This window comes from Balearica regulorum, chromosome 2 (assembly GCF_011004875.1).
Source record: "Balearica regulorum gibbericeps isolate bBalReg1 chromosome 2, bBalReg1.pri, whole genome shotgun sequence".
Lineage (NCBI taxonomy): Eukaryota > Metazoa > Chordata > Aves > Gruiformes > Gruidae > Balearica > Balearica regulorum.
The window spans coordinates 65,122,421-65,266,599 of NC_046185.1; the positions used below are offsets into that span (position 1 = coordinate 65,122,421).

The 144,179-nt window shown below is 42.7% G+C and overlaps 1 protein-coding gene across 2 annotated transcripts; it reads right to left on the bottom strand.

Annotated features, from left to right (window-relative positions):
* Positions 1-7,014: 7,014 nt before the first annotated feature.
* On the bottom strand, positions 7,015-110,191 carry ZNF516 (zinc finger protein 516). Of its 2 annotated transcripts, XM_075744558.1 has the most exons (7): positions 110,014-110,191; positions 92,374-92,487; positions 64,953-66,983; positions 20,229-21,698; positions 15,174-15,278; positions 14,205-14,272; positions 7,015-7,650 (listed from the first exon to the last, which is right to left on the bottom strand). In XM_075744558.1, exons 3-7 carry the CDS (start codon positions 66,856-66,858, stop codon positions 7,591-7,593), a joined length of 3,609 nt encoding a protein of 1,202 aa, XP_075600673.1. In that variant the 5' UTR covers positions 66,859-66,983; positions 92,374-92,487; positions 110,014-110,191; the 3' UTR covers positions 7,015-7,590. The 2 variants fall into 2 exon arrangements, with proteins under 2 accessions (XP_075600673.1, XP_075600674.1); XM_075744559.1 differs by lacking the exon at positions 92,374-92,487.
* Between the last annotated feature and the right edge of the window lie 33,988 nt (positions 110,192-144,179).

A 144,179-nucleotide genomic window follows, 5' to 3' on the forward strand; every position in this document is an offset into this window, starting at 1 on the left:
GCCATGTGATTTCTCACATCTTGTGCTGTTGGAGGAGACAAAATAAAAATGACTTAAGTAACTTTGCAGGGAATTCCTTAGATGTTTCTAACCCTGAAAGCACTCAAACTTCCAGGGGCAGTGCAGGAAATTGAGTAGCCCATAAACAGAGCCCCATGAAGTAAATCATCAGCCTCTCCAGCAGCAAGTGAAAAGCCTGTGTCATTTTTGACACTTGCTCACTACCTGTCCTTCCGCCTACCCTCAACACTGTAACAGGCAAATTGCTTTGTCAAACATCACACACAACACTGAGCAAAGAACCAGATCTATAAAATCACCCATCAGATTATCTTCAGCAATAACAAACAGTGAATTCACTGGAATTTCCCTCGGGTCTGCTTGGATTTAACCCTAGCGCTGCAGTCAACCTGGCTCAGGAAGTTCCTACAGGCTTTTCACAGGTCACTTCTGTCCATAAATGACCTCCAGCCAGGGAGCCCTTACTTGCAAAGGGTGAACACAGAGTTGCAATGAGCCTTTCCAGAAATCCCTGCCCAGAGCCCAGAGCCTCAGTCACTCATCACGCATGAGGTTCTCCAGGGAGGCTTGGCACATCTCCCCAGCTAAAGGAGCTCTGGGCTGCTGGCTCCTGGGCTGCTCCCACTGCATGGTTGGTGCAAAACAAACAAAAAACCCCCAAAAACAGCTGTGCCCAAGCAGAGATGCCCTCCTCGATATCAGGGCCCAGACCAGTCCCGATGCCCTCCTCGATAACAGGGCCCAGCCAAGTCCTAATTCCCTTCATGGCTCCATCCTGGTGGATGCGGCTCATGGGAGGTGAGCGAGCAGAGCCTCCCCCTGCTTGCCGGCTGTGAGCTGGGGAAGCGAGCGGGTTGGGGAAGGGAGCCCAAGGAAGAGCCATGCACGTGTGTCACTGCCGGGGAAGCTGCAAGTGCGTGTCCCCCCTCACCACCCCAGGGCCAGTGGCAGCAGGCAGCCTTTCCCTCTGTTGAGCAACCAGAGATGGAGCACCTGAGGAAACTGCCACATAATTCCACCTTCTAATTAGCAAATTTCCACAGATCCACCACTGCAAGGAGCCCCTAGAGCCTGCCAGTAGACCTACCATTCCTACAGATACAAAATGTGCTTAAATACTGCATCTGCACCAGGTTTCCTCCAGACTGGCTCTCTAATAATGCAGTCCTGGGAGGCTCTCTAGTCTGTCAATATTTCAAAAGAAAAAAATTGGAAAAAGCAATCATTCCCATATCCAGGGCTTTTGCGTGTTATTGGGAGCATGGCCACACAACTGATTTGCCATTTGACAGGAGAGGGGTGTGTGGGGGAAACCTCTCGCAGAGGGGGCAGGACCTTCGGTAACCCCCCAGCGTGGATTTCTTGCCAACAGAAGCTTTACCCAGCTGCCTGTTCCCACCACGGCTCTGGAGCTGTCACCTCCTCCATGGCACAAGCAGCCACCTGCATCTGTGCTCTCTGAGGGAGAAGGAGAGGAACACATGAAGAAGAAAAGTTTGGGAAGGCAAAAAGTAAGGTTACCATTTAAATCCACGGTCCTCTGTGGGTGAGCTGACAGCAGTGACCTCCCACCGCTGGCTCCCATCTGGAAGAACAGACCCAGTGTCCCTGCAGCATCAGCACAACTCTTGTGAAAACTTGTAAATACAAGAAACAGTTCAGTTTGCGACCTACCTTCGCCAAGGGAGATCCCTAGCAGCAGCGTGTTTCTTGGAGCACCACTCCAGCGCTCTGTGGCCAGCCCTAGGTCTCAGAAGCCACTAGTGGCTCATTAATTGTCCTGGCAAGGCACAACGCTGCCCTGTCCTGGAAAAGTAAGTTGAATTCTGGGAGTAAGATGAACTGGAGGATCAGCGTCCCTTTTATGTCATAGCAGAACAAAGAATATTTAGAAGATTTAAAAAAATCATTTTTCTCTGCTTAGAAAAATCTTCTAAGATTCCTGTGGTGGTTGGGTTGATGATGATGAAATATGACATGCAGAGGTTTTCACTTACAGAAAGGGAACATGCGTACCTCATATTTTCTAAACTCTTGACAAGGAACTCACCTTTGTAGATAACACCGATGACACAGGAAGAAAACAAATCAAGCCATCTGTACCCATCTAACATGAACCACAACTTCAATTTGAGATACAAAGGATTTCACAAAGGAGATATCCAAGTATCTGAAGCCATTTTAATACCGGGTATTTTTTCTTAACAGCTTTGAGCATCCCCAGATCTTTTATCCAACATAATATGAGGCATCTTAAAATATTCAGTTAGAGAATGCTATCTGAATGTACCCTCTAGCATCCTCAAAGGATTGCTCCAGTTCAGCATCTGCTTAAAACACTATGCCTTATTGCTTGCCTTGGGTTTTTTATTCCTCTCCTGCTTGGGGCAAATCAGAGTCTGCTTGTTTCTTGAAAAGAGCAATATGCTTTTCAAAACCCCTTGGGTATTGGACAGACCCTTCAGTCCAGCCTCAACTACTCATAATTATAGTCCCAACTCTGGTTCACCCATCAGTCACGAGAATAAAGATCCAAAAAGGCATTCCCTTATGTTCTGTCAGAGCATCATTCAGACTTACGCCACAAAAGAACATTTTTGCAGAGTAAGATGATTCACCAAGTCTAAATCATGTGATTATTTTCTCAAGTTTCCAATCCATCTCCCCAGAAGTTGCCTTCACATCCCTCCTCCCTTTCATCCGAATGGAAGCCCTTTGCAATGGTGACTGCAATGGGCACAGACCTCTTCTGGTTGGGTTTCAGAGCTCCTGCTCCATCTCCACACCTTTTGATCTCTGTTGACTTTGCCCTTTTTATCAACTTTTCCACTCTTTATTCACGCCACAAACAATCCCCTGTTCTATGCCTGCTTCCTACTCCCAATACATCCTTTTCTCTCTCTCCATAGCAAGTGTCCCTCATTTTCACTACTAACAGGTGATCCATTTGGAAAGAACACTTGTTTATATCCAGCATGTAAGAATTTGTTTCCATCTGTGGTTTGTCCTTTTTCCAACAGCTTTGAATGATAGGAAATTTTTTTCTGGGGTTTAGGGTTGGGTTGTGTTTGTTGGTTCTTTTCTCCCAAAAGCAGCACTAATGAACTGAAGAAAAAAATACAGGTATCACTATAAATACATTTGTAACAGCTACTGTCTACCTTGACACAACTGAGGATGCCAACGCGTGGTTATAGTGCTTCTCAGGAATGCCGGCATACGCACAGCCCCACAGAACACAGTCAATAGGGGAGTACATTTATGCTGCCGCTGATCTTCAACCATTTTTACACCCCTGAGCTGCTCCAGAAACAATTGTTTTGTATAATTAAGGAAAAACTACAGTGCAAGGAATTTTTATACATATTAATGTACTCTGTTTCATTTTAGATCCTCTCCAAATGTTGGGATCAACCAGGCACTCCTTGTGCTATAAGCTCCCAGTGAATCCACACGAGCTTTGCCTCCAACCATTGGATTGCCCTCAAGTAGGGGCTGTCAAACACAGCAAAAGAGCAGTGAGAGAGCACCAGGGAGGAGGACTCTGAGCAATTCACTCCTTTAAACGTTACTGCTGGCTTAAAATATACTGGCTTGCAGGAGGAACAGGAAATGCAATTTAACATAAAATGCAATCTTTCCTACCTTAAACCCAACACATTTTATGGAGCAGGAACCTAATAAAGAAGTTACCTCTCGGTGTGTTGCAGGTCTTCTCACCCCAGATTGGTTTTTCAAGGAGAAATCTCTAAATGCGTCAATGAATCCTAGCAATCCTGTTGGAGCTGCTGAGATCTGCTTTAAGTAGCTCAGCACAGAAATACAGCAAGGAAGGAGACCAAAACCAAACACAGGCCTGGTGATGGACCGTTTGAGCATGAAAATGAGCAAATGGGCGGACGTGCTGCCACCAGAAGGATGTCATTTCATAAACTGACTCAAAACATCGTGCATGGTCTGACATGTCAAGCGTGACAAATGTACGCGTGTGCTCCAAGACGCGCGGCACCACCCCATACTAGAAGGTGGTGACACGTTTACAGGGATTTACAGGGATTGCGTGATATCAATGCCTGAAAATCCATGCAGTGACAGATTTTTAACTGACAGTCAATAGCAGAACACTTTTTTTGCACCAACAGAAAATGCTATTTTCTAAAGAATAACTTTCTTACCTAGTTTTTTTCATGTAAGCAGAGTCTTCGATAGGACGGGGGCAGCAATTTACGCTAAGGCTCTTCACTACAGACTTTTAAGTGGTTTTGAAATACAAAACTAAAAACTGTTTTGGCTAATTTGCTTTCCGTTTTGCAGTATGTACCGATTTATTCATAGCATTTTTGACAGAAGGAATTTCAAGAATGCAAACAGCATGATGGCAATGTAGTAGCTGATTAGCTCCGTGGAAAAAGTTTCTCCAAAGTTCGATTTTCGGTCAGTGCGCAACATTCAGGATACAAAAATACTCTGGCAAGGGAGGTCTTTCACTTTAGCTATAATAAAAAAAAGATCTTCTACACTTTAGCTATAACAAACCCCACAAAAAAACAGAGAGAGGGAGAGAGAAAGAGAGAGAGAGATGGCAGATACACTGAGAACCTGCAGCATAGATAATCAAACCCTTTATTGTCTAAGTTACATTAGACTTGCAACACCATAAAAACCTGTTAAGAAGAAGAAACAGTAGATTGGTAGAGGTAGTAGAAAGTCCCTGTAACAGTCATAAAAGGGCTTTACAGGAGCGTGTCATGCCAAAAAAAGTTATCACGTTGCTTAAAAGAGCTGATCAAAGCCCATTGACTAAATAAATAAAGAACACGACTCATTTTAAATACTATGGCCTAACTAAAATAACAAATCAATACAATACAAAGATAAAGAAGAAAATAGAAATCGTGGGATTCGCTTCTGAAAACAGATGGGTTTAAGGTTGGTTTTCCCCCACCCACTCTTATTTCTTGTTTAATTAAGTGAAAATCTCATTTCTGTGCTATACACAGCATATAATTATTTAAACTGATTTCGCCTACTGTTGTTCTTCATGGAGCTAAATTATGATTGTAAACTTTGCTGATTAGTACCCTGGTAATGGCAGTGACAGCACTAGCTTCTCTGTCAGAGATTCTGGAAGAAAATCTCCAGAAAGAAGCTTTTGGCTCTAAATATTAACTCAGATTTTCTAGATCAGCTCGCCAAAAAATACAATTGGAAAAAAAAAAAAAAGAAAAAAAAAAGAGAAATTACAAATGTACACTACACTTTCATGCCATTGTGGGTACAGAAGAGTTTTTAATAACTAAAACACAAACAAATAGGCTAAGCAACTAGCTTTTGTGCATTCCTGTCACCGTTACTTTCACTCATGGAAAATATGACTCAGAAAAGCAACCAAAAAAAAAGCAAAACAAAACAAAAAACAAAACCAAACCAAACCAAGAAAGCTAGTGCAAACCCAAAATGATAATCATTAAGCAACACAGCAAAATATTTCATTTTTTCTTTTTTTCTCCTTTTTTTCTTTTTTTTTTTTTTTGGTGTACAATGGAATGTGTCTATGCGACCTCCCTCAAAATAACTTCACAGAACAGTTAATTACAGTCACGTATAAGTATTTGCACAGACATTCCTAACTACACCGAGACTTACAGAGAATTCTGGTATACATCTGGTGTAATAGCATAAGGAAAAACTAGTTTAAAAAAAATACATAAGAAAGTTAATTTGCATTGTTGCAACTGTTGCAAAGTAACAAAAACTGTCAAGTAATTTAAAACAAGTAACAAGTAGTATCCAGAACCAATTACTGACTAGATTTTTTAAAAAAAGCAAAACCCCCCGCCCACCACAACTGTTAGAACAGAAAGATCACGCTTTAAGGTTTTTTCTGCTTTTTCTTTTTTTTAAACAAATCTTTGTGTCAGAAGCCCATTTCTACAAAAACAGCACTATTCCATTATTGTATTAAGTAAACTGTTGCTCTCACCTGTATTAAAGGTTAGCATCATTTCTGTACATGTAAAATTATTGCTTTTTTGAAAAATATATTTAGCATGCTAGGGATTTTTTTTTTTAATCCATTTCCTGCCTTTACAAAATGTTACACTTTAAAAAAAAAACTAGTAAAGCTTTTGCAAAAATTTTCACAGAACGTTTTCTTTCAAGGCAGCAGTAACTTTTGATAATGCATAAAATTATATGTGCAAAATCTGAAACTCTCAGAAATATTACCATCACACATAGTGTCACAGCAATAAGAAAAGAAAATATTTATATCTGTGGAATACATTTTTAATTGCTTACACTGCATGGTTTAACAACCTGTTATGTGCCACAACCCCACCTTGAAAACTTGCAGTTAAAGAGTTACTGTAGAAGAGGTATATAAAGCTTTTTTTTTTTCTTTTTTTTTCCTAACACCACCAGTGATCACCAAGTACAAACATGACACATTTATATGAACATGAACCTGCCACCACAAAAGAAGTTCCTCGTCTTTCCAAAACGTCACCGGGCCCAAGGAAGAGCGGTAGCTGGCCCGCTGAACCCAGCGCAGGAGCAGAGAGTACCTCACTGGCCCAGGGCTGCCTGAACTTGTTCACTGACACCTTTTCTCTTCTAAACATACAGATCAGCGGCATCAGACAGCTGAGCATTTTATTTTATTATTTTCTTTTTTTTTTTTTTTAAACGTGAAGACTTCCTTTGTGATCAGGTCGAAGAAAGTAGCCCTGTTACAAAAAAAGGTCCTGAGAGTAAAACACAGAAGCCCGTTTTTTTTTTTTTTCTTAGTGTTCGACTACCTTTTCTTTTCCAAAGCAGAATAGAAGCTTTTCTCTGGAAGTGTTTCAATTTCCATATTCACATACTATTAATGGTGCGCAGTCAAGAGCTAGAGCACTAGAAATGCAAGTGGTCCCCAAACTGTAATGAAACAAACCATTGCAGAATGACGGTCTTTCTCCTTAGTCCCTTTAATCCTTCATCAAGCATTGCTTTCTCAGCACCGAATGCCACCTTTTCCCCGCACCCCTCCTTCTTCCTCACTCTTTTTTTTTTTTTTTTTTAATTTGCTTTTCAGCATGACAAGCAGTGGCAGTTTCATTAATTAATACTTCTCCAGCCCTCGAATCCACTGCTGTTTTTCAAATGTATCAAATAGTCATTGTGAGCATCAGGGAGGTTTTTGTTACAGTGCTTAACTTCTTCATGCTGTCCAAATCACATAAAGTTTAATTTTTCCAGTGTCTCAAACTTCTCTTGATTAATATAGATGCCTTGTGCTGCCACAGTGCTTGCCAACTCCACTGTTTATTATAAAGGAAATAAGGAACCATGGGACTGATTAGTACGTCAATTTATATATATCTTGTGTAGCATCTTCATTTATTTTAAAATGATTAACAGCGCAGAGGCACCCCCCCTCCTCACAGAGTGCTGGTTTCAGTCTCGCGCAGCGGCTCCGGGCGAGGCGGTGGCTGGCAGGGAGGCTGCTCTGCAGCGGAGTGGGGGCTGCCGACGCTGCCCCTCGGGGTGGGGGCCGCTGGCATGGGGGGCTCCTCCGCCGGGGCTCTAGGTTCCCTTCCGGAGAGGCAGCATGTGGGCCACCTCCGCACCGCCGTGGTCTCTCCCCTGCAAGAAGGACGACACAGGGAAAAGCTCATTCTCGCCTCTGCTCCCACGCGCAACCCTCCAGCAAGCCCTGCTGGCGTTCGTTACTCTTCATTAGCATCATGTACATTCGTTTTGGCCCACCACAAGTTTTTTGGGTTGGTTGTTTGGGTGGGTTTTTTTAATCATCTCCAGCAAGACAAAGTGTGTCAGGCCCATCTAAAGTCCCTGACGGACTAGAAAAGCAAGTAACAGCAGCTGATGGAGCAGTTCAGAGAAGGCTGAGGACAAGGAGGGGAAGAAGAGGGCTCCAAAAAGCAGAATTTTGAGCTAGCCAAAAGGGGTTCATAACTAGATCAGCATTTTAAAAAGGCTGAAGTTTCAGGTCACAGAGGCAGCTAAAAGAAGAAAAACTGAATTCTTGGCAGGTCTGTCAAATGCTAAGGCAGCTTTTTTTTTTCCCCTTGTCATCTTCCTTTTATTTTTTTAGCCAATTTTCATGAATAATTACCATGTTGAAAAAAATAGCAGGGATATTCTAAAATCAAGTGAAATTAAAGATAACATCATGAATAAGTGGGAGCCTGCAGCTCCCAAGAAAAGCTTTAAAATGACATTTAGAACATCACTGTCGGAACAATGCAGTTTACAATCCTGATCCTAAAACAACATGGCAAGATTAATCTTACATAAATGCATTATCCTTAAGCTAAAGTCTTGATGAAGTGAAACAGACCATTTTAAATTAATGCAACATAAAATACGGCACCCATGTAAATTCCAAGCAAGTTTCAAGCTGTGCCTATGGCAGCCCTCGAAATAGCTAAAGAAAGCCCAGCTCTGGTTGACATAATGTATTAAGTGCATCTCTTTTGTTAATAGATTTAGAAAATTCCTAATTAAACCTGGCCCGAGATTCATGACATTTACCAGTCAAAGTTTGGTTTAAGTCGGAAAGATTTGCAACAAAATTAAAGAAAAAAAAAGCTGCTGTACAGACGGCAGTATATTTGAAATGTAGGAAACAGTAACTGAATGAGAGATGTGATAAAACTTCCTTAGTTGGATGCTGAATTTCCTGCAGTAAACCAAGAAAGATGCTTTACATTTTTGCGCGGCTGCATCATGCCTGAGAGACAGAGCCACAATTCCAGGAGGAGGCATTCATCATTAAAACATCTTGTATCGAACTGGCTCTACGTACACGGGGGAGCGCAGCGGGGTTTCGCCAAGCCAGGGGAGGAGGGAGGGAGAGAGGGGAGGGGATGGCAGGCACCTTGCCCCAGTTTCCCTGGGTAAGAACCAAAAAAAGGGGTGTAATTAGGGGAGCTTTTTGGGGATGGATAACCCATGGATCACGTGGCACCGGGGACCCGTGAAAAGGCAGATCCATCCTCCTCCTGCCTGGCAGGGAGGCGCAGAGGGGCCAGGGTGGTGGGTGGCTGGACCCCTCTGATAACACGGCTCTGCTCCCACTTTCACCGGGACACCGCACCTGAGTTTCAGGTGTGCCAAAACCCACCCAGTGGCTCACCCTCTTGTACTTGCACCAGCTCGAGGGGGCAGGCAGATTTTGAACTGGCTGATACATAGCTGGATTGAATTCTTCTTGAAGGGAAACGTTTACCATTTTAAAAAGTAGGCTTTCTTCACTTTCAGCATTTTAAAGGGGGAAACCAGCAGATTTAAGTGAAACCTATAGCTTCCATGCCAAAAGCTGCTTTCATACCAACTTCCAGGGCTTTTCACCAGTTAACAGGAAAAAAACAGTTTGCGTGCATGTTAATACATTGGAGATAAATTATCGTGTGACATTGAAATAAACTGCAATGATCAGTTTGGAGCACAGACACCACTCCAGTTTGCTGGCAAGGAGAAAGCGTTGGGGCAAGAACTGCAGCTGCTAATCCTGTCTATAACACTCAAAATTAACGGACATACAGTACATGCATATTACTCAGATGCCGGTACAGCAGCCTCCATGATTCCTTGATTGTTTGCATTATAATCTCCATATGTATGAACGAGACAAATTAGGTTGCCATTTATTTGTTCATTATCTATTATTTTGATTAATGGAATTCTTGTTCTCAGAATAACTATTTAAAAATAACATTTGCAATAATGAGGACTGAACTATTAATCATGATCTTTAGAAGGAACTCTGTAAGGAACTGGGGCAAGACATTTCATATGAACAAATGTCATAAACAGGACTTCTAACAGACAGTGCTAAAATTTCAAATGCAAAAAACCCCAAACCAACCAAACTCAGAAACCAATGGTTTAAATAACTTTTTAATCTGTCTGTTGGTTTTTTTCTCCTCCCCTTCTCTCCAAAGTTGCTTTAGGACAAGCAGGGCTCTAGTGTTGCTGGACTGTAAAAACATTAGAGGGAACAGATGCTCCCAGCCTTTCCCCAAGCTCCTTTACAATATACATATGTACACTATATATATATATATATTCGCATTTATATATATATATATATATGGAGTGTTTTCTTGATGGTTCTTTCCAATCTATCCTCCAAATTCTGACTATGCACATTTATGCTATCTCAAGTATTGAACACTGCAAGAAGTATTTTTAAATATTCACAGTGGAGAAAATTAAGGCTTATGGACTACTTAATGAAGGTGGTTTACCCCATCACACAGGACCTACTATGCACCCCTCTTTTCAGGGAAGGAGGCCCCAGAACTGTGGTGGCCACAGCTCTTTCAAAGGAAAGGATTGTCACTGCCTTCTGGCATGGGGAGAGCTTCAGCCAGGGATATGCATGATACCAACAGTTCATTTTTTTTCCTGAGCTGTAGCTTTTAATTGATTTTCTGTGAGTAAAAGGGTGTTTTTCTGGAGAGGGCAAAGGTTGGAGTTTTGGAGGTTTTGTTTGTTTCACTCACACAAAAGGCAGAGAACTTGCTGCCTCTGGCTCCAACACTGCAAATACGCTTCACATATATGTACTCTCAATTAGACAGAACTCTTCCTCGTTGCTAACCAGTAAATCACGCTTTTTGAACACCCAATTACTTGTCCTTCAAAATTTTTAGAGCATACTGTTTGACACAGCACTGATAGAGGATAAACTGTATTCCTAAAGCGGGCAAAGTTTTTATATGTTTTTTAAAATGCAGCAGCAGAAGTTAAATGCAAGGCATATGTGTATTAGAAATTGCTACCACTGCTGTCATTTTGCAAAAGCAGGCTAGAGACTGACTCCTGTGCCACTGAACGCACTTGGGATTTGGGCTTCTGGCTAGGATGTTGCAGCATCAGGCAGTGTCTCTGAAATGACCCCCTGCTTTAGGAGAGCTCTGCTTTGAGAGCTGCAGCGGCTTCAAGATTCACGTGGTCACAGGGACTCTTCCGAAGAGGAGCCAGCTTTTGTCTTGCCATGTATAAGCAATTGGAGTGTGTTCCCCGAATTCTTGCCTACTAAATCAGGTCTTTGGATGCTGCTTAGTGTATTCCAAATTAAGATACATATTCATTGTGGATAAGCAAACTTAATTATGGATATATTGGGATACTTAGCATTTATAAAAATATTCAGAATATTCAGTATGTTTAATATGGCAGCATTTCAAGAGAATCTACACAACTTTGCACAGATTGTATTGACTTGGGGTACATAATGAGCATTTTTTGTCCTTTAGACAAAGAACAGTAGCAAATATTCCAGAGTTGATGGAAATTCACTTGATGTAAAAACGTCTTTTTTTTTTTTAAGCATTCAGGTAGAAGTACAAAACCACAGAAAAAAGCATTATGAAGGAGATTAATATCTTATTTCCTACATTTTGTTTTATATTTCATTGGTGCTCATGACAAAGCATGAAACATAGCCCTAATATTATCAAAACTGGGTGTGTATGGTCTTCTTTACACACCTCTATAGGTGGCCTATTGTTCGGTGATGCTGAACACCTGCATGTCTGGTTGGTGGTTCATTACCCTGAAGTAGGTTTCTTATTTAGACACCTAAATATAGATTTAGCTGGCTCATTTTTGAAAAAGCCTGGCTGTAGACCCTATTTTTAACATGCAGAATTAAAATTATTCTGTGAGAAAACTGCTCTATAATATAGCACTGTTGTATGCTACTACACTGGGGGACTTTAAAAGCCCTACCTAACATGCTTTCATAAAGGAAACCTTTAGAGATGATCTTCTGGTTGACTACTAAAGAGAATGTGGGAACTGTGAAATACTAATGTTAATATTTTTACTCTTTAGCAGACTACTCAGGGGAAGATATTTTACCTATAAGGAGGAAACATTACGTAAAGTGAATAATTTCCACTTAACATAAAAAAAAAAAACAAACCCTTTCATTCTCAAGCTACCGTATGTGCTAACTATTGTTTCTTGCTCAGAGCATGTGCATGGCACTTCTGTAACTTGAACTGACTTTACACAGTAAACTCTCATGAATAGATCTGTCCCCAATTAAGAAATGAAATGAAGACACAGAGTGACAATGTTTAAAGTGGGAAATCATAATGTTACCAGAACGCTGCAGGCATCGTTCTCGGTGCAAGCTCATTTCTGTGCTTCTAAAAGCCTCTACAGCTGCAGGTAGAAATGAGCGTATTCCCTCCCTAACGCCCAGGGACTGTGCAGGTGGAGTCTTCTGGGGGAGCGCAAAGCCTGCTCGCCATGCGAACAAGCAAAACGGCAGACAACTGAATAATCCTAACCGACGCAGACGCTGACAAACTGAGACAAAGGCTGATACTGAGGAGGAAACAAGACAAAAGAAAGGGAACTATCTCCCGGAGAAGTGATCATACTGCAGCTTCTGTGGAAAAAACACTGACTGGCAAGAGAAAAAGTGATTCATGAAGCTAACCCCTACCCAGTATTCTGCTGTATGGAGAGATGCTGTAATTTGATCAAACACTTTGAAGACAGATTGACACGGACCGAGACTGCAGGAGCAAACTACATTTGCCGTGGGAGAAGTTAGTCAATAAATTCTGGCATGGCAGTAGTTTACAAAGACAAGATTATGAGTAAATTTATTGTGCAGTAATATAACCCGAATTACAGAAAGAGACCAGATGTGGACTGAGCTGCCACATCTCTTTTTGGATAGATTTCAGAATTTTTTTGAAATGTATTTCCAACTTTGATCTTACATTGTCTTTTTAGAGGAAAAAAGCCCAGATGCCTTCAGAATCCCATCTCAACTACACATGAGAGAAAATCATGAGCATGGAATGATTAAAGAGCATTTTAAAGATGCTTAGGTTTATTAAATCTAGATTAGTAAACCAGTGAGAACTAAAGACTAGTTGAGTTAGTTTGCAGAGCTGCAGTGTTTCACTCTGTCACATACTTCTACTGGAGAGATGTCCTTGCACAATTGTATTAGGTAAGCATCATAAGGAGAGCACATTCATCCAGTTCTCCAACTATAGCATAACTTTGCTGCTACTGTCCCACAAAAGCAAAGCAAACGCTGCCCACAGCACTAACGACTGAAGTGCTATGTCATCTCGAAAACTGAGGAGAGCTGTTGGCCACTCCTACGGCCTGATGGCAACTCAAGATACACCCGTGGCAGCGGCTGGGTTCCCCACGTAGCCTTTGGGCCAGAAAGACGCAAGTGCAACAGAGAAGGTGCTAAGAGTCTCCATGAAGGGTGCAGCTTATGAACTATGTGATGTGGTGGTGCCCAGTGAGGACGTTTACTGAGCAAGTAGAAACAAACTCCTGAACTTCACGAAGGCAGGACTAGCATGGAGATGCATTCTCAAAGCAAGGATGAAAACATCTGTGATCATTTAGTAAGAGACAGGAGGACAAGAAAAGTGCTGTAGACAAAATTAAACTAAAAACATGGATGAAAAGTGAGCGATGCTGGAGGCAGTTCCACAATGAAAGAAAACTGCCCATGAGGAGGTGTGCCCTGAAACCCACCTGTCAAGCTGAAAGATGGAGTGGAAAGATCCAGTTTATGACACTGGTCACCAAAGATGTAAGATACACGAAACAAATCCAGTTTAATGGTTTTCTATGTAACAGCTTTGTCATGTATAATTCAGAGCACTGAGAAGTGTTTGTTAAGACAGGAAACACTGTATACTAGAAATGGGAAAGCACACCACCACACAGAGTCCACAGAAAGTGGAAGACGAGAGCCTTTCAAAGGCCAGGCACTGGGTATCAGGGTACGAATAGTCTTCAGAAAAATACAGACTACGCGTTAATTGCATTGTTGCAGCAGAAAATGTGTTAGTTGTAAAAGCAAATTATTTCCAGGAATTCTTTATGTACTATCTCACTATTACGTATCACTGCACATTACAGAGTTACCTATCCCACCCACTCCCCAGTAAGCCAGTAACATGTTTATTTAAACACTAACTACCTGCTCTACAATTAACTGACTCTATACAACAGACTTTGATAAAACACTTAAAAAATTTAAGAGCTAAAAATCAAGCAACACTATTATTATTTATACATGTTATAAAATAGCGCTTTAGTGATGAGTATCACTGTGCAACTTCTTCCCAGCTACCACATTAAAAACCAAACATCCAATTAATTGTAAAACATACTTGTTTTGGGGCATCTGCGGAGGTGGTGTGAACTTCAGTACCTCGGAGTCCATTAGACTCAAATACCACTGTGGGAACAAGGGGGCTTGTTAACAGATGAACATTCAAGCTTCGTTAGTGTGTGTACATTATTTGAGACCATTACAGATTAACCACGTTCAAAAAAAGACACCAGCTACTAGCCTGTGGCCGGAAAATACCAATTTACCGTAACACTTACTGTAAGAGAGTGTGCTAATGGCAGCCTAGGGCCACTGCCCTTTTTAATTCAGACTTCAGCGCTGAAGAAAGCAATCACTGACAACATTAATTATCAGTATATGTGTAAAGGGACCCTCTTCTTGCATTACTTACCATTTGGCCTCTGTCATTTTGCATCAGACTGGCTTATGTACGCATCATTCACACTTTTCAGGAGGAACCCGCTAGTCTCACTGTCTCATGCAATGCTCAGGAGGTTTCTCGACACCGGTGGCTTTAGTCTCCTACAGCCTCAACCACAGACCGTGCCATGTTAATAATGGCTGGCAGGGATTCCCCATTTTAGGGCTGACCGGTCTGCGCTAAAATCTTGTCTCCCGCAAAAACGTTCCTGTCAACAGCAACGATGAGGCAAAACAAAGCCTTATGTTCTGCTGAAAGGGGTACTTTGATTTCAATTTGTGCTGGTGGCAACAGAATTCATTAGCATATTCATTTCTGAGTACCCTACTCTCTAATTAAAATAAAACATTTGCAAACAGACTTATCTTAAATGCATTGCAATTTTATGGAGTTCGGGCGGGGATCAGGTAAGCAATATCCGGAGAACAAGAGCAATAGTCGTAAAAATAAAAAACCTGTCTATTAGATTTAGGTACTGGAATTACTTAGGTTAACACGGTATGTGAAACGTAATTCTCGGCGTTTTGTTAGCTGGATGCGAAAGCAGGCAAGCGGGAAAGGGAGAAAGCAAGTGTGAAAAGGTACCTGCGTGGGACCTCTGATGAGTCCTGAGGTGACTGGGCTGGGTAAAGCATTTTCCACATTCTCTGCAGACACAGTCTCCTTGGCGTGTTTGCGTCCTGAGCATCCCTGTAGTCAGGAGGGAGGGAGGGAGGAGGGGGTGGGGGGGGGAGAGGAGAGAGGAAAGTTGAGAAGAAAACATTATGCCAGAAGAAAACATCATTAGTATGTCTAATGTGTCATTATGTGAGGCTACCTTCAGGCCCTGGATGACAACTGTCAGCCTTCATCTAGGCACTGGCTGACAGGCCAGGCACACACAGGACTGCAAGAATGCATAAATTACATTGAATTAAAAAATGCTCCCCATGATGTGCCCGCACCAGGACTGGCATGTCAGGTGTGCGCTTTTCAGAGCAGCTGGATCCACTTCTCAGCCATCACCCAGCTTTGTCAAGCAGTACATCAGGCAAATCAAAGTGACTCCAGCGTGGCAGAGACAAGTCACATGGATAATAGGAAGTGAGTAGGACCAGAGCCCGACTGTCCCCCCCGGGCGGCAATACCTCAGAGACAAATGCAGAGCGAGCGGAGCCATCACAGACTGATCAAACCTTTCGCCCCTGCCTACCTGCCTGCCGGTGCTGCTTTGACCCTGGACCTCTGAGGCACAGACGAAAGACATCTGTGAATGAAAGTGTCATTCCGGACATTTTGAGCTGGTAGCAGCGCAGCAGCCTTCCCCCAGCCCTGGGTAAACATGTTTTCTAGGCCATTAGCATTTGTGGAAAACCGCTCAAACCTCTCCTTTTTCTCCAAAGGTCAGTTTACAGCATCTGACTTAAAGGGCTGGTCTTTGTCTTTTTGCTGCTGATCAAAAAAGACACATTTGACTTTTATTGGGCTTTTTATTATTAAATAAAAAATATGTTTGAACATCATCTTTTCTATTTTGGTAAAACACCCTCCTCGGCAAGAAAGAGTTGATGTTTCCATTTGCCACTGGAATACTTTGGCTTTTACAGAAATTCTCAGGGGATTGTCAGTGGAAGTGAAGTTTCAGCTTTTCTTTCATCTCCCCCCCGCCCTGCCCTGTTACAGCATTTAAAAAGAATAAAATTGTGAACAAAAAAGTGGTAACAAAAAAAACCCCCACAACTGAAAAATCAACTGCAGGATTCCAGAGGGCTCATCCGAAATACAGATGCAATACCTGAAAACGAATGGAAAAGAAGATGGGCTGCCATTTACTCTACTAGTACGGCACCAAGTGTACTGTGATGGTTTTTACCGCAGCATATACTGAAAAGAAATGTCTGGCTGCAAAAAAACCCCACCTCAACCCACTCACAAATTGTTTTCTCTTTTCATAATAGCACCTCCTGCAGATGGCAGCACAGTCTGTATAATGTAGCTGAACACGCTCACTCCCAACAGTTCAGTTCCTGGCAGTCAAATATAAGATCATGATTTAGGGGCGAATCCAGATCACGTATACCCACGCACACACAAATGAAAAGAAGGAAAAAAATAAAGAAAAAAATCACATAAATTTCAATGAGAGCTTCACTGTCCCATAATGAAACGGATTTGCCTTCTAAGGCAGTCAAGATTAAAGTAGATTTTCTGGTCTGTTACTGGCATTTTCCCCTCACTGGCCAGAACTACAGCTGCAAGCTCAAAAGCAAAGCTGAGGGAAGCGTGTTCAGGGACCAGACGTGGCCTTTGCCAGACTGCTGTGCTGCCCGCCGGACAGGCAGGGACAGGCAGAACAGGGCTCTGCTACTGACAGAGCAGCTCCCATGGAGCCCGGAAGACCTGGGTTCTTCAGGTGGTTTTCCGCCACCTCTAGAAAGACACTTAATCTCTCTATACTGCAGGTCTCCCTCTGTGAAAGGTGAATACGTTTGTCTCAGCAGCCATTACGGGCCAGGTGCGACAGCCTTCATGGACGCACTGCTCCCACTTGACCCGTGGATGAGGGAAGGTTGAGGATGCTGTTGTAAGCCAAGGTAGACTGTACAAACACTGAAGGTAGGCAGGTTAGGACTTTCATCTAACCCCTCCCTGGCACTCACTTTATGGTAATTATTTAAAAAGCAGGTGGAAAAAAATGGTTTGCCTCCAGGTATATTTGCCATTGTTGCATTTCCACAGGAGCACCACAAAAGGCTTTGGATAGTTCAGAGCTTTGAGCGATGGGCATCATTGCCACAAGGCAATGTCCCTATGAGTCATCACCAAGGTTATCCTGTACGTGAACAAAAGAGGGTGGATGACTACAAGTGTGAGCAAATTCAGGTAAATGAACGTGACTATCTGAATGGGAGGTCCCATTCAAAGCTGTTCTCAAAGGGGCCCCAGGGAAAGAGTGCATCTGCTGCCATAACCTATCCTTTCCTAATATGATGATTCATGTATATACTATGAAGAAAATAAATAAAAACTACTAAATATAACAACCAGATTCTCTCTATAAGTGTTTGGGAAGACTGAGCAGTGTGAAACAAACCTAGCCTAGCCGCAGCAAGCTTTGTGTTTGCAGCTGTCTCACAACAGTATGTACAACTCTCTTTTCCAAGGACACACTGGAATAAACACAAATGTAAAAGGATCCTAGAAATAAATCCAGCCACTCTAAAGGAAGTTGAACACTGCACTACTGTACACTAAAATATTCTAGCGTGATCCAAGATGAGGTCGTCTACCAAATACCCAAGTAAAGTCTATTGGGAACATTCAATTGGGAGAAAAAAAAAAAAGACAAATAGTATATCTAAGTGGGATTTTGGGTTGTCCTTTATGTCATGATTGCCACGTTCACACTGCCATATTAAGACTAAATTATATGATGCATACTGACTCAGAGGGCTCGGTCTACAGCCATGCGTTATTTCAGACAAGGTTCATTTACCCTCCTCTACTCGCAGTTGGTAGAATCTCATTCCTTTCGCTTGCAGCAGCTTTTTATTTTAGTGCTATGAAAAACAGCCATCATGCCAATAGGTTTGGAGAACCATCAGCAACGTGGAAGTTGTATATAAAATGAAGACAAGCTACATAAAATAAGAGGTTTCAAATCCTGAAAACCTGATTGCTGTAAAACACTCGGAATGAAAGAAGAGATTTCAAAGCAGAGATGGGCACTAAATAACTTCCAGTTAAAGTGTCTCTGGAAATCACTGCCCAGCAAAAAACACTTTTGGCAATAAAATCCCTCTTTTAAAAAGCAAGTAAACAGAGACCTCCTTGGAAACCCTGCCCCTACTTTACTTTGCCCCAACAGTCCCCATGGTTTTTCTGGTGCCTGCATTCACTAAGCCAGCTTCTAGTTCCTGGCTTTTACTGTTTCTCTCGATCCCTCTTAACACGACTGGGAGCTCACTGGATCAGTAAGACTTCTCTGAGTAGGCTGCTACAATGTAATAGTAAGTAATACCAAGGAGGGCCCCAAGTGAAGGTACCCAAGTTGATGGTGGAACAATTAACTGGTACCTAGAGCAGGAAGCAGGCAGAGAGAAACTTTATACAACATTCCTAGGCACTGGGATGGCAAAAGCAAAGTCAGGTGGACAAAGGTACACTGACCCAGTAGTTTTAGAAACTGAGCACATCCTCCTCTGCTTCCTTAACAAAAACTAGGAGCCTGGTGTTAGTTACATTAATCATGCAACCTCTAAGCACCTGCAAAACCATCTATTCAACAGTAATAAATAACAGGCGGCTCCTGTGCAGCATTACTTCTTAAATGATTGAGCAAAACTGACAACGGAGTGGCTTAAAGGTACACCTCATGGAGTATTTCAGATATAGATTTTGCCTTCCTGTCTTCTCCAAAAGGCCTTCCACCAAGACCTGACCAAACACTACGGCTCCTTCCTTGCCCCACAGCTGCCAGAGCAGTCAACTCGCACACACCTTCTGGGCACTAGACCATAGCTGCCCTTAGACTACTAGCTTCCAAATGTCCTGGGTTTCATCCCACTTGCAAAATAGGGTCACAAGCTCCATTTCACACATGCTTTTGACAAAACAGCATTATGTCTGGTGAGGACACTAGAACACCAGTCTGGAATACGTGCTTTTTCCATGTGGAGTTCAGTTCTTGCACAACTTCTACAAAGAGAAGAAGCATATAAAAAAATGTGATGGTTTACAAATGGTGAGAGCTGTGACTATGGCTTCCCCCCTCCACCACTCCCCAGACACACACCTCCATCTCAAGAGTAATAAATCAGTTTGATTTTCAGTATCCACTGAAACAAGCTAATTCTGGCACATGATCAGCAGAGTATGGTTTCAAATGCAAATACACAGGCTCCTTTTTTCTTTTTTTTATTTCCTTCTTTTTACGTGGCAGTTGACTGGCAAGAGACAGAAGGAGAGCTCCGATATTTTTTTTGGTCCCTGAACTTTTAAACTGGCTATTTGCACAACTGCCTTTCCTGCTTATGTGAATTAGCAGACACATATTCAGCCCTACCTCTTTTTAATTATAAACATACACACAGATCAAAAGAATCATTTGAAATATACCATAGCAGTCTTTGATATGGACAGGGAAGATCTTAAGACTTTTGGCAAGAAAGACAAAGGACACTGACAAGTGATTATCTCTCTCTGTTGTTGGAAGACTTGTTTGCAGACAAAATGGAACAAAACCTCCAAAATAACATCACAGATAAGCCCCAGTGGATGTTTATTTTGCCCGAAGCAAAAAGATGATGATGCGTGCCAGCAGCAGCATATCAGGGGGTTCTTCGTGTGACAGCACATCTGCGTAACTTTAGCCTGCTTGAAGCGAGGGGACAAAGGAACTGTAATACTCCAGGTGGAACCAGATACATTTAACCTGCAACAGAAATGTCACACAGTGCACGAGGGGGGATGCTGCATTGTTAGAGATCAGTAAACAAACCTATTCAAGCCTATCCAGAAATGATAAAAACAATGAGCTTGTAATCCCAACCATTAAAGGGAGAGAAGGAAGAAACTGTGAAACAGCGTGTCGTGGCTCCAAACGAAGCAGGAACAAGCAAGCCACGTCCTCAGCTATGGAAGGGCTTGTGAAAATCTTACCTGTGTGATCCAGGACAGGGCTGTTGGCACTGCAGGTTTGGTACAACGAAGCAAGGTCCTTTGGAATGTATGTTTTAAAGATATTTAAAACGTCCAAACGTTTCTCATGACCATCTGATCCCAGATCCTGTTTGCTGGAGTGTAAAGCCGGAGAAACTCCCGTGCCACCAGGCTGGGGCTGCAGCAAAGGACTCGCTCGTGCTACTGCTGTGCAGTTTGCCAATGTCCTCATCTCATTCCCAGCCTTCATGTGAGACTCCCTCTGAGGCACCAATGGCTCTTCATGTTTAGTGTACTGCTCGCTTTTACACAGCGGATGATACTGTGGTGGTGGGCTGAATTTGGCCTTCATGGAGTCGGATGCACAGTGCTTACCTGGAGGGGCAAAACTAGTACTTCCTTGGGGAACCATGTACTTTTCCACTTGCTTACTGTTGGTGGCCTGTGTGCTAGGCCTGGATATGACTGTCTGAGTAGGCGTTACGCTTCTGCCATAGGCTCCCATTTGCAAAAGTTTGGAATTTGCTTCATATTTACTTTTTTGTTGTGCCGCTATGCTGTATTGCTCCTGGGAATGGTTTAACTTGGGCTCCCTGTACCCATCCAGACCTGATAAGCGTGGACCACAGTGGCCAAAGGCATGACCGTCTTTTGACTGATGCGTACTCCCAGACTTCGCAGTCATCCCGACAGAAAGAGAGCTGCTTTTGGAGCCTGGCAATGCACTTGGCACTTGAGTGCGCATAAATCTGGCAACAGGCAAAGGCTGACATTCCTTACCACCAAGAACAGGAGGGGGGCCAGTACGTCCAGTCCTTGCCAGGTTGTTTTTAATACTCTTGAATCCGTTCTGTTGAACCCAAGGGGGGACCATGGAGTTACAGCTGATTTTGTGCAAAATTCTTTTGTGCATCCACAGAACTTCAGGATAGTAGGTCTTGTGACTGCAGAAGGGACACGGGTAGACAATTAAAGCAGCCTGCAAGGATGTATTCAGATTTTTATTGCATGAATTATCCCTTGTTGATTTTTCACTCAAATCAAGTGGAACTACCACTTGAGCTTCAGCACCTTTTTCTAGCAGAGGATGCTCCCTGTTTAAGTCTAGCAAATTTTCTCTAGTGTGACTAGCCTGCACTTCAAGTGACGTTTTCAAGTCCATGACCATGTTTGTAGACGTCTGGCCCACACCTGAAGCAAAGCTAGCAATGCGACTGGAGCAAGGAAGCCCTTGGCTGTGGTGAAATGCTGGCATCTTTATATCTACAGAAACTTTTAGATCTTGGTATTTCGAAAAGGGCTCCTTGATGACACTTTCCATTGCTGACACCAGGGCAGGGATTTCTGGTTTTGATTCCCTGGCCTCATTTTCTCTGGCGTTGCGGCTTCCCAGCTTTGGGAGTTCATCCAACTGAGACGCTACCATCGGGGTCTTCTCTTCAGAAAAGTTGCAGCGGTATGGCTTTTCATCTGAATGGGACAAACAAAAAAACCATCACAGTCATTTTATGCAGAAAGGAGCCTAATAGAGCAAAATTCAAGATTAGAATAAGATAGCAGGAGAAAAAGCAAACTTTGGTATTAGTATCATAATGACATGCTACAGAGTAAATTTACTGTATAAGCAAGAAAATCTTGAAATAAGACACAACAGCTCAATTTACTTTTAAAGATGACTGTGAAGTCTGATAAACTCTCTAATGCTGCATCTTCATGACATTTTGAAGAAAGACCAATTCAATAATATACCCATGTTAAAATTTTGGGACTGCAAGAAAAATAAACAAATATGCAACCATTTAATGCTTTAACAAAAGCAAAGATAATGGAGCCAGATAAGACTAACCTAGTTAAAGATCTGTCAGCACTTCCATTACAAGTCCCTACTTCCAAAGGGTTTATAACTCAGCAATAAAAATTGGCTCCATGTGGAGATCAAGTATATAAGCAGGTACGGCATACAGAATAAATTGCTCACTTAAGAGGGACTTTTGCAGTGGCCAAGTATAAAAGATGAGTTACAGAGGATGTAAATTTTGAATTTTCCATCCGTTAGTTTAAAGCAGATACTTTTTTTTTAACATACTTTTACATTTGAGTCAAACTTTAGGAAAATTTTATGACCGCTCGATCCACTGAGAGATAAGGAATTCAACATTTTCAGCCATTTAGATTACAGAATTCAAACCAGACTTTCGATTCTTCCCATTTTCTTCTTTGCTTCTCAGCTCTCCAGAGTAAATTTATCTACCTAACACATGTCCTGGAAAGGGAACATACTGGGCAGTAATTAAAGCCGTTTAGAGGGAAAGAGAAGAGTAGGATTTGTTTTCCTGGGAGCACAGCTACCTTTGCCCGCTCTCCCGATGCCGATCTCTCAGAGCTGCTGATGAAGCCGTTGAATCTCTCCAAATCAGCTCAGAAATCAATTCCACAGAGATTTTCATCACAGCAGTAATGCTTACTGCACTGAATCCACTTAACATGTAACTCAATTGAATCATCTGACAAACTTTCAGTTTCAATTAACATGCAGTTAATTAGCCACTGCCAGGCAAGTGCAAGGAGACCATGCTCCATCTAAAATGTCACCAGTCCAAAGTGATCACTGTATCCATAGGAGGGGTGAGAATGGGAAAGGAGCGAACTGCTCGGGAGCTGCATATCCTCTCGCATCAACTCATAAAAGCCAATGCTTCAGAAAATCAAGCGCTGTTTGTTAACGTAGTGCAATGCCACGGGCATTATTCTGCACAGTGCAATGGAAGAAGCATGTCTTCCACTGGAGTTTCACTGCAAATAAAGTCTACTTAGCCTTGCCTTCAACTCAAGCAAAAAATTCTTAAGCTTTTGTTTAATTCAAGGTAATTAGGTTAAAAATAACCCATAGATTTGCAGCCTTACAGGGCTGAGTGCTCACTCTGCTAAGATCATTTTCCTTTCAAACTCTCTAAGCGGGTAAATTCAGGGGGAAAAAAACCCCCACAATCCAGAAACTTATTTTTCCTGTGTTGCAGGGGGCAAGGCTTTGGGAAAGCACATGCCCAGCACTACTAGCCAAATTTACAGTTTGAAACAAAGACACTGCATGCAGCGGTGAAATCTGACACTGCACATCTGTGTTATTTTCAAAGCACATCTGTCAAAGCCCAAAATATTTGTGCTCTTAAATAAGATTTTAAGGCTTGTCTTTACGATCACAAGGAGTGGCTCCTTTGATCATCGTAGTAAATAATAAAGCAAAGCAAAAACAAATCATTTGGTCACAGCAGTACTCAGCAGAGACTGAACCAACCTACTGGCTAGGCTGAGCAGAGCGGGCAGAGGAGGGAGGTGTGGGACCCCCACCAGCCCCGCTCTCACTCTGGGGGCCTGCAGAGCTAGGAGGCTCCAGCCACTCCTTGGTCCACCTGCACATCAGCAGACACCCACGAGTCCCAGGTTGCTTTGTGTACCTCAGATGCTCCTTTGATGCTTTCTGATTTGGTCAAAATCTACATACCGTGCTGTTTCAGCGAAGAGGACAAAGTCAAATAGACTGTGAGGTGGCACGGATTAGGTCTGGGCTTGGTTTTAAGTCTGGACTGTTCAGTTTAGGTCTGTACTTGGGGAGGGAGGGAGGAGGAGGAAGCAGAGAGACAGACCACAGTCCTGTGCACCCCAATAACCATGGGTATAAAGCCTGGGACTGTAAAGCTCCATTGCTTTAGTGCAGCCATCAAAGAGAAAGGGATTTTCCAGGTGGAAAATGTAGCACAGAGCGGGAAAACGATGAAGGCGCTTCTGACGTCTATCTAGGCCTGCAGTTGTCACAATGCTGCAGGCATATGCTGTCAGTACAATATATGAAAATTTGTAAGGTTATTACAAAACGTAGCTTCTAACATCTCTTCATAGCATCTTGCTAGATTCAATTCCTCTCGTGTTTCACACGAACAGTATTGAACATACTAGGAATAATTTTAAAAGCTTAGATCAGGAGCCTCAATAGCAATATTTGTGTTAATTGCTCAAGCTGCACTTCTAGCAAAAAAAAAAGAACCCAAACCAAAACCACACCCCCACTTCACCAGCACAAAGCACAGCCTAAGCTTCTACCTAGCCCCATCCTGCTCTCCTCCATGGACCCGACACTCCAGATACCAACACCCAGGCTGAACCGCTGCCAGATGCCATCATCCCCATCGTGGGTGGTGGTCCCAGCTGGGCTGCGAGCAGGGAGAAAAAGCTGGGAGCAGGGAAGAGGGGATGCAGGCCTGAGCAAGAAGAGACGATATGCAACCCAATAATACAAGCAGAGCCTTTTTAGGAAAATAGATTAAATTTATTTCTGCCTGCTCCCAGCCGTTTGCCCCAGCTGAAAAGGGGTACTAACAATCCTTTTAAATCACTGGTATAAAATATTGCTCTAACCAGCGCAGTGCAGGCATTACTGTCACCAGAAACTTTCAAGATTTTATTATGGCCAGGTCAAAGCAAAAAGCCATGAATGGGATGCCTTTTGCATGATCTCCAGGGACTATAACTCACATTCACCATTGTAAGAGTTCTTGACTAAGCATGCTCTCACTTTTTCTCCTACAGATCCTGTCATCTCCTCACGTTTGTCTCAATTCTTTTGTTTCTTACCAAAAATGGCCATTTACCTGTTGCACTTAAGAGTGAGAAAGATCCTTTTACCACATCCCTAAAGTGTTACAGTTTTTCTGTGTGATGGATACCCATCCAACAGTTGAAGCAGACAAATTTTACAAGGTGCACAGCCAGGAGATGGCTGCTGATGCCATCTTGTGCCTTCAGTTTAGCCGTAGCTTCAAGTACCGATGGCATGGCAGACTGCAGAAGAACAAAGCAGGACAGCACGGAACACTTAACTATAGGGGAAGCCACAGTCTACAAACACAGGAACATTCAGGGATTCAACCAGTTCTTCAGAAATATATCTAATTGCCATCACTTAGTTATGTATCTGACATGGGCAGATAAAAGTGACTCCCCTTCTCCCCACACACATCCCTCTTCTCTTTCTCCCCCTCACATGCATAAACCCCACTTGCTTCCTCCCCAGCTCTCTTTCTCCAGAAAACTGAACTTCAGAACGGGCCGCCCAGCTGTTTTAATTCATGAGGCTTCCTATAAAGTAAACCAGGCTACAAGCCCGAGGACAATGAAACCATGATTTCTATTCAGAAGAGCAGAACAGGCTAGAAATTGGCCCCTTTTCTGGCTAGCATTACAGCACTAGGAGTTGAAGGAAAAAGAGCAGATGTGATGTGTTTGATTTTTAGTAAACATTTGATAGTGATTTGCACTTTGAGATGAATGCTGTGGCTCAATTTGAAAACTGGCTGCAAATAAATCATGATAAAAGCAAAGGATAACAGTGGAAGAAGGTGCAATATTGCAAAGATCTGTATTAGGTCCTATTTCACTTGGTATTTTCTTTAATGATCCAGAAGAGACTCTAGACAGCATGCTAACTTAAATCTCCAGGAAATATCGTATTCAAAGGAGCTGCAAAAATAACGTGGACAAGGAAATAATGCACAGGGACTTAGAGAGAATAAAAATGCAGCCTGAAAATAATCAAATGAGATTCATTCTGGAAAAAAGCAGGCTAAGACAAGTGAAGGGAAACAATCCAAAAAAACCCATGCAGTGGGAGAGTGAAATCTGGAAAGCAGCAATGTTGAAAATAACAGATGTTACAATAGATGGCAAGTTAAATATGAGTGTACCAGGTGAGGTTCTTCAGCTTAGCTTTCACAAATAAGTGTACACATTATAAAAATACAAATAAAACTACCCCTCTGAAGAAGACACATGATGGCCATGCTGGTGACATTATTTTTTGTATATATATACACACATATATATAAAACAAAATATATATATCATAGTAATGGGTAATATGTAAAAGTCCATAGTAAGCACAATACAATGGGACATGGCAAGGGAAAAAAGGCAAAAATCAGGTTTGCAGCAGAAAATCAAGGTCTTTTATCCTGTGAAAGGGAGGTCCAACACAAATACTCAGTGCCCCCAGAATACGTATGCAGATCTGCAAATACAGACAAGTCAGAAGGAGTTCACAGAACTGCAACAGGGAAGTAACCAGCCAAAAAATAAATGAAGAGTTAAGTGTCCCTCACATGGCTGAGGTAAGATGGGAGGGTGACAGGCCAACACCTGCAGCCTCCCTAGGAGCGCCAAGCTCCAAGAGAGAATTATGTCATCCTGAGCACTGGAGTCTATCACAACCATCAGATATAAATGCATGCAGGAAAATGCATGATTAACAGAAAAAAAATCCCAATTATGTGTATTTGAGGCTTGCAGAATAAATGTCAAGGCAAAAGGTGGAACACCGCTTGGACTGTAAAACCTATATGGGCAAAACACAGATTATCAACGAATGGCTTTCTATGATGGGGTTACAGCATTGGTAGATAAGGGAAGAGCATCCGACATCATCTACTTGGACTTGTGCAAAGCATTTGACGCTGTCCCGCACAACATCCTTGTCTCTAAATTGGAGAGGCATAGATTTGACAGATGGATGACTTGTTGGATAAGGAATTGCCTTGATGGTCACACTCAAAGAATTGCAGTCAACGGCTCAATGTCTAAGTGGAGACCAGTGACGAGTGGCGTTCCTCAGGGGTCGGTACTGGGACCAGCACTGTTCAACATCTTTGTCAGTGACATGGACAGTGGGATCAAGTGCACCCTCAGCAAGTTTGCTGACAACACCAAGCTGTGTGGTGTGGTTGACACGCTGGAGGGAAGGGATGCCATCCGGAGGGACCTTGACAGGCTGGAGAGGTGGGCCCATGCAAACCTCATGAAGTTCAACAAGGCCAAGCGCAAGGTCCTGCATATGGGTCAGGGCAGTCCCAAGCACAACTACAGGCTGGGCAGAGAATGGATTAAGAGCAGCCCTGAGGAGAAGGTTCGGGGGTGTTGGTGGATGAGAAGCTCAACATGAGCCGGCAGTGTGTGCTTGCAGCCCAGAAAGCCAACCGTGTCCTGGGCTGCATCAAAAACAGTGTGACCAGCAGGTGGAGGGAGGTGATCCTGCCCCTCTACTCTGCTCTTGTGAGACCCCACCTGGAGTACTGCATCCAGCTCTGGGGTCCCCAGTACAAGAAAGACATGGAGCTGTTGGAGCGAGTCCAGAGGAGTCACCAGGAAGGTGATCAGAGGGCTGGAGCACCCCTCCTATGAAGACAGGCTGAGACAGTTGGGCTTGTAGTGACAGGACAAGGGGTAATGGCCTTAAACTGAAAGAGGGTCGATTTAGATTAGATGTTAGAAAGAAATTCTTTACTGTGAGGGTGGTGAGGCACTGGAACAGGTTGCCCAGAGAAGCTGTGGCTGCCCCCTCCCTGGAAGTGTTCAAGGCCAGGTTGGATGGGGCTTTGGGCAACGTGATCTAGTGAAGGGTGTCCCTGCCCATGGCAGCAGGGGGGTTGGAACTAGATGATCTTTGAGGTCCTTTCCAACCCAAACCATTCTATGGTTCTATGATAAAAATCCATCCCTTTTCATAGGAAGGCAGAAAGCATGACTTTCCCTTTGGTCTACCAGCACAGCAAACCAAACCCCCTCATAAGCGAATACCCTCACGCTACAACTGCATTGCAGACATACGCCAAAACCAACCTTCCTTTCATACTAATTCCCAATGTGGTTATCTAAGGAAAGGACTCCTGGAGCATTCAACAGTGAGCCCATGACCCTCCTTAGCAGCAGGTTTATCATCTGAGCGCAGGTTGGGCTGTTCAAAGAGACACAGTCTCTGTTTTGCAGAGGATGATTTGTCTTACACCAGCCATGCCCTCTGTCCTAGCTGCTTGCGTGTCTAGTTTTTGTACTCCACACGTTATCCACCACCCCCTCTGCTTTCTGCTCTGGGTGCATCACTCAGCAGATCGCCAACAGGGTGGCAAAGCAGATGCGAGGTGAGACACAACTACTACAAACCCTCTTAGGTTTTCTTACAGCCCAAAGCCACATGCTGCAATGAGATACTGGTAAGAAAAAGCTATGCTATTCTGATACGAGATCCAGCTCTGCAAAGCCTCTCTTGCTTTACATGTTGTTAGATGATTTTAGATGCAGCTACAATAGCTCCCCAGTAATTCAGAAAGAGATGGCCAAGGATTAGACTGGAGTATTCAGCACTGCAGGACAGGGCAGGCTAGCAGGGAAAAGGGTGATGCTGAAGGGTAGAAAGCACATGATCAACTAATATGCCTGCTTCCTCTCAGACTAATTTTAGAATTGACAGTGAGTGTTTTTGGCTGAGGTTTGAGGTTTTTAACAGGGCAGAAACCCAACGCAGCTCTTGAGATTGAGATGCTGGCTGATACAGAGGGTTTATCAGTCAGCCAGCTCACCCCACCCCACAGAGGCTTCACTGCGGCTATGTGAGGAGGAAAGGGGAGTAACACTGTCCTGCGCCAGAGCCTGGGAGCACACAGAAAACAAGTCCCAGGCGCCCCAAGAAGTCCTGCCTTTGTCTGATCATGAGCGAGGTGTTTCTCGTTTATATAGCACTGTTTTTTCTTATTATTTTACAATAATATTTTTCTCCCCTATCTTTTTTGTGGCTACGTGTTGGGGAGTTACCTTTTCACTTCCATGCCATGAGCTGTACATTTCTATAGCTGTACACTATACTTCCATTCTGAGCAAATAAACTCAGATCATGGGTTTACCCATCTGAACTAGCAGCCTTTTGGCATTCATGGTCTCTGTTCTCCTTTTCTACATCTAAATCTTACAAATTCTAAAATGACTTCTCATTGACTTTTTAATCTCATGGCCAACAATTTCAGGACACAGCTGCATGATGGCCACTGCCAACTTGCAATGAAGTGTTTCTTGGGAAAAGATGTCAACTACAGAAAAGCATCATCTCACAAGTAGAGAGAGAAGAACTGCAGTCTTGTATCCCTGGTTTTTGGGAGTGGGCCCAGGGAGAGGAAATTATTTTCCGACCAAAGCAATTTTAAGGTTTTTAGGAACCTTAGAGTAACAAAATTTAGCTTTTTACCTTCCACTCTTTTCTTCCCAAACAGTACTACCACTGTTGCCATGATGATTAAATGACTAATGCTTGGAACCCAAAATTCAACTTTTATTATGACCATGCTATTTTTCAGCTGTTGTTCTTGCACATTTGTTTTCAGGCTTCCCTCTATTCCTGGAACTACAACATACTGATTTATTCTGAACTCTAGTTTTCACTAACTTCACCCTCCCCAGTTTCTAACTTTACCCGCAAGTTACTTTTTACCCTTGCCATCAAACGCTTAAAACATCATACCGCCATGCCCTGAGCGTGCAAATATCTGAAGGGCCCCCGTTACAGTGTTTGTCTCCTTCGCCCTGCAGAAGTGGGGGACACTGCAGGGGATGAAAACGGGACAGCCTGGTCGAGCCCACCGCTCCTAACACTGCCCGGTCCCCATTTGACTAATCTCTCTGGCATTGTCTGGGAGGACACCTGCTGCTTGTGAAAACAAAACCCACTGAGCTCTTACAATCCAGACAGCAAAAAACATGAATAGGCAACCATCAAACCAATTCAATAAAGTTTGTTCAGTTCTGGACTGCACATGTTGAGGTTTTTGAATTTAGATCGTTATTACTATTATCATCAGAGATACTGATTGCGTTAGTTTTGCATTTTGGAAAGAATCTGAAAGGTCACCGAAGTGACCAGAAAAATACCACAAAAATTTTAGTTAATTAAATTTGAAATTTAACCTTTTAAGATGAGTGAAATCTGAGTCTGAGAACAGTTATATGGCGGCACACAAAAGACCCCTTTCTACAAGGTATTCCCTAGCTCAGTAAAATTACAAATTCCTTTGCACAGCAGAAATGCTTTAGAGTTATGTCACACTTCAAGGATCACTTTTTTTTTTTTTAAAAAAAAAGGGAGGCCTGAAACCATCCCCCCTCCGCATAGCCACAGATGCAAACGCCAGCAGGATTATAGGAACTGCAAGCACAATCAGCAAATAGGCACCAACAAAGTAACTGAAGAACTAGGTGGGAAACGGTATTAGGTCCAAAATCTGCCAGGCTGAAGTGCATGCTGTTAGGTACCAGAGACATGATGAAAAACAAGCCTGAGAGTTCCCAGTAAACTTTTTCTTTCCAGCTAGCTGGATATAACTTTTCCTTAAAGAGTATTTGGCTTTGTTGTTATCCAGGGTACTGATGCTATGAGCTTCCCAAAGGCCAAGTGGCTGCAAGAGCAGTTCCATGTGCAAATTACTCCACTCTCCCCTCACGTAGTATCTTTTCATCACCCTCCACTTTGCGCAGGTGCACATCAAGCGCAAAAAGCTTTGTGCTGAAACCCAAACGCAAACTCTCTTCTAGCGCTGGGTGCTTTGGGATCTGTCTCTCATGTATCAGCCCTTCCAGAGTCAACACAGACTTTATTTGAAGACAAGGGAAGGAAAGCATCCACAGCAGAGCATGTAATGAAGTGAAAGTGCACGTGTGGATAAAATGGCTGCTGCTGGCAGTGTGCCACAGACACATTTCCAGTGTTCATCAGGTCTCTCTGTACTACCTCAGTGGGGTTTTTTTGTAAGTCATTGTATACATGGTGCTCAGGAATTCTGAGCAGCGGCAGAGCTAACGATGACTCCTTTTTACCTCCATATTTCTCACGGAGGTCTGTGAGGGTTATCTCTGCCCAGCAACAGGGGAAAAGCCCCACGAAATAACACGTAACTATCTGCAGACGAAGCTGTAGCTCCTGTTATCAGAGTATTTCCAAGTGCCTTTTTCATCATTCATCCACATTAGCTTGACCCAAGGGCAGTTAAGACTTCAGTGGGGCTTTTGCCAGTTGAGAAGAAAGCTCGTCCTTTAAATAAAGAGCTGAGGGGAGGTGACACCAGTCTGTCCAGCCTCACACAGCAAGGCTGCAACTAATGCATCCAATCCCCATGCTGTCACTGCATCCTGCTCGCGTCCCCAGCACGGCCCTTTCTGGCACTGGGGACCAGACTTCCCGGTCGTGCCCTGCAGCCCCTCTTTGCCCTGTGAGCTTCAAGAGGATCCTGATGTCTTCCCATCTCACACAGGGCTGCTCCAGCTACAGCCAGGCAAAGCACGGCGCTGGGAAACCCAAGTGAGTTGTCCACGTTACACGTGGCTTTTGCAACTCTGTCCCCAGCTCACAAAACTTCAAACCTGCTTTTTTTTCCTTTGGGAAACGTAATGTCAAAGCGCGTAAGTGGACAGAGAAGAAAGGGTTCATCACTCCCACTCACGGACCGAACTGGAGTGGAGGCACTATATTGGCTTAAAACGTACAGGCACCTTCACAGTTCCACATCATTGTTGGGATCCTGGGAAGTGTTGAGGGAACACTAAGTACTTATCTATAAATTACGTGTAAAATAGAGGGGGAGATTAATATGTACACAGGACCAATGCAAACACACTTGCAGGGACTGCTTGCCAAAATGAAAACTGTACAATTTGGCATTGCCTTAAATGTTGCTGCTCATAATATACTTAAAGAAAATTATGGGATATAAAACCCCTGGAACGCTCTGCCAAATTAGGAAGTGATTAGGCCAGATGATACCAATTTGACTCTAACACAGTTTTGTCGTAATTCCAGAGTTAATAGCAATACAGTATGAACTGGTCCAAAACCTAAGCAGCGTACTTCCAGTACGTGCTTTAGCTGCTAGGCATTTCTGAATGTGTGGCCCTGCCTGTGAAGTTTGGTGCAGGTAGAAGGAGGAAAAAGAAAGGGCGTAAGACCATTAACCACAGCAGGATACATAATTAAATGAGAGGGTTGGATTTGGGTAGGGGCTGTTGTGTTTTTTGGGGCTTGGTTGTTTGGGGTTTTTAAGTTTAAGGCACAGAAAGAGAAGTGCAATTGGTTTTGATGTGTCAAAACTACTTGCAGAGGAGATGGAAAATTATGACTCAGATTTCTGAATTTTTTTTAAGCAAGTGGCAGCCTGCCTATACAGCCACTCCAAACACAGACCCAAACAGTTGTAAATCTTCCTGGAGATTTTCCCTTTCATTCCAACAGTCAGACTTGCCGCAATGTCTGCTCCAGAGCATCTTGTTGGCCACCACCTGTTCCTCTTCCTTCAAGTGCATAAAGGAGAAAGGCTTTCCAGGCCAGGACTGTGGACTGGCAGCCACCCCATACAGCTTAACATTCCTCATCCAATATTTCATTTCTCCTATCATTTGTTAAGTGCGGGTAGTGCATTGCCATACATCATAAAGCCCTTTACTAGAGCTGCTCAGTCTAAAAACAGAGGGTACAGCTGTGCTGGAGGCTTAGGATTCTGCAGAAATACCTAAGCTACAGCCAGCAAGCCCAGCGTGGTAACAGAGGTAGCACAGTTATGGAATAAGGAGCTCTGCATGACCTAATTTACCTTGCTTCTCCTGCCGAAGGCCACGCTACCATGGCTGGTCGCTCTGTTCACAGACTTAAGGCAGTCAAGGATGTCTACTGTGCATGTCAGTCACATCAAATACAGTGGCACATCACAGAAAGGTGAACTTAGATTGTAAGTATTACAAGTATTTAAAGATTCGCTAGTTATACAGTACTTAGAAAATCTGCTTCCCTGTGTTAATTTTTTCAGGCTTTCAGAAATGGAAGAAAAGAGAGAATGGAAGAAAAAAAAAAAGAATGGAAGAAAACAGAGCTGGAATAGGAAAAGGATCAGGTCAGATCAAATCCAAGACACAGGCTGGACAGACTGAACTGTCATCACTGGAAACCAGACACCCTTGGTGAGAGGTGGCATTGCTGGATCATAATTATCACCATGACATGGTGCCGCCAGGATGTGGCGGGACAGATGAGGGACTGGGCCCAGCAGTATTTGGGATGTGCAAAGATTTCTCAAGGTACAGGAAGGTTCCAAGCTACCGATAGGCCAAAAGTTGATTTGACAGCTCTGCTCTGGATGGACCAAAGGGAACCAGAGCCCCCGGGGAAGACGTGGCTGCTGGCACCAGCGCAGTCTCTGGCCACTTGGTCAAGGCCACCGAGTCAGTACCAACTGCAGCCAAACTGCACCAAACACTCTGTACACATGCCACACAACCTGCAGCCCTGAGACAAAGGCCTCAAGAGAAGAGGCTCGAGGTCCTGCCTGCCAGACCCAGCTCCCCTCAACCCAGCCTCCGGCTCACCATCGGCGGCGTTTGCTCCTATTGACCACGCAGGGCAGCGACATTCGCAGGTTGGCTAAATGCTAGGTAAAGAGCCTTTCCTTTCGCCTTCCCTTTCTTTCCAGTGTCCTCCCTCGCCTCTTTGAGCAGGAACAGAGGAAACGGTAACAATAACTACGGGAGGCACTTCCAGCAAAGTAAATGGCCTTTCAGACCTGCCTTGACACAACTCTGTGACAGCCTTACACAGATCACTAAAGACATCAGCCATTTACCGGCAACTTCCATAATCCCCTTGAAAAGCTAATAGACAAAGCAGGCTGGAACCTACCACCACCAGCATGGCAGCAGAAAGGGCAGCTGCCTGCAGGCAAAATGCACTCTAAAAGGGATTTGGAGTTTGATCATTTTTCTAACACTTCTCCTTTTTTACCAAAAGTTAAATTTGAGAGCTCATGAGTGCACCAAAGTTCTGAGCTCCCTTAAATTCCTATCTTTTAAAAATCTTATTCATCTGGAAAAGGAGTAAAGGAAAAAAAGTAACATTTAAGATGTAATTTAAAAGATAAAATAAATAAATGCCAGCATCTATTCATCTCTGGTGTACAGGCTTCCCATTTCAAAAAAAGAGGAAGCCTTCTGTTTGGGAAGGAAGTCAGATGAGAATCATCCCACGGTGCACAATGTAGCTCAGAAAGGTCAGGAGACAAGGGAATGTCTCAAATATGTATTGAAAAAAGAAGAACCAGTTGTAAATGTGGTTTAATGAATCTTTCAAATAATGGAAACATTGTTATGCTGAAGGAGGATGGGAGGGAGAAGTCAAATCCATTTGAAAAATGGCAATAGCAACATATGACTTTTAAAATAAGTTTTATAGACAATGAAATAGTAATTCTGCACCTGTGAGTCATGATTATTTATATCACATGCTCATTTTAATAAGAGCTGTGTTAAAATGTTAAAATGTTATTAAATGCTGAAACTATTGCATACAGCGCATGGGAATCTTCGCAACTTTTCCAATTAGCACCAAGGCTTAAGCTTTAAATGCATCAGAAGCAAAAGAAATGCTGAAAAACACTGCCACAGGCTGGCTTAATTTGGAATTTCTCCTTTTCAAAAGGATTTAAAAAAAGAAAAAAACAAAACAAAACAAAAACCACACATCCAGAAGGGCTGGAAAGTACTTCAGATTTTTTTTCTTTCCTCAGCCCTTATTCTGTTACGTACCTTACAAGCAAGTAGAAAAGTATGTTTAAGGGCAACTTACAAACTTGGTTTGATAGAAAAGAGCTTCTACATGTATACCTGCAGCAGCCTGCAAACACCATTTTGGGCGAGAGGCTCAGTTAACCTCACTGACGTCTCTTGCCTCCATATTGAGAGCAAGCCCCTAGAAAGCAGCATGAAAAATCCCTGCACCTGCCGTGGGATTAACAAAGACACCTTTAAAATGTCGATGACCAGCTATCTATATGAGGTGTCCTTAAACAGAAAGATGCCTGCCACTTAAGCGCAAAGCTTTTCTCCTCAGACATGCAAACCTGGCGGGATGCAGCATCAGTTCTTGGGCGAGGGCTGCGGCCTGGTATATTTTTGCAAGAAGCAGTACTGACACCTCTTCTCCTGAGGAGCTTAAGTGTTAATTATTCCCCAGCATTCAGGTCTTACAGGGACCTGATTTTTTGGAAACTCAGGAAGGCCATCTGCTTTCCCAGCAGCGCACGACGGATCTGGTCAGAGCAACTCCAGGAGGGTTAAACAACACACTGGGGAGGGACGAGGGGAACTGAGGTAACCAAACCACCTCCCCACCCCACCATCCAAGGCACATATCAGTTGCAGGGTACGTTGTTACTCACATAAAACTCCACAGAAAAAAAATAAAAAAATCAAGGATTAAGTTAGCAGTAAAGACAAGAGCTCCTCAGATCACCTACATCTCTTATTTGCCTTGCCATTTATGCACACCCTCCTGTTACAAAAGGCAGGACATCCCCCATCCCCACCACAGCTGACTCCTTAAGACTGCTCCAAGACGGAAATTAAACTTGCCTAAAGAAGAATGGGCTTAAGAAATTAATCTGGATAATTCAGATCCTTAAATAGAAGAAAACCGTACAGAAAAACAGATGTTTGCTCAGATATTTCCAAAAAGAGAGAGGTAAATGAGTGCATGGCGTGTGTATATGTGTGTGTGTCCAGTAGTTTTACACAAAAAAGTACTTTGCAAAGACACAGATTAGGCCAACGTCAGGAAAACAAAGCATTTTGAAAATCCTCCTCAAAGTCAAATTCATTTTAAATCTATTCACTAAAACGCATTTAATCCGTGACTTAATCCACCCGTACATCTGACCACACAAGGTCCAGGTGATAACTGGTCTTTACGGCACAAACGTTGCATCGAGCCAATTTCAGTTCTAGTTCTTTAATCAAAAGAAATACGTAGCTTCTGAAGTGACCCAAAGCAGTTATGAGAGAGGTTATGTAGTTAAAGGAGTTACTTATCCCCATGAATTAGGTAATATTCCCTCAGGACTACTAAAGTGTACTTCACCTGGGCACCTTCACCTGCATACAGGTAATGCTCTCAGTTAAAATCCCACCCTATGGATTTATTGTCACGTGCTGCACATTTGACCTTTCCCTCCCACGAACACACCATCGTAGCTCCTGTGTCCCAAAGAGCACAGTTAAATCAGGTTTTTACAGCACGCAGCCTACAAGAAAACGCTGGTATTTTCACTGTCGTTAAAGGTGCCGTTATTTGCCCTGCATGCCGATGTCAGTCCCTGCCTCAGCAGCAAGCCGGCACCGGGCAGCTGCGGATTACAGAGCTGGCGAGCAGACAGGCGGAGGAGGAGGAGGAGGAGGAGGAGGAGGAGGAGGAGGAGGAGGAGGAGGAGGACTCGGGACTCGGCGCCGGCCGTTCCGCCCACCGCCGCCAGGTGGCGCCGCCGCCCAGCGGATGAGCCCCCCGCCGCCGCGCGGAGCAGCGGCTGGTGCTGGTGCAGGGGCCGGGCCGCCGCGGCCTGGAGCCGGTTTGCAAAGCCATCCCCCCGCTCGCAAAAGCGCTTCGTCGTCTTTGCGTTGGGGGCTAGTCCGGGTGGTGCCTGGGCCTCCTGCTCCAAAACCCACCCAAACAAAACCCAAACCAAAACAGTCAAAAAAAAAAAAAAAACCAAAAAAAAAAAAGAACAAAAAACCCCCGCAGGTGACAGTGTTCCCACAGCTGCTGCTCAGCACCACCGGCCCTAAGCATGGCTAACCCAGCACAGGCAGAAAGTGCCCATGCAACTCCTCCAGTCGCCATCAGCACCCGTGGCCTCAGTTGGGTCCTCTGCACCTGGGAACACTGACAAGTGTGTGTGTGGGTAAAATAAAATAAAATAAAATTAAAAATAAAATTTTAAAAACAAAACAAAAAGCCACCGAACAAGCCAACCAAAAAAAAGGGCTAACCTCACAGAAGCGACCCCAGGCAACAGCAGTGCCCCACGGGACACGGCTCCCCAGACAGGGACTCCTCAGGGGGATTCCTCCCTGCTTCACCACCTGCTCAGGCAGCCCCATTCCTGCACTGAATTTGAGCTGATTACATGGATCATGCCGGTCGAGTCACTGGCATCCACGTGAGCATCTACCACCAAACTCCTGACGAACAGACGCAGAAGCACCTTCCCACACCGAAGGAGAGCTAGCTGCAGGACAGGGAAGGGGCAGACAGCATCCCACACACCTTCCCGTTACACCTTGCACCAGCTGCGAATTTGGGAAACCTGGTCCCCACTCCGGGGAACTCTCTGAGCTGAGCTGCCCTGCCATCCATAACCAAAACCATACATGCCGTTATGCCTCTGTGTGATGGGGACACAAGTCATTAGGTGACCAAGTGCGAAGGTGCTTGCCCCTGCTGTGGGGTGTAGGGGGGCTCCATCCTCTCAATTGATAAATGCTTCCCACAGGAGGGAGATGTGCCAACATGTTTAACGATGACGAGCAACTCACCCTAGGTCAAAGTGATTGTGATCACCAAGAAAATAAAGAGTGTAAAAATCTTTTCACAGCTGAAGCTGTGTCTGGTCCAGTGATTTGGGGTGTAACTACAGAAACACCAGGACCAGGGACAGAAAGTACAGTATTTTCATGAAGTTTTCTACATAATGGGATGTATTATACCCTTTTCTTTTTCTTTTTTTTCCCCCCAAATCAAAACTCCCTTGAAATATATAGCCCCCAATAGGCTAATATAGGTTACTTTACAGGAAGCACCATGTTCACAGATGGTAGAAAAGCATCCATTTCAGGAGAAACTAAACCTCCAACACTGAGGTTTTGACTTTTGTTCACTGCTCCTGCTATGTAGAAAGATCTCCATCAAAACAGGCCAGAGTTTGGGTGGTCAGCAGTAGGATGAGGTAATGCCAATCTCTATCTTTCTTTTCAGAGAGTCTTCCTTGATGCACAACCATCAGTTAGCCCACATGCATCTCTGCAGGAAAGGATCGCTTGAACGTTTTCACTGGGGAAAAAATACAGAAACATGGGAGAAGGAAATACAAAGACCTCACAAATTGCAAAAACCTTTTGCCTGCCGAGTGCTAATTGAGAGAACATTCTTGCAGATTGAAAAAGTGCTGTAGGAGTGGGAGAAGCTTCACTTATGTACAACAGGAAAGTAAACCAATGAGCAGCAGCATGCACAAAGAAGCAGGTATCTATGGAGATGGCATCCAACATTTGCAACCACGTCAATTTTAAACTGCTCTGGACTGCTGGTTTATGGTCAGAGGAGGGCAAGCTAAATTGCTGCAGCCACACATTATTAAATTTAAAAATATTTGGAGAGGGCATGCGAATAAAAAATTTTTGCCAAACGTAGCGAGGAAAAGAAGAAAGTACATTTTAATGTTCTGAATTCAACTTCAAGCCTAACACCTGGAATAAGACAAACGGAGACAACTGTATTCTCAGCAAAAAAAATCAAGAATTTAGGGGGAGGAGTCTCTGATACAAAGGCCTAGGTTTGTTAAAGCAATAAAGGATCTCGGGTACTCCTATTTTTTTAGCATTAAAGCATACTTCATATGCTTTCTTTCATAGGGCATAGCTTTCAGAAGACAAATCTATTTCATCATGTTCTGAAAAACGTGGGAACGCTACCTGTCACTAGGGTCTCAAGTGCACTTGGTACTTTGATTGGCATCTATTTTCCATTTCAGCCTACGGAGGAATGAGAGCAAACCACTGACTCTTCCCTGATGCTGCACTTTTGCCATTTGATTATTCCAGAAAAGGAGAGCAACAGTGTAGCAAAATCAGAACATGCGGTTTAAGGATGTTTTGTGAAAGTTTGATGAAAAGTGGCGCTTTCAAAGTAAATTCTCAAAAAAATTGCCTGGTTTAAAGATTTAGGTTTAATTCACATAATACTTCTTCACTATTTCAGAATGAAAGTTCCCTGCAAAAAATCAAGAGCATAAATGAGCACAGAGTTTACCAGGGACTTTCCAAGGCTCTGTCTTTATTTTGTATATTTGTTGATGAAATACTGGCTTTCCCAAGCTCACCGTTAACAATTCCCCCCCCCTCCTTTTTTTTTTAAAGTAAAGAGCCTTTAAAGTTTTCTTTTGTCTATAATTAAGAAATGTTATGCTATGAGGTACTTCTTTTCATCTTGTTTGGGGTTTGCAAGCAGGCTTCCCTTGAGAAGGGAATCCTTAGCATGGTTTCTAGATTGCAGTGGTCTGTGTTTAAGGTCACAGGCATGAAAGCCACCCTCCACGGCATCCTGCAGAATTCAGGAACAAGCACTTTCCACCAACTACAAAGCTGAGTCAACCTTTCAACCTCTGTTGAGTTCCAAAAAGGACTTTACCCTAACACTTTTCCTCCTTCGCCCTTCCTGTTTGAATCTTCCCCATCTATCTTTTTATATTATGCAGCCTGTGGAAAAGCTCATTACACCTAGTTTTGCCTTAAGTCAAAACCATAAAGATGCCTTCTTTCCCACACACCCTTCCAGTATCTTGAGAACACATCCTTCTTGCTACTCACCAGTACTCTTTCTTTGTCCCTTTGTCTTGCTTCGTTCTCTGCTTTCACAAGACACACATGTATCTCAGATAGTGGATGGTTTTGTAGTTAAAGGCATCCAAAGACATTCCAAGTTACAGTTTTCGGTTTTACCACATACTTTAGTCCCATAAACAACCATGAGAGTTATTCAATCCCTCCGATATTAAAGTTGTCTACTCTCTCGAAGAGCACTGTTAGTCAGAAGTGAGAGCATCTCTTAGCTCCAACTGACTGAGATTTGTCCTCTACCCAACTTAACTCTCCACGTAAAAGTCTCTGGCTTAAGTTCAGCTGCGGTTCCTTGACCACCTGCCCTGACCAGGACAGGGAACTTAATAGTCTGGTGCACCACCAGTTTTTGAAGATGTAATGCACTGAGAACAGCCACATTGTCCTTAACTCCTCATCATATCCAGTCTTCATCATTTACTACAACTGTATTTAGATCAGAGTTTGTACCCTGCTTATTCCTTCTTTCCACTCAAGTTAACTAGTTGCAGTGAAGCTCTAAGTAATTAAGTAGGGCAAAAAAAGCAGCAGTCATTATGAAGAAGAAAATGTAATTTAAAATAAACAGCACTTTACATTCTCTTTGCCTTTCTCCTTCCCCCAACATCTCTGAACGCCACTCTTCAGTTTTTCTCAACTCTTTTTTTACTTCCAGTACATTTCTGCTTATGGAAAGTTGAAAAACGTCCTTTAGGCAGTAACTCTTGCCCAAGAAATTCACGCTCCCTCAACCTAAACATAAAATTCAGACTTCAATTAAACTACCAGGAATTTCATACAGCTGAATATTACTGGCACTTGTACTGTGCTACATGTTTTCTTGCTGTTTAGTGTTGGACTTCAAAGTGAAGTAGAGTTTTACCCTGGAAATCTTCTCAACAGAAACATTTAATACTACGGAGTACTTTTAATATTGTGGTAAAATGCAATCCTTGTTTTCAAACAAATCAAAAGTGCAAATACCATAGCGGCTCTTCTAAAAACTCTTCATTCTGTTTACCCAAACAATGCATTGTTACTGCAGTGTTGTACTCTTGTATTTACAATCAGAAGTGTCTTTAAAATGAAGCTGAAATTTTTATGCATATCATATTTTGGTTCAAAATTGATCTACTACTACTGTAGCAAACTTAAGCTGTAATGTTAAGAATATAAAAATAAATTTTTAATAGAAATTGTTTCTATGTAACCTAATTATCCAGGTTACTATCTGAGTCATCTTGTTACTAGGCTGGAAAAGAAACCACAAAAAACAAAGCAATACTTTGTCTAACAACACTAGACAATCACAAGAAATGAATTATTTTCTACGGAAAGCAGTGATTTAAACATTCTAAAATCACCCTGCTACAAACAGTACTTTCAAAATAATGCATATTTGGAATTTAGACTCGTTTTAAATAGCTTTCACGAAATTTTTCTAGCCTTCATTTTAAAACCAATTATGAGAAATTTAATGTATCAGCATAAGCTCAGTTAAAGTCGCTCCCAAATTCCAGGCTGACAGGTGTTATAATCCAACTTGAAAGGCACCAGGAGGGGTTGTGAAGAGCGTCTCCATCCCTCTGCCCATCATCTCAACCCCAAATCCTTGCTGATTTAGTTTTCTCCAACATGCAGACTTTCTCTGCAAGAGATGGCTGCACCCTCAAAATGGAGATCCACCACTAAACAAGTCTCACCTCTCTTTGAAACAGCCTCTGAGGAGGCTTTCCATTCCCCCAAACACAGAAACACGCTATCAACAGCCCCTTTTACTGTGACTGTCTTGTTGAGAGTGCATGCCAACCCACCTCTTCTACCAAGCTCCTTCCTACATCTAAGAGGATCTAAGAAATCCCTTATTTGGTGTGGCCCATCCTCTAAGACATGAAGACTCAGGGCAATAATGGGTCAATACAATCTAAAGATAGATCAGCCTGCCCTAACAGCTTAATAGCTTGTTACAGGGAGCTCTAGCGCTTAATAAGGCAAAGAAAAACTCAGCTCCTGCGAGGTGCTCCTCCCAACTGCTGGGAGTGGCACTTCCCAGCTTGGCCAAAAAATAAATTTTAAAAAAAATTACAAAGAAAGAGACACACAACTTGTGTTTATCACCATTTTACTACTCATCACTAAGTCAGTCTCAGAGCTGATGACAATATCTGCATATCCCCGACCCAAAGCCCATGTTTACCAGGTGATGCTGGATGGAATGGATAAATCATCTCTGCCTACTCACTCACTGAACTTGTACCAGCAAATTGCTGGAAATGGATGCCATCTCCACCACATCTCCCGATCATCAGTTTACAGGGAAAACAGGAAAGTTGGACTGGCAGCTCTTCCCTTTTCCCCTGCTGAACTCCAGTACTGGATCACCAGCTTGGCAGACGGTTACAGGTCTTCACCCAGGCTTAACCTATGTGCCTATCAAGCACTGCCAAGGAAGAGTCCTGACACCACACTGCAGCCTCAGGATACACGGTTTGGAAGAATGCAGAAGCTCAACCTTCTTAATTAGTTAATTCCCCAGAAAGACTTCATTCCACGAATATCTGCTCTTCCAGGGAACATCAAGTTTTGTTGGAAGAAGTAAAACCAGTACCAAATCCACAGTATCCATAGGACCAACATTTTTAAAGAAAACTTGCGTCACAGTTACAGTAGGGGCCTTTTTCTTTAAGCGACCTTGTCACAGCCCATCAGCTTAAGACCCCAGAGGAGGCCTACCTCTCCTATCCAAGGTTGCTAAATTGACACTCTTGATGCATGCCAATTTCAGATTTGAAAAATCTGTGGGTTTATATTTTGCAGGAAAAAGTGATAAACGACAGGCTATTGCAGGTATATCTAAAAAAAAATTTTTTTTCTGAAAAGAAAAATGCTAGTACTGCTAGATCACTGCAGAGGTTGGGTTCCAGGTTCTTTCCATATTAAAAAATACAGTGATATTTTGGACCTGCTAGGAAATCACCAAAATTGCTACAGTGCTTCCCCTGTGAGCAAAACAAGTCAGGAATAGAAATGTATGAGCCACTGCCCCAAGTGCTCCAATGGTACTTTGAGGCACATCAGACTGTGCTGAGCAGCGAAGCATCCCTGAAGCACTATAACTTCAGTTAGAACTTGTAATTCAGAAATGTCCCAGTGACCCCATTACCAGCGTAGCATAGAGAAAACAGAGCTGGTCTCGGTATATGAAGGCAATGACTATTCAGGGAGCTTTAATCAGAAGGAATTTAACTGAACAAACAGCCGTGGCTCCCAGAGAAGGGCTGAGTGCTTTTAAAAATTGAAAGTAGCTGACCGTATGCTTTAGAACAATAAGATAAAATTATTACACTAAACCCCTTTAATTAATGCATGCGACAGAAGCTGTGATTTTTAAACCCTAATCTCCCTGTCATTTCAGTTTTTAAGAAATAGTAAGAAGCACCCATCTGCTCAAGCTGCCACACGAGGCCCAAAGTTCTGTTCTCACACCAGTTTTGCGCCGGATGTCTCAATAAATTTACTGCTTATTTACATCAGCCAAAATGGAGAAGAAAGCTGCTGATCTCCTAAGTTTGCCTTCCTGCAAAAACGGCCAAAATACATTTTGCTGTTACACGTGTCATTTTACCCCTAAAAGCAGGGGCCTGTTCCCCCCCCCCCCCCCAAAAGAAAACCCATAGGGCATTTTGAAAACCCTGACAGATGTTTAATTACAGAGGCACTAGCAGGCATTATTTTGAGAAGGTCAAATGCAGAACGACTGTAGCTGACGACCAAATGGCTAAAGTGTCTGCTGTACCACTAGAGAAGCAAAAATTTTGCTAATCCACATTTTGCTAATTCAAACACCTAATAATTCACATGCAAGCAAAAAGCTGCTGGTAGCGCAACACGTCTGAATAACCATTTAATAGCAGGAATCTGTGGTGCGATCTCATGTTACTAGGGGTGTATTATGAAATACAGCAAGCAGCAGTCAGTGCTATGTTATGAAATATCAAACCAAACTCTAACTCTCAACATCTAAGAACAAAGTACCTTTTGTAATGCAGGTTTCTTCCCTCCCTGCACTTATTAATTCATGAAGTTCATTCATTTAAATAGGTCCTTTAGTCACTGATGTAAATGAACAGGGATCTACAGTACATCTGTGGGTTGTGTGGCAGGAAGAGAATAGAGATGGCACTGCCTTCTCCGCTGTTATTTCCAGCTGTTTCTTACAAATTTCTCACTGATTCCCTGGAAGTTCTCACACTAGGATCCAATTAAAAAAATTTCTTTTATTCAGAAAGTTAGAAAATCCTATTTTGACCTATTTAAAAAAAAAAAACCAAAAAACAAACCAAACAAACAAAAAACCCAAGCAAAACCTAAAAATACAGACACCTGGACCTGAGATTACAATTTCTTGGATGTGCCTCTGAATGGAGCGGGACATGCCCCTGCTTTGCTGAGTCCAATGGAGCAGCGATTAGTCTTCGCCCCTTGTCCACCCTTGCAGCTGAGCGCAAGGCGTACGTGCCTTGCCGTGTTGTCAGATCGCGTACTGAGCATGCACCAATAGGAAATATTGTCCTAACAGATTTAAGCATGCCTCAAAGCACATTGTTCTGACAGCGCCTGGGTCTCCGTCATCAGTCTCATAACTATCAATGATTCTGGTTAATTTTACAATCACAAGAGGTACGAGCCTCCATCTGGTTAGTCTACATATTATTGCAGAGTTGGAACCACACTGATCAACAAAATATGTTGGCCAGTAATGCTCTGTTAAGGTGGACTGGTGAGTGGAGAACAGCCCTACTTTCAGCTACGCTAAAGACCCACCGCGAATACAAGGGAGCAGAGCACAAGGACCTGCGTTCCCCGGGGAAAGGTGCCTGGCGCTCCAGGGCTGCCAGGGGAGGCACAGCAGCCTGATGAGGATTCAGGTGTGGCAGCAGGACTGCTTGGTAACCTAACACATCGGTTCAGCCTCCTGAATGCCTCATGTACGGCAAAAGCCTGCCAGAGCTCTTTACCTCGAAAGGAGCTGAAGAGAAGCGATTTCCTGGTTTAATGCCTGTGACCTTATGAGCACAGGTGGCAGGGTTTCCAAACGCTTTTTGTTCCCTGCTTGCACAAACGCCAAACACAACAGCACCCTCACCCACAAAGGAGTAGTGGCGTAGCTGTTACTACAACGCAAGCCACCGCCATGCCATCCCCGTCATCCCACACCAAGAAGCCCTGCCTCGCAGGTCTGATAAGGAGAGCAGCCGTGGTGTCACTGCGAGGTTCCTCACGCCAAGAGTCCCAAGGCTACATCCATGCCAGAAGCCAAAACAGGACCCACAGGATTGTCAGCTTGGATGCAGGTATCCCAGCAAGGCTGCTATTTGTGTTGTTACAGCCAAAATCCCCTTCCCCTACAGAAAACCCAGTTAAAAGTGCCACATCATTGCATCTGCACTAGGGGTCCCTTCCACCAGACCTATACTGGTCAGGGGGTCACACCCCTATAAATCCTAACACAGACATTTCTGCTGGCAGAGCCTGCAATACAGAGTGCATCTACGTCTCCTATGGAAGACACGTTTCTTGCTCGTCTTCCAATTGTGGGTTACTTTTGGCTATTGTCATGGACTAGGACTCCCCACCACCCCCTTCTATCTTCTAGTAAAGGGGCCAGTGTTGATTTCTCTCAAGTCTAGCTGAATTTTATTTTTATCTTCTTAACATGTGAACTCTTGGTAAGTAGCATGTTCAAATGCAGAAGTCTCTGTAGATCTGTACCTACAGCACATTCTCAAACAAATTAGCAAAAACCCAAATTACTGTACTTGTAAGCAATGTACTCTGTAAGCAGAACAAATGCAAAATTAGAGTCTTCTAATTTTGGACTTTAGAAAACACTTCTCCAGTAGGACACTGAGTAAACAGATTCAAAAGCTCTTAAACTTCAGCTTATTCGGTAATGCTAAATTTTCAGCTGAGGCTCTCCACAGCACAGTATATGTAACGTATGACCATACAATGGAACTCCCTTGCATACAGGTCGGAAGCTATACACCTCAATCCTCATACTGTTTCAATCTGTTTCTCTATATTAACCTTCCACACAAACAGAAGCAGGCAATGAGCAAACGACAAGCATCCCTTCTTTTCTCTGCTTTTGTTGAAGAACTCCCCACAGCTTTACTCACCTCTACTCACCATCAGCCACTGTACAGAAACCCCTAAATACATTTTATTTCATTCACCTAGTATTATTCTAAATATGTCCAAGAAGCCTGTTATAATCCCACTGAAGTCATTGAAGATACAACTATTAACTTTAAAGGTAGAAGAACTGGTCCAAAGTATATAAATAGATAATAAGCAGTAAATTCAGAGCTTCTCCCAGCTCTGGACAGCTGGAGTTTTTAAAAAACCCAGTGATTCCATGGCATAAGCAATGAAAAACAGGTTACAGAACTCAGCAACAGGAATTAATAAAAATGACCAAAGGTCATCTGTAGTCTATCAATCACTGTATCGTTTACAGTTCGTATTACAGTAGAAAGGTATGAATGTTGTCAGGGTTGAACACTGGCTACTCTGAGATCTATCCTGAATAATTGATAGAGGTTATCCATTTGAGTCCCAGCCTATTATTCAAAACTCTAAACTTGCCGTTCACTAACAGCAAAGAGCGCTGCAGATGAAGGATGGAGGGGCACTATAGGGAACTATTTTCAATGATGCAAGCAGTGATGACAGAATGCAGATTATCTCAAAACAAAAGCTGAATTTTTTTGAGACCCAAGGCACTATCCTTTGTGAAAAATAGTATTTCATGTCTACCTATTTTGCACAATTTACTGTCAAGAGTAAAATTCACCAGCTAAATCTGAACTTGAGGTTTCAAGTCTTAAATTTCTTAAAAGCTTGGTTTTTTAAGTTGAAGGCTGAGAAGTGCATTCCCTTACATACTTTGCACTGAGCATCTAGTATGCATCCTCCTGATAAAGTGACTTTGACTTACAATCAAAGAATAAAAAGCCTTACCGTTTTGGACCAAGATTTTGATGTTACTTTTAAAATAAATAAATAAATAAATAAATAAGCCAAGAAGAGCTATATATATAAACTACACTGGACACCTGAGGAACTAAGACTTGCAACACAACCTATACTACATTAATCCTGACACAGCCGTTACCCGAGTAACTTACTCCACCGATGGCATTAATTTCAACAGTAGCAAATGGCAGTGCACCTTTGAAACGCGTAGCAAGGTTAATACACCAAATAAGAATCTGTTAACAGTCCTACTAACTACTGCCTTTTAAGATAGGGCAATTTATCTACAGTTCACCGTGACTGAACTGAAGAATCACCATCTTGGACTCTCTAAGTCCATACTGCAGGGTGCAAAACAGATCATAATTTCATCTTAGATTTAAGAAGGTCAAGCTCACTGAGCCTTCTTTGTGTGGTTTATAGTGTCAGAATAATCCTTTACTACAATGACAGCCTGAGACATTGAACGGGATTGTCTAAGAACAGCAGCCCCACTGTTTATTCCTTACAGCAGCAGCTCATCAGCAGCATTCGAAGCAGCCACGATATAGTACGACCTTTGACGAGCAATCCCTGAAACACCTTCCTTATCTCCACATATCCCAGGACACAACAGAGATGTAACATTTATTTTTTTTTCATTAAATGCCAGAGACAGGTAGTTGAAAGAAAGATTTCTCTGCAAATTTAGGGACATCAGAGCCTGGTTTTAATTCCCTTTGCTGAAACACAAGGCCCTGTCTAGACACTAGCCTTAAGGCGCTCTGTTTGCATATAAGGCAGGCCAGGGTATACTGAAATTTTAAGGATTGTAAAAAAACCTGTTTGGTCTTTGGCAAATTAGTATTATATATTCTGTAAAGAGCGCAATTCTTCAGCTTATGTCTGACAGAAGCAAAAAACACTGTGGTCTTTTTGACAAACTCAAACTTGCCTTGCCAAAAGCTGTCCTCTCTCCAGCTCAGCCTGTTAGGAAACCAGCCTGAAGAATTGTTCAAATCTCCACTTTTTCCCCAACAGGAGATAAATTTTGTTTATTTTGACTGAGTTTTGGAGCCTGCATACTTTGGTCTTGTGGACTCCAAGATCAGTAATACTGGTTTTGTACTTGACTTCTTACAACCTCCCAGTCATCATTCCACCAACTCTGTGGTGTCACTTTTTGACCAGAAACGAATTAACATCCTGCCTGAACAAAACGGCAGCACGTTTCATGTAAATAGCAAAACCCAATGCCGCTCCCATCTTCACTTTCAAACATTTTTCTCACACCAAGCTCTTTTACAAGGGCTTGCGTGTAGCATTGTGGCTGTAGACACCTTTACACATGTACAGCTGGTGGTTGCTTTCGATGGGCTGGATTCTCAGCTATTCCACTCCTGAGGCTTGCGGATAGGGACTTCCAGGCAAGTGGACAAACCTGGATCAAAACATCATTTTGGCAACATTATAGTAAACAAAACTGCACAGTTTTCACTAAGAAATTTACAGCTGAATTGGCTGAACCCTTGGCATGGTGGCAGTGTGGGGAGAAGGAAAGACGGAGAGGGAAAAAGATTCGCTCGCACACAAAGAATTTATCACTAACTTAATTCTGTTGCTTCCACATAATTCCCCAGCTAGTTACAAAGTCAAAAGGCTCAAACAATATTTGACACGGACAGGAAAATAGAGACAGCTACATTTAGTGAATCAATTATGAAGATTAGCTTTGCCTTACATGATCTGAGCAAAATACAAAATCTAAAGCTCAAATTAGCTTCATAATGTAGGAAAAAGCTAACTGCACTTTAAAGAAAGCCTAGTAAAATTACTGCACAATCAGAAGGCAGTCATTTATTAATATGTGATGATCATATATTTCTGTTCTTTTTAGTTAGGCTTAGATCTGAAATACGAGCCTCATATGGAAAGCAGCTTTGATGACAGTCATTTATTTGGGAAAGCTTTTCCAGCCTTTTTGTTTCACATAAGTGATTTGAATGTTTAAAGCATTTAAAGAATTTCATATCTAGGTACTAATAAAGGGATGTTGTCTTTTCCATCTTTTATATTTTTATTAAGCTTTTAGTGAAAATGCAGCTGCTGACCTATAAGCAATTCAAAAATAATATATATACAAGCAGGCAGCCATTTTCACAGTCTGGCAACTGTCTTCTTTCCATAAATAACAAAGAATACAGGGTCATGATATCAGCTGTTCAGAAATTTTAAAAAGTCACAATGCCTCTAATTTTGCAGTAACCATTTGCTGGATTGTTTGTATTTATGGCTTGAAACTGAATTTAGAAATGCTTTCACTGAACTTTAAACACTATGCTCCCAGATGACTGGCTGTCTCTGCTGTTTTCTCACTTGACTTCCACGTTTCTGTGTCCACACTGGCCCACAAGCTGGGCTTGCAAAGGTTTGTGAACATCTGAATCTGCTCCTCATGCATTTGGCATGCACGCACTGCACACACACTGGATTATTTATTCACATCCACAGTCAGCTGCCCTGTTACCTGGCTCTTCAGATGCATAACATTAATGGCATTGTACAGCAGCCTTAGATAATTAGACACAGCTGTATGTTTGAAAATAGTACCACGCAGTGGGAAATCCTGCTGGAAGACTGTGGTCATAAACAGTTTCATAGTTCTCAGATACACCATTATCTACTCCCTAACTCTCTGTCTTGATCCCTGTTCTAAGTTTTCTTTTATTTTTCCCTTAGGGGCTTTGCCAAGCATTCCACTTGAAAAACGATTCTGTGACACTGTCACTCAGCTTCTTTCTAATAGAAAAAATCATATATACAATTCTGTGAAAATGCAAGCTGTTTCCTTAAAAGAATCAAGGAAAAAGGAAAAAAAAATAGTACTTTTAACCAACAGAGCTGATGGACATGAAAGGGTTGTTATTTTTTTTCTTTTAAATGTCATGTGAAATAATTCATTTCACATATGTCTCCCCCTCAAAAAAAAAAAAAAAAAGCTGACCATTTTTCCAAAAAGAAACAGGAAGCTCCACTTCGGGGGGGGGGGGGGGGGAAGAAAAAAAAAACCCAGAAACTCCCAAACAAAAAAATCCAAATATCAAAATTGTCTCAGATCTGCTCAATTAATCTTCTTCCACAAACGTAAGTTACAAGCCATGTTAGCTTGGAAGCTGATTTTGACAATCTCATTACCTCATGATTCAGTGACTTTAAAAAAATTACATTTGTTCATAAATATTATGAGACTATTCTTGTTATTTTTCATCTGAAAATATAAACAAGTCAGGTCTCAGACATCTTGAAAGAATGGCTTGTTCCATTCTGTTGTATTGGAGGGGGTGTTTAAAAATAAAGGGGGAAACTTTGGTGATTGTGAAAGCAAGAAAAGTCAACGGCCACAAAGGCACACACAGAAATAAATATAGCAAAATAAAAATAAATGTGTTTATCCAATCTGACTGCATATCTGGCATCCCAGAATCAGAGTACAGTACTGGTTTTAAGAGCATAATCAAGTGATTTCTTCATTGGTTTCAGGAGTCCAGATACAAAAGACTATGAGGAGAGCTGTGATAGCACAGGTTAACCCCAAAAATTAGAACAGAGAATATCCCTTTAATTTTGATTCATGAACTCTAAGATTATTTTTTTCTTCCTTTTTTCTAACTGCCGCTAACTGTATTTCTGGTCTTCTGCTTCAAGTGAGTGCCAAGCTAGTAGGGGATTTCCTAAGTGGGATTACCCATGTTTCTTCAGTTCCTGCTAGCTGCTTACAGTTGCACCTGTAACAATTTAACCAAGCTGGCTGTCAACCACCAGCAACCAAACGTGACGAAATAGCAGAGAGATTTAAGCCCTCTCAGAAACAAAGCGCGTGGATGAAACATAACCTCAGGATGGGATTTTGTCTTTTGGCTGAAATCAGTAAGGACTTCCAATTCCTAAAAAAGAACAGAAATCTAAGGTAGTCTAAAAACTTCCGCCTTTTTGTCAAGAGTCTTGTTTTTCCATTCTGCTTTTGCTGAGGTACAGTCACAGTGCAGAATATAATTAACCCCTGAGTAAAGGAAGAATGGGAAAATGGGTTCCCTTCTCTTCTCAGCTTTTTTTTTTTTTTTTGGGGGGGGGGGGCAGTCAAAACAGAACAGCACCACAGCTTGAAGTAGAGAGAAGCATAATTAAGCTTTCATACAACATCTGTGTGACATTTGCACATGCACTCACTTCCAGGGAAGAGACAGACATCAAAACTAATGGAGAACATCCCGACTCTCTGAATGCAGGAAGAATGCTGCAGCCTTCCCAGCTGCACTGTCAGGACTGTAAAACAAGATCAGCAAAGGAGCCTATTTTCTCCTGTATTGCTTTTACTGTTGTTTTTGGCCAGGTAGTGTTACAAAGTTCTTAAACAGATTTATCCTACTGCTCATGTACTACAAGAGACTTACGTACACCAAGACTACTGGAAAACAGCAGCTACAGAATAAGCCCCATCATCCTCTGGTTGTTATGCACAGTAATTGGTTCCAGGGTCAACACTGCGAGATGCTGCAACAAAGGGCTATAGCTTAGGGGTAAAGAATAAACAGCAGGAGTTAATGGAAGTTCTGTTACTATATAAATGCCCCCAAAAAGAAAAAAAGGCAGAAAATAAAATATTCGATATAAGCAAAACTGATTATGAATCCAACGCGCATCCTTAGCTCTCAACAAGCTGTTAATTTCATTAAAGGAAAGAAACATAGCAAGTACTTTCAAGTATCCCTAAGAAGAAAACAACACATTAAGATTTTGAAGCTGGGTTGACAAACACAGTGCTTGCCATCAGTGCCAATTTATTTGTGTGAAAATACAGGCAAGGAAAGGTGTCTGGAATTACAGTATTATTCATAAAATACTCATTACTAGGGCATAGGCAACTTTGTTCAAAACACCATGTGTGATTGCTCCACTGAATCTAAACATCTGAGGCAAGTTATGTTATCTGGCTGTAGTGCCTTTGAAATGATATGCTATGTTTAAGCCAAGAGGTCCAGCCACACCAGTTTTAACAGTCATGTTTCCAAAGTCCAGCACTTTATCATTTTGAATCTTCCCATTCAGTGACACTTTTGATAAAAATACATTTATTCCATTTCCCCACACACCAGGAAAGTAAAACAGATGTAGAAGAATTGCAAATGTCTTCTTTCGAAGTATTTCTCCAAACATAATGATTATCTCCCAACATTCAGGCGCTCAGATGAAAAAGTACAAAGGAATATAGTCATCCGTGATTTACCAGGTGAAACACTAAGACAGGCAACGTATCAAATCGGAATCCCTCATTTGTATGCTTTGCTGTTATCACTTCTCCTTCCCCTTTCAGTTTCCACTGTTTTCAGGACGTGAAAGAAACTTTTACCTGTTTTTCTTCCAGCTGCTCTGCCATTGTGCACAGCCAGCTTCAAGTGCTGGGACTGCCCGTGCAGGGTTGTTGCAGAGGCACTGCGTAACCTCCTGCCCCGATGCTCTCCCACACCCTAACGTGAACAGGATGACACTCGGCTACAGAACCTCCTTCCTCGGTGCTCCACTTTCTCTCCACACACACTCCGCGGTCACTCATTTCCTTCCTTTAAACAATACTCGTTTTCTGAGCGCCAACTGCGCCTGCACAGGCTGACTCCACACAGTGTGCCAACCCCCCTGGCACCTGCTGCTCTAGGCCATGGCTGTCCTCATGGCCCTTACCCTGTTCGTACGCTAACGCCATGACATCGCTTACGCAAACCTAACATGCTTACCTCCAGCTTACTTCCTTATGCCACTGATTCAGCTTTTTTCCAAGGCTGCTCCTAAGGCTCCCATTTGCTACCATTCCTACACAAACCAAACACATTTTGCGGCTGACAAGAGCCTGAATCCAGATCAATCCCTTTAAGACAAACTCTTCTACTGCTTCCTTCAGTTCACAACAATGAGCTGGATCAAAGGGAAATGCTCCCAGCCGGGTCCCATCCATCCCCCCAGCTCTTGGCAGCGCCAGCCCGAGTGCCTGGTTCGCCCACAGCACTGCTGAGGTATGTTGGGAAATGGCACTTTGTCTCACTCTAAATTCAGACCTTGAACAAAAGAAATGCAGATTAGTTATCTTACAATGTATATGCTGCATGATACTTTCAATACTGTGTATCAGACCAAACGCATTCATGTTAGAAAGCAAATTCACAGATAGGGCAGTTATTGCAGAAGACCACATTTCTGGCTTGCGCTTTTGCATGTCCTCCACTCCCCACTATGACAGGGATCTCTGGAGGGCTGATCACCGCATCAGAGGTCTGCCTGGAAGTATCAGTGAGCTTCCAGGAAAAGTTGTTTACATCATGGGGATGCATCTCTAATACTAACACACCAGCCCTTTCCCATTTATATATATTAATCTATATTTGTTACATACACTCAAACACTTTCTTAATTTTTGCCTTGCCGTTCTCAAACCTTTTTCAGCTTGACGGAGTTTTTAATTACATTACAGTTTTGGCCCATTCCAACCTTCACCTACCCAGGTATCATATTTCTTTCCTTTTGGCTTCTCAAGGCCTCAAAGAAAGTTGCAAAACTGGAATTTGAGTAAATACTGTATGAAGAGTACTTTCCATGATGCCTTGGTTGAGTGAACTCAGTATTTCAACTTATTGAAAATACTCTAAGAGATTTTAAAGAAAAAGAATTCTTGCTCTAATATAACTGACCAAGAAAGGTCAGACTAGCAGAAAATTTTACTAGCACATAAAAATTTCATTATGCATTAATAACACTTCATTTCCATTACGAGCCTTAATACTAGGCACTTGCATGCTGATAACACCAGAGATAAAAAAACCCTAACAACTTCACTTGCAAAATAAAGTGATTATGTTTCAACTATAACTAATATGTCAGGTCTGTGTATAAAAACTAATGAGAAAAAAAACCCCAACACTCCATATTTCCACACAAACAGCAGCAGAGGCTTCCTTGTCAAACATATTTAGCACTACAGCAGTGAATAAGTGATCCTCACTTCCATGCACCCATTTTGTTGCCTCAGAAGGATCCAAGTAAAGATTTAATTTTTTCCTGTTACAACTTTACTTGCCACTCTGTTTGACTGGGGTTTTTTTAAGGTTTCTCCAGGCTTCAACAGGACTTAAGGTTAAGATGTTTCTGGGAAATTGCTGTGCATGTGGATACAGGCATACGCAAGGACAAGAAACTTCTGCAAAGTATTATAAGGGGTTTAGGATTAATATGTTCCATGTGCAGTGTAAGCTGTACTTCCTGAATTCTCTTTTAAGGGAAGAGAAGGATCTATTTGCTTCATTATCTAGTAAAAAAGGCTTTACTACCTACTGAATAAAGACTAACTCACAGAAAAGCGAGCACACCTTCAGTTCACTGGTGCTACACACCTAGCAAAACATGCAAAAAGCAAAGGCCAAATGCAGCATCTGCTCCGCTACCCTGGGGTACAGCGGGGATAGGAAGAGATGAAGTCTTTTACATCCCATTATCATCCCAATTCATTGCACTCAGTCTTTCACCATCGTGACACTGGCATGCAACCTCTATTGTTAAAACACATAGAAAATGTTTCACAGAGGGGAAAAAAAACACAAAAAACAAGCCGTTTAGACTTGAGGTTCACATTGCCGAAGGAACCCATATATTTCCCTTGTGGTTGTACTGCCCCCCCCCCCCCCCCCAAACATTTAGTTTTTGCTGACAGCAGCTTGCCTCAAATGCTATTTAAGCAGTAAGACATCACAAGACATATGCTATCCTGAGATAACACACACCTCTGAAGTGCTATTAGGTGTAGCTGATGCCTTCAACTGCCTGATGAATTTGTTATCTCAAAGAAACACCAGGTTTGGGAGTGTCTTGTATTACAAACTAAACCCAAATTCAGTCTTAAAAAAAATAAATAAATCAGTGATTTTGTATCCTTTGGGGGGGGGGGGGGGAAGAGAGAGATCTGACTTGGAGTAACTACTCCTAACTTATGGCTCCCAAACAAGGCTAAAATTACAGTTGTGATGAGACAAAAATTCATTTTACTGGCTATTTATTTTTCTGTTATTTGAAGTAACAAAGATAATGAAGTAATATCTGAGGTTTGAGATGACCAACCTGGAAAACAAAGTTCTAAAGAGTAGGAGAGTATATCTTCCCTCATGGGTCCTGTACGAGGAGAAGTATCTCATGCTCTAAATCCATGTTAAGTAAGCACCCATATCCAAGCATCAATTGAGAGAGTACTTTTGTCTTTCACGACGACACTTTCTCAATAGATTCTGCACTTTAAAAGGACAAAGTGTTGGATTTTTGCCCTTAGCATCACTAAAGCGTAACCAAATCCATTAACAGAGTATCCACAAAAGACAATTCTGAGACGTGCTCCTCCCCTAGTCTTATCCCCTGTAAAGTTTGTATGCTACAGTACATTTCAGGATATGCAATTTACACTGGCATCGATTACAGAAAAGAAAGATTTCTCTATTCTTTTCTAACCTCAAGCCACTAGGTGCCAAGTGGTTCAACAAAGCAGTTAACAATGATTCCAACCTTACTGCTCATATGCTTAAAATCAAGCCAGCAGTTATGAGGTTTGCTGGATCAGGGCCAAAGCATTCAGCAATTTGCCAGTTCAAACCCATGCGGTCTACAAACAAGGAAAACAAATTCACCATGAAAATAAGTTCCCTACACCTTTACAAATCCATTCCAGGCACTAAAAATGATGTCTAGATATCAGTCTCAAACTATGGCACAGTAGCAGTCACACACCAAGTGCTACAAGGATCCAAAAGTCTCATTCAAGAACTAGGGCACTGAAAATTATAATGAAAAACTCCAAGTTTTCCCCCACAGTGTCCATAAAATTCATTATACGCTTTTCATCTCCCTAAAACTCCAGGTTTGCTGCTGATCAATCTTGTAGGCAATCAAAAAAAAAACCAACTGAGAATAACAAAAAAGTTATCGTTTACCCACTGTAAAGGGTTCCTTTGACTGCACTAAGTTGCTCTTGACTTTTACCAGTATGACAGGTACCACAATCAGACCCATTCACGTTAAGGAATCCAGCGCTTGAACGAGACTACTGGGTTAAAAAGTAGTAAAGTGAAGTGAAGTGAGTCCTAGTAAAACTTGTATTTGTAAAATGCACCTGCAGAAAACAAACTATCTACCTATGCTAGGCCAAGCCGCACATTACTGTTATACCCTGTGCAGCCCTGGGACTCCCCCAGGTTTCAGCTCCCCCAGAAGTTAGCCCATCATATCCACTGAGAGCATTTACTGCCAAACCTAACCCGTTAACAAAGAAAACCTGACTCTCTGTTTAAGATGGATGAAGGGCAAACTGTGAACCATAATGTTAAGAGCAGCAAAAAGATTTAACATCAAAGACATCTACACAAGCCTCTCGTTAGCAGTTGTTTACAGATCAGTAGAATCCCACTAAACACAGCCAGAGCACTACCAAAATATTTGGAAATCAGATTAAAAACACTACCATTGCAATTTTCATGGCTTGAATCTTGTTTTACTAGCTGGGGGGAAGGGAGTCCTCGTTCACTAATCAGAAACTGCTAGAAAATAAAAGCACTACACAATGTGATCTTATGACTATAAATGTCACAAATCAGTATTTCACATGCTATAGCTTGATGTAATAAAAACATCCAGTACTAAGAAATACCAGAATTGCTAAACTGGTTTTTATAAGGCAGCAAGGCCAGGGTAGGCGTCAAAAAGGGAGGGTTTTGACAAACCTGAGTTACTGTACAGCTGGATTCCCAAGTGCACATCCCTATGTGCAGATGTTTATAATACTTGCTGAAGAAGAGCTAAAAGCCAGCTACGAACCCCCCATGCAACTGACTTAAAGGGGTATTTTTGAATGCACAAACTGAAACCAAGATGGCTAATAGCTTTCCACGCCCTCAGAAATATTTTTTTTAAATGCTAGTGTTTGGTAAGTATGGAATGGAGATTGGCAATTCAGGGAGGACTAAACATAGACACAAGCAATCCTTAGAAGCAGCTCTTGTACCAACATTTCCAAAAGCTGTGGAAGAAGTATGAAGAACTAACCTTGCTTTGAGCATCTTACATAAGCTACTGGGCAAAGTTTATCCTACTATGACCTACCTTTAAGAAACCATACTCACTTCCTTGCTTGCTAACAGATAAAATAAAGGCTGGGTAAACCTATCTCTCCCTTAGTGTCTTGGTACAAATTTTCTTCCAAGCTGAGCTATGCTTTGGTCGCTCAGTATCACAGACCTACAGCTACAATAAACTATCTAAACAATACTCCTGTCTAACTGTGTCTCTTGTATATGGTAATCTGCAAAAAGGGAACACTAACAATTAAAGCTAAATACAGTAGAAGTATCTTTGACATGCTCTATCAAAATATTCTGCACAAACATTTACAAGGAATAAAAGCAGTCCAACAGTTGGATTAGTAACTTCAAAATCCTGCAAAAGAAGTTCTCTCTGAGCAACAACAAAGGCAATCTCTGTCGTGAGAAGTCATTCATCTACTGAAGTATCTCAAGTTCACCAGCAAGCCTTAGTTCTGACTTGAGCTGACTGTGCGTTATCTGTTCCCCATCACCCTGCCCCATTTCGAGAGGAACTTGAATTACTATTTAACACTCTTGCTGGCCACCCACATTACATGAGACTGAGTAACACAGGACCTACTAACACAGAGCTTGGTAATCAGGAACAGAGTGGAAATTACCCAAGATGCCTACAGGGCAATCGTTAAATGTTCCTTAGTTGGTATGATGTCAGGGTAATGTATAGCATTAAAGGGTACAGACTGTGTTATCCTAAAGCATTGCTGCCCTGTTCCAGTCAAACATGCACAAGTTTCTTGAAGCGCAGCTCTCACCATCACCCTAAAATAAAGAAGGGCCAAGCATCTTCATGTGTGTGAGGTACATGTGCCAAGGGAGGTTTTAACCAGATCTCTAGATGTTCTATGGGCCTTCTCTCTTCCTTTCCAGAATTACACTCAATACACACTTCAGTGATTCTGGCTGCGAGAATTTTTCTTGTTATCCATTTCCTTGGGATGATCAGCATAATTTCTATTTTGTTCTATGCCCTCAGTTCTTCTTCCCATTCATATCACCCTACAGTTAAAGATAAATGAAAGCAAAAAGCTATGGCTGATGGCAGCACCACAGGAATATACTCCCACATACCATATCAGAGATATCCTTGTAGTCCTGAGGAGCATGCAAGAGTCCAAAGGGGAGGGAAGAGTGCTGCTGTGGAGATACACACAGGCCTGTACTGGTAAAAAATGATGTTCCAGCCTGCAGTATTTTGCACAGAAACTTCAGATTATGAGAAAATACCACACCGCATGTGGCTTTGCTACCCGCATCAGGATTGAACTACGTGCATTACAGCCAGGTAGATAAAAAAGCAAAATTTCTGACTGGTATTATAAGCCACATTCAAACTAGGTAACTGATCTAGTCCTGATCCACCAAATTTGTTTTTGCAAAATCCAAACCAACACCTACTGGATCTTACTTCTGCAAACACAGGGTCCTTGCCTCTGCCCAGCTTCCCCTATGATTTGAATCATCAACTTGCTGTATTCAAAAGTCCTGGCATTAATCCCACCAGCATTAACAACCAAAACAATTAGTTGGAGGGTTTTTTATTCCAAAATTAAGTGGTGAAGTGTGTAATCACAGTGTAACATTTTTATCTTCATGGTAGGGATCTAACAGAAGCCACCAAGACACTGTTCTTCCTGGAATCTACATAATTTCTTGGAAGCCTGGGGCAGTAGTTACCAATTGTCCAGCACTGAGACATCTTCCAGTTTGTTGTATGCTTATTCTGCAAAATAAATATGCTGAATAACTTCAATATACTTAAGACTGTACATACAGAACAAGATTTTCATTTGGTATAAAATGTCTCAACAGTATTGCCTTCAGTGGCTTTATACTGTGGGATTTACAGTAAGTGAGAGTCTGGCGTGAGAAGTATCTGAAGTGTAATTATTTAAGATATACAGTAAAAATGTTTGACTTTTAAGTAGTGGAGAGGACTTCCTTTGCACACAGAGGAACATTTTTTCATATAAGCAGAACAATGATGTCCTGATACTGGATACTGGCAGCTGTGTTTCATGCACTCGCTTTGGCAACAGAAAAAATTACTAGGACTATCTTCCTCTCTTCTTTGGAGTTACTATACATTTAAATTTGTCTATTTTCACTTGCTTAGCTGTTTTATTCTTATTGTTCCTCTCCTCTCCCAAATTACAGCTTTGCCATTTTACTGGAAAATTAAAGCAACTCTGGACAATTTTAACTTTTGATTTCTTTTAAATCAAAAGCCTTATGAGATTAGGCACTTGTAAAGTTCCAGCTCTTGGATTTGTTATAATTTTTACCTGAGCAAAACAAAGTACAAATTTATGCTTCATATATCTCTCCTCCTATTCTTCTTTCACAAAACTTACATTATGTTTCTATTCAGGCATTTGAATTTACATATGGGGTTTTCTTGTAACATGTCTGGGATAAATAGTATGTGTTACATCCCCCAGTTTGTATAACCTGTAAGCAATTCACAGGCAGCTGTCTCTTCCCCTTCAATTTACTAATAAAGTCTGGCCATGGATTTCTAAGAGTTTTTAAAATGTAACAAACACAAAGAGCTCCAAAACCAAGCACTGCTCTTTTTTTTTTTTTTTTTTTTTTTGCTAAAAAAACAAGCTAAAACCAAGGAAGGTGCTGAGAGTTCAGACTTTTTAGCAGATCGCTAAGAAGCCGGTGGGCTCAACTGGCAGGTGTGGACAAGGCAATCTCCTGCTGCTGTCTCTCACTCATGTGACTGCTCCAGACCTTCTGGTTTTCACATGGAAATCCTCTTGGAGTTACCCACCTCCAGCTGTGGGGTGTCATGAGCCCTCATGGCTTCAGCACAAGACACCCAGCACCCTGGCACTGCCCTGGAGGGTTTGAACCTCAACACCATCCCATGCCTGTTTTCAGTCTCCCTTCAAACTCTCATTGTGTGGCACAACTCCCTTCACCAAAGTCTCCTCACCCACCAAGCAGTGGCCCTCCAACTCCTCTCTGCCTTCCTCCATTCCCCTTTCCCTGCTCCCTGCACTCTACACTCCCATCTCTTGTCTCGCGCCTTCATGGAGTTCATCTTCTCCACAGCGAGTCCCACTATATCACCAGTAACTCCCAACACAAGCCAAATGCAACCACGTGCCACAGAATCACAGACCGGTAGGGGCTGGAAGGGACCTCTGGAGATCATTCTGGTCCAACCCCCCTGCTACAGCAGGATCACCTAGAGCAGGTTGCACAGAATCGTCTCCAGGGGGGTTTTGAATATCTCTAGAGAAAGAGACTCCACAACCTCCCTGGGCAACCTGTGCCAGTGCTTGGTCACCCTCACAGTGAAGAAGTTTTTCCTCATATTCAGATGGAACTTCCTGTGTTCCAGATAGTGCCCATTGCCCCTTGTCCTGTCACTGGGCACCACTCAAAAGAGTCTGGCCCCATCCTCTACGCACCCACCCTTTAGATATTTATCAGCATTGATGAGATCCTCTCTCAGTCTTCTCTTCTCCAGGCTAAAGAGACCCAGCTCTCTCAGCCTTTCTTCATAAGAGAGATGCGCCATTCCGCTAATCATCGTCGTAGCCCTCCGCTGGGCTGTCTCTAGTAGTTCCCTTTCTTGAACTGGGGAGCCCAGAACTGAATGCAGTACTCCAGATGTGGCCTCAAGCCAGTTTTGTATTGTTTTTTTATATTCTGTGCTGTCCATGAACTCACGTCCACCTCATCTATTCAGACCACGAGCTCCTTGGGCTGAAAGCCGTGTTCGTACAGGGCCTAGCGCAACAGTTTTCACTCACCATCAGCCCCTTCCTGCATTAGCCAGCATAATAAAAACAGCATGTGCTGAGTAAGGCTGAATCAGTCTCTCAAAGCATTTCAAAAATCCATACGAATCTGACAGAAGGAAAAAAAAGAAAAAGAAAAGGGAGAGAAGATGCAAGAGAGGAAGGAAACAAAACAGAGGAGATGGTTTTCACCCGAAGCAGCATTCCCTCTGAGGTGCAACACCCTCTCCTGGCACTGCCATCCTTCCCTGACAAGGTCAGGCTAGAAGCAGCATTCCTGTCCTTTATTCCTATACAATACTCCTTTTCTTTTTTTTTTTTTTTCTGATTTTTTTCCCTCCTTAGATTATTTTTAACATTTACTTCCTGCCCAGTCTGGCACTTACATGCAAAAACAAGTACCTTTATGGCACCCCCTTACTGACTGGGGTATCACAGGCCTGTGCTCTTACTATGTGTTTGCTGAGCGCCAAGTGGTATTTAAATCATTTTCACTTCTTTTCTTCATCTTCCCACCTGCCAGCAGCAGTCACAGCCTCAAAAATTATACTTCCTTCTTCATTTGAGGACTGAAAAAGTTCATAGTGCCTAATGTAACAAACTCTTAACGCCCTCACTGCTAAATACACCATGACAATGAGGGGGCCCACCCTGAGCCTTAAAAATACTAACTACAGTATGCACACAGGCTGAATTATTTCTTTAGCACACCTAAAACTACATTTTAGTTCAGAAGCTGAAAGATGTAAAAAATAGAGTATTTTCCCTTCCACTTTTATCAACACCTGCATAATCCCACTCTACTCTCTCAGTCATAGCTCTGGGGCTTTTTTTAGTTAAAAATGAAAATAAAATTGAAAAAAAAAGCCTCAAGTTGGGCAAGTGCTGAGCAACACCTCACCGGTGATTCAAACAGCTTTGGATGTATTGGATGTACTCTGGAAATTCAGGTACAGTTTGCTAGTTGCTTGAATGCCAAATAAAAACACTCATCTGGGGCAGGAAGACCTCGAAAATATTCAAGGTCTGCTCTTAACAAAGCAAATGTGCTCTGGGCCACCTCTTCCCACATGGCTGCCACAGAAAGCACGTATACCTCATTCATATATCTTTGTATGACAGCTATCATACAGTACACCATGTGTAACTCTAGAAAACTAATTTTTACCCTCCTTCCAACAAGATGGAAAGCACTTTGTAACCAGCTAGCTTACCCCCGGCAGCTGATAAGCTGGGTTTGCAAACACTACCCCCATGCCTGAGAAACCATTATGTTACTCCACATAGACAGCAGAGACAAATGACCGATGTGTTAAGAGCAAAGAAGTGCCTACCCTGGAGGCTCTCAAGTCCTTTCACACGCAAGGTGCAATTCTTGCTCTTCTCCCAGTAAGCCCTCTCAGTACTTCCTGGCCCCTGTCACCCTCAGCCCCAACATCTGTTGGCCCTAAGTGTCTATGGAGGTACATTGCTGGCTTCCCTGCTGCAAGACATTGTGTGTCAACAGGACTAGTCAGATTATTAAGAATTAAACACACAAAGAAGTACTTTCAGCTGAGTCAAAGCCACAACATTCAATACTTGGCAGTCGCAAGGCCGTTTTCTGACCCTGGATAACATAGTAATGTGTCAAAGAGGAAAAAAATGTAAAGATATGATAGTAAAAAAAAAAAAACAAACCACAGATACCATATAAAATAACCTTATGAGTAGCAGAAGATTTTCCTGACCACAGCCTGAGTAAAAATAATACCGTAGAAGGCATGTCAGGGACAGGACCCAAAGGCGCTGCTTGCCTGTACCCACTGGGGAGGGATGCTGTCCATGGGGCTGAAGCATGGCTCTCCACAGGAAAGGTTCCTCGGCAAGAACAAGTCCAAAAAGCCACAGCAGAGGATAGCAAGCCACAGCACTTTCAGGACAAAATGTGTTTCAAGGCCACACCAGAACACCTGATTTAGCAGGAGCATGCATGAGGGCGGAATTTGGCCTATATTCTTACACCTTAAGTTTCCATTCATAGGGGAGGGAAATAGAGGCTCTTGAGTTAAAGCAGCAATCTGCAGAAGAGTAAAACTCATTCTGCAGCTTGCCGGAAAGAAGGACCCCAGTCCTTTAGAAAACAATATAAGGGCAGTGTCAGTAAATCTGCACACCAAAAAAAGAAAACTGAGAAACTTGTCTTGAACACTGACCTGTGAAAACTCCTTAAAAAAAAAAAACCAAAAAAAGCCTCCTAAAAAAACCCAGCTTTCTTCTGAATCCAAAAAATCTTTGTCCACTTGTAAAAACAGTTCACTTCACTGACACAGTGATTTTATTTAAATAATAAACTCCATTAAAAAGCAAGGGTAACTTTTCTCTTGGTCAGAAGATCAAAATGTTTCTTAATCATCAATTAACTAATTGATTACCTCTTTAGGTGACTTAGCAAATATAAAATGTGGCAGCTACCCTCCCAGCTCATCAGTGCAAACACATAACTTTTCCAAGATGCACCATTATTTAGGCCCATCAGTTTCCTGCTTCTTTACAGTTAAGGAAGAGAAGGACCAATCTGGCACCCAAAGAAAGGAGCTTCCAGGCACTGGCTAGTGACATTGATTAAGCCAGTCACTTTAATTCCTGTAAGAGAAACTGCTGCATAACTTTAACTCTCACCCTTCACTCCTGCAACAAGGGCTCAGAGCTTCAGTTGAGGCAAGAAGCAGGACAGGCCAAGAGATGAAACGGCTCCTTTCGTTAAAAATAAAGCGCTTAATACGGAGAGCGCATAAGAACAGCTTTCCTATTTGAACATCATGTGAAAAAAGCATTTTAGTGTTTCTAGCACATCTCCAGAGAGATGGTTTTCCATCACAGCAGTTTTCATAAGGGCACTGTATGTTACACCAGTAAAAGATGGCAGCCCCATTTAACTCCAGACAAAGCTGTGGTTTTATCACTACATCTTGTGTCAACAGTACGGAGGTGTTTCAGGCAGCAGCTGCCAGATTTTCACACAAAGGAAGTATGTATGCTCCCATAAGGAACTTTGCTTAAGTGTCCAAAATCCAACAGCAGATGGGAAAGCCAAATTTTGAGTCTCTTAAATGGGCAAGTAATCATAGTGAAAATATTTAAGTCAGCTTGTCGCTAGGGCTTTTTGGAGTTGTGGTTTATGGAAAGGGCAAGAAAGCATAAAAAAAAGTGGAGTTCTTGGTTTAATTTGCATTTCTGTTCTAGTGTGCACCCTATTTGTCCATTGGGGACTTGATCCAAGTTGTAGCAAAATCAAGTTTAGGACCGTTCTTCTAAGTTTTAAGGACAAACAGATGGGTTTAATTTTTTACAATTTTAATCCTTTGGAGCTGTCTTCCCTCTACGCCTTACATTTTAAAGTTATATTGCCAAGCAGTGTTGGCCCAAACCTTAGTTGTCCTAAAACCATGAGACTTTCATGAAAGAAGTATAATGACCAAAAAAAACCCCAACCAAACATATATACCCAACATTGCTTCAAAACTTTACGAAAAACATGTAACTATTATTCTGGAAAATGTTGCTTTGCTGCTGCTGGGTCTGCAGCCAACAGAGAAAGCACAACATTATGTAAAATCCTGAAAGAACACAGCTAATTGAATAAACCCACCCTCTTCCACAATGGTGCAGATTACTTCATCCGCGATGATCTTGAAAATGAGTTTAACTCTACAGATAACCACGTTCTTCACAACAAAAGGAATGAAAATGAGAGGAAAACATTATTATTGTTCACCAAACAGAAAACAAACAAAAAGCAGTGTGAGGCTAGTAAGGAAAGAATGGTTAATCTCACATTTCTAAGAGGGTATTATAAACAAAGAATGGTGAACAACAAAAAATATAAAAAAAGATACAGAAGTGCTTAATGGTGTTCTTTTAAATATTTACTTTGCTGCTATTTGGAGAATAATTTGTTCCATTTAGTAGTGTTGGGCTCAAAGGACTGCTTTAATCCAGAGAGATTAATTATCGCCTTTGGAGTTATAAACACAATTTGGGAAGCAAAGCAGAGAAGAGGAGAGAAACACCTCTCACACTGGTGATTAACAAGTTTACGTGCTTCAGGGCTACACCACACAGAGTACACCTGTGCGCTACAGGCAGAACGGTGCACAGGACATCCATAAATTGGGGAAAAACAGCCCCTGAGATGTCCAGGGAAGACACTACCCTACCCTACAGGACTGCTATAGGCCACTAAGATACTTCTGAGGTGTCCCTCACTGAAATACAAGTCCACCTGCACCTTATGAAGACATCCTCTGATCTCGCTCTTACCACCTGCGCTAGAAACAATGAGCCTCCATGCCAAGATACACAGCAGCGCTCAGCAGGCACAGGACCCCATCCACCCTGCCTTTAAACCTCTCGCGTGCTTTCACGCATCTCCCCCTCTGCTCATCGCCGTGTCCTGCACTGGGAGACACAGAGACCAGTGACAGCGAGCGGGGCAAGACTGGGAGTGATCTTACCTAGTGAGGGGTCAGCTGCTCCCTCTTCCGAGCTCTCCTCAGCCCCCTCCTCCCCCAGGCCGGAGGTGGCCGAGTCCTCTGGGGCGGATGCGGAGCCGGGGGTGCTGGGCCCACTGACGGACCCCGAGTCCCCTTCCTCGCTGCTGGAGCCGTAGCGGTCGGGCTGGGCGGCCGTCCCACCCTCGCCGCAGCTCCTCCGCTCCTTGCGGTGCACCCGGGAGTGCAGCACCATTTGGTGGTAAGTGCGGAAGATCTTCCCGCACTCGAAGCACTCAGTGGACTTGTTCTGGGTGGCCCGCCGGCTCTGCCGCGAGGCAGGGCGGTAGTCCAGGTCCCCCTGGGTGAGCGGGCAGCTCTCCCCCAGCGGGGCACCAGCAGTTTTCTCCAGGCGCCCACTGGTGCAGCTTTTCTTCTTGGGGTTGCTGGAAGCACCGGGAGAGTCCTGGTCTCGCTTCCGCTTCTCCTGGTTGACGAGGATATACTCTCTCTTATCCTTATCGTAAGTCACGTCCGCATCCACCAGGGCCTCGTCCCATCCCACATACTTCACATACTCGGAGGGCTCGACTACTTTTCCTTTGGTGGCCAGCTGCCAAGCTTGGTAGCTACTGACCGGATCCAACTCGGCTACTCTTTTCCCAGGCTGTCCTCTTGTAACTCTATCCAGCGCTACAGACGGCCTTAGATTGAGACACTGCAAGAAAAACTGCTTCGTTATCGAGGAGTTTAGACTCCCATCAATTAAGTCCTCAGCTTTATCCCCGGCGCTGCCCCGCTGCGCTCGGTAGTGAACGGCGTTATGCGCTTTCAGGCTTTCCATATTTGTAAACAGATTTCCACACTTGGTGCAAATTTCGTACAGAGACAGGCCCGTCACAATCGTCTCCTCCTGTATCACGTCATTGATAGTGGCTATGAGCTCCAAATCATTTTTTGGTTTGTTTTTGCTCCCGGTCTTGGGGCCGTGTGATTTCATGTGATTTTTGAGAAACCAGGGCTCTTTGAATCTCCTGCCACAAATGTGGCACCCATGATCAAATGACCCCCTGTGCTTTTTCATGTGAGCTTTCAGGAACCAGGTTTGACTAAAGGCCTGACCGCAGACTTCGCATGGAAACTCACCCGCGCTCAGCTCGCTCTTGCAGTTCTCAGCATAGGCCTCCCCATTTGGGACCTGGGCTGTTATATGGTCCTTCTCTATGTGGTTTAACAGCGTCTCCTCCCTCAGGGTCATGTAGCTACACAACCTGCACTTGAACGGTTTGTGAACCTGGTGCAGATGCTGCTCTAGGTCCTTCTTCCTTTCAAATTTGTTTTTGCAGAAGGTGCACTGGTAAGAGGTCAGCTTGCCATCCTCCTCAGCCGGCATCACCTCAGTGACCTCCTTCTTGCTGCTTCTCAACAAGATCTTGCTGCTATCTACCTGAGCGGTACCGTTCAAGATCTTGTTGCAGGCGGACGTGCTTTTAGTGGGGCTGGTGCACCCGCCCAGGCCCTCCGAAACACCCATCTCCCCCAGCTGCGCCTCTCCCATCTCCGTCTCATGCCCCTGACTTAAAGTGCCTGTTCTGTGACTACGGATGTGGATCTTCAGGTTGCCCTTTTGGGAAGCTCTGTGATCACAGTAAGGGCATTTGTAGGGCTTCTCGCCTGTGTGCTTCCTCATGTGCTGCGACAAGGAGCTCTGAAAAGGGAAACTTTTACCGCAGATGCAGCAGCTGTGGCACATGGTTTTGTCAGCATCCATGTCGTTCTTGTTCAGCTTGCCTGGGCTGGAGGATCTCCGTAACTCCATTTCTGCCTCTCTACTACGATCCATCTGTATTACTGCAACATTGGGTGAGCGGGGCAGTAGGACAAAAGCATGTCCGGCAGGAGAGGAGGGCTGGACCGCGTTTTCAATCATACGGTTCTGCAGAAAGATGTTTTATTGCTTCATTCTCAGGGTAATGGTTCTCCTTTCAGCTTCTCTAGAGAGTCCAAAGCACCAATTTATTTCTGTGTGCTCTGTAAGTGGATGGCATAGATCACCTGAAACAAAATCACACAAATGTACAGAAATTGCATAAGTAGATTCTTAAATATATTTAAACCTATTCATATTTTTACTTCAACAGCTTCCCTCACTCGCCCCACATTCAAAAGCTTACTGTACTACAATTTATTGCACCAAAAAGCAGCAGCTTCTCCTTTCGCTGACATTCTAGACTTCAATGGCAAGCATTCAAAGCATCATTAATAAACAAGTAAAATCCCAAAAAGAGCAACCATTCATTTCCATACACTGACAGCACAGTGTCTTTAAAAAAGTGCAAACTTTAAAAATATTTTTTTGTTTTAAAACCAGGCAGAGGTGGCTAAAAATACACCTTAAATGGAGGAAAACATTTCTTGAGGGGGTTATTACACTTCAAATCTGTGGCTTTACCATCATGTGTAATTTCATGTAAAATACTTACTTGCCAAAGATAAAAGGCTTTCCTAGAGAATTTAGCAAGTATCATATTCCTGCTGGCAACTGCATTACTTTGCATCTCAGACAGCTTTGCTGTGCTTGATGTGGCATGCACAGAGCAGGCGCAGAGGCTGAGGACGCTCAGCCTTTGATTAGAGAGACAACAAGAATCCAGAGCCTGACAAAGCGTTCAGGAAAACTACAAGTTATTTCCTGATGGACAATGAAGGGAAAAAAACCCACCCTCAAGTGTAATATTTAATCTCAATCTAACAAAATAAACTGATAATGTGTGTAGGTATCAAATGATCTAAAAAGTGATTTATGTCAGCAAGACATACAGGAAACCACAGCACCACCCACCTCAGTGAAACAGAATCTTAACCATAAACAAACAAACAAAAAAAGAAACAACTTTGATTAACAAAACAGATTAATAAAAGTTTAAAAGCTTTTGTGCCTTGTTATGATGCAAGGGTCACTATCTGCCTCAGCAATGCAAGATGCAAGACACCAGCAATTCTCCACCTCACATACAGCAAAAAAATCAATGGTTAAGATTTCCACAGATTGTTTCTTTTCCAGTTACCACAACTGTAAAACAAAAATCTCCCCCTCTTCCTACCCTCATTAAGTACTACAAACACCACATGACTAAGATTAAAGAATACTGTATTCTCTAATAAAGAGAACCAATCTATTACTACATTAAGAAAACATCAGCTTCTTAAAACGCAGCTAAAAATATGCAGAACAATAACAAAACTATATATTCACACGTCCATCATTCGACATCTATGACTCAATAAATACAGAGCTACAGATCTAGAGTTGCAAATTTTAAGGTTTCTCATTGTATTCACCCCTGAGTCTCTTAAATATGTAAATAAATAAATAGTCTAACCACATCACCAGCATGAGCCTAACAAAAAGCAAGGTAAAACTGATGCAATGCTCATCTCGGTTACACGCTGTAACTTCGTTAGGTTTAAGTTTATCTAGCCTTCTTATTTGCTACAAGATCAGTCAGTTCTGGGTTTGATTTTCTGCATATCTAGTATCCGCTTGGCATGTTAAGTTATCAACAGCATCTACCCAAACTACCTTTTCCTCAGAGAGATGACGGTAATATCTAAGGGAATTGTTACAAATACAATTTCATTTCTTAAATGAAGCATTTTTATATTATGAAAATATAAATAACAAAGCATTATTATATTTATGAAAAAAAAAAAAAAAAACTTCAGATCACAAATTCAAAAGTCCATATGAGCAGGAAGTTTACAAACAAGAGTATCTAAGTTAATCTCTGAAATTAGCCATTTAAGATCAAGTTGAGGGGCAGCCTCAGAAGAAACTCCCTGGGTATATAAAGGATGGCAGCCACTGGAAGTTGTGGCTGTACCAAAAGGTACAAACATGCCAAAGAGCAAATACAAATGCAGTTTACACTGCATATTGATGGGTGGAACAATTCAAAGTAACATCGTTTATTTGACCTGTAATCTAAGTCTGCAAAGTAACAACTCCTCATTTTGTCTTATAATCAAAGACTTAACCTAAAACTCATTAGATGATAAAAAGAAATGACAGAGTGATTTCTTGTGTTTAACATGACGGTTTACTTGAACAAGCAACAGCTTCTTCTGAAATGTTCCACACCATTATAGGAAAAAGGATAGCCAGCTTTGGGCACAGATTTTTCCAAGTATTTCAGATAATGTTTTCTACATTCTATATTTTCTACAGTTTCCACCAGTGAGAACACTGCTTATTGGCAGGCTGACTTTTAGACTAGCAACGTTTTTCTTTTTTTTTTCTGAAACATAGGTCCCATTTTAACTCAACTTTCTACAGTGTTTCCTGTCTGAAAGTTCAAAAGAGCTTTAAAAGCCAAACTTAGACAAGAATGCTGTAATGCAGTAGTTCAGGCACATATAAATCCAAAGCTTCAGAGTCCCTTTGTTTACTTGGCCACAGCTTCCCTGTGCTCAGTCTTGACATATTTCACTTTAATTATTTATAGCATTTTCATTAATGAAACTTAGTTATGAAAATGAGGATATGAAGAAAGCATTACTTTTAAGAGGGATATTAGCCACTCACAGGAGATCCCTCTAGCCCTATATTAAATTAGGCCTGAGAAGGTAAAAAAAATTCAGAGTTAAAAAATTACCAAATTATTTTATTAGTGAAAAATACTTAATGGAAGTGTTATCATCTTCACCAAAATATTCTGAGAAAATCGTTTCATCTTTATTACTTTAGCTTGGCCAATGCATTGTGATTTATAATTTTTAAAGTTAAAATAAATTATTCCTAGATTTGAATTATTTGAATTCATACACATTTAAGACTTACAAAATTTCAAGTCTGATTTTCTACAGACAGAAATTCCAGGGGGAGTAAGGGTGTCCACCCAACCTGAGTTTGCATTACACACTGTGTGAAGGCCTGCTTTAGGCTTTGGTAAATTGACTGACACAAACATATATGAATAGCTCACAAGTCCCTCCTCACATCACTTGAGTGCCACTTAAAAGTAATTCTTTTAGAGGGGCTCTATGCAGAACAGCAAAACTAGCGTCCATTGGAAAGAAGCCGCAAATACAAAATTAAAATGACAACTTTGAAAAATGCTTCAATTCAGAAGACCAAACATACAAAATGAGGAAAACAGCACTTGTAAAGAATCCTACCAATAGAAAATAACATTTTGGCATAACAATTTGTTTTATTATTAAACAATTATTTCAACATCAAAGATGGCACAAGGTATGGAAGATGTCAGCTGGTAAATCAAATCACATCAATTACACTTCCGCTGTGAGTAAAATTTTGCCATACCTATTTTTGTTTCTTTCTGGCTGACTGCGATGATAAAAGTATTCGTATTTTGAAATAATTATGAACTTGAAAGTATTCTGAAATAATTCTCTTTCAGCACACATGGAACACAGACACCTCTGGCTACCCTAAGGCGACTAAAAAATGTTTCAACTCTCGGTAATTTCAGTTGGTAACCAGTAACCTTTCATCGCTTTGGTCCAAGTTCAGCCTGCAGCTCCTTAGCACCAGCTTGTCACACAGAATCCATAGCAGAGTCGCATCCAGCCTGCAGATTTCTCCCAGACTGTGACAGCACAGAGATCCCCACTAGCACATAGGCAAATCGTAAGGAAATGCAAGTGAATGTAAACTGTACATTAATATGCAGTCTTTAAAAATATTTCATGTGTTTTAATGGCATTGCAGCCTTTGCCAAATGCCATAAGACTCTTTGGGGGGGGGTGTTGATATTGTGTTGTAAGGGGCATATGAACTAGCTGCACTTCATTTTGCTGGACTAGGGAACAGCAGTTCACATAAGAAGCTACTTGCCAATGTCCAGGAGGTATTTTCAGCCCCTTTAAAATACAGAAGCACTTAACACCATCACTGTTTAGATGCAGGTTTGGTACATACAGCAAGGTGAAAGAGAAGCATGAACAAAGACCCAAAACCAGGAGGGGTGGTGCACCAAGAAATGCCTTTGCTCAGCCAAATATCTTAGTTATAAGGCTTGTTCCTGCACCCATTGCCTCACAAAGAGTCTTTGCCTTGACCCACACGAGAACAAATGCAAATAAACTTATTACCCCCCAGAAGGGAAAACAAGCTTTCCTACAAGCTTAAACCAAGTATTTAGGCATCAAAACTTCTCTGTTTTTTAAAACTAAGTCAGACAGAGTTCTTGACTTGAGAGAAAACACATTTGGCCAAAGCGACCTGCTCTCACCACGGAGTCCCCGGTGCCTTTGCCAGCCTCAGCTTCCCCAGCCAGGCTGTGGTAGCCTGTCCCTGCCGGCACCGCGGCAGGTACGCCAGTGCACAGCTGCATCATTCTCACAACTTATGCAAGACCCTCAAGTAGTCTTGAAGCGAAGCATGCATAAACGTACAAGGGAACAGCTCTGTAAATAAACAAGGAGCACTCTGAAATACCTATTGCTTTTCTCTTCATGTCACCTGCACGTTCTGGAAGAGGACCAGGTATGCTGTGAGGACTCCCTGCAGGGCGAGACAGACCCTCTTAAGGAACTTTTGTGCTTCTCGAAAAATAATAAAAAAAAAAAAGAAATTGAAAATAAACAACACAAAAAAATTGAAAAATAGAACGCAAGAGATACCACACTGAAAAAGTAATTGCAAATTCATTTCTTACATACAAATATCCTGTGCAGTGCAGACTGAGAGGGAAACATACAAGAAAATTATTCTAGTTCCAAGATACAGAAGACTATACATTCTTTTTTAATTTCTCTTCAATTAAACCTGACTTTAAAAATCACATTGCATGGGCTGTAGTGGCAAGAAGGGAAAACTCTTCAGTAAGTAATAATCAAGAATCTACAGTCTGGGAAGCTACACAGACCTAATTCAAACAGCACAACGTATATTTTAAAACAAACTGCTTGCAGTTTGAGTGTGAGTATTTCAAGTCCCATTTGAAAGATAAATGCACTGGAGAAATATCTCTCTTCTAATCTCCAAGAGGTTTGAATATACACTGCAATCACTCCACCATGTTCCTCTGCCAAGAGCAACAATGACTTTTTAAAAAAAAACCCCACTGTGAGGCGTGATCTTGTGGAAAAAATATCTTACTGAAATTCCTTCTAGATGATGAAATGATAGCACACAGCACGTAAACATCTAGGTGAATTTGAAAAAGTTGTACCTTTCAGAGAACAGCAGCCTGGCGAGCTGCTCTCTCCTGATTTGAGAAGACACTGGTTGCCCCAGCACCAGACTTTGCTGTTCAAAGAGGCCAGAAGAGCGTTTAGGCACCAGCCCTACCAAAATGCTTCTTATGGACCACGTCACTAGTCTATAGACCCCTCGTTGCCTTGAGCTGATAGCATCCTTCAGACTACACCAGAGGGTAGAAGAGTGAGTATATCTGTAAACAGTAAGCCCATATTTGAATTTGCAGGAAATCCTGGCACTCTGCAACCTATAGACTAAACCTGCCATTAGGTAAAAGCAGAACAGTTCTTAATTGATTTTCTGAGAGTAATCCAAATTAACCCAGTAAAAAACTATCCAAAAATCCTGAGCCAGTTGTAAAAGACTGTCAAATTTTCAAATGTATTCAGTTATTAAAAGCAGTAATCTTGACAACAGACCTCCTGAAGTTTGTTTAAGCCTGCCAAAACCGACACAGGACTGGAAAGGAAAAATAAAAAGCTCCTGGAAAAACAAACAAGGAATTTCTATTAGTCTATTTCCGCTTAGGCTTTATAAAAATCCTTCGGCAGCATTTTGCAATACTTTGTTTAATTATTTTAAACCAGCCTTTCCCCTGCAGCTGGGGAAGCTCTTCCCACTTGAAAACTTTGCTGTCTGAACCCTGAGATATTATTTTGAGCTTCTCTAAATACATCATGTGTTTTTGTGTCTTTGTCCCTCATGAGCTAATGACATTTTGCAGCAGGCTTCAGAGCAGCAGCCAGGACTGCGAAAGCAGAGTCAGGCCTTTCTCAACCGATGCCACACCCTTAGCAGGGGAAAGAATACATTGAAATAAAGCTAAAAACACTAATGCTGAAAAAGCAGGAGGCAGGCATTTGCAGTGAGGTGATCTCTCTCAAAACAAAGTCAGCAAAACCTCCATTACCCAGATTTTTTTGTGGCTCCTCAAGAAACAGTTCAGGACGAAGCTGGGGGGGGGGAGTCTGCGCTGCTATGGGGTATGCTGAGAAACACAGAGCTGTCACCCACTCAGTACATATTTTGTGTTTTAGTATACTGTGCGTGCTTGTCTTCTGGGACACAAAGAAATGTACTTTATTAGTTACACTGTAGTATTCTAAGCAATGAATTGAAATATATCATTAACATCCAGGACAAGCTTTATCTTGCTACCAAAACAAAGGGACTATTCTTTGAACAAATTGAGGGGGAAAATCCCATAATGACAATGAAGAGTTCCTCTCCCTAAAAACTGCGCTGCACGAGAGTAACAATTACGGGCTTATATTCTACAGACTGGGTTTGCGAATAGCTGCATGAAGCGATGCATTCACTATTGGGAGAGTAAGTACCATTGATGACAAGGCCTTGGGGCTTCTGCTGTTCGCAGACCAATCAATAATCCATTATGAACAAACTACATTTCCCCTCTAATATGAAGAAATGAATAAAAGGGAACCAGTATCACTAGTACTTTCATGGAAAAAAACCAACAATGCAGAAATCACAAAATGCCACCATCACAAGACTTAAACTAGTGGTGATGTCTAACACTGACAGAACTACCCACAATAACCCTTTATTTTACAGCAGTTGCTGGAGACCGCTACGTTATAGTGCAAATTTTTTAAAAAAAGCTTATTTTAAAGGCATGATTCTTTCAAGACTACTAGTTCTGGCTGCAGGACAAAACAAAAAAGCAACATTAATCTTTCAAAGCAAGGAGGAGAAAATGAACTAACTTCATCCAAGTATCTACGAAAATGAACTAACTTCATCCAAGTATCTACCAGTTTGCTTCAAACTATTTTCTAATGCAACATAAATAAGAACTTCTAATTAGAAATCACTGTTCAAATGTGACTGGTCAACCATAACAAGACTTTATTGCAGCAGCTGTGTTACCATCCAGACAGGAGGCCCTGAAATTGTTGTTCTCCCATTGTCATTGTCACATGCTACAATACAATCAAGAGAGGATCCATCTAAATAGCACAACCATAGCAAACCTCAGCAGGCTCAGTCTAGTTCCTACGTACACCTCTCAACACAGCAGCGGAAGGTAGAGGAGGAGAAAAGCTCTCCTGAAAAATGACAGCTACAGTATTTTAAGAAAGAAAAAGTTACTGATTTTTTGATGGGTAACAGTAAATTAAATCCAAAGGAAACACTGAGACCAATATTATTAATGCATAAGGCAGCCTATGTCCTTCTTCTGAAATATAAAGACTAGTAGTTAAAGTTGACCTCGTGAGGTGGGGGGCTAGGGGGAATGAATACACAATGTGATTATTGATCAGCCCTAGAAAAGCCAAGAACTGCAATAGCGCAGATGTGATTTTTTTTTTTTCCCCCCCTGCGGTCATTAATGATATATGTTGGAAAGTTAAAAGCTCTTATTTTGATATGCTGTAATAGTATCGCTAATTCTGAATACAAGCATCATCTTAGGTTAAAAAAAAAAGATCTTTAAAAAACAAACAAAAAAGCTCCCCATTTTACTTCGATCTAACAATAATGTTTTCCTATTTGGCCACAAACACCAAGTGAGTTACTTTAGTGTCTTAGTATTCTCAAGTACTAAAAACTACAAGAAAAGTTGAAGAAACACCCACAGTTCTGATAGTATCAAACCACATAAGTCAGTTACACATACAAAGCAAAGTCACCTCAATACTGTATATTACCTCCTTATTCAAATCGATGGCATTGATGCTGTCTATTCATGCATGTCTATGGAGATGCACGTACACATGGGCAGCACAGTATTTTCCCAGCATCCAACAGTGCTTTTATATTTAATGATCCTGTTAGGGTTTCCACTGCAAACCAATTTACACAGAGTTGTAACATGGCCATTTTAAATCTTCAGCGCAGGGGTCTGATTTCAAACTGTATGGGCAGGGTATTTTCCTGCCAATATGCTCTGTTATATCTTAAAATTGCGGGGGGAGGAAAGGATGTTTTTTATTTACAGTGTCATGACAAGGAAATACTTAGTTTTATTCTTTTTACATTGTCTGCAGAAGAACAGGGATTGGATCATCAACTGGCAGAAAATTCAAAAGCGCAGTATATTGCACACATATACACACACACACCCAGCCAGCCCATCTTGCTGCCGCCTTCATCTTTCAGCTACACACAAACCACATCCTCAGCTGCCATAAGTGCACACAGTGCCATGAAATCAATTTGTATCAAATGAGAAGCTATGCCTAGCTAAAACCGGAATGCCTTTGTGCTGTGTAAATCAAGACTTGAATGCAAGAAAAACATGACCATAATTAAAAGTAAACATTTTGAACTGTTGATTTCCTACCCCAGCAAAAGTTACATGAAGCAACAGTATCCTAAGTGCCCAAATTCCTCCCTGTCACAACTAACAATTACACCAGTGAGGAAGGAACTTCAGTGCTTTAGTACCTTCACACAGCACTGTAATGACTTGCCCATAGTGGACCTCAAATGCAAAAAGCTGAATGTGTAATACCAAGCAAATTTACTAGCTACAGCTATGTGTTCAGCAGGTCAATGGAAGGTAAAGATTATTTCTACGGTACATTGCTATGAAATAAGCTGTGTGGAGAATTAAGAAATTCAAGGTAATAAATTCGTTTCTCTTATACCAAATATATCCTACTGCTCAAATTGCTACAGTAAAATCATTACCTTATAAATGTAAGTGTTGCCAAGCGTTAACCTGTTAACAGATTTAGAATTACAGCACTGTTGCGTGATTAACTATTAAAGCCTTACTGCAATAAAAAATTATTTTCGAAGTAACACCAGCAAGTTGTTTACTTACTTCTCCCCCCTCTCCTCTTCCCCCCCACCCCCCTGTTACTATAAAGGAATCGTAAAGCACTGAAACAAGCTTTTGGGCTACTCTACCTTATCCCTTTTCAAAATCCCATTTTAAGAGAGTAAAAAGATTGCATTAAAAAAAAGGGGGGGGGGGAGGGGAGAAAAGGAGAGGGAGAGAGAAAGGGCAGAGGGGAAAGGGAGAGGAACTGTGCCCTGAAATACAAGGAGGGCTAATCATATGCAATAAGCCATAAAAGCATTCTGTTAAACATTACCTTCCGAGATAGCACTGTTCAGCACTGAGGAGCAACACAAAACTCATGAAATACACCACCAAAACCTCATTTTCAGTTGTTGGGTTTTTTTTTTTTAATTTATTTATGCGTATGTGTGTGTGTGTGTATATATATATATGGTATTTCACTGTAAGCTCTCACAAAGTACAGAACAGCATGGCCAAGCTCTATTTTAGGAAGCTTTCTTAAACGTTTAAGAACTTAAGCAGGTAATTAAGACATTCAATCACAGTTTTTTCCATTCTCTGCAACATTTCTGAATGTCAAGCATGCAGACTATGCCCAGGCCCAAGCAGAGAGACACTCTGTGCTTCAGAAATCCCAAACCAGCCAGGCTGAAGCTCCCTTTGCACCAGCTCAGACTCAGGACCCACTGCGCTGCTTCAACTGCGCACAGCTCTGGCTCAAGTGAGATCAGCCCTAAACCAGCAGAGGATAGCCAGTGCCTCAGAAATACCTTCATTTCACCTTCTTTTCGCTAAGGTACACAGTACTCCTGAAGATCACTTCATCCACAAGCGTAAGTAGTGATGACAAGCTTATCTTACACTTTTAGTAATAAGACAGATGACTGCTAGGAGTTTAAAAGAGGGATCACAAGTTTCTAAGTTCACCAGCAGTCAAAGATGAGATGTCTGCTGTTGCTTTAGTACTCCATTAATTCATTTTAGAGTTTTCTATAGTTCTCATCATTAAAAGCTACTTTCAGTCTGTATGCGATAAATCCAACTTTGAAATATACTGAATCTTGTACTGGCCCATCACTGGCAGCATAGAAAAGCAAACAGGTATAGCCAGAACAACAAAAGAGCCATTACCATAAAGCATGAGTTGACTTAAACAGTAGGGGAACTACTTCTCTTTTTACTTACTTTTTTAAAACACAAAGGGAAGAAAGCAATTGTCTTGTACATCAAATGAATACAAAGCACGAGATTAATTTTTCTGGATTTCAAAGCTCCCAGTCAAAAGAGAAACTAAACCAAAAACCAAATCTTTCAGCTGTCAGTTGGTCTGGTTTATTTTGGTATGAAGCGCTGAACTATCTCTGTGGAGCGTCACTGCAATGTATCATCCAAAGAGACAGATTCCATCCACTGCTTATAAATACAGTTTCAAAGTACATTTTACCAACTCTGTTAACTTTCCTCTCATTATGGCACAATGACATGCTTCAGATTTAGGCAGGTCAGGACATTGTGGATATCACAAGACAAACTCTGACAACTCTGTTCAGAACTACTCCAACCGTCCTTACATAAACAGGTACATGTACTTCCCCTACCCTTGCCATTTAATCAAAGACTTTGATTAATTAATGTACAAGTCGTTTCCCCAGAAATCCAAACAGGAATTTACCCAAGTGCAGAAAATTACTCTGTGTTACATCCTTCATGAAGGACAAGAGCCTGGATGGACATCCATCCCCAAAACCATTCCTGAGCTCATTGCTGGCTTTGGGAACAGGAAGGTAGTGCTAAGGGAAAAAAAAAAAAAAACAAAACCAAAAACAACCCAGAGGAACAAAACCCACCCCCTACTTAGAAACTCTTGTACAGCCTCAGCGCACAAATGCTGAGCAACTACTTAAAAACAAAACAAAATCCCTGAAATTATCACTCACAGGATAGCGAGCAAACAAGCCTGCAAGGAGGAGTGGTCTGCTGCACCGGCTGTTGTCTGCTTGTTTATTTTTCCATACACTACAACTACAACTTGCAAGACAAAACTATCAACTGGTAAGACAAACATGAATTACACATACCAAGAACATAAGTCTGTTTGCATCACCAAAAACTGTAGTTAGACTTTATTCCTCCCTTCAAAGAGATGTGTCTATGTACCACATACACACACCAACACCCTCCCCTCTCACACGCTCTTCGCAACAGAGAACACGACACGCCATCATTATTACATAGGCATCACTTCATCTTGCGCTGCAGCCCACGTCACCGTCCATGCCGCTCGTACCCACACCACTTCTGTGGCACTGACCTCCTTACTTCCAGTCTCGGACCCGGCTGCACCCCGCCTCCGTCAGCACGGTGCCTGCAAGCGCCAGGTACCCGCGCACACCACCTGCCTGTCACATCCCTTCTGGATCACCTGCGGGCAGCTGCCAGGCGCGCGGTCCCTTTCCCTGGCCGCTGCCATCCCACGGACGCGGTTTAAAGGCCACTTTTCCCTGCTCCTCCCTTTCTGTCTGCTCGCTCTTCACCCCTGCTCTCTCAGTTCTCCCCCACGCTCCTGCTTCTTCCAGGAGCACCTTCACCTTCTTCTCTCTCTCAAACCTGTTTGAGCCCTTTGTGACTAATTCTTCCATTTGGGCTCTCCTGTACTTGCACGGTTTCGGTCCCTCTTCACTGGCTCCTTGTCTGCCAGGACATTTCAGCATGAGCTCAAGTGCCGCCTCCTTGCCCCTTCTGTCCTCTTCCCTAGGAGATGCCCATTCTTCAGGCTTTTCTATCTTCAATCACTGCAGAGTCATCTCTGTCCACTAAGCTCGTAATTTGTTCCCCTCCAGTCTAATTCAAGTAACTGCTGCTAACAGCATAGCGCTCTCCCAAAAAATCAAAGGATGCCAACACCCAAGTCAAATACCTCACGTGTTAGGTTCAAGTGCCATTCTTCTTCAACGACCTCCACAGTTCCACCCTACTCTCTTTTGTGTGGGCAGTGATTTGCTCTCCCTAATGCATCTTTTCTATCAGTTTCCCACTTACGACCTTGTGTTTCAACACTGCATTTAGAACTGGTTTTTCATTATTTTTTTATTCATTATTAAAAGCATATTTTCCACAAATGACTCAAAATTATTTTACAAAATGAAATACATCACTTGGTTTTGTTGGGGTTTTTCCCCCCTAATGCATATTATGTGTAGTACATATTGCTATGTTCTAATTGGTATGTATATTCCTCAAGGCAGGGACTTGAGATGTTTTATAGACGCTCTTTTATATACTTTTATACACTGCCAAATATTCTGACTTCAAATAATTTCTAAGAGCAAATTATCATTATAAAGTCACGCTTCACCTTTTCAGAGTCAAAGGCCCTCTTTTCATCAGAGGCACAGCCAGAAGTTGAGAAACTGAGATTCTTTCCCGTGAGCCCCAAAAGTAAACTAATCCCCTCATCTGCCTACCCAGAGTTTACCTCTTAGTGAACCAAAAGGACCATCAGACAGTAAAGAAATGAACAAAGCACAAATCACATGTCACTAACCTCTCATCTCTCTGCCTTTCTGAAATACAGGTTTCCAGCCAATTTTATCCATTTACAAGATATTAATAACAACAAGCAAGAAGCATCACGACAAATAAATTTCAAGTGCCATGTGCCACCAAAGGGAACACTTCTCTCTCCATTTCTTCAATTCACAACCAACTGGAAAAAAAAAGTGGGCTATGCAGAACATCAAAATAAAGTATACGATCCCTAGTGATGAGTCTCACTTAAGTCAGGTATTCTTCTTACAGGGGTTACTCTTTCTACACCTGGGACTATAGGTATGATTTAAAAGCTTTCCAAATTCACTTTCCTCCAGCACGCGCATGCTGCTTTGTATCACACATTTTACCATTCGGCAAATACAAATACACTCCTTCACTCTTCCAGGCGATGCTGAAGCGAGTAGATTTTCCACCAGAGAAGCACAACATAACTGTGACTCTTTAACTCCAAAAGCAGAATTGGAGCCACACTACTAAGTCCTTAAACCTGTTACACAACAAATAAGCATGGATTACAGCATGGCTGGTTTATTATGGGATGGTTTGTGATGCTATTCCTAACACACAAACACCGTTTGTCTTAGCCCTGCACATAGAGACCATTCTCCAAGTTTTCGCTACGCATGTTTTTTATCGCTTTCACTTTTCTGCATCTCACCCATTTATTACTCACCTACTCCCTATTTAATATAATTTTACATTGTGGAGAGTGCTAAATAATCATGATGTAACAGCACACTATTGTACTTGCTCTGTATATAAACTACTGCTCACACTACAGTTACTTGGCACTTCTTACTATCAAAACAAACCATTTATAACTATATATTATCTTTAGTACTCCACGGCTACTCCACTTGCAGCACTTGCAGCACTAAACACAGAGCATACAAATAAAAAGAAGCAATCTACGCTGAGGAGTAGAAATATCAAGCAAAACTAATCAAAAATGCCTGACTAAAAGAAGATTTTTAGGCAGGTATAATCTAACCTTGGCAGGTTTCCAATAGTCAGCTACATTGTTTGCTAATACTTTAGAGGATTTTGGATTTTATTTTTTTAAAAACAGGTTTAGATAAGCACACCCGTATTTATTTCTTTAGGTAATAGGTACGTTTATCAAAGTCACTGTTTATAATCTGAAGAGAAGATTTCCTCACAAGAAAAAACTTGCCATAAAAAAAAAAAAAATCCCAACCTCACAAGTTGACTAACAATAAAAAAACCCACACTCTTGAAAGAAAAACACGCATAGCATTATTACTTCTGTGTATGGGGTCACAAGTACAGCACCTTATCTAAAATCATATATTTTGTAAACATAAGGAAACTTTTTTCATAAAACCCGTGTATCAGGTTTGTAATCAAGTAGGACAACTCCTTTCAACATCACAACTCTTCGAATACTTTACTACTAAATGCTAAGTACCGTTACTCATTCTATTGCACTATTCTACTGATAAGCTTTCAAGTACCTCCTGAACTTCCTACAAGTGATTAATTCAATTAACATATAAAGTCAAGGTGTTACTTAAAAACACTATTCACAATCAAGGATGTTAAAACTCACAGAGAAAGCACAATAAAAATTATGATTACAGTACTGCCAACTCAGAGCACTAAACCTCATGGGTCAAGCACTCAAATATCATTGATACAAAGACTTAGGAGACGTTTTTAAACCTAACTTAGCTGCAAATGCTCTTATTTGCCTTTTGAGCTTTTACAGTGCACTCAGTCATGTCTCAAGGTTCTTCCAACAACCACGAAGCCGAGGAACTTTCTGTTTTCAGAGGCTTACATTGTCTGTTTTGCAACCACCAGACTGCAGAAAAAGAGGCTTTGGGAAATGATCCCTACCTTTTCCACTGACAAAATCGTAAGAAGTGGGAACACCATAACTGAAGCAAACAGACATGGTATTCCTTTCCTCCTCTGCTTTGCCCATGAAACACTCCTCAGAAGGCTATGGGAGCTTACCAATAAACATCTAATGCAGAGGGACAGAATAATCCCTCCACATACTCATTCAGTGGATGGTCAGCTGTACACAGCATGCATAGCCTCCACTTACTCCATGGGATTTACATGTAATAATAATAATAAAAAAAAATCAGGCAAAAGAAAACAATTTTATTTGGTTTGGAAAAAAATAATATTTAATTCAGGTATGTAATGTTTGAGATCTAGGTTCATAAATATTTTCCTTAATGCTTTTGACTAGACTTAACACAATTAAGAACAGTAAAGATAAAATACAGTATTAAAAAAAAACCTTTATTTGATGAGCCTGTATAACAATAAAAACATCAAGGTACCCACTGACAGACATCCAGTGCCGTATATTCCTCGACCCAGCTACTTCTCCTGCAGGACACAAGTCCTTTGTTATATCTGCCAGGTGCCTTATGGTGCAAATGTGGCACCAACATTGCAAAACCTTGAATGGTACTAAAAATACCTTTATCTTCTGCCAGAATGTTTCTAGTAAACCATAACCCTGAATATAAGTAGAATACATGGTGATAATACTACTGTGAGACAAGATAGCTCTGAGGGAGCAGACAAATCCCACTGTGTCTCACTGGGTTTGTTGTTTGCAAAACTGGGTCTGTCTCAGGTACAACTGAAGACAGCTGCAGCATCTGCTAACATCAAAACTAGTAAGAGGAAAGGACTGGGTTGTTATGGTCCAAATTGTTAGGTATCCTGTAACAGAGAAGTCAACAGGCCAACCCTTCGAGACACACCAATAATGCTGCGTAAAAAAGGTCCGGATTAGCATCTATTTCACCATCTTATTCTCTAACATATTGTTACCTTCAAACTTGTGAGGACGACGGTGATCCATATGCTGCAGACTACCAACCAAATGTACAAAGGGTGGTCTCATGCTCCTACCTAGGTGCTTCCTCATGCTGCCTTCTAGATGACTGGACCAACCGAGGGTGGTCCAGCCTCTGAAGCAGTATTTGCCCACCATGGGCAACTGCTCTTTGGGAACCTCATTACAGCAGTTCTGTGTAGCTCTTTTATTCCACGAGGATCTCTCATCTCAGGGCTAGTGGGGAGATCGCTGGCTCACAGAAGGTTTAGGCACGCTCAAGGCTTTTTTGGTTACGAACTATGAGTCAAATTCTAACCTGAGTCAGATGGGTGTCCATCCCGACTTTATCGGAGTCGCTGCACACTTACACCCACACCAGAAGGGAGACACCAGCCCTTCAGTTTTAAAGTACAAAGCTGCCATTTATCTTCCTTATACATTTGGAATTATTTCCTTTTGCACCAGACTTCTTTTTAAACCCTGCCTGCACATACAAGGTACAGATCAGCTGGAAATCAAGGTGCCCAAAATTGTAAGAAAGTTCCCAAATCACCTAGCACCTCACCACTACCTGATTCAAATGAGGCTCAACATTTGCAAATGGACAAAGTCATGAGAGACAAGCCCATCCAGGGCTAAGAAACCAAAGAGACACAGATATGACCTCTAGCTTAGGAAGTCACTGAGCTGGTCGAACTGGGAGAGCACCCCAGGAGGAGTTACCACCACCGACTTCTCCCACTTCTCAAGCTCCTTCCCGAAGGAGCCATCACCGAGCGCTGTTGGAGGGAGGATACCGGAGCACACGAACCCTCAGCCTGATCCAGTTCAGATCCTCTTATGTTCCCGTGACTATTAGTAACAAATCTCAAGCCATCTGCTGCTGTGCAAGAAAAGGCTGAAGGCCTCCTCGTGTTCAGATCTTACACCCCAGCCACCTCCAGTTGAAGGGTGGGGAGTCGCTTTTATGTGACCGCAGAATTTCAGGGCAAGCCTTATCTTTACGTCGGTCGAGCTGCCAAACAGCCGGCGCTGCAGCCGCCCAGCACGCAGCCAGCATCTCCGGCAGAGCGGTGGGAACACGCCTCGCCAACGTAAAGCTGACTCCCTTCCCTGCCTCTTTATGAACATATGCGAGAGGTCAACAGTCTCCAGAAAAGCTGACTGCACAACTTTCAAGCTGGGAAGGCAAACAGTGCTGGTTCCCCGGGACATTAAAAAAAACAAAACAAAACAAAAAAAAAGCTCAAAAAACACACAATCTCCTCCCACTCTGCTACCTGCTCTATTTCTGCGTCACAGCTTCCCACTGCAGAGGCCGTCAGGAACATGGACACCTTGCTTACTGCAAACCAGACACCTCCGCAGCTGCCTACAGGGAGCTTCAGAAGACATCCTCGCTGAGCCTCCATCGAGCAGACCCGAGAGACCAACTCAACCCAAGTGTCTTGCACCCAAAGGGGAGGAACAGAAATCAAGGAAAACGCACACATAATTAATCGCAGGGATTTTGTTTTCTGAAGCGATGACATTTAAAGAGATGTCGTAAGATTTAAAGGGCCTTCAGTACCCGAACACCATTAGATTTCTTGAGGGAACGGCACGCTGCTATGAAGAGAGAGAGAGAGGACATTATCGGCGCATTTGCACGTGCGTACCAGTCTTCACAGCTTTCACTGTGCGACCAATAGTTTCTCTGTTTGAAACAGTGAAACTCATCTGCAGAGATTTTGTGGGTAACAAGCATTTGATTTCACTTTCCAGCAACAATACAGCCATCATATTACAAATACCATCAAATGAAATTTTAATTATTTTCTAAGAGTCACTTGGTGGCTGTTAATGAAGGCAAACTGTTAGGGAAATCCTGCCAAAGAAAGTAATGACCAGATGTGTATCAGTGCAGCAAGGTTTAATTTAACTGAATAGCAACTTTAAATCATTAAAAAGAGTCAGACCCATCTATTGTCAACACTCGTCCCAACAGGAGAAATATTTTGAAACTACTAACCCAGAACCTATGTAAGTCTTCAAAAAAGTAGTTCAGAAACCATGAAATGTATGTAAACATCTGAGTGAAACAGTAACAATTCTAAAGGCCTTCCCATTTAGATGTCAAATTATTTTCAGTAACTTCTATTAACCTCTCTTAACAGCTTTTTCAGAGTTCATACTGCTTCCTGCAACCTAAAACAAACTGCAGAGATGTCAGCGAGTTATAGATGTGTGCTTTAATTACCCGACCTCAAGAATGTCTGTCATCTACGTTAACGCTGTAAATGAAAACAACACATGCAAATTCGGGGATTTGCTTGCAATAGTTTGTAGCCGGTGCTGCCACGCCTGTGCGGCAGCAGCTAAGGACGGCGGTAGCTACACCGATACGGAGCTGTTGCTGGGCTGGGAGATACTACGTTGTAACTCCTAGGATTGCAAAAACACCGATTTATAGTCCAGCGTAGCTTTAACTGCACAGTACGGGGCTTTGACAAAAGACTCACATTGCGTACTGGTATTATTAGATTGGTATTTTTCACAAAGCTGAAGTGAACTTTGTTTCCACATACATTAAATAACTGGAAAGCGCAACTGAAGGAACAGCTTGTCTCACCTTACATTTCCTTATAAGGGATTTGCAACCCAAAAATATTTAACCTACTCCAATAGCCCTTTGACACAAACATACTAAACTCCAAGGCATAAAACCACAACATATCTTCAGCACAGTGCAGAAATACTGAATTTAAAAGCTATTTCATTTGTAAATGCTTCTCTATTAGAAGAACACTTCTTGCTTCGCTGGTTCATATTCCCATGTCTCCAGCCTACTGGGCAAATAAGTGAAACAACATCTATGCATTTTATAATTAAGTTATCTCCACGTTATTGTTCCTGTTCTCCTCTGGTGAAAGCCCTAAAGGAAGAAATGCAGCTGCCGAGCACTGAAGGCACTCCTCATTTAAAGTACCTTACAGAACAAAGGCTGAAGCCAAAAGTTGGTCTCATTCATTCGGCACAATAAAATCTTTCCAGGGAGAGTCTCCACAATGATCAAATATCAATCATCAAACCTGCACAAAATCACACTTCTTCAACCATCAATTCTAGCACCCACAAGAAGGTTTTCTGGGAGTGTTATTATTTTTAATTATTTGAATCGTGTATCTAAAGAAATGCAACCAACAACTGATGAACTATATACAAGGTTTTAATTATTCTGTTAGTGTCTTGCCATGAAGTTTGTTCTAACATTTTTTCAGCTGGCCAAGAAAAGCAAACGCGTGTCAAGGTCAGAGAGAAATAGTTCTTGCTTCATCTGAATTCCAGTTCTGGGCAACAAAAACCCCAGCAATTTAAACAGGAAACTGGCTTGATAGTTCTGAATTCACCTTTTCCATGAATGGAGAAGCAACGTGCAGCAAGTCTGCCTGCTTCTGCTTGTTTCATCATTGAGGGAAAGGAAAAAAAGCCTCAGATTTGGTCTTGCTGGAGATCTGCAAGCAGTGGCTGGTTTAACAAAGCTATTATTCAATGAAACACATGAGGTGTAAATGGCAGAGCAAAGTAGTGTGTTGCTTTCCTAATACTACAGTGTTTTTTTCTAATATGGAGTGTCTTGTACAAAAAAAATTCTGAAGATAATCAAGTACACGTGCCAGTAGGTCACCACTCCTGGTCATACAAGCTAGTGTAGTTTCAGTGATTTTGCAAGCACTCTGTGGCTTTACTTTGGCTGATGTAAACTGCTGCACTACTTTCTTAAAAATCAATTTTATGGGAATAAAAAGCCATCTTATGATGCACACTGTTCATATTTGGTAACAAGATATCGGAGCATGCACAATCATGAGCACATTTCCTTAAAATGTGAGCCACGATAGCAGTGATTCATGGGGGGGAGCAGTTTTTCTAAAACCAGCACCATCACTTCATCATAAGAACAGCCATAAGAGATGAGACCAATGCCCCAACTCCAGAAGGTGCAAGGTAATTCAGAAGTAGGCAACAGCATCCATGTTCAAAACACGGTCTTCTTGACTTCATGCTTTGAGTACCCCTCTTATGCCATAACCTCTCCATTACTGAGCCTGAGCTGTAACATTTTACTCTGATACTATCTTGGTATCATGAGTTCCACAGATGTAATGTTTTTGAGAAGTCAGCTCATTCTTGCACCCAGCCACACAAAGACATCTCTTCACTCCGGCATCGCTCCAACTCCTCATGCAATATTGGTTTTGAATATAAGTTCAGTGTAGAATAGTGGTAAAATAACCTGAGCCTAAAGCAACCTTTCCTCAATGCTTACATTTAACTTGAAAGAGATGTTAAGCCAGTTTTGCAATACCGTAAATTTTATATACTTGCATGCACACAGACACACAGCAGTTATATACAGACAAAGAGAGAGGTGCAAATCAAAATTTTCAAAGTAGCCAGAGAGGCATCTTATTTTAGAAGTTCCCTTGAAAACTTCCGCTGTACTTTTTGCAAGTTTCCTCATTTGCTTTTTTGGATAATGGTTAATCAGATAATTTAGTAATAAGTACTCAAGAATGCATACCCAGAAAGGGGAGCAGGGGGGGAAATCTCTTCCACAGACCAGAGGGGAAAAAAAGGGCACAAATAAAAAAGAGAAAGAGAGGTTACAGAGTGAATTATTGAAGGAAGGAGGTTTTGGTCTACCCTTGAGTGCATGGGGGGGTTCAGTATGCTTTAATTGCTACTTTGAAAATGCCCCATTTTGTCTGCAGAGCAAGGCAAAAAGTGTCTGAAGCCATTAAACTTCCAGGTTTACCCAGAACAGCTATTTAAAAGGACACATACTGAATCCTGTTTAAAATTTACTAACAAGAAGTATTCTATATTTGCTAAGGAAATCTATGATGTTCTGAGCCTCACAGTTTGTCCATACTGTATGGCACTATTACAGGATGTATTTAAAACTGCTTTTTTAATGAATGTACTTTCCTAAAAGATGTAGTCTTAGCATTTCCACGTTTTGTTTTTATACTGCCTGAATAAAAATATCTGATGCACATAAATTACAGTGTCCTAAAGTGGCCTGCATTAGAGAAAGCCTCACCCATCTCCTCATTCCACATAAAACAAACTGCTCTGAATGGTAAAGTCAGCATTTCGTAATTATAACTCTAAATTCAGGCTTTTGTGTTGTTATTCTCCAGGAAAACTTGTACCTACGTTTTACAATGAGAGGAAAAATATCAAAATACATCTTACTAAAGATTTATGAATGAATCCATTGTATCACTGACGAAACATGCAAAGCCAAAATCCGTTCTATTTCCACATTACTTTATTTCCTTCTATGGGAACAAAAGCTGACCTAAAATGATTTTCCTTTCTGAAAGTGAATGCAGAGGGTGGGCTGTGCAGTAAATACAGGCTGCTTTTTTTTTTTTTTTTTTTTTAAGATGTCTGAAAAGAAGTTATTAAGAACGGAACAAAAAGAAACTCAAGTCATTAACTGAAACTTTACACAAGCCCCAATTCTGCCAACACTTACGCAACCAAGTAACTTCACACACATAATCTGATGAAGTCCAGTGGGGCTACTCGTATTTTCAAAGCTACTTATACCTATTAAGTGTTAGTAGAATCACGTCACAGTAGATTTAACAAAAAGTGAAATCAGAGATTTCAGTGTGAAACTTCAAAATTTATTCCAAAAAGGCAGTACTTAAAACACTTGACCAAATTCTACTCATCTGATCTAAGCAAAAAACCCACAATATTTAAAATTAAATCTGAAATTTCCCAAATGATGTGCAAATATTTTTCAAACAGTTAATTGGCTCTGGAGATATTAACTAGGTTACTAATTTAGGCAAACACTTTAAAAGTCTCAGGTATCTCTACAAACCATCGCGTTTCAGTGCTTAACAAGGAGAGCTAGCTTTTTAAAGTGCTTATTACTGCAATTCCTGTTGACTGCAATGGGATTTCTAAGTACTCAGCTCTTCTGAGTAAGGGATTACTTAATATCAAGACACAGGAGTGCAAATTTAGAAATCTATAATTAGGTCATCCAGATTTCACAGGTTTTGTCTGAGTAACTAATTTGTGCATTGTTCTAGAGATGATAAACTATCACACCAAAAAAACCCAAACCCACTCTTGAAATTATAACATAGTAAAATAAAAAGCACACTCCTTTTCAAAGAATTGTATGAGAGGATGCCAATAAAAGACTAGAGCTTTGATCTTCTTTTTAACAATCACTCATACAGCAGCAGAAATATCCTTAACCATCCAAAACATATTCGGCCAACACTACAAGATGCCAGTGCTTTCTCATCAAGAATTAAAGAGAGGATGACTTCACCTGAGAAGTCCTTTAATCCTTCCTGTATTACTTTATTGTCTAAGCACATAGCAAAGACCTCCCTGTCATACCTCTCCCTGTATCTGCGGAGAGCATTCTCTACAACTTGGATGCAATAAGCTGCAGTTCATTTTTCAAGTGTAGAATCAATACTGTTAAGTGGGAATCTGGTGGGTTTTTTCCCCTTTGTATGAATACTTGTAACCATTATTGAATCATTTCTCAGTTGCTATCTTGCATAATGTCGGCGTTCGCTCTTTCAACTGTTGCCTTTGCGTCTGCTGCATCTCCGCTTTCAGAACCTGCTCCCAAACTCATTTTGGAGGCACGTAGTCATAGCACGGTTGTAAAATCGCTTCCTTGGGATGCTCACTTTGTGCCCTGTTAAACAAACAAGCAAAAAAAGCACACCAAACTTCTAGTTTTTTAAAAAAATAACTTCCCAATACTTTTATTGATTTTTTCTTCCCCTCAATTTTAGGGTGTTAGTGAGTCAGCTCCCGAATGAAACTGATGCTGGAAAGCTGTCAGGAAACTATTTATATCTCGCAAGTTATTAACCGTTGCGAATGTTTATACTTTAATTTAGAAAAATTATCTGTTACCAATGCTTCAACCCTCTCAATCACTGATTTCCTAATGTAACATACCCATAACCGAAAGACAGATCAATACACCTTTGATAATCACAAACATAAATTGCCCATTTATAGTATTGATCAGCAGCTTTTTTTCTTTTACACGTGCAATAGTTCGAGGGAATAACAGGCACTTGGCAGTATCAACACCACGCTGACAGAAAGAGAAACTGGCTGGCGCTCGTGCAACATCATGTCAGTAGGTACCGCGTCCATCAAACGCTGACAGTTTGGCAGATCAGGCGCTCTCTGCCATAATGTCATAATGACTTCAATTTACTTCTCCGCAGCACCCAAGGGCTGCGATTTCATCAGCCATCCAAGTCTCTTCACTTCAAGAACAAGACTCTCTTGCTTTTACATCCTTGACAGCTCCATATATTTCCTTAAAGTTTCCTAGCAGGCGTAACCGGAACGGTAAGAAACATGAAGCTGTTACTGCTTCCCTCATAATTTATAGGAAAAACTGAAGTTTTATTTAGCAACTAAAATTTCACACTCAAAATTCAAACAGCGGCAAGTTTCAAACACTGAAGGATGAAGAGAAACAGAAGAAGGAAACCCAATAAAGCCCACTGGGGTAGCAATTTTTACAAGCCCGAAGTAGATAGGGCTGCCTACACTTCTAACCGAAGACTAAGATGCTAGCATCCGACGTCCAGAGATGTACCTCCATCCTCCGAGGATGGGCAGCGGTACAGAGGTGAAGCCTGGTGCTCGCTCCTCCCCACCTGTGGATGGAGGAAAGCACAGGCAGCCGCATGCGTTCAGGCCCCAGCGAGAGAAAATGGGTACATCACTGCATGAGGTCACCAAGACGTCGTCAGCAAACAGGAGATACTCAGGTATTTCCTCACGGTTAGTCAGATGCTGCAACAGGGACAAGGATCATGTCAATCAACATTTGGAACAAGATTCCTGTCTGAGTTTTGGCATAAAAATGTTAAAAGGTCGTTAACTTCACTGCACCACTATTTTTAACTGGACAGGTATCTTTGTCTCCTCTGCTTTCCACCTCCCAACTCCCTCAGGTCTTCTCTGCTGGCCAAGATGATTAGTTAAATATTTCACATGGTCTTCAACAGTACAGTCTGAATCTTTTCCTTTAACACTTAACAAATGAAACAAAAATAATTGCATCAAAACTTTTCTTCTGAAAGGAGAGACTCAGAATTGAGAAAACAAACACAAGTTTCTGTACGCAATTTCTGTTTGCCACAGGAAACATTTTCTTCTTGTAAAGCACGGCAACTAAACCTCCACTTCTGGTAAAGTGTAGGTAGAAAAACCTACCCATCTGAAAGTGAAGATGGGGCGAGGAGGCAGCCTTTCCACCAGAGGACTTCAAAGCGCTCCCCAACTCAAACAAAAACATCTCAACACTTCCAGCGGAGGTGAGCCACCACCTCCACGCCATAGCCCTGCCCTCCCCTGCCTACCCTCAGCCACTGCGTCTCCTCCTCTCCCTCCTCTGCCAGGGCTCTCTGCCTTCCACTGCATTACCACTGTGACAAAGACCCCACGCCACAAGGGACAGGGGCTCTTTTTTAAGGGATTAGATTGCTCAAGAAGCCCGGCCCGTTAGGCTCGAAAGGACGGAGAAGAGATCCACACAGCATGAGGCACTCCAGCAACAGGCACAACTTCCATGTTGTTGGGTCAGCATAAAGCAAACGATGCTTCCATTTCAGCTTGTACCACTGCAATGGTCACATCTCATGCACACAGGAAAAAAATAGCTTTAACATCAAATTTTAGCTAAAAAAAAATATAAAATAAGTAAAACCAACTCCTCAGCCACCTAATAGCTTTTAAAAATGAAGTAACAAGAAACAATCCTCAAGAAAAGTTTATATAAGCTACCTAGCATACACCGCTACAAGTGATCGTTAGATAAACACAGAATAATTGCATCTTAATCCCCTGCTTTAAAAGACAGATCTTGTTAATCTGAAGAAGTATGCAAACTCTTTTTGTTATGCTGTAAAACCTCTCCAGATTATTAAATCAGTGAAATCAAGTACTGTACGACCTAGCTCAAACACACAGACACCTGCTACGCTACAGGATGCCTCACCTGTGAGTAACCACAGGAAGAGTAACTAAGCACAGGACAACCGCATCCGACTGCACCCTGCTGATGGCATCGACTTGGCCTTACCACATTTTAGCATACCTGCCAATTGCTACACCAAATCCCTTCCTCCTCACCCTCGCAGAGTTCCATGGGACATCTAGTGTGTTAATCATGTCTCTCAACAGACCTGGTCTTCACAGGTATGAGTGTCACAACCACAAAAGAAACAATGCGCATGGATTAGAACAAAACAAAAACCACACCTCTCTTAATATCGACTCAGCCATTTCATAGCAACCCTTTCCTGAAAGACGGGGTACAGCAGGCTGAGGAACTGACCCAGCCCAGGACCTCTGTTAAGGTCACCTCTCTACCAACAGTCACAGTCAAGTGCCATCTCCATACCCAAGAGCATATACCGTTGTGCTTAAAAAAAGAACAACAAAAAAACCAAACCCCAAACAAACCACCAAACAATCCCACACCTCTACTTTTGGCTGGGCAAGAGGGTGTATTTTTCGCTCTCTGAAGAGGACCATGGAGTTTGAACTTTGCTTTCAAAGCCTCAAGGTTTTTCTCCTTTCACACAACAGGGAAGACTCCATGTGTGTATGCGTCTCCAGATACTGACAACAGGATCTAGTGAATACATCAGTCTTGCTTATTAGCTTAATATTTGCACATTCCAACTGAGACCACACTACTAAGTAAAACTGCTTGTCTATGAAAAAGGAGCAAGTTTGGGGTAAAATGAGTGTACCTGACACTGCAGTGAGCGCTTCCTTGAAAATGTTAAAATACCACTTTGGATTAGCCTAAACCTTCTAAACTTGCAATACGATGGCCTTCACCTAGAACTTTCTAAAATAAACATCTGATATTAAAACTAATCACCTGCCCCCAGATCAACCCTCTGTTGATAGATAATTTTGTAACACTTATGCTGTTTCCAGGAGGAAGAGTTAGTTGTTTTTTTAAGAAGAGTAATTAATTCTCACTGACTTCTTCGCCTTGGAGTCTTCCAACCACACACTAGAGAGGAGTCTTCTTTGCAGTGACACCTGCGATGACTTTCTCTAAGCACATATGCAAGCAGGCAGTGTCAAAACATGCTTCCTAAAGAGATGCCAGAGAGAAATTTTTGGCCAAAAGACATCCATATAGGGGTTGCAGCATGAAAACTCAGGGAGGTGAGCGGCGATGTGTTTCCCTGCTCAACTGCTCCTGCTGTCGTGACAGGGCACGTGGAGCAACGGGGCAAGAAGATCTCACCTATGCTATGTCAGATTGCATTTATTGAATTGTTTCATTTACTCAAGTCGGCATTTTTGCTTTCCTAAACCTTCTTTGACCTTCTCTTCATTGCTTTTACAAAAATCTACAGCAACAAACGCTCTCGCCTGCTCCTTCAGTTCCTGACTCTGCCCCTGCAGCAGATGCATCCTGCTGTCCTGCAGGCATCTGGGTGGAAGCGTCAGCCAGGACGCGAGCCACCGACCTGCAGCAGCAGCAGCAGGGCTACCCTGCACGCTGACATTACATTATATACCCAACTAGGCTTGTAAGTTGGACAGGACAGCTGCCACCTTGAAGACGACAGCATCCCTTAGGATAATTACAAATGATCACCTGGGCTGCCCGAGACCCCTCTGATTAAGCATAAATTACAGCTGACATGGGAAGGGTACCGAGCACCTGAGCATCTTGAAAACCACGGCCAGTGGGGAGCTGTAAGGATCCTGACACTTTATAGATCTGAAAACTACACCTGAGCATCAAGTGCTAAATCTAGCACTCAGGGGCACTGCGGGTTTGTGACACTTCCAGGAGGACTCTGAAGCTACGAACTAATGGATGGATTACGCTGATACATAAATATAGCGGTTTCATGCAGTAGACAAACTTTCTCCTGCCATTTCGTGTACATTACCTGCTTTTACACACTAGTTAGGAACGTTTCAAAGAGAAGCAGTGTTTCTTCTCTTGAATAAGCAAAACAATTATTTGAGCTCTAAAATTAGGCAACAGTGGATCGTTAATTGCCTCTGAAACTAAACCGCTGGTTGTACAGACTGACCCACATGAGTAAATCTTTGCAGTCAGTTCAATAGGTTTCCAAGTGGCCACTAGCATCTGCCTACGTGGATCAGCTTGCCAGACCAAGGACGAGTGTTAAATTACAAAGCTTTGTACTCATGGCAAGTATGTCGATTAAATAAATAAATAAAGTTAGAGCCATTTTATTACTGGCAGCATGGCAACCCCATGCAAAAACTTCAAAACCTTTCTAATTTTGAGCTCACTTTAATATTAGTTTAAAAATATCAAATCAATAACATCCTTTAATGTCTAACCAAACAGCCACATTTGTCCCTGGTTAAACTCTGCCAACACTGGAAATGAACTGGAGATTAATTTGGTTCAATGAATTTGGCTTTTAACCTAGACAATAAAATTTACTTGTATAAAAGCTCAAATCCCAACTGGCAAAGTACGGATGCCTTAGGGTACACTCTGGTTCTTGCCAGCACCACATATCCACCTTTACACCTTTAAAATAAATCTGTGACCTTTTTTTCTCCACATGTATAGGCATAAACCATGCTTACATTACAAAAAACAAATACTGACTTGCAAGGGTTAATAATATGATGCTTGCTAACGTATAACCTCAAAACTATAGAAGACTAGAAATAACCTACTTCTGCAAAACTGGAAGGGGGCGGGGGGGGGGAGGAAGAAACCTTTTGCTCTTTGCCAAGATAAGAGAAGCAGAAATACCGAATAACTACAAGATTCTTAAGTCCCTATATTAAACTGCACTCTCACCTTTGGCATTGACTATATCATACACTTGCTGCTATTCTAGCAAACAAGTACGTTTTTTAACAATACTTAGCTAGGCATCTTCTGTCATACTTGAGGAACTACAGAATACAATCTCTGTTTCTAAAGTCATCATCACGACAATATTGCCTTTGTTTTCCCATGACCTAACAAGTCATGTACCATTTTCTCTTAACAACTGACTTGTACTGTAAACAAATACTTTCACAGAGTGTGCAGGTGTATGTCCTGTATACACAGAGGACCAGCTTGGCCAGACTTGCACCCCCAAATCTCGTATGTGGTCACTGAGTAGCGATGGCTAAGAGTCGAGGAGAATCCAGTCCACCAGGACAAAGAGGAGGTAAGGAGACAGAAGGAGGTAAGGAGACAGAAGCGCATAACAGCACGCTGTCATAAACACAGTGTTCTACGTCATCATGCGTGCCCAAGGAGACATTTGTACCTATGAGGTTGTAGGTACTCTGCCTAGTTTTAAAGAGATGGCCAGCATCAATAACAGAAGTGAAACCAACAATTTCAATTTTTCAAGTCCTGGCCTGGTAATACCAACACTTTTTGTGTGCGTGTGCGCCCAGGCAATGCCAAGCTTAAGATGACTGAGTCATAACACCACCCTATGGGCCAGGCTGGGTAACCACTGCTAGCCCTGGCAAACTCTTACTCACGAGAAAGTGCCTCTGAAGTCAGCAAGACTCCTCAGATGAGTAAGAAGTGCTCACTGATGTCAGTACAGATTATTCAGTGAGGGTTCTGGAGGTTTTATTTTGTAGTAGTGCATGTGCATGTGCACATGCACAGGAGCAGACATGACTACATAAAAGCCATGAAATCATCACCAGCCTACAAGGCAGTATGGGTTACAGAGAAAAGCAGTCAGAAAGTGAGATAAATGACCCTATGCTGTGACCTTGAGGTAGGAATAACCTCAGCATAGGCTGTACCTACCTATACCAGGACTAAACATGACTCAGGGAGTACAGGGTTGAAGTAAAATACACAGAGGCACAAGATATATGCCATTAGTATCCCTCCTTCTGCTGGCTCACTCCCCTTCCATCCTGCTATGCTTTCTATGCCCCAGTGCATATTTAGCACACCGAATGCTAACCTCTGGTCTCGTGCATGCTGATGTAAGTTTAAATTAACATGACTGAAGTCAGTGGAGAAACACCAATGAAATTCAGAGTATCTGAGCAAGGTTTAGCCTCTGGGGTCAAGTTGATACAAGGTCCTAAAGTGATGGAATTTGTATAATTTTCTGACCAATGTCTAAAAGAAATTACAAAGCCATTTACATGTCCATTGGATACGGCACCACTTTACTCCCAGCTGCACTGCTCAGAAAATACATAAAAGTGAGCTTTGTATCTGTGCATATTTACTATGCCACACAGCTCCTACTGATCAGCTGAATTACCAAAACCAAAAAGTTGCCATTGCTGTTTGCAAAAACAGAATACCTTTGCAGTGGAGGAAAACTGCATAAATAATACTTTACCCCACAGGTGAGTGCTGTACCCATATGAGTACACCCATGCTACCTGGCATGCCAAACTTCTTCCTCCTTGGTTGCTCTCATCTCTTGTGTGACTTTTCACTACTACCCCTCTGCAAAAGATACAAAGATTGCTAACATACAGGTGAACCACCCTTATTTTTCCAGGTAGCTGGCAGGTTAATTTCTGTGATGACCCGGGTGCGCTGGCTTTGACCACACTTCTGTGCGCCCACGGAGCAATGCAGAACCGGAGCCCCACGGTGATGTTTTTCTGCAAGCCTGGGGGAGGAGTGGTCCCCACACAGACACCAAATTTTTGCCTCGTATTGTAGATACACATTCAAACCCCAGCTGAGGATCAAATGCTGAAGTTGGCTTCCCCCCTTCTGTAGTAAAATGCACAGTAAATTCAATTTTAATAACATTATTGCGAAGAGGGTTGTGATAATTAACAGGCATTTATTAGCATTTAATTTGACAGCAGATATGCTTTGAAGAATTTTAATGACCCATTAATGGATCCATACAACCACATGTACACAGCGAAGATACAATCAAGTCCAGGGACCGATTCTCACTATGTGTTTGTATACATCCCGGAACAACAGCAACAGATCATCATTGCTACTGGGTGCCACCGTATGACAACAGCTATAATTATACTGTCCTGATAAATCATAATCTTTTGTAAGCCTAAACCGCTGACTTTGTGTCAGATAAAAACAGATGCCAGGCACGTCCCCACACACCTTTACCTGATCATCATGTTGGGGTTTGACTTAAGGGACAACTATTGGCAAAAGGAACTGAACATAACTACAGAAGTTTGGAAAAAGTAACTGCTGCATGTCCTCGTTTTATCTCCTTTATAATGCTTAAAACATTAAGTTACTACTTTTCAAGAGATCAGAAACATTATACCCAGCACATTCTTTGTAAAATTAATCAGAGTTAAGGTTGTAGCAGTAAAAGTCACGTCTAGAAAATGTGCTTTCAGGACAGATTCATGAGTAGTCACAGAGAAGACGGGGGATGAACAACAGACTTCCTAAGTGCTTTTTTTTCTTTTTTTTTTAATGTCTGGTTTTGCTGACACGCATCTTTCACAAACCTAACTAGTCTTAACAAATTCTATTCATTCACAGCAATTTGTTTTCTTTTTTAAGAAAGTTTGCTGCCAGTGCCAAAAATTAATCAGCCTTAGGTGGCTGTCAGCATCCCGCCTGCCACCCTCCCAGCCCTCCCATGCCAACAGCCCAGTTTCTCGGCAGAGCCCCATCCTTCTCACGGGCCCCTTGCAACACTCGGATCGTTCCCATTTTCATCCTGAACGCAAACCTGGTCCACTTCATATTCCTCCTCCAAAAACTCTCATGCTCAACATGCCACATCCACCCACTCATCCCAAGTCTCCTCCACCTTCGGGTTTTGAATGCTGACACCAGCTCAAGTTCAGAAGCGTGCAGTAGGACTGCAGAGCAAAGCGGATCGGGGGAACAAGAGGCAGGAAAAGTGTCTGTGATAAACAGTGACTTGTGCAGTGGGAACCAAGTCTTAAGTCCCTTAAAGTAACCACATAAAAGAAAGATGAAGTTACTTCATGCACATGCAAATACACGTGCTTGGCCAACCTCCTCTTGTCCTTCCGCTTAACACCTCTCCGTAACCCCCAGGACCCCTGGTGATGGAGCAGGATCGCACATGCTAGGCACCAGATAAACACCAGTTATCTCCATATCCTGCTCCTACACAGCTCTGCACACTCCCTGTCTCCTTTTTGTGCTGCTGAGGGATGGCAGAGACCACCCAGCAAGCCAGTGCCATGGGAAATCAAACAAGTAAGATCTCAGTTAGACCACGTTAACCCATCCCAGACAGCAACAACCAGCAAATCTGTAAAGGGATATGACAAGTAGGGAAGCTCCAGCTGCCACCTCAGCCTCACCACTCATGAAGAAAAGCATCACCAAGGGGCAATGATCCTTTTACTACCTTAACGCAGATAGCCCCAGATTCCTGCCATGGTGATTTCCAATGAAACAAAGACACCCACCAACAGAAGCCCGGTGTCCCCAGCTACAGGGGAAACTGGTTCTCTGCCTTCAACCACTGGCTCCTCTAAACACCCATTTTCTTCCCTCTTGTTTCTGTATGGTCTTGTTGCATCCTCCTTTCCTTTACGGCTGTGTTCAGCTCCTCACACCCTGCCCTTCCCTCTCCTCCAGCTTTTGCCGCAGCTGCTGCCCACACCAGCTCTTCACTGTCGCTGCGGAGACCGACACTGATGCCAGCCGTGAAACGGCTGGGACATCTTTACAGGTCAACCAGCTCACCTTGGCACAGCTCCGTCATCCCGAACGCAAGGTGTAACCTTGTGCGTGGAATTACACAAAGAGTAATTCTGTGTATCTGTCTTCAGTAAACTTTGTAGAACCACTGTAAGACTGCATGAGAAAACTCTTGAGTTATGCTAGTCAAAATCCACTGGACCCTAGCAGCATGGAAGTAGAGATGACTGTGTGATTTTTCATGTATTTTTTCCACACTCACATACCCCTATACCTACACAGATATTTTCTTTTTAAATGGCTAATGAGAAAATTCAAACTGAAAACTTCATTTTGCATATTAGAATAAGAAACTGGGATCTCAGCCCTTCAAATACTGTTCTCATTTCCAAAGCGTAAAATACACTAAACAAAGCAGAATAAACCGGGTTTGTAAGAACAACAAAAATCTGTTTCACGTCTAGCATCCTCTTAGCTGTCAGACTCACACTTCTGATCATCTCATCCTTTTTCTCAAATGCTGAAGAGAGTTTAGTCTAGGAGAGAGCGCATCCTCTTCCATGAGGACAACAGAGGACAGAGAACTCTCCTGAACGATGGGTGGGTTTTTTTCCTGTGCAGGGGAAGCACCAACTCTGACAGCAGTGTTCCCGGACCCTCCGGAGCCAGCAGGACTGCCGAAGGGTCCTTACACGCTGCAGAGTAACCTGCGCTGGTCTAACAACCCGAAACAGAGAGGACTCGAACCAAACTTCAGACAAACTTCTGGATCCTGCCACTGCCCTGGGCTGCTCATCCTTCACCACGTCCATTACGCTCTGTCTCCCATCTCTCATCCTCCGGGAGCACAACACTCACGCACGGAAGAGCCAAGGTAAGGGGATAACCATCTGTCTTCCTCTCCAGCCTGGTGATACAAGCCTTGACCCCTGGACACCAGTCCCAGAGCCTGCAGGATGCCTGGACAAGCTTTTTGCAAGGGGAGAAGAGAATGGTAAGGAATTTGCCAGATTTCTTACATCTCAAGGACCCCATCTCCTTCCCTTTCCTCAGCCTGCCAGATTGGCCAGTCCCCAGTGGATTCCTCTGTAGCTAATATCTTCCATTCCTCTCTCAAACCAGTTCAGCATTTCTCTTCTTAAAACTTTTTGTTCTCCCCCTTATTTCCTGTCAGAGCTAAGGAAGCGAAAACACTTACCAGTCTCCCCACCAATCTTCCCCAGCGCTCCAGATTTAGCTAAAAAGTTGCAGAAATCTTCTTCACCTGCCATTTTGTTGCACTTCACTTGGCAAGTACTGAAAAGCCAATAAATGTCACTAGGTTATCTCAAGCTGTACACCAGGACATGGTAGCAAAGGGTGTGAAAGCCACAGCGTCTCCTGAGATAGATAGTGGAAGATAAGAGCAGTATCTAAAGGACTCCATCGTGGCTCTCATTCTTGATGAGGACTCGGAGGGGACGCCCCGGTTCGCAATTCCACACCTAGCTCAGAGACAAACGTGTGACCCGCAAGATACGGGTGGGAGTTAAAAGGTTTTGTTACGCGGGGGGTACACACGAAGACAGTTTGTTTGCAGGTTAGAACAGGACACACAGAAGTCATCAGTCTACCGCATAGACTGCACATCATATCCATTATTGTGACTAAAAAAAAATGCCCTAGGCTCTGCACTGAAACAGTAGGAGACGCAACAGCAGACTATTCGGCAACAGGCATTTAAAATTTCGTGCTTAGTGGCCTGCATGAATTTCATAGATTGCCTTACTGCTTTCGCTGTGTTTTTCAGACTTTTAACAAGCCAAGCCACCCCTTTACAATACCCAGGCTCCTTAAACATCCACTTCAAAGCATCAAAATCTGGGGGAAAAGGCTGCCCACAGTCTAGAAGACACTTCTGAGCTCCAGACACCCTCCTTTTAAGTGCATGAAACTTTGAAGTCAAATATTAGCAATCCTTGCATTTTGCACTGCTTACTTTTGTGATACAAATACATGGCAAACTATAATCCCTAATCAACCCAGAAAATAAATGACTGATAAACCAATCTGCTTGTAACCCCATTAACAGATTCTGGCTTCAGTATCAACAGGGTAATTTGCTGAGACTATTCTTAATCCCGACTGCTAAACCATTAATCCCACAATTTCCACATAGTATTTCCCCCCTCCTCTAAATTCACCCAAGGTTACCAACAATTTTGCAACTCATTAAAGACCAGATAAATAAATAACATTGCAAATATACACCTCCTGGCACTGGAGAACTAAGAGACTCCGGTTACTCAGTTGATCCCATTAAAGCCATTACTTTCTAATTGGAAGGAGTCATTCAGAAGCAAAGCTGTGTGTCTGGCATGTCACTTGACACCTAGTATGTACCGTTCGTGATAAGATGAACTCTCCAATATGCTTGCCACGATGAGAAGAAGTGGGTTATTTCATCATACCACCAATAGTCATGGCTCACTGTACTAAAATCTGTTCAAATTCAATGGGACCGAGGTTACCAACATAAATGGACATGTTTTCTCAAACCAACATTAAACCATTCTCCAAGTATCATTATTAATGTCAACATAAATTATGCATTGAAGATCACAGCATTCATTACAGAGGTAAAATTTATCTGGAGGAAAAGAAAAAGAAAAAAAGAGACAAACAGAACAAATCTAATTAAAGTAAGTATTTATAGATTTTGTACAGCTTTTCTCAGTAGTGATGAAAACACTCCTCTAAAAATGGTCTAAAATAAGCATTCACAGAGTCATTAAAAACAGAACCAAGAAAGTATTGTGTTAATCAGCTAAAGGTACAGTTATACACAGGATGTTGCAAAGAGGTGGATGTGATAATACACGAGACTGGTAGTTTATCCAAGGATGTATCAATGTGCTAGCACAACAATCTGGAAGACAGACCCTTGGTTTCATGTAAGCAGCTACACACAGGAGGAAAAGCTGTATTTAGTGTTGGAAGGGTGGTGTTTAATGTTCCTTTCAACTTCTATAAATTACAGCATTAGCCATTTCTAATTGGGATACATTAGTATTCAAACACCACATTGAAATTAGAAGCTTAGCAGTTTTTCGGTACGCTTATAGACACTTCACACAAACACATGAATAACCTTGTTGAAATATTTTTGTATTCCAAGGTTAAAAGAAATGACTTTAAGAGACAGATGGTGAGCAACTGGTACCTCACCGAGGAGCGCCACCGACTTTTGGAAGTTCTCACAGGACGCACCGTATGGGGCTAACTCGCTCCTATTTACTGCGCGCCTCGGGACTCCTGAGCAGAGCCCCATCTCCTGAATCCCTGAAGATACGCATAGCTCGGATGGCACGGGGGGAAAGAAAGCCTAAAAATACAATTCCCAGGGGCTCCAAATCCAAAGGGAAAATAAGAGACCTTATTTCCCTAATTGTTTAAGTCAATCCTTAAGCTGCCTGATTGATGGTTTTATTGTACTTGTGGCTGCCAATACCGGGTGTAGCAGCTCACCGATGCAGGTGCCTCTCAGTCTACCGCAAGGGAAGCCAGAATGCATCCATTAAAATAGACAACTAAGCAACCTCTGCGCAAAGGGGGGGGGGGGGGGAATCTTTCCAAGCACATCCTTAACCATCAAAGGAGCAGCTCTAGTTTCAGCCAGCAGAGACCGTAACACCTCACCCCGCGATCCTTTTACAACACACTGTGTCACTGGCTATTGTTCATAACTCTTCCCGCAAATCATTTCAACATTCAGAGCCTGACTATTTCTTAAGGAAATTATTTCAGAAGGGAAAAAAAAAAATAAATCGCTTACTCATGAACCTGGTATCACTGTAACAATGAGGCAAAACAGTTAAAGACACAGTTACATTGCACAATCCTAAATGCATCATTTATTGTACTAGATTTCAGAAAAAGAACATTCTGAAACACTAAAATAAATCAGAGCATAAATGTGACTTGTTGTCAGCTCATACAATATGGGTTAAATGCTACCATATGGTGAGTGCACACACGTTACGCTTTTGAAAACAAAGAACATGGCTAATTTCTTCCCCAAATCTATTTTTAAATAAATAAATGTGATTATTTTAAAACAAGGCTACAATGGTGACTAAAACACCTCAATTTCCACCAGTCTCTATCTCTTTACTGAGAACTAATGCCACTTCACTGCTCACCATCTTTTTAAAAAAGACAAGGAAAAATTACTATTAAGTCAGCTTTATCCCTGCAATAAGCCAATATGAGCATTTCCATGCAGTGTAAAAATAGTGACAAGTCAACTCACCGTTCTTCCTTTATTTTACCTGCTGGAAAAAGCACAGCACGCATCTGTGTGTATATGTGTGTGTGCGTGCAATACGATAAAACTCACTGACACATGATCCGATTTTCAGCAAGCACTCCCAACAGGACCTGCCCGATAGACTCTGGTTTTCCCTGCACTCCCCCAGTCATGTACTGAAACATACAGTTTCGGTACACTCCCAACCAAAAAGAACAAAAAAACGCACCCCACCCCCGCCAAAAAAAAGGGACCAAAGCAAACATGTATGAAATACACGCAGGGTAGCTGGAGCGGATGCTGTTGGTTTGAAAATTGTCTGTCTAGGCTCTGTGCTGAGTATTTGTTTTTATCATTATACTATAAATGAAACATGTCAGGAGTCTAAAAATAGCTACAAATTGTAATTACATATGCTTTGTAGTTTCTGTTGTACTTTGAAAAGAAGATTAAAAGCTAGATCATTTTAGAAACTGGCCTTAAAGATTTGGGGAGCCACAAAATTATTCTACTTTGCAATTTGGAGTACGCTGCTGGAAAACATTTCCTTTGGGACGTAAGCATGAAGGCCCCAACACAGAGAAGCAAGCTCCCAACGCCATACAGCAAGATGGCAAGAAAGGGAGAAGAGCAGACAAAGAAAAAAGTAATTTCTTAGAGATACTAAGAGCGCCCTGATTACGGATGTAATACTATAAGCTTTAATTAGGAGCTAAGTGCTGTGTGCTAAATTCATCCACACACAGAGCCCTGTAAATTCAGCCACTCTACTAAAGTTACCGTGGGTTTACGACGACTGTACAACAGCAACGCCTGGCCTTTGGCTTCTGTAACAGCCCGTAATGAAATGTGGATTTTGTTGAATGAGCGTTAAGCTACGCAATATCCTGCTGATACAAATTAAATTCCTTTCCATAAGCATTCACTTTAATGAAAGGTTAGCAAAAATAGGTTTTAAGCAGTCACCAGAACGTAAATGGTTTTGAATCCAGAGTAAAAACCCTCTGTTCCTCCACGACATAAGACTTACAACAGTAGACCAGCATCTTCATTAACATGTGACTCCGTCACCGTGTAAACAGCCACCGTCCCAGCGTCCCTGCAACAGGCACGATTCGCTGTGTTAGCTCACAACTCGGGAGCGGTAAACAGATGAATTATCTTACAGCAGCCATGTACTACTGCTATGGAATACCTGCTAGAACTTATTAGGCAATAAATAGTTTGGCAGGAACTTAAGAGATGCAAGTGTTGTCCATCCGCACACTAATTTAACCTCAGAACATATGCTTAATGCCCCGAGTCCGTTTGCATAAGTGCTGTTGCTGTAATACAGTTTCAGGAACGCAAGGAGAAACTGCTAGCATGAAGTGTGTAACAACGCTGATGGGCCTCTACAGATAACCAAGATGTAAACAACATCAAAAAAAAAAAAAAAAAGAATAACTGACATTGAGTAATCATCGCATCAAAAAAACAGAGCTCCTTGGCGTCAAATAGCAAAGCAGGTTCAGCAGATCAAGAGACTGAACATTTGCTGACTAACAGTTAGGTAATGAAAGTAAACATTTGCAATGAAGTCGTCATCCTAATGAAAGCCATGGCAATGTTAACCACCTGGACCATAATCCACTAGCATGTTTTAATGGGGGCTCACTAACATAATATTTACTAGAATCGCTCCTGCTGGAAAAGGAAAGGAAGTCTCATTTACTTTTAACACAGCAGTGACGATCAAGAAATACTGCTATTTGTGAAGTCTTTGTAACTCCCAAGTACTGTACAGATGATGCCCAGAGAGTTACTGTCCAGTTACAGTGGGTAACTGAAAAACAGAATTCTGCCTTCAGTGACTGAGTCAGAACAGCTTTATTCTAGCACTGAAGTGTATAAACACTTGCAGCACGTAAGATGTTTGCTTTGAAAAAGCAATGTTGCTCCAAGGTTCAAATATTTATATTGCAGATATCTAATCAAATCAACATGACTTTTTTTCTCTGTTTTTTTGCCATGCAGTGATTAATTATCTGGCTTAAGTTTATGGCTGCAGAAAAAAAAAAAATAATTAAAAAACCACTGTAGTAAGTTTTAGATGATTAACTGCCGATATTGTTAAGGATTTCAGACTCACATACAGAAACTGTAATTCCACCCAGAGACAGCCTCCTGCAACTCCCAGCAGTAGTCAATGGGAGGGGCAAGCATGCTTATTAGGGGACAGCGCTGGGCTTGCAAGCAACAAGTCAATTTATAGGACGGTCGTGCACACTCTCACTCAATTGAGGAACGTCACACAGCTATGAAAACCAGCAGTTGTCCATTTCCCCTTTTTGCGCAGAAATCTAATGCCCATTCAGGCTTAAAAAATATGTATCTACACATACATACTTGTGTCTCAATAACTTAAACAGGCACCTTTGACTTGTAAAATTTGCAAGCTCGGACAAGTTGATTCCTGTGAAATGCAATCACTTTGTATTTCAGCTTACTATTTTGATGACTTTAAGAATACAGTCAAACCCAGCTTTCCAGTTTAAGTACACATACACAGACTTCCGTCACGTGTCTCACAAAAGCGTATGCATAGGCTCATTTTGCATACTGTATGTAATCCCGAAGAACTCCTGGAAGTACTTGGCATGAATTTAAGACTTCACAGAAATGAGGTCTTTCAAAGTTGACAGGTTTTGGATCATACTAAATATAGATCCCCCTCATTAGGTGGGATCTCAGTGTAAAACTTGCCAGTTAAGATCACAGCTAACTACACATAACTCTGGTGAAGTCACCTGCACGCAAAGACCTTTAAAAGAAAATCAGAATAAACAGGTTGCCCAAACTTTGCAAGAGTTGGCGACTACATCGTTCATCCGATGAGGCTCTTCCAGGCTGCCCCCTCTGGTACACACGCACCCACAGCAAAGTGCATTTTAAAGGGTGCTCATTTTTCAGTCAACTGAAGCCCACGTCCCTGCTTCCGAAGTAGATCTGTGAAGTGTTAAGACATAAACATCTTTGTTTGCTAAAATGAGAAATGGCTGAACCTACGGGCAGTTGAACAGGCAGAGATTCAGAACGATGGCATAATCGTTTTCACCCCTTCAATGAGCGCTTCTGTACTGATAATTGCTATTATTAAATCTTGGTGACAGCACGATACTATGACCAACTATAAAAACATATGATGAACCTAATTTTTAAAGCAAAGACATTAGTCACTGTCACAGGAAAACTTTAATCTACGAAAGCTGAATGTCACTGCTGCTGTTCCATGCCAGCCAGCTATGCTGTTACCGAGGTCACTTGCAAATAACAACCAGTAGCTTTCACCTTAGTGATGTAAACTGTTTTCTTTTCTATGATGCAGAGTAGTCGTCGTTCACATTCACGGAGGGACGGTATGCAGCTCTCGATGCATATTGTTTCAGTCCAGTAACAGCAATTTAGAAGGTCGCGCTGAGCTTAGCTGGGAGCCGTGCTAACAAATACCACTCCTCTCTCTGTATCTGTCAGATCACTCCTTAGGACAGTGCTATTCTCACCGAATAATTTTGGTGAGAATTTCTCTTTTATTCTTTTGTAAGCATTATCTTTGCGTATTAAACTAACAGTTTAGAGGGGGGTTATAATGCCCTATTGTTCACACAGACCACACAGTACTTATCACTAACCAGACATCACCTCAACATCACTCAGTTTTACAGGAACTAAACGCTTGAAAACAAATCCCAGGCAACAACCATCAGATACCTGAAAAACATTTTACACCAGGAGCTAGTGAAGGTGCGCACCATGCCAGTAACACAAATCACTTTATTGTACAGAGCTCATTCAAGACAGCTACAGCACCTACTCTTGTGAAACTAAAGATGTCTCCTAGAATAAGTGCATGATAACACTAATTACACCACAGGTGCTCCTACACAATTTCAGATTCCTGTTTTACCAGGGGAAAAAGCTCCCAAAACCACCACGGCCCACCCCTCCTCACCACCCAGTGGGACAAGACGGGGTGCGCAGAGTAGTGCACGACCACGCCGGCCAGCCGTGGGTCTGCTGTGACAGAGCTGAAGGACACGCTGGCGGGAAACAAAGCAGCAGCACTCACTGAGAGACAACTCATCCCAGCCAGCCACCGCAGACAAAACTACAGGAGCAAAACTCCCAAAACACTCCCTGCTTCAATGAAACCTCTGCTCCCATCACCGCCACCCCTCCCTGGCACTGCTCTCCCCCTCCAAACACCCAACACCTCTTGCAATACAGTTATTTTTGGCCTGCTAGTAGCAGCCAGCCTAGGGGGAAAGAGTGGGGGCCCTCACTGGAGGAGCAGGCGTGCCACTGCACCCAGTGCCCACCAGCACCCACACCCACCCGTGGGGCACAGCCCCAGCGTTACACACACGCAGGAGTACACACACGCAGCAGCCCCCCACCCCTGCACGCACGCACACACACACCTGCACCCACGCGATTCCCATCCTGGTGTGCCCCCCCATACCCAGCAGGACCTCCAGACACACACATCTGGCCCACATGCAGGCGATGCAACTGGCCCTGCATGCGTGCACGTGTGCACGCACACCTGTCCCACTTGCAACAACTCCCCCCCCAGCCCCACGCGCACCTGCCCTGCATGCAATAGCTTGCCCCCCAGCATGTACATGCACACACCCCCCTCGGCCCCTGCCACACCCCCCCCTGCGGGGTTGAGGGGGAGATAAAGGGGGAGCAGCTGCAGGTCAGCTGCAACCTCAGGGTCAGCATCCTTCTGCTTGGTCCCCTCCAGGACACACGGGGCCTTAAGGCACTGCGGGAAAGCAATGGTCAAAAACAGAGACACGCACACCCTGCGAAACAAAACTCTTAGCTATCAACCCACCTGCATGCCATGCACGGGGAGGGGGGTATAAAGCAAATCTGACAGAAGAGCTTGAAAAAGAGACAGACACCCCAATCAACCCATTTTATGCCATTCAGTGTCTGCTTAAAATTATGGGTTTGTTTTTTTTTTTTTGGGGGGGGGGTTGGGGGGGGAAGCCAACCAAATACACGGTTGCCAAGTCGAGTTAATGAAAAACCCTTTGGCTGTTAACTCATTTAGTGCAGCAAGCATGAAATAAAGTCCATGGCACGGGGCCAAAGCACAGTGGCCCTTTGCCGGGCAGGCTTCTGGGACCTCTCCCCGACCGGCCGGGAGCCAGCCGAGAGCAGGGCGGCCAGCCCACAATTTCGAAGAGCTGCGATCTTCCTCTAGAAATCAGTGAATCCTCCTCCAAAAAAAATTAAAAAATAAAATTATCGATGGCACCACCAGCCCAAGGAGACTTTTCATAAGGGCACTTTTGCATCCACTTCCAAAAAAAAAAAAAAACCCACACCAAAAAAGAGTCCAACCCCACCGCTGAGACGGGAGCTGCGAGGGGATGTAAACAAACAACGAGGCAAGGCGGAGGACGCGCACAGCGCCGGGGCAGGGTGAAGGCAGCATCCCGGCCCGGCGGCTCCTCGTCCCACCTCGCCGCGCCCCGACACCCCGGGGCCGAGCGGAGCGGAGCGGGGCCGGGCGGGGGCGGGGGGCGGGCCCGCGCGCTGGGGCCGCCCCGGCGGGGCGGGGACCGACAACGGGCGGGGGCTCCGCGGCCCGGCCGGCCGGCCCCGGCCCCCTTGCCCGCCCCCCCCCCCCGGCAGTACCCCCCGCGCCCCTCCCCGCCGAGGAAACTTCTCCTCTCGCAGGGAGAGTTCGGGGAGCCACCGCCGTCGGCCTGGGTGCGGGGGGGGGGGGGGGGAGGAGGAGGAGGAGGAAGAAGAAGAGGCGAGAGAGTTGCGCCTCTCCCCAAAAAAGGGACTTTGACCTCGCACCGCTCTCCAGCGGACTCAGAATTACATGTTTTTGTCACAGGTCGGATCCTAACGCACGTCGGCACAGCGTCTTAATTTATGAACTCATCAGCCTAATTTCATTATTTAATCATGCGCCCAGCAATCGTGTTTCCTTAAGAAAGGACTGACCTATTTTTGGCTGGAGATAAACGATCATGTTAACAGATGTTAATCTTGTAATCTGTTTTTCCTGTAAGCACTTCGCATACCCACGTTTCAGACATTAAAAAAAAAAAAAAAAATCTTTCCCAAACGACTTGACGTCACGATTCACTTCTTATTAAAAAAAAAAAAAATCTCGCAATGCTTTCAAAGACATTAAATCTTTTTCACTTTATAAATGCTGATTTGTTCTGCCTCAACTCCCACAGGCTTTTATTTGCATTTCAAATTCCACAGGTTACACCAGTCGCCTTTTCAGAAAATGTAAACCAACAATAAGGCAGCAAATGGGGGGGGGGGGGAGGGGAACCCTGCATCTGGATTAAATAAAGACCAGAATTAATGTTTAGAAAGTAGTCCGAGCAAAATTATATTTGCACGCCCAGTGCCCGAGCGCCTCCGTATCTGTAGGGGTAATGTAAAGGATAAGCTGTGGGCACACACAATGCGCATTCCCCAGAAGATCCTTGTCTGCTGCTGGGAGCTTATTAACGCTCCTAATAAATGGTGCTGACTCCAAACCGACACTTTTCGGCTTAAAACACAGGGTTTGTCTCCAGCAGTTAATTGCAGAGGTTAGCTGGTTTGAGGGGAAAAACAACGGCCGGCTGTCATGCTCCACACGCCTCCCCACACGTACTGCCTATTTTAACACCCCACCTTGTTCCCTCAGAGCGAAGTTTACCCATCCAAACTTTCCTCAACTTGCCGAAGTATTTAATTCGCATTAGGATCGCGACTAGGCGCTATGCTAATTATCACCGAAGATAGTAGCGGGGGGAGGGAGGGAGGGACGAGGAGGAGGAAAGCTTTTAAAGCACAAAATGTCTGGAACTGCATTATTTCTATTCTTCTTTTCTCTCTCTCTCCTTCCCCTCGATCCCCCCCCCCCTTTTTTTTTTTAACATATACATTAAACTCCCTGCCTCTCTCCCCACCCCACCCGCATCAAACGGGCTATTTTCCTCTTCTGGAAATAATCGCTACGGAGACATTGTCCTTCTCGCTGTCTATATGTGAATAATTGGTTTCTCTACCCGCCCACCCCCAACTTCCTTTGATAAACTGTGTACTTCTGTAACGGGGATCACGCAGTATCGACCCGCAACGGAGCGGAGAGTAGCTAAAAAACAAGGGGGGGGGGGGGGGGGGGGGGGAGACGGGGACACACACAGCCACACATCGGGCATTTCACGCACACGCTGAATCAATACTATCGGGGGGGGGGGGGGGAACCCCACTTAATAATTTAAGTGGCTACTCGGGGCTCGAAGACCCATCACCCACCTTCATTAGCCGAAGCGTTTTACTTTAAAGTGAGGCAATTTGTTCTTTGTTTCTTAATGGATTAATATCGTAGTCCGCCCCCCCACCCCACCCCTGACGGAGCGTACAAAGCCAAAAGGCTCCCAGAGCCCGCAAGCCCCCCCTCCAGCACACCACTGCAGTAAAACCGACCACCTCCTCCTCGCCAAACAGCGCAAAGTTACCATTTTGGAGCCGCTCCGATGACCGGGGGGACAGTCCCCGTTCCCGGGAAGGGGCGGGGGGGGGGAAGAGCGGGGGGGGGGGGGGGGCGCGAAGTTGGTTTTGGTTTTTTTTTTTTTCCCCCAGGGGCGCAGCCCGAGGACCCCCCGCCCCCCGGGCCAGCCCCCCTCCCCGCCGTCCCTCACCTCCTCCGCTGCCGGCGGCAACGTTTGGGGAAGGGCGCGCCGAGCCACCCGCCGCCCTGAAGGTGAAACCACGCGCCGCATGCGAGCGGCAGCGAGCTGCACATGATCCGCCGAGCGGCTCCACTGGCGCGGGCGGGGGCGGCCCGCCGGCCCCCGCCGCGCCCCGCGCCCGCGCGCCGCCCCCGCCCGCCGCGCCCGCGCGCCGCGCCCGCGCCCGCGCCCGCCGCGCCTCAGCCTCGCCTCGCCCCGCCCGCCCCGGCGCTGCGCGTCCCCCGGCGGCCGCAATGGTGCGGCCGGTGCGGAGCCCCCGCGGCGGCGACTATTGTCTCCGCCGTGCAAAGTTGGGGCGCGGGGTGCCGCCGTACCGGAGCTCCGCCGCCGACCGGGCGCGGTGGGAGTCGGGGTGGGGGGGGGTGGGGGGGCAGCCGGGCGCGCCGCCCCTCAGCCGGGCGTCGCGTTCTGCGGGCGAGGAGACGCGCTTCTGCCCGCCGCCTCCCCGGTTCCCACGTACCTCCGCTGCGAAAGGTGCGGGCTGGAGTTGGCCCAGATGCATTTCTATTAGAAACTTTTTATTTTTTTTTTTTTTTCCTTTGGGGAGGGGGCGAATTCCACTGGTAAAATATTTATGGATCTATTGAAATGCGCAGAAACAACAACATTAAAGTCCTCAATCAAGATCAAAGAGGAATACTGTTCAACAGCCACGCTGGGGAAGTTGAAAGACCTCCGAACAAATCAATCTGCCATATGGCTTTTTTCTAAAAAAAAAAAACAAAAAAAAACACACACCACCAAAAATCCACCACCACTCCTATGTCTGAAAAGTTCAATTCTTGTTTTCCTGCGTGTTTGCGAAGCTCAGTTTAATCACCCCAAATATGTGTGCTATAGGCGAGGGGAGTATGTTTAGTCTATGGCTGGAAAGCCCAATTTAATCTGCTAAAGCTTGGTACTAGACATCAAGGGTGTGGAGGCTTCTTTTTTTTTTTTTTTTCCTCTTTCTTTGTCTCGTAATGTGCGATGACGTAGAATTGACACGGAGGACTTTTGACGGAGGGTCGGTGTTATCTCGACGCCCCGGAGCTCCCTGGCCCGGCGCGGTCGTTCCCCCCCCCCCCCCCGCCCCGTTTCTCCGCCGGTTACCCCGGCTCCGCGCCCCCCGCCGGGGCTGCCCCCCCGGCCCCGGCCCTCCTGCCCGGCCGCACCGGCCCCGCGCCCGCCTCCCTCCAGCCCCGTCTTGCACTTGGGACGCAAATCGCTCCAGCACCGCTGGCAAAGAGAAGAAAACAAAATTGGGGCGGGGAAAGGCGGGGGGGGGTGGTGGTGGAAGCTTTAAATCCTGCCCTTTCCAGCGCTTATTACCAGAACCTCTCGGAATAAAGGAAAGGGGCGGGGGTGGGGGGCAGCGAGCGAGAGGGAAAGTTGGTAATGAAGGATACACGAATCATAAAATGTAAGCTATGTGTGATTAATGATCTGCACTAATTTGAATAGCAGGCGTGTTAAAGGTCATTGACAATTGTTGCTGCTTTCAGCATGAATGCCCGAGTGGGATGTATTTGGGACAATCAAATTTAATTCTAATTCACAGGAAAAAAAAAAAAAATCGGACGTGTGTAGCAGCTGGTCAAAATATAGAGAGGATGCACTTTAAAAAAAAAAAAAAAGCACTTTGCCTGTCCTTCAAAGGCAGCTTCGTTACATTAAGGTAGCGTTTTTGAATGCCTCAATAGTAAATAACGTATCTGGAATGTCTGGATTTTGTTCTTTATGCATCAGCATCTTTCCTGCACGCTTTTTCAATCGCAGGCCAAATAGTGTTCCCAGTTACTCCAGACTTGCAGTGTTTTGTGGGAATTCCGAGTTCACTGATGCCGGATTTACCTGCGAGTGGACCGGAGCAGACGTCACCTCTCTAAGCTTGAGGAATTCACCCCGGGCACACGCTTATAACACAAGAGTGTAGATTCTCTACTCACAGTTTATATAGTAGTTTAGCATTTCTTTACACAAAGAGTAAGAAATCCATTATAAATCAGCATTCCTGGGCAGTATTTAGAACTACAGTATTAAGCTAATAATTTCCATATGGTGAAAATTGACAAGTCAGAGCAATGAAAGGTGCATGAGACTTCCCAACTCCTCTACGTAAAAATGTGATTTTTACGACCTACTCCTTTTCTCTCGTAGTCCGTATAGATTCTCTTTGTTGGACGGTAAAACATGAGAATACACAACACAGTGCTTGCTGGATTACTTGACGGAGTAACGCTTAATATTTTCTGTATTTGCTTCCACAAGGCCCGGTCTTACACTCCTTGTTCCCATGAAAAAAATAGGATACTTGAGGCTACGGGGGGTGAAAGGACTGGAGAACCCATCTCAAGCCTAGTAAGTGAGGGGTATTCCACTTTAATGGAAAGGCAATTAAAAATTCAGAAGATGCAGAGACTTTAAAAACAATCAAGCCGTATATTAATTTCACAGAAAGTCGCTAGCAGAGTTCCTCTGTCCATGTAATTTTAAATAGGAGATTTTCTCACATTTCTTCTGCTGACTCCAGCACTTCCAGGTTTTGAAAGAAAAACCGGAACACAGTAAGAATTTATATACCTAAAAGACATGCAAAATGTATTTGCATAATATTGTTGATGTCATTAGAAATGTCAGGTAGAGAAGATATTCTTAATTTTCAGATCGTTAGTAACGTACCATTACCATGGGTGATTAATCTGTTTGCAGACACTGTTTACTCATTTTATCTTTGCCAGAAATCGTCCAGGAGATGTCCTCCCATTTCAAATTCTTTAAATTACAGTATTTTGTATGAGAATGTCAGCGATATTAATGGCTCAATACGTGTTTTGCTATTTATAGACTCACATGTATAATAATTCTGGCTAATGAAATACTCGGAGCAGGAAAACATTTATTTACTTTTGCTATGGTCTAATAAATTATTTGTTCAGCATTTGGGACCAGGCTTTCTCAAGTTAGGGAAAATGGCATTTTGATGAAAATCTGTGCAATGGCTTGTCTGCATAACTTAGCCTTAGGAATGATTGGTGGAAGTTTAGATAAGAAAAGGTTCTCGAGAAACACCATCATAGAATAGCAAGGAAAAAAGGCCGTCTCTCTGAAAGCAAAGCTGAAAGCATATATAAATACTTCAAGGCAGGCAAACAAGCCAAGTTTGGATTACGTTTTATAGATATGTGTGTGCGTGTGCGTGTGTGTGTGTGTGTATACGTGTGACACGTACAGATATATTCAGTGAAATGTAACTGGAGGAGTCAGTCGCTTTAGCTTTCGCTGTATGCTTGCTCAGAGTTACTCAGGTTCTGTGTTGGTGAATATTTTGTGGTGTTACAAATCTATCTGAAATGTAGAGAATGTATCTAAATAATGCTAATCCGGGATGGCTTGAGGCTCTAGATTTTTTTTAAGGAATCTGTCTCTCCATCTCACGACTCAGACTAGCATTTTCCTTGGTGTCTCCTGTCATATTTGTCTCTCAACAACCCTTTCTAAACACAGCCCTTAGCTTTCGTTAGTTCTCAAGTTCTGCCAATAAAACAATATACATCTATTTTAATCTAAACCAGAGATTTTGCTTTCGAAGTGTGCTTGGGTCATAAAAAAAAAAGTACTCAAAGCCTGACTACAAATTATCTTGTATTAGTCTTCTAAATTCTAAACCAGACTTTTTCTTACTATATCTGGAAATACAAAGAGGATGCGCAGAAGTCACAAACTGGAAGGCGCGGGCGGCTGTAATACCCATGTACATCTGCAGATCACTGCACAGAAATGTTCCCAGTGATGCTTTTTAACAAGAAACTAACATTTCTGACTCCAGTTAAAATGGGCCACTCTGACACTGGTGCGCTTTCAGAGTTTATGTGGGTGGCACAAATTTCACTCTGAGACAAAACGGTTTCAATCAATAACAAGCATATACTCTTGGATGAAATACATCGACTTCTCATGTGCACCACAAGAGTCTTTTTCTCTTCTTTAATCGTGCCTCAGTAGCTGTGCGGCATCAGGCTGCTTCCACAGCTTGTACCGTCAAAACGCGCCACGACCCAGCAAAGTTTTGCGTGCCGGTGCGCTCTGGGTCTGCACGGAGGTGCAGCTCTTGCGCCCCGTTAATTTAGTCAAGCACAAATCTAGCAAACAGATTGGAAAAAAATTTTCCACTCGGAGAGCTGCACGTATGTCGGGATCTGAAGAATCTATTAGCATGCAACCACAATAAGCGACTTGAACGTATCTGATGACAAATCGTATGGGGTGTCAGGATGCGGTCATACCCTCTTTACCTTCTACAAGTTGTCCCCTTGCTGTTAATGGAATCGCTTTAATGATAAAAGATGATCGGCGTTTGTCTCCATCATCTTATTTATGGCATGTAATGAGCTTTTCCTTATGGCAGAAATAATCCAGAGACTTTTCTTGAAGAATCAACATTTTTAACTCTCATGTCTTTCATATTTGCCCCTACCGTCAACACAGTTGCTAGGATATAGCCTGATTTTGATTCTTGTGCTTTGATCCTCTCAAACCCACATTTTTTTACATTGCGTTATTCAACATCGCTTTTACAAAGACACTGAAGAAGACAGCAGAAAAAGTTAATATTGCAAGTACAGCCTCGGTGTACATGGTTATTTTAGGTTCATGCTAAATGCTGTATATAGTACCAACTTTTCCAGCCCTGGCAGTCAGATTTTCTCACCCATATGTAATTTTATAAACTACATCATGGCTTCACAGCAGGTAGGGAGCCCACAAACCTGTTCTTAATTTCAGCTTAACTGAAAGAATCTCAGCAGCAGCTGGTTTCAGAATAGCTGATACAGACTTCCACAGATGTGGCCCATAATAGGTCCAGAAATAAAAAAGAACTAGGCCACAATGTAGAATTAATTTCAAGGAAGACAAATTCAATAAGGATGCCACTTTTAAGAGATTTTTTTTTTTTTAAAGACATCTTTGGGAGGGCATACTTCTGTGGCCTGGGTTTTTTCACGCTGCCTACCGATGGTAATACCGCAGTACGCTGATTTTCTGGCAGGCTGGGCCTGGCTGTTAGCGGGCTGCGTTCTCTCGAAGCAAAGAAACGGGCTATTTCTGAGTTTGTGTCGCCTCCCCTCCCCCTTCCCCTTCTTATGTTCCTCCAAGCATAACTGATAGTACTGGAGTGCTTGTGCGCTTTTCTAACTGGACCAGACAAAGAGGTACAATAGCTAAAAATGACCTCTGATGAGACGGCAAATGCACCGCTCGATACAACTGGGGAAACTGGTTGCTAGCTCTAAAACAACTCGTTATTTGGTGATGTTTCACAAACCTGAAATAAAGAAACACAGAAAAAACAGTTTCGCAAATGTTCATTTCTGGAGGTTGGGCTTTGAACCCTTTCTGTAACAGCATGGCAAATGCATCGATGCACCATCATCTTCTGCTCAGTAAAAAATACCTCAAAAGTAAAAGTGGAACAAAACAGTCACTTGTTCTCGCTAACAAAATTTCCTTTGACATTCTGTGCAGTGGTCTAAGTGTTTGAATAATCTTGGTTTATATGGTCTTTCAGCTCAGGCATGCGAGGAAAAAGGAACTTCAAAAAGAGAATATTTTACCTGACGTGTACTATTTTAAGGCTTCAGTAATTAGAGAACTGCAAAGGTCAGAATAGCCATCAATATCACGAGCAACAGAGTAGAAGTAACATGTTTAGGAGGAAGTTATTTGGTTGGTTGTAACATAATATGCTGTAAGCACTAGGATGTGGATCTGCAATGGTGAGCAGCAGAAGAAACAGAAAAACTTAACCAGCGTCAGGTATTTATTTTGCTGAAAGCACGCAATGACTTGCAAATAAGAAATAGAGATGCTTTTGAGTCTAAATCCCAGAGTTTATTACCTCACTTCAGAGATGCTGCAACCTATACTGAGATCCATCCACACAGATCTGTTCACAGCCTGGAGACAAAGTTTGCCACTGCCTTCTAACCTTTCAGTGAGCCAGACTGAAAAACTCAGGATTTAGAAGCTCCCAAACCTTTTTTCCACCTTCTGGATCTCATTTGAATCAGAAATGTGTGGCATTAGCCACTGCTGCCCGCCTCTTAAAATCAAATCATGCAAACACCAGATTAGGGTGGGTAGCTTAAGACATTGCTGTGTATCTGCTCCTCCTAAAACTGTGTGTCCCAGCCTGTATTTCTGAACTAGCATGAATTAAAAATGAGTAAAAGTACAATGATTATGTCTCAAAATGCAGTAGTTTGCATCAGTATAAGTCATAATAAAGATGCACAATTCTGGGGAAAATTATTTTGAAAACGGGAACTCTTCCAAAAACTTCTCACTATTTCTTTCATTGCTGATAGACCATTTTTCTTCCCTGTACAATTTTATGCCAAATTGGCTACTTTTCTAATTTCCCCATAAATCACGCAAAATTCATGACTCCTTTTTCCACGTTTGGATCCACAAATCAACCGAATGAGTTCTTTCTATGGAGAGAAAGAGGCTGAAACAAACGCCCAGGATCATTAGCATAAAATTATTGATGTAAAATTATCCTAACTTTTAAGAAAAAAATCACAGAAGGCTTCTAGTTTGTTGCTTCCATTGGTTTCGAAAGACAGAAGTGAGTTAGGGAAGTCGGTCCGCTACAGACTTTGCAAGGCATTTGCCTTTTTCCTCTGTTAAACTCCAAAGCTAATAAACCGGGAGCATTCAGTAACAAGTGAGGCACTCATGTCAACAAAGGCCGTACTTAGAGACGGCAAGGTTTTGAGAAACTTCTGGGGCGAGGATTTGAAGATATTTTAGTCATATGCAGCGTACTTTGAACGTGCACTTTTGCTTCTCTGTTTCCTACAGTATAATCCCCTTTGCTTTTCCCCCCCCGTGTTTTAAAACGAGCGCAGAAAAGGCCGCGTGTTAAACTACACTATTCAATTGTCTGGTAAGTACACAAATTCTGTTCAAATCAGAACAAACTTTCAAGTAGACAGAAAGGGGTATTTGGATTTCTATTTTATCCCAGAAACCCTGCTGAACGCCAGTGTGGCGGGGAATATAGCCATATCAGACCAACAAAAGGCTCCTAATGCAGTTAAGACCTCCTCCCCCCTCCTCTCCGAGGACGCCGGCTGGCATAGCTTTTGCTATCGGAATTGTTTGCAGAATAACCAAACTAAAGCAGCTCCCTACGTGGGTGCCTTGTTCAGGAATAAGCAGCACTTTTATTCTAAAACACTTATCTCGCTTCCTAAGGAGATGAACAGGCTATTTGGGAGATATTTCTTCGTTTTGAACATTGTCCTTGTGGAGCGGTACCTTCTATTTACATTTTCATTTGCTTCTCTGACAAAAGCGGCGATGTACTCACTCAATAAAGCAGTTATCACATACGCCAGCAACTCTTAGATTCCTTCTGCTGTGCGAAAGATTCCTGAGTACTGTTTTTATTGCAAAGGATCCCATTAATATCAATGGTGCAAGCATCCTGTTAGCTCCTAGGGGCTTTATATAATAAAAGGGTGGCGCTTAATAAAGTCAGATGCGGTAGATCTGCTCTTCACATCACTAGTGCGACAATGTTCTCGTAATACAAGATGTACCGCTAGTCATACTTTTATTGCTATGAAGTACGTTGCTGTGTAATATCCCACATATTTTTCCCTAAGACATCAGAACATTTCATGCCAAATTCCCCTATCATCTAAGGAGTCCAGGATCCTATTTATTTTGGTGGGGCTTGGTGTAGTAAAAATATTACATTGCAAAATAAGTGTGGTAACAATGCTGCCAAAAACGCTCGCAGAATGATGCTGTCGGTACTGTCCAAGCCGGTGTTTTGTCTCTCCGGAGAAGAAGGATGCATACGAGCGCATAGTGGCTACTCCATTTGGTGTGCCTGCGTAGTCATGAAAGTTTCTGTTTGTTTGTTTGTTTGTTTGTTTGTTTGTTTGTTTGTTTTATGGAATTAAAGAGAGTTGGGGTCACCATTTGGTGCTCAACTCCCAGAAGTTGGGTAGAACAGACCTAACACACACATCTGTACTTCTGCAGTCCATAGAAGAGACACCATAAGGCATAAATGGGAAGAAGGGGTCAAGGGACTGTGAAGAGAGACACCCCAACCATCGTGATGGTGGTCCCAGTGCCAAGTCCATGTGAGGTCAGCGACTGGAAGCTGGTGTGAAGAGCTGAACATGAACCCATGCTCCCCCTCCCCGCTGCCCTCCACTGTAAGAACTGGAGACGGGTGACTGGTGAGATCTCAGCCAGGAGGTGGGGAGCGGCTCTGCCGCGGGACCTGGGGCAAAGCTGGCTGGTTTTGCAGAGCCCTGCCCACCGCCCGGCTCCACATCTGCTCCTGAAACCCGCTCTGTTCCCACCTCTGCCTCCTGGAGGAGGAGGCAACGTGGCGGAGCATTAACCACACGTTAGCACGCTCCTAATTTCAGTGTGGCCCTTTCCGACTGAATGAAAGTGAGCACAAGTGCTTCTGCAAGGAGTGTGCAACCACCACTTTTTGCAAAGCTTTACTTTCAAGAGTTTTGTACTCAGAGTCCTCACCGCTCTGCTGCAGGGCAGGCGTAGTAGCCGTAATCTGGTTACAAAAAAAGTGCCGGTGAATGGGGTATTTGCATGAATGACCTCATTTTTCACTTGCTCACTAGAACACTTTTAAAAGGAAGTATCTGCTTGGTTGGTAGCCAAGTGTTTTCTCTTTGACTACCAAATGTGTTTAGTCCATATTAAGGGTAAAATTCTCTCCAAAGTTCACTGGTGATTTCCAGATCCTGTAAGATGTGCACACGAGAGACTGAGAGCAACATTCTTATTTAATCATTTCCCACCATATTTCAAAAAAACGTGCTTTTCCAGATCCACCTGACTTCCAAATGCAAAGTGGAAAATGCCCATAAAAGGCATTACTTCATCTAATGCCGTTTATTGAGCACACATACAATCCTACTGGCCTTCTGCTTTATCAAAAGCAAGGGGATGTGTGACTAGTTTGTGTAGCCTAAAGTTTCTGCTTATCTGGACTCGCATAAGTGCATTCAGCAGCTTCCTCAGTTGTACAGTTAATGGGAAATTCCGTGAGTTTTACACTTAAACTTAATCAGAGATATGAATAGAAGAATGTAACCATCAAAGCTATGGCAGAGTCCTCCACTGCCTGACCTTTGGGCCCGTAAACCAATGAATGAGTTACATTCATCCACATATTAGCGCATTTTTTTCACAAAACGGGTTTAGAACTCCAACTATTACTCCAAGTTGAATTTCACATGAGCTGTTCACGAGTAGATACTCAGTCTTTACCAAGGGTTGGTAAGACTCGTCCTCTTTTCACCTCACGCAGATTGGGTCCCAGCGCAGGGGCAGGGCCGGTGGAAGAGCCCGCTGCGGAGCAGATGAATGAGAGGAGGGAGCACGCCACCCGGCACAGCTCCTGTGCCTGAGCTGGATCCCAGCAGGTCACTGGGTGGCTGCGGCTGCATCTGCACCTACCTGCCCGCGGTACGGCGTGCGCCACGTTCCCCTCTGCCCGGGCATCGCCTGCAGCCTGCCGCAGCGCGGGATGCAGGAATGGCGCATCTCTCCCCTGCTCGCAAGGCGCTGCGCTGGGTCTGAGCCCTGTTGCGGCCGTATGTACTGGGTTTTCAGGGGACGCTCCACTCGCTACATAAGCCAGTTTTTCTCTCTGAGCCTCACTTTTTATAGCTGCAAAATGGGTCAGCACTTTTAGAGAGCTGCGCACACGACTGCCGTAACAAAACACCCGGAGACCTTTTCTGACCCCGGCACAGGTCATGGGCAGTACCTGTGCTTGGAACTGTGTTTTGGCGTTTTTACCTAACGCAGAGCGTAGCGAGGGTTAAACCCATTCAGCAATATCTGCCGAAGCGTTTTTGCACCTTCCTTGAGTTGGCTGTGCAATCAGAGAGAGGCAGTCACACAGCTGAAAGAGAATAAATATACTTTGAATAGAACAGAAAATCTGTCCCAAAGGCAAGCCAGAGAAAAAAACCAGGGTCTAATGGCAATCCAGTATGGGTTAATTTGGTTTCTTTCAGTACTCCAAGGTGGTACATCAGGAAAACGTAAGCCGAGAACTGCCCGCTCAGATAAAGACCTCTAGGATAAAAATAGCCTTGTCAATATAAAGTGAATAGGAACCAAGAGATTCAATGGACCGATTGAATTATATTTAGAGGCTTTTTCAGTGAAAAGTTAAACTTTTGTTTGTGTTCATTGTCTTCAGACTTGGGAAGTGAATAAACAGCGCCCGAAAGTAAAAAAAAAAGAAAAAAAGAAGATATTCCTCAGCCCTGATTGATAAGATTTAATTTTGTTGTTTTTTGGGTTTTTTTTTTAAAAAAAAAGTATCACCCAGACACACCTGTGTGCCAAGTTTCAACCTGATGCAATTTGATACAGGTGAGATATTAAACCCTGAAGACCAAGTTAACAATGGAAACAGTGACAGACTGTTAACCGTGGTAAGGGGTAGTGGCTGCCATTATAGCAGTAAGTTATATGTTTTTCACAGCAGAGTGGGACAGCTGATAAACCCTGAATCTGCCTGCTGGCTGCCTTTAATTTGCCTGTAGTTTGTTTAGCCAGCACGACTGAAGAGTGACCTTGTGTTTACTCATTAATTCTGCGAGTCACTTCACAGGGAATTAAAGCAGCAAAGCCACTGGAATATTTTTAATATCACGAGCATTTTGCCTCATTTCTTCATTGTCTTTGTAATTTAAATATCCTGTTGTGTAAGCCTAAAGGCAGGAAGTGAGCTATACAAACCCTTACAATAACAGTATTAGGTTGCAGATAAGCCCATGTGCTCAGTGGTGTCGGGTACTTTTTTTTTTCCCAGGGTAATATAAGTTTTGCAAATGCTAGAAGAGATTATGGTTTCTCTTAGGAACGCATTTAAAATCTTTCAAAATAAGCTTTGTCTGTTACGCACAAAAAAAATACTCTCCCGATAACAAGAAATGACTTTGGCCCGTAATGCCAGGCTTTAATTATTTAGCTTCACGCTGCATTTGTGTTTCTGCCATGAAACCCAAGCCTTTTCAGCAGGCAGAGACGAGGTGGTGGGGTAGGTGCCTACCTGTTTTCTCTCTCATTCTTTTCCCTCCAACTCAGCGCTGTTTTAACGCAAATCAAACCCTTGGTGCGCACATAGCACAGATATCCTTACACGTCATGCACCTGGCACTCAGCTTTCCTGCTGAGGCTGCGGCTGAACTGGATGGTTTCCTCTGGTGGCGGTCACCCTTGGCTCTCTGCAATAAAAGACAACAAGAACTTCTTTACAGGTGATAAACACAAGGTTTTGGGGTTTGGGGTTTTTTTAATATATATACCTGGATTTATGGGCCTAAGGCAGAAAGTTCTGTTAATGGTAATATTTCCAATTTCTCAAGTGAATGAAATCATTTTTGCAAGCCAGATCCGTAACTAGCATTTCAAACCATAAGCTATCCATGTAACCTACCAGTGCTGCATTTAACAAAAGTAGGACATGATTTCTGAATCTATTCTCCTTTAATAAGATTATAATCCTGACTGTCCTGTGCTTACTGAAGTCAGAGGTAGCGTTGTGGCCGAGTGGCTGATGAGCAGTAGGCTCGTGTGCTTGCATAACTGATCCTGAATTACACGCGGTGACTATCTATAGGCGATAATCTTGAACATGATAAAACGGTTGATGTTCACGTATATTTGCACAAGCACATTTGCACCCACGTGGCACATACACGTTTGTATCAATTACGTGCACGGCATTACGTGTAATGAGATTATTACATTTGTGTATATGCACGGTGTGAAAAGACAAAATTGCCTGACACACTACCTTTATAAGCCTGTCTTCACAGGCAGCTAAATTTTATCAGTTTAGCCATTTCTGCCCTCATTTGCATGCACAGTGTCTGATTCAGGCTCAAATTTTAATGACATTTTCAGCCAAAACTATTTAGCTGTTTCTGAGAGTGAGGTTAACAGAAACCAGGTTGGTTTTGCTATCTTAAAACGTTCTGGATCTTCTCTAGGAATTATTCTAGCACCTCCACAATTTGAAGCCAGAGTCTGAAGAATCTAAAGAGGCTCCCCGTGTTAGGGCTTTGCCTTTTGCTATTCTCGTTATACATTTGGCTGTGTTATAAGTCTGTGAAAAATCACAGTTTGCACATGCTCCATCACTACCTCTTCAACTGGAGTCGCTAAATTCTAAGAAGATTCTGCTGTAACTGAGGATGCTCAGGTTTCTCACAGCTGGTAGCGCCGACTGAACCACATATGCCACGTCCTCAGTTATAGACTAGTGCCCTCACTATTCTGTGCTCGAATATATTATTCCAGGATAGATTACAGGGGCAAAGCCAAAATTTCACTATACTAAGAACTCAGAGCAGTAAGGTTGGGATGAGTTCCAACAGAAACTGCTAAGAGGGAGGTAACTTAATTTATGTTCATGAAGCGTTCAAGTATTGCAGAACTGGTCACCACAGAAAACCTCACGAGCAATTTAATTATTCCTTTTTTGAGAGAAGCGTTTGAATAGCATGCGGTAAGTAAGGCATAGGATAACAAACTGCTTTGAAGGTAACAAAATACGGAATTGCTGCTGATTCCTGAAACTTAAATGATGCTTTGCAATACAATTAGGATGTGGCTGTGCAATTAAAGGTGATGCCATAAAGCACACATATAAGGGGCTGAGTTAATAGACATCCTCAGTATTGGCACTTTCTATATTATTTCATCTACACGACTTAAGAATATAGTAAAGAACCTAGTTCCTTTAATGTATGTTTATAGATTCACACATGCAGATGCCTACAGACAGCTTACCTCCAGTTGAAAATAATCACATATTGGTGGACCAGGCAGTGGTTAATAGTTAATTGCATTTCACAATATAAAAAAGGCAGGAATGGCTCTGAAGTTATCAGAGACAATGATTTACTAGACATTATGGTCGACCCATAGCATAGAGCTTTCAGCTATCCCTCCCTGGCATATTAAAATCTGTGATAACCGGTGAAGTACGAAGTGAAGGGCTTTCTGGAGTTTCCATTCATGTCTCAGCTAGCTCTAAACAGGGGGAACCGTCTACGATAAACTTCTCTTTGTCTTCACCTCTTCCAGCTGCAGTAAGCGAGGAGCCTCATTTTCAGCCATGGAAATGAACTGTGATTTCGGTTTTTATTTCAGTAGCCTACTTTGAATAATAAACACCTACTAACTTTCAGAGCGCAGAGGAAGATGGAGAATTTTTAAGGCACATCCTGTTTCGAGGACTCTGGGATATAAACTACTTAAGAGAAAGAAATTGTAGAATTAAGTGTGAGATAACAGCTACAAAATTGTTCTCGGTACAGTGAGCTTGTCAGTCTTTCTGCACTCCTGCCCTTGTAATTATATATTTGGGCCTGATTCCCTGACTTCATTTGAGACCCCTTGGGGGAAAACGGAATTAACATACTGGAGAATCATGTTCTTTCCCAGCATTTCTTTTTTTCTTTTTTTTTTTTTTTGGGGGGGGGGGCAGTCTAGTGTGTTGCTTAAAAGCCCAACGAGAACTGCATCGAGCTTACGTGATTTCTTTTGGCTTGCTGAGAGAGTGCGTATGGTACCGCGCATATAGCGTTTTTCCTGATAGCCCATTTAAGCAGGTTTCCGTGTTAACTTCAACTTCTTAACAAGCTTAAGTACAGTGTCACATTTGATTTAATTTTGCAAATGTCTGGAACTTTTCATGTGGAATTCGCAGATCTCAGTCTTTAAGCCTAATGAAGTAAGCTAAAATTCAGCAGGATCTCCTGTTAGAAACTGATTTTTTTTGTACAAAGACAGCGCTTTGGTCCTTTTTTCTTGCATTGCATTTGTTGACTTGTCTCAGAGGCTCGTAAGCTATCAGCTCCCTTATTGATCAGCGCTAGAGTCACTTGAAAACATAATTTTGAAAGCAGCATTTCAGCACTTTTCCTTGTTTGGTGTCTTTGTTGTGGCGAACTGTGGCACAGTTTTCCAAGCGGTAGGCTGAAAATCAATGTTTGGGGGTTTTTTTTTAATGGTAAATAATACATCTTTTTTTAAAATCTTTGCATCTGCCTAATTGTATTTGAAATGCCTCTCTATATGTTACATTTTCTGCTTTATTAAAATCTGTCCTAGGATTCACATCCCTCCACTTTAATTTAGCTACAAATTGATTCTTAAAGTATCACATTTAATAGCCTTTGGGGTTTGATGCGCAAACTATTCTGACGTCTATTCATAGACCTTTATAATGGGACCCACTCCAGTTTATCCCTTGAACTGTCAGGCTCTCGGGGAAATAATAGCTCCTGACAGTTGTAGAGTTAAAATATAGGATTAATGATCAGCTTTTAATGTGCAAATGGGGTATTCAGCTTTGCTCTTACCCATCTTATTTAATGCAAATCACTGTTGAAACAGGTAGCATGAGTTGCTTCTCTCACTAAACATAGATTAATCTATCAGGGTAAATTCCAGAATCAAAATAGAAATTTAGATACACGCCACAGAGTAAATAGAGGGCACTATATTCATGCTGACTTACAACCAAGTATTTTTTCCTCTGCCAAGTCCATCATTTGTTTTTAAGGTTTCAAAGCCTCACTTTCACACAAAAATAAAAATAACTGTGCATCACAGCAACCAGTTTAACCAGCAGGAAGGAGTCTGCCCTTCTCTATTAAATACAGCTGTAGAAAGCCCCACGGACTTTGATTTAATTGTTTCCAATAGGCCAAAACAATCTGATACCTGCACTTAGTAAAAAAGAAAAAAAAAAAAAAGGGGGGGGGGATTTCTACAGTGAAGCATGGAGCAGTTCACATGTTTTCATTAGGAGATTAATAACATGTTTATGATACTGGGCCTTAAGAATTGTATGCTAATTTTCAATTGCAGCATCCTATTAAAAAGCTGCCTACATATACAAAATGAGACTGTTCAGAAAATGTTATATACTTGTGTAATTGGAAAATGCATTTTAAACTATGGTATAAGAAGCATTTGTCCATTATGTTCTGCAATGATAGGCAGCATTGTGTCCGAAGAGCGGAGCATGGGGAGGAGACATCGGATCAAGGTGACACTTAAGAGAGCCTTGCGCCTTTCTTAGAGTATCTGGAAGAAAAGGGATTCAAGGGAAAGTTAAATGAAAATCAAAACATATAAAAATAAAATAAACACTGAGTCATTCAGAAAAATCTTTCACTTTTAAGCCAGTCAGACACCTGCCCATATATCTCTAATAACCACTAGCTTTCCCAAGAACAGGATTCAGAAAGGTGTCCCTCAAAATATAAGGCTTAATCCTTGCAGTGCTTGAGTGCCTTAAGCTGCCAATAAACCAAAGAGGGAAGTCTGTTGTCTGCAATTATTCCTTTGGAAGGAGTAACGTCAGAGCAGCAGGCAGATGAAAGTACCCTGAGCGGTGAAGGAAGAGGAAGAAGAGCAAGAAGAATACGCAGCACAGCACATCACATCATACGTGCGACTTTGTGTCTTCTCTTGTTATTGCTTCTGTCTTCCCATACGTGCTTTAACACACTAACAGGGAAGAATACAATTAACGTTATTTGGGAAACCTGGTTCCAACAGCTTCTAAACAGCCTCCAGGGATTTCTTTTGTTGTTTTGATAACAGTATCAATTTACTTGGATACCCCCCTCCCCCCTTTCTAAGAATGCAAAGCGATCTATCATTAATGGCTCTTGAGAAACATAACCTAAATTTAAATTAACCTCACTGACATTGTTTATAACACCCTTAGCTATTCTATTCCTGATTTTCCACTGCCTTCTACCTTGCGTTCACAGCTGTGCAAAGCAAGTCAAAACAGCAGTCAGGCAGCGGCGTTCTGCGGACGTGCTGCGTTCGCGTTGCTTTGGTGTAAATTAGGGACAGTTCAGCAGCGAATGGGTGGCTGCAGACATGCTGATAAATATCTATATAATAACCATAGCAGGCAGCGGGTCTCCAAATGGACTAAAGCTGTGATCTGGCACTCGATGGGGCCAGAGGATGCTTTAGCTGCCCTGTGCAATTTCTGGCCCTCGCCGGCAACTTGTTCCTCCCGTGTCCCTCCTGCGGTATTGTCCCGGCCGTGCAGTAGGCTGGATGGCCGACCTCATCCCCTGAAAAAAAAAAAAAACAACCAAAAAAACCAACCACCAAACCAAAAAACAACACATCCAGAAAAAATAAAATAGAAAAATAAATAGGAAATATAAGAATAAACTGATTTTTCCAGGGATTCAGCTCCCTCACCCAGTTAACCACGTGGCAGGACAAACCAGTACAAGGCCAAGGACAACATGAAGCAGTGGCAGCGGAAGGGGGAGAGGAGGTTGCTGGCAGCCTTCCTGAAAAGTTGTTCATCAAATTACGCCAGGAGAAACCAGAGTATTGTAAATCCTGGCCAGGGACCTACCTTCCATGAGAGGCAGGGAGGTAATGACAGACCCATGGCTCAAACTCCAGCTTTTTCATGTCTTGATGCTGCTGCATCTTCCGGGCTTCCCTGGACAGAGGGGGAGTGATGTCTTCCCAACACGAGGTATTGTTTGTGCTGTCGGATGTACACAGGGAGGCAGTTTGTACTCAGGCTTGGAGCTTTAATTTTCAGCATCCCAGTGTTTTTGGTTTACACTGGCTCCAGAGCACCTTCAGCTTGCAAAATGGTTGCCATGCTCAGTGGAAGTTAAACCCACAGGTTTTAAATTATTTGACTCTTTTTTGTATTTTGAGATCATTTTTCTCTGGAGATATGTTTTTAGATAGAGAGATATTATTATTCTTTTTTTTAGACTTTCTGCAAAACCCTTTCAGAGTTCACTTAAATGAAAAAAATAAATGAAAAAATTAGACCTTGCATTTATCAAGTTTCATGGATAAAATTTTAAGTCACTTGTGGTTGATTTGATTTCACAGTCATAGCCAGTAAATTTTTAATATTTCCTTTCCAACTTGCTTGTTAGGAATTTAAAAATACAGATCACCAAAAGTGCAGCTCACAAGAAGACAAAGAAGTTTTCACTAATCCAGCAAGCAGAGATTAACTGAGCTTAGAATTCAGCTAACCAAGGGGAAAATCACTGAAGACCAGGAACCACAATATATGTCAGAGGGACCGTCTGGGGACTGGGGTGGGGAAAGGGTGGCTCCAAGGAAGGAGGAGCGGCTGATGGCTCTGGAGACTCATCCTTTTGAAGTATCCCAGAAAACAGACCCAGCGAAGCTGGGAATCACGACCCTCTCCCAGCCACCACCAAACTTCATCAATGCACCAAACTCCGAAAAAGCACCTATGAATCAGAGGACGCTTAGTATTTCACTTTGTCCTCGACGTGGTTATTGTGGCTAGTGTTTGGGGGAAAAAGGGGGTGGGCTGTTGATATTGGGAAACCTGTCTGATAGCACAGGCAGGGGCACGTACTAATGTGAGCACTGAATCCCAGCCAGGCTCGGGTTTGAAACCCCACCTGTCTCCCTTGTTTCCCCAGAGCTTGCTCTTGCCGTAGCAGGGAAAAAAAGTACCATTTTACATACCCACCCGGTTCAATGAAGCGTATTTTTTTAACCCCAGCTATTAGCCGAAAATGAAGTCAGGGCTGAAAACGCTTAGAAAACTGGAATCTAAACTTCTGTGGTTCGGGGTGAGGATGACTCACCGCTGCCCTGATTTCACGTGGCTAAGTGGGCACGATTGAAAAGAAAGGTCTCTCCTAGCTCACAGTTTTGTCCCGCAGCCATTCAATCACCCATCTTTTTTTTTTTTTTTTTTGGTTTGGTTTTGTTTTGTTTGTGTTTTCTGACCTTGCATAACTTTAAAATGGCCATGCATAATTTTTTGGACAGTTTCCATTTGGGGCAGAAACCCTTCTTGACAGGTTCAGCAAAGGCTGCAATTTAATAGATGCATTTCAAATTCTCTAAAACCAGGGTTCGAAGCGCTCAGACACCGGTTTCAGCATCACTGGGATCACAACACAGCAGAGGATGTGCAAGCATGTGTTATTTATGTTTGTCTGCAGTTTTACTGCTGGTTTATGTGCTGTTTGGATATAAATACGGGGTCAGATTCAATCCCAGTCAGTGCTATTTTATGATGATATAAACCCCCAAAGGGGACCCCTGAGGTGGGAAATCTGTCGGTAGAGGAATTTACCACCACCAAAACCAAGCGTAACCCCTCTGTGGCTGAGGGGGACCTCCTGGGGACGGCGGCAGCCCCCGACGTTGGTTCTGCCGGCCGGAGGAGTTAGAGGACGTGCTGACCCAGCACGTCCCCCACGGTCTCTGTTAACAGTCATAAACTAAAGCAAATGCCTGCGCTCACGCCCGTGGAAGGTTTGAAGGGGGAGGAGGGCCCGGTGGGAACTTTATCTCTTTAGGGAGCGAATCCCACTGTGGCGCGGGGGGCTTGGTGGTGCAGGAGCAGAGATTGTATACCGGCTGCTGCCCGCTCCTGCTCCCCTGCGTGTGGCTTGCAGGCTGATAAAAGCCTATTTGTTGCTCTAGCTGACAGCAAAAATATAACATAAGGGCAAGTATGTATAAAAATGATGATAAACAATAGCACTGGGGAAAACAAATCTAATAAAATCAGATGGGAGAGTTCACAGGGCAATTGGATGTTTGCGTTGTCCCAGGAAAGCGCGGTCCTGTGGAGCTGAAGGGAAGCGCTTGGCTTGTATTCCCATTTTTCCTAAAGAGTCACGGCATAACACCAGCAACCTACAGGGAGACTGGGGAAAAAAACAAACAAACAAACCCCTCTGAGGCTTCCCTCTCCCCCCCCTCCCCCAATCCCCTCCCTTGTTATTTTTTAAAACAGGGAAAGGGGTAAAGGGGCAAAAGAGCAATCCTTGTAATTGCCAGCCAGTAAATCTAACTTCAATCCCCAGTGAAACAATGGGACAAATAGTTAAGGGGGGGGAGTAAAGGGGGTCAGAAAATAATGGGGTCATGAGCAATTAAAAGGTTTGGCCAAATCCGACCTTTGTTTTAATGTAATTTTAAATCAGCAGAATTTTATCTGGGTTAAATTTAACTGCCTAGTTTTTTGAATTTTTTAAAAAAGAAACAATGCCAAAGAAACTCAGTTCATCTGGTAGAATCAAAAGATGTAGTGGGAAAAATATGTTTTCTTCTTGCCTGCAACAGCTGTTAAACTTCAGCATGCAAAATCATATAGGCGAAAAAACCACCCTTAAAATTCTAGTATCCCTCTCGGTTCATCTAAACTGTGAAAAACCTCTTAATAAAATCCCAGTCCTTCCCTCAAAACCCTCCAACCTCCTCATCCCCAAGCAGGGGAAAACCAGGCTTGGCATTCACGATATTGCCAAGACTAAAAGAGATGTGCTTAGTTTTTCTCTCCCCTCCACTTTATAAATCAACACATTTTCCAGATGAATTTGTACTGCGTGTGTGCGTGCGTATTTATAAAAGAAAGGGTCACAAATCCCATTTTTTTTTTTTTAAAGAGAGGAAGCCTTTTTACATGACGTTTTAAAATCAGCCAAGACTAAACATTGCAATGCAGAAGCTGCTCCTCTTGCTATTACGCAGCCCCCGGCAAGACAACCCAGGAGCAGTTTCAAGCCAGTTTAAACTGCTCGAGCTAGTGAGGGTCCTCCCTCTTCCCTGGGCCGTGCCACATGTTGCTGATGCACACAAGTGCATTAGCACCGCTTGCTTCTCTGACCCCTTATTGAGCCAATTTAAACAAATTTAAACAGGGTTGCTTTTCAGCTGGTTTGAGACTTTAAATTGTGTCACAGAGAGGTCAGGGAAGGACCAGGGCCAGCAAAAGGGCACAGTCTGGGAATACGTCACCAAGTCCAAGGTGAGGATGGCGCGGTAGCGCTCGCTGAGACAGGGTCAGCGCTCGCCGTCAGCGAGCAGCGTTTCTTACACCAGCCAGCTTCAGTTTCTCCCCCCCTCACCGTTTATTTCAAATGATTTCACCTGGATCAGGAATTAATCCAACTAAAGTTTATCCAAGACAGGCTATTTTTCAGATCTGTTCCCCAGTCCAGCTCCCTGGGTACCTGTGCCCGCGTAGCAGAGGCTTTTGAAGAGCAGAAGCAAGAGTGGGCATCCAGGGACAGGGATTTGCTGCCTCCTAAAAAGTACACTGCTTGAAAGCGGGCTGTTTTGTGAGGAAACCTTATGGCTGCTCGGGAGTTTTCTGTTGAAAATGGCCTAAATTGAAAAAAAAAAAAAAGTCAGTTTTAAGTTCTGGTCTGTTTGTTGCAAACATGTCCGTTCAGTTAATGAACTTCTAAGCAAAGAGCTAGGTGTCAGCTCAGTCCGTTTCCTCTCCCACCATTCGCTGCTGCGTGTTCTCGGCAGACAGTAATTATCAACCCTAAAGCCAACAAGAATGATGTAATTTTTAATTCATCAAATACCAGGTATCCCAGGAGTATCCTTCACCAGAAATGGAGCAGTTCTGAAACCAATTTTGGATTTTGGCTTTGGTGGAGCGGTGGTAACTTTGGGACTAAAAGCTTTTGAAAACTCAAAACTCGTGATGGAATAATGACTTCTGGACTGTCACCGCAATAATAGGCCACCACCATGAATAACAGCTGACATTTCAGACTCTGGGTGACCCCTGGGTATTTTCTAGCTCTTTATTTTTTCCTAGCCAATAAGTTTCTGAATAACTGTGAGATACAACATGGTAAAGTATGCTGAAGACATCGGATTACCTATGTGCCTCATGCTGTCAATTTAACCAAACCGGTTTTCATAAAGGCTGATTTTGTATGAGGATGCCATAAACGCGTAACCTATTGCGCAATGCTGTTTTTAAGTCGGACAGCAAAACAAATGAGCTCACAATATGATGCAGAGAGCATGTGTTAGTTCTTGCGTAGTCTTACCGGATTTATTCTGAGAAGTTACTGAGGCCGTCTGCAAAGATTGTTTAATAGCTTCGCTTTGATGGAAATAGTCAAGCTTTTATAATAATACTGCTGAACAAATCATGACTTTCCAATATCCAACCAAAGCCTGATTACACTCATTGAAATACTAATGTCAATATTTATTAACTAATATTAAAATTACTGCCATCTCATTTTTGCAGTTAGTCAGATAATCATTATGTATCTCTTTTCAAAAATCATTGACTTTTCCTTAGCACAGAAAACTCTATTATCAGTCTTTATAAAATATTTATGGCTTTCCCTGACATTCTTACAATATCCCTAGGAGAACAATCAGCATTCCTTTTGCTGAAAATAAGACAAATAAGACACCTTTTCAAAAAATAATTAATGAATTAAATATAAATGAAACCAAGCCAGAAAAGTAAAAAGCTAGAGCTTGTTCCTCTGCCGTTTCCGCTTACTTTAGGAAAAATCAAAGGGATCTCTGTTTTAACTACTTTATTACTCTTATTTGAAAAAAGAAAAGAAAAAAAGAAAAAAGAAGCAGCTGTCTTGAACTGTTACTGAAGGGCAAATTATTATTCATTTCACACCTAAGAATATGGAGAGTATTATCAGGCCAAATGGAGGGGCTTTTCACCGATTCGTTGGCTTTTCTGTGCCCTTGATTGTTTGTGCCACCATTTCTTCATTAACAATACGCCCCCCTCTCCGAAGTCCAGGGCAGGGTTATTTTCACTAGAAGAAAGTGCTAAATCACCCAGATTTTCATTAGAGGCTGACTGAGCTCCATATTATCCCAATGAAACGTCACGCTTTCGTGCTACTGTACTTATTTTACGCCGATTCCCCCTCCTATAGCTGCTTTAGAAATTCCGACGTGTCGCCTTTCATCTCCCCGGCTGCGTTTTCACCTGTAATCGCTCCGTAAGGAGCGAAGATAAAAAGGGGACACCCCCCCCCCTCCCCTCGCCCCCAATATCCCTGCAGGAGCCGTGTGTCAGCAGTGCCCCTTGTTTAGTTAGCAGCTCCGCCTTTGTGCAAACTTTTGACATGGAATTGGCTTGTTGCACTCCTCTGTGTACTTAGCCGTATTGCCATGGCGATAGGAAAAACATGATGATGCAGATTTGGAGAGAAAGGAAGGAAAAAGGAGATAAAACACCGCTGTCATCTCAAGGCTAGATGAGGTCAGGATTGGCTAATTTATCCGTGAAGTTAAGAGACGTGCAATTTGAAAGATCAGAGGGGTTAAAAGGAGTCCTGAAGTGGAAAATTTCCAATTCATACACATACAAAGATGTTCAACGTGAGGATCTGGATTTCCCTAAATTGGGTCAAATAAGTCAGCCTGCACTCAGATAGGACACCCAATAAAAAATCCTTGGCTAGGGAGTGGGCATTTGGTTAGTGCTTTTTAAAGCAGACATAGCAGAGAAATAAAGATTCAGCTTTTGTCTTTGTAGTTAAATAATGTAAAATATATGTTTATATATAGAGATATATAATTTTACATTTTCAAACACTATTTTCATATAAATTAGTTAAATAACCCATTGCTATTTATACAAAAATGGTCATAAAATTACATTTCCCCCCCCAAAAAAATTCCTACTAATTCTATCTTTTGTGTTTAAAAACCTTTCGGCTTAAGTGTAATTTCCCCTATTGTACTGACAACATCCCGGTGTGGTGCTATTTCAATTCGAGCATCTAGAGAGCTGGTGAGCCAGCCCAAATGGACAGAACAGTACGAGAGTTTCACTGGAGAGTACAAAAGCTAATCTTGCAATCATTTGCTCATGCGGATACTTTTAGGCTCAGTAGCATTACTCTGGTGACAATGTTACAGAAATTGAATCTTTCAAATGCTTGCACACTTGAATAATTTTATGCATCTGAGTAGTCTTCTGCTGCGAAGCTACTGCCTTGTGTCAAGTTAACCATGTGCGGATGTGTTTCCAAGGATGAGGAGGTTCCCAGGATGATGATCCTGGGCGTTTATCAGAAACACATCGTGCATGTGATCGGGCCACTAGCAATGTGCAAAAAATTCCACAAGCAGTATCGATGAAATGTAATTCTAAATTTTAAAGAAAATGCAGATTTGATTTTTAACAGGCAATTTTAACATGAAAATGTCTCTTTAAAAATTCACTGCAGCAAGATCAGTAAATATAAATAAAACATGTGAAGAATATTAATCTTAGTAAAATTGAAGAAGCAAGCTGTCAATGACTGTCAGACACAATGTGAACTGACAGTTGCATGGCTTACAGTCTGACATCGGGATCGTTACCTGTCTGTTTCTCTATCAAAATACCTACAGGGAATAAGAGTTTGCAGATTGCAGGCATGGGTGGGAGTGGGGAAAGGGGAAGAGTGGTTAAAATGGAAGCTTAATGACAGCTGTGAAACATATGTCTGCAACATATTCATTAGGATTAATCATCAGCTTTAAGGAATGGCTTACGTCATTCATTATCATCATTACTGCAGAAAAGCTTTAAAACAGCATCTATAACTTTCAGATCCCACTCGTCCCTCAAATCAAACTCAAACCCGACACCCAACCCTTCTCTGCCTGCCACGTATACAAAACCTATAGATTTTTTAAGGTTTAATTGTGTTCACGTATTAATAGAACTTACAGGAAAGGGTCAGAGAGTAGCAGCAGATCCTGATGTGAAAGGATGCTGCCGGCTTTTCCATCCTCCCCTGTCAGGCAGGCTCCCCTGGCCGGCCGCCCACCCTCCCGGGATAACACAGAAACCCCCTGGGTCCACCCAGCGCGGCAGGCGGGAGCAACCACTCACGGGCAGGTACCTCTGCGACGCCAGTCTGCGCTTGCAGGGGTCCGTCCTGGGAACAGCCATCCTGCTGTAAGTTGATTTTTCATCGAAATTATAGTGTGAAAGAGTGACTGAGGTCAGGGAGAGCACTGACTGTATTCCCTCTGGGCTTCCAGGATGCTGAAAGTTTGCGTGACCGTTTATGTGATCAGGGAAGAAACCCTGGGGAGATTTCTTTTCTTGGCAGTCCCTTTCTACAGGTTTTACCACCAAACAACTTGACCTGCAGCTGCGAGTCCTTGCTGAGGGTTAAGCACAGTGGACTAAGATTCATTACGCAGAATCACTAGAAAAGCTCGAAGAAGCACGAGGCTCACAGGGACCAGGAGAGAAGATGGGTCAGGCCCACATCCAGACATGGAATCACTGACTCGCTTTTTTGCACTCCTTTTGGACAACTGTGTGCACAAAACCACTGCTGTGCGAGGATCTCCCATAACAGCAATTGGCCAGAGGGCCTGGGGTGAGGTTGGCACACGTGGAGTCTGCATGAGGCCACCATGCTGACTTCTTGCAGGACTGCCTGATGCTTTAAAGAAAGCGGGTAGCACTGCATGCGAGAAACACACCAGCGTTCATTTAACCCCTAAAGAACAACCACAGCCAGGCTTGCAAGCAAGTATGTGCTCTGAGGAGCAACATCCCACAGCCCCAGCGTTCCCACCTTCCCAGGCGGGGTGGCTTGGGCAAAACCCACCGTGGGTCACAGGAGCCTTGCCTGTGGGCTTTTCTAAGGCTCCTGAGTAGCTTTTCCTAGATAAATGCTGACTAAACCAAAACACAGTTGGGCGAACAACACAAACTTTTTCTATTAAATTTTCATCAGTATTAAAATATGTATCCATTTCACCCATGCTGAAAGTCTTCACGTCCCCTTGTCATAAACAATCATGCAAGAAAACAGTACTTGTACATCTTTATGGAAAATTTTATGCACATACATACTGAAGACTTTCATTTTGAAATGTATTTCTTGTGAGGCTTCAGACAAGAAACCTGATGAAGGTTGCATTCATCCACTCTAGGAGCAGAAATAATACCATGTGACAAATCACCATCGAAAAATGCAGCTCTGGTGGCAAGTATTTAATATCAGCCGGAGAGTGAAAAACAGCTCACAGGTAGAATCTTTGCAACATTTATCAAGAATTTCAATAACAAATACATCAAAAATAATGCAATTTCCTTCTAGCTGTAGCTTGTTAAAACTCGACCGAATCTCAGAATTTCAGCAGCACATTACATTAAAATTTCAACTGCCAAACAAAAATAAACCACATTGTTAATGATAATTTATGCAGCAGAATTTCATGCTTTTCAACTAGTTCCACCAACTTAACTATTAGGAAAAAAAAAAATCACACTTCGAAAGCGCATTCCTAAGGACTCCCTCTATTATACCACTGAAGGTGCCTAGAATGGATGCAGCAATAGAAAGAATCCTCACTGACCCCATGCAGCTTGTTTTGGTTTAGTTTTGATAAAAACTACAAAACTTGATAAGTCTCTCACACTTGATAATTTCTATTAAAAAATCACTGAAAATTAAAGAGGAAGAAACATGTATTTGCTTTGTCGGGTGACAAAAATATTATCCAGATAGTAATATTTATATAAAAAAATACATAACTATTTAATATTAATACAGTCTAGGCCATAAAGTACTCAAGTCCTTCCTTGAGTACAATTCCCATTAATAATTACATATAGTTATTTCTACTATAGCAATATCTGCAATCTGCAGCTATAGTCTCTAATCTCTTTATAGAAGACACTTTATAAAATATAGAAGGAAACCTTGTCCCTAAGACCTATAGTGCTGACTGCACAACTTAAGAGCGAGGAAACTGTATCTTCCAGTTTCATATTTGCTGAGGATACAATAGAGTCAACATTATGATTAGTATATTGTGTAACAAAGGTGATTTCCAAAGGCATACTAGCTCCCATGAAAGCAAGAAACAGCAGAAATTACACAATCCATTATGTAGACACCTTTTCAGACTGCGGACGCTGGATTTTAGTGTACGTTAGCAGGCAGGGACTTAGTACCCGTCATGATTCAAAACATCATCACCCTGTCCTGAGCAGATGTTAGGGGATCTGGACTTGCTATTGTTCTTCGTGCAGGTGGAATTCTAGCACGTAAAAATTGCCAATATTCCCACTTTCATGTCATTGCAGCATATGCGCTGAATTCTTAGGATATTAAAAAATGCATGTGCTTAATTCCTATTTATTTAACAAAATACCAAACCCTTTGGGACAACAAAAGCGAAAGTTTCCCAAGGTTATGGCCATAATTTATATGGGTATTTCTTCTGCAGTGACTGGGGCCTCAGGCAATGACTATAGGCTTTCCTCTCTCTCTCCACCTCCTCTCTCTGGTGCCAGTCATGATGTATGCCATGAAAGTCTCTATCCGTTAGTGCCAAGGATTTCACCTGGGGACTGCAAATGGGTCTTAGTAAGGATCACAGAAAGGCATAGATAGGAAGTGGAAGACTTTTTTTTTGGCTGTTTTTCTAGTACATTCTTCAAGCAGCTATACGTACATGCCTGTTTTCACTCTCTGCCATGCTCTTTGGCTTGGATTTTCAAATTAACCCAGGAAATCAATCAAATCTCAAATCTTAGTGAGCCGTAATGATACCTCTCTCTTAAAGGTACTCCTTTCCCCGTGCTTTGATAACCAAACACATTAGTCCGTTAATGTTAAGAGGAGACTAGAAGTTCAGAAGTTCCTGTGGAGGAAAAGCCTGCCCATTGCTGAAATGATGTGAAATGTGACGCCTTTCAGTGAAGGGAAGTCCATGGGAGAAGGACACCCTCGAAACATTCCTCCCGCCTTCCCTGGCATTGCACCGTGCGTGGCAGGGAAGGGCACCTGCGGTGCTCGCCCAGCGCCCATGAAATCACCCCGAGGGCACACAGCGTGTCAGGAGACTGCAGGACAGCCCCTTGCAGGGGTCTCAGTACCTAGCTCCTACTCCACCCAAGAGGGGAAGCACCTTGTCCTTAAATTGAGCGTGCAGAATAAGAAACAGGCACACAGCGGGCAGGAAAAACATACCCCTAAAACCACATGATTTTGAATGAAATATTCAGGCAGATGAAGAGATTTCCCCCTTCTTAGAACCTGATTCGCAAGGGGACAACACCTGGATTTGTTAGCTTTGAATCAAGGCTTTATAACCTCTCTTGATAACCATGAAGGAGTGCTCTCATTAAGGCAGAAATCATCCCTTTTACCCAGCAAAAAACTGCATTTGCAGAAGGCTTATTACCTTCACCCTCAACTCAGTAAAGTTCAGTCTCTACCACCGACACGCAGCCCTCCAAGGTCTACTTGGTGCCATGGGCTGTTGCAGGGTGCGACATACCAGCCTTCCCCAAAAGCTGTAAGAGAAGCCACAGTGCTCCTTAAATTGTCTTACAGGTCTTGCTAACACAGCTGGGCCCAGGATGCTGAAAGCTCGTTTCCTAAACCAGCAGTCAGACATCTAAATAACATTAGCCTAAGTCTCAGTAGACCTCACCGTCTTGAACTAAAATAACAGAAGACATAGGTGCTCTTCGTTTTCAGGATAGCTTACGGCATCTAACCTAGGTTTAAAAATTCTCTTCGAGATCTGAAAAAGCTTTTCTTAAAGTGTGGCACATTCTAGACATAAAACCTAAGTTAAAAATACACTTAGTTCATATTCCTTACTTTTAAATTAACATACATCATTCTAATGATTTGTCTATAAAAGTAATGTAGAGAGAAAAACTGATTTCAAACTTGACTGAAACAATGAAAACAAACCGTGGCTAGCTGGATAGAATAAAAAAAATGTTTCTCAGGTGTTCATGGACATACAGGTTTGACTTCAGGATGGAAAAAGCAGATTGAAAAGAAAGGGAGACTGAGAGAAAAAATGATTGAGGGTTTGCTTCTGCCAAAGTTATTTACATGAAACCAGATCTTGACTTGTGTACAATTACAGCCTGAGGAGCAACAACAATCCTCCTCATCTAAGATTTTTGAAATTACTGAATATTAACTTAATCTTAGTGTGTTCCTTAAATTGAGAACTGGCCCCTACACAGGCAATGGTAGGAAATAAGTAAATCATCAGGTTCTTAGGAAATGAATCCTAGACATTATTTTACTTCACTAGGGCTGTATGCCCTATTCAAGAACACAAACTTTCTGTATGGAACAAAGGAAGTTTGATAAAAACACATACGCACACATTCCTCTCTGCTCCCTTATTTACACATTTTATATGTGAACCACTAAACCACGCATTTTTCATCCGCGCTATTCATACTGAGCAGAGTCATGACAGATTACTGCAGACTGGTAAAAGCTTTCAGTGAAAAATTTAGCCCATCTGGAGTGTTGAAGATCACCTGATTGTTTCAAGTTATTTTTAGTAAGAATGATAGTTGGTCTTTAGATTAAAAATTAAAAATCTCCATCCTCTGCCAGATGCTTTTACTACCTTGTCAAGAACTTCACATTTTTCCCTGTTGGTGACAATCGGATGGTTTGAGGCTTAAGTTTATACTGGAAGACAAAATACGGTTTATTCTATGCCTGATAGCCACATTGATGTATACTTCTCCATCTTAATGATAGCTCTATAAACCTTATAATTTGGTGGATTAGGAAATAATAATCTGGTTTAGGCTGTAGAAAAGCATAATACTATTGTTTCACTCTGGAGAAAATTCTGGGGTCAATCTATGAAAATTTTAATTTTCATATTCTAATCAATTACTGTTGATCTTACTCACAGTGATCATAGCCCATAGGCAAGGACCCGAGCCTAATTGTACCGATAGCATGAACCAGTGGGCAAGTTTTAAACTATCCAAAAATGTACTGTGAAATCTGTATTTATTATTCCATTCTTTAAAGAGTCATAATTCAAACCTTTAGCGATTCACAGAAATAGGCCATGCCAATGTGAACTTTTCCATATTGGTTTCCCTGAATTGTTCTAGGTGGGACTTCAACCCCATCAGTGTCTGACCTGAAGCGTCTCGCCTGCGTCTCACCTGCTGAAGCTAATGGCAGAGCATCAGCAAGATGATGAGGTGCTTGTGGGGTTTTTCTCTGGTAGGTGCCTACCACAAGGAACTACCTTATTTCCAATGGTGAATCAACGATAATAACTTAACGTATGGGTGACAGTATCCTGCACAGGATTACGCTTTGCAAGAACGAGATGTGTTTCTCATTTCCTGTTCCCATTTCCCCAGACTTACCATATTTCCTATCATCTCCTGTCACCCCTTTTCTTCAGTTCCCTTCTCCTGCCACTTCTGTGGTTTTCTTTCTTTGTCTCAGTTTTATTTTAAGTTTCCCCCTAATTCATCATATCTACCTAGTGTTCACATTGTCCTACTCCTGATTTGCTCGCTAGCCCTGTTCTACCAGGAGTTCATTGAGAACTCTTCAGTGTTCAAGAAAATACACGGCATTTAATGAACTGCACTTGAAATAAAACTTAGTGCTTCTCTCCTGAGACCTTGAGGTACCTCAAATATGTAGTTAAATATCAGCAATGCTCAGTTAACTGTTGAGAAAAATATCTGAGAATGCAAAATGACTCATTTTGGGCCAGAAAGTGAATCAGGGGAAGAGCTGGGAGCAGAAGCCCAGACTTGTGTTTCTGGCCCTCCAGTCAACGACTTTTGGTGCCCTATGTCTGCAGTGACTTTCATCCGAAGAGCTCAATATACATTCAAGCAAAGTCCATGAGTAGAAAGCATTGTGTTTATCTATATCTGTGCTGCACATGTACAGAAAGATTTACAAGGGCATATTCAGAGCCAATGCTAAGCAGATCCCTTGGTCAGAGATGTCACAGTGTTTCAGACTACCTTGGTTTGTTTATTGACTACAACCTTGAAATTCAGACTAGATATATGAAAAGATTCACTCAACTTCATCTGAGCTAATACATATTTACACCGAAATAACACATAATGTGTGATAATTTGCTTTTCACAGCAAAACAGTGACCATAACCCAACTACAACCAAAACTTTGTTTTCTTCAGTTTTCAGAGAAACATCCAAAGCTTCCAACACAACCACAACAGGTTTTCAAAGTAAAAGCCAACAGCAACTGTTTGCACACATCTTTGCAAAGTAAAACCACAGTCATTATTCAGTTCCTTTTCTGTTTCTTGCATTATCCTTTAGAGTATATTGCCTCCTTAATTCTGTGTTACCAGCTGCACACATTCTTTGAGATCCCAGTCTTCATACTTAATCCAGAGTGCACGAGTACTAAATCTGTACCATCATACTGTCTGAAGTTATGAGAATTAGAAATTAAGCAACTATTTTTAGCTTAATTTTATCTTTAGCATGAAAATCAAAACATAAGATAAATTTTAAAAATAAGATCTCAGAAAACAAGTCTTCTGCAGAGAACTACTATAAAAAGCTAAAGAAAGCAATGAAAAATTAAACCCTTTCCCTAGCTTTTTAATCAATGTCAGGAAAAAAACATAATTTGATATAAAGTTCTATTTAAGTTCACTATTACATTTCCCACTTAGTTTTAAAATGCTGTAGAAAGTCTATTTTCTATTATATCCTGCATAATGATATAATATCTCCTACAAAGTGAATCAGTAACCTTTGGATATCAAAATGCTTATCTGAATGGATTTTTATCCAATGTGCAGGTATCACGCAGATTCTGAAAACAGTAAGAAAGCAGGTAAATTTTTATTTCCGTAGTAGTAGATATTCTGCTGTCCCATATCTGCAAAACGAAAAGGATATTCTTTATCTTTTCAAGCATTAAAGAAATGTTGAATAATTCATTTCCAGAAGTATTAACTCTACAAAAAATTATGAAAGAAAAAAAAAGATAATTTCTTTTATTAGTTTCCCAGTTTGAAGACATTTCAAAATACTTGTGAGATACTAATTTTACAAATGTAATGTCCTTAGGAAATGAAACTTGATGCCTGCCTCCCTAACCAGACTTGACTCCTTGTTTACTTTATGTATTATTCAGCTTCTGCCTACTCTGTCCTTACTGAAATAAATAGATTAAATTCCTGAATAGTGGCAGAATGGATATTCTTAATTATTAGTAGCTATCATAAGATTTTAAATCACTTCTGAATTCTTGGATTACTTTATAGTATGTTTAAAAAGCTTGGCTAGGAGGGAGAGATGGGAGAGAGAGATAATGAGGCATTAAGCTATTTATTTCTTCAAACCTAAAAATGAAAAATTATTAAAAATGAAAAAATGAAAAAATATCTAGTTTTTGCAGCTTTTGCAGCTAGTCCGCATCTTGGCAGGTAGATTCATCACTAAGAAGACACTGAAAAGTTTCACCGTTGTTCTGCTTTTACAACGTATCACTTCAAAGGACTGAGTGACTTAGGAAATGAAAAATCATCTTTGTTAAACAGGATAACAATTACAATTTATTTCTCAGGTGTTTTCAGTGCCTTCTTTGTTTTACTAGGCTTGCTGGTCTTTGAGGTGAGATTATGGTACTTGCCACTAACCAGGCTTGAGACCCCAACCTGGTGTGAGGTGAATATACTTTCTTTATTCCAAAGCCCTGGGGGGAAAAAAAAGAAAAAAAAGACATCTCAAAATGTGTTAACCTTGGAGGAAGAATCACATAAGGAATTTCAACAGATACAAGGCAAGCATTACTTAAAATAAACTACTGAAATGATCAGATTGAGCTCTTCATTCCTGCGGTGTTTTTCATGCAGATAGGAGCATTTCTCTCCCCTCTGCATGTTTTAGATGTGCCACTTTGGGCGGCAATGTCCCCAAGGCAGGGAATGGCTCCCAGTGGGGCTTGGTAGGGTGCCTACCCCAGTGAGACCCCATCACCAGCTGGTCTGCAGACACCACAGCACCGTCAGCATTACCATCTCTGCCCATGGTCCTCCTGAAGAAACCTAAGTCTCTGAAAGCCCTAAGTTCAAAAGGGGGAAAGATGGCAGGACGAAGTGAAACGAAAAAGCAAGAAAACAGACAAAATCTAGATCGTTTTAATGACAGAAGCAGATATGATAATTCATACTTTCTACCCATACCTTTAATTAAACAGTGCCTCCATAAATCAGGACAGTATGGGGAAAAAGTTGTGAAAGACTGGGAAGAAATCAGAGGGAAGGGAAGGGACATGTCACTGCCCAGGAACCAGCTCTTACATTAGGAAGGGAGTAAATTATGCGTCTTCATCGGAGGATGCTACAGCAGAAGATCTGTCAGTAAAAGATATTGAAGGGCAGTAACTGATAATAAATTCCTCTCTGGCCAGAAAACAGATGTAGCAAAGTCAGCAGTGTGGTGGAAGCTCTGCCGCATCTCCTCAGCTTGCTGTGGGTAGGAGATTGCGTTTTAGTTTGGGTGGGAATTTTATTCTCTGTACCCAAAGCTTAGGTCTCTGCTTGCACAGCCCTGAGGGGCCACTTCAACTGGTTCCGGTACTACAAGAAACTGGACTGCAACCAACAGCCTTTTTTATAAAGGCCACTGAACATACATTGGATGCTACAACCGCAGTTTCCAGTAGCTAACAACCTGAACTTGATTCAAGTCAGTAACCTGGTAGGAAAAGGTACCATATGTATGGAACTGTATGAGGTTCAAACAAGGTCAAGTGCTGGGTCCTGCGCTTCAGTCACGAGAACCCCACGCAACGCTACAGGCTTGGGGAAGAGTGGCTTGAAAGCTGCCTGGAGGAAAAGGACCTGGGGGTGTTGGCTGACAGCCAGCTGAATGTGAGCTGGTAGTGTGCCCAGGTGGCCAAGAAGCCCAACAGCATCCTGGCTTGTATCAGGAATAGTGTGGCCATGTGTTGGGTTTGTGTGGCAAGGTTTTGGTAGCGGGTGGGGGCATGGGTTATAGGGGTGGCTCCTGTGAGGAGCTTCTAGAAGCTTCCACAGTGTCTGGTAGAGCCAATGCCAGCCAGCCCCAAGATGGGCCCGCCCCTGGCCAAGGCCAAGCCAATCAGCGCCTCTGTGATAACACATTTAAGAAGGTGGGAAGTTTTTTTACATCGGGAGGGGGAAGTGCGGAGATGTAACATCACGGTCAGTGCAGGAGGAGGGGGGAGGTGGAGGTGCTCCAGACAGCGGAGCAGAGATCCCCCTGCAGCCCGTGGTGAAAACCATGGGGAAGCAGGCTGTTCCCCTGCAGCCCCTGGAGGACCGATGAGGGGGTGTAGAGATTCCACCTGCAGCCCGTGGAGGACCCTACGCTGGAGCAGGTGGAGGTACCCGAGGGAGGCTGTGGCCTGTGGGAAGCCTGGGCTGAAGCAAGTCCCTGGCCGGACCGGTAGACCCGTGAAGAGGGGAGCCCACGCTAGGGCAGGTTTTGGTGGCAGGACTTGTGACCCCGTGGGAGACCCACGCTGGAACAGTTTTCTCCTAAAGGTCTGCACCCCATGGAAGAGACCACGCCGGAGCAGTTTGGGAAGGACTGTAGCCCGTGGGAGAGACTCCATTTTGGAGCAGGGGAAGGATGAGAGGAGTCCTCCCCCCGAGGACAACGAAGCGGCAGAAACAACGTGCGCTGCACTGACCGCAACCCCCATCCCCCTCCCCCCATTCCCTTCCCCCCCCCCCCCGCCACTGAGGGGGGGGAGGAGGTTGAAGCCGGGAGTGAAGTTGAGCCCGGGAAGGGGGGAGGGGTGGGGGAGGTGTTTTAAGGCTTGATGTTACTTGTTTTTTTTTCATTGCTCTATTCTGTTTAGTAATAAATTAGATGAATCCCTCTTTCTAAGTTCAGTTTTGTTTTGCTCGTGATGATAATTAGCTCTCCCTGTCCTTATCTCGACCCGAGCCTTTTGTTAACCTCTCCTCCCTATCATGCTGGGGAAGGAGTGAGTGAGCGGCCGCGTGGCGCTCAGCTGCCGGCTGGGCCTAAACCACGACAGTCCTTTTTGGCGCCCAACGTGGGGCCCGAGAAAATTGAGATAAGGATACTAATTGGAAGAGGTAACGGGCAAAACATGAACTGAACATAGTTTGAGACTGAAATAGTGGTGAAGGGACGAGGGGTGGACTCTGTATTGGTGGTGTGATGGGGATATTTTCACTTTGGTGTGGGAAAAATTTTTTTTTTTATAGATGTGATAACTTTGTGAAGTTTTTGTGTTGAATGTGTATTTTAATGATTCTTAAATATGTGATTCACAGAGGCGAGGGGTGGAATGTGTTGGGTTTGTGTGGCAAGGTTTTGGTAGCGGGTGGGGGCATGGGTTATAGGGGTGGCTCCTGTGAGGAGCTTCTAGAAGCTTCCACAGTGTCTGGTAGAGCCAATGCCAGCC

Excerpts from the sequence above, each read along its gene's own strand:
- ZNF516 (XM_075744559.1), bottom strand. The coding sequence starts at position 66,858 with ATGATTGAAAACGCGGTCCAGCCCTCCTCTCCTGCCGGACATGCTTTT. Across the intron at positions 15,279-20,228 it reads CCCTGTCCTGGATCACACAG|GGATGCTCAGGACGCAAACA; the intron begins GTAAGATTTTCA and ends TCCTGACTACAG. Across the intron at positions 7,651-14,204 it reads CCGCAGATGCCCCAAAACAA|GGGAGAGACCACGGCGGTGC; the intron begins GTATGTTTTACA and ends TCCTTCTTGCAG.